The sequence below is a fragment of the Callithrix jacchus genome, chromosome 14 (assembly GCF_049354715.1).
Source record: "Callithrix jacchus isolate 240 chromosome 14, calJac240_pri, whole genome shotgun sequence".
In the NCBI taxonomy this organism is placed as follows: Eukaryota; Metazoa; Chordata; class Mammalia; order Primates; family Cebidae; genus Callithrix; species Callithrix jacchus.
The window spans coordinates 101264467-101408645 of NC_133515.1; the positions used below are offsets into that span (position 1 = coordinate 101264467).

Here is a 144179-nt window from a genome sequence, read left to right on the forward strand (position 1 = left end):
AAACTTAACAAACTGCTTTTGAGGCGTAGGTAGTTTTATTTCTAAGAGCAGTTTTAGGTTCACACCAAAATTGAGTAGAACGTACAGAGTTCCCGTAAACCTCCTGCCCCTACACATATACAATCTCCCACACTAACAAAAGCAGACATGTGAGTAATACATTTGTTTTAACTGATGAACCTGCACTGGCATCATTATCATCCAAAGACCACAGTTTACATTAGGATTCACTCTTGTTGTACATTCTATGGGTTTTAACAAATGCATAAAGACATGTATTCACATTATAGTATCATACAGAAGAGTTTCAGTGCCCTAAAATTCCCCTGTGATTTGTCTATTTATCTCTTTTTTCCCACTAACCCCTGGCAATCACTGATATTTTCACTCTTCCCATAATTTTTCTTTTTTGAGAACATCATGGTTGGAATCATACAGTATATAGGCTTTTCAAGTTAGCTTATTTCATTTAGCAATATGCATTTACAATTTATCCATGACTCTCTCTCTCTTTCTCTCTCTCTCAAACTCTCTCTCTCTCTCTCTCTCTCTCTCTCACCTGCCACCATGCAAAAAGTGCCTTGCTCCCCTTAGCCTTCAGCCATGATTATAAGTTGCTTGAGGCTTCCCCAGGCACACAGAATTGTGAGTCAATTAAAGCTCTTTTGTTTATCAATTACCCAGGCTCAGGTAGTATCTTTACAGCAGTGTGAGAATGGAGGAATAAACCAGCTATCACTTGTCTGCTCTAAGACAGGCCTGGCTGATATGACTGAGTTAATATAGCTTTTGTTCTCCAGGAGTCTAATTTGAAGAATTCTCATGGCAATAGAAGATATGCAGAAAAGTAAGTGGAAATTTAGAAGTGCTTTTTTAAGCTCCTGCCTATGTCAATCCTATGTCGCATGCTATTGGTTAAAGCAACAGGTCAGGCCCGGGTCAGAGTAGTGGAGCATGAAAAGTAACATGGATACCGGGAGAGTTGAATAACTGGGACACTGTACAACAAATCTCTCAAATCTAATGTAAGAAAAAACTACTTTTTCTTTCAGCTTTTTAATGGATTTTTTTACTAAGTGCATTATTACATGCATGTACTAGTTTATTTAACCCTAGCAAAATTATTTTCTAAATTTTGTTATTTTCCCATTATAAAATGAAGCAATAGAGTACATCGCTCAATTCATTCTATTAGTGTTTGCTGCACCAAGCATTCAAAGCTAGGTAATTTGATTCAAAAATCTGCTCTCTCCGCCACTGTTGAATATTGTTTCATTTTTTCTTTTTTGATATGTGAAATTTTAATGCAGTTTTCCTTCAGCATTTACTTTGGATGCAATCCTTTATTGACTAATCATTGATTGCATAGACACCTAATTTTAGATCCTATTTTGTCTGTAAAACATTGTTCTTGGAGAGCTCAGAGTGGTATGGAAGAAAAGCATCACATGTCTTACCATAGAAAACTGGTACGTGCTATGATAGAGGCATGATTTGGTGAAAAAAAAAAAAAACAAGAAATAATCAAATATCTCTCGGAAGAAAAGTAGATTTTACATTGAACGTGATGTTTAAGCTGGACCCAAAGCATAGAAAAGGAAAACAAGGTTCCAGACAGAAAGAACATGTTGGATAAATAATCTACAAAACATGAGAGATTTTGGAATTTGTGAGTTGGCTGCAGGGCAATTATATAAGTGCAAATGAGAAGAATTAATGATGCTACAGGGAAATAAACAGGAACAAAATTATAAAGGGAATATATATTTCAGTATATTCAGGATGAGGCTTTCTTCGTTACATGTAGGTAGCTACTGAAATGTTTCCTGGAGTCATAGGGACCAGCATGCATGCACTGTCAAAGTAGGCACTCTTGAGCCAATCAGAAGATTCTTAAAGTCTTTATTCACTCTGAAGTATAATAAAGCTCATGCGTTGACAACTCAAAACAATTTTTATCAGAAATTCTTTGAAGATAGCTCGTTTTAATCCCACTTTTAGTCAACTCAGACAAAATATAGACAAGCTGAAAGAGACCACGCGGAGATGAACATAGTGCCCTCTGGTGCTCAAGGGAGAAGTTGGACCAATGACTTAGCGATACTTAAAGAACCAAAGGAAAGCAGCCTGACTAAAACAACGTTTAAAAGCAGAGTAGAAGCTGTGATTCCGAAAATCATTTATGTTTCAGTATGGATTGGGGTAAATTTGAATCTGTGGACACGGACCACACAAATATAGGTGCCAACTTAGAGTTGTGTTAAATCCTTTGCAAGACAACTCTGTATAGAGGTTAAAGAACCTTGGAAAAGAAAAACATGAGCATATACTTTCTAATGCACCAGGGCAAAAAATATTAGTGCTTAGTCATCTGGCAAAATAAAAACTAACTTAACATAACAAAAAAACTAAAGGTAAACAATCACAAATAAGGGATATTCTCTTAAAAACTGTTGAAAGAAAGAGTTACAAATATCTTTTGAAATAATAAAACTGATACTACAGAAATTATCGTATAAGTGTTTTCCTTTTCCACTTTCCTCTCTTCTGTCTGCCTTCTCATGACCTATAGATACTATAAATCATGTTTAGTGAGGAGAGGAATAGAAGCACTAAAAGCAGTGACTGGTTACCCACAGTGCTTTCCCAGGCTACAGTCTTTCTGCTTACACCAGACCTGAACAGAAAGAAAAATAAAGAAAAAGAGGTCTCAATTTTTAGTAATTTAGATTTTCAATTATTACATGAATTGGAAATTTTAGGTATTGAGTTGAAACACTTTGTGTTTTAATGTGACAATAAAACATTATTAACTACAATTACTCAGAATTATAGGAACTGCCTGAGTTGATAAAGATGAGGTTTAATTTACCCTCATGCATATAAGGTGATAGTGTTTTCCATGCAGTTTTGTTTAAATATTTAAAAGCGACCATAAGGAGGAGGCAGAGCAAGATGGTAGAATAGAAGTCTCCACCAGATGTCCCCTCTACAAGGACACCAATTCAACAACCACACCTTCATAAGAACCAAATATCAGGTGAGCCTTCATAGTACCTGGTTTTAACTTCACATTGCTGAAGGAGGTACTAAAGAGATAGTCCTTGGTGTATATTATGCAGCAATCAAAAACGATGAGTTCGTGTCCTTTGTAGGGACATGGATGAATCTGGAGAACATCATTCTCAGCAAACTGACACAAGAACAGAAAATGAAACACCGCATATTCTCACTCATAGGTGGGTGATGAACAATGAGAACTCATGGACACAGGGAAGGGAATACTACACACTGGGGTTTATTGGGGGGAATAGGGGAGGGATAGTGGGGGGCGGAATCTGGGGAGGGATAGCATGGGGAGAAATGCCAAATGTGGGTGAAGGGGCGGAAGGCAGCAAAACACACTGCCATGTGTGTACCTATGCAACTATCTTACATGTTCTGCACATGTACCCCAAACCTAAAATGCAATAAAAAAAAATTTAAAAAGAAAAAGAGATAGTCCTGAATTGCTGTCACCGTCCTTTCCACACCCCTGACAGCAGCAGTGGTAGGATGTTGCAGAGTGTGTCTCTGGGTGCTGGGGAAGGGAGAATCAGCAATTGAAGGCAAGTTAAATTGTGAGTCATTGAACTCAGTGTTGTCATGATAGAGGAGAAGGAAAACCGGATCAAATTCAACTGGTGTCTGCCCACAGAGAGAGAGTTTAAAACAGCCCGAACCAGAGGAGAATCACTGTCCCCAGTGGTCAGGAACTCGAATTCCTGCAAACCTCACAACTGAAAACTACAGTATACTGTGTCTCCAAGTAAACGTGAAAGGCAGACTACACCACAGTTTGGCAACATTTAGTCGAGTCCTAGTGTTGAACTAGGCCCAGAGACAGTGGACTGGGGGGACACACAACCTACTGAGACACCAGCAGGAGAAGCCAGGGGAGTGCTGGCATCACCTCCCCACTAACCCAAAGCTGCACAGCTCATAGCTCCAAAAAAGGCCCCTTCCTTTTGCTTGAGAAATGGAGAGGGAACAGTGAAAAGAACTTTGTCTTGCATTTTGGAAACCAGCTCAGCCACAGTAGGATAGAGTACTGGTCATAGTTGTGAGGCTACTGTTCCAGGCCCAGGCTCCCAGATGGCATTCTAGATACATCCTGGGATACTAGGGAATCCTTCACTGCCTTGAAGGAAAGGACCCAGTTCTGGCCCTGAATAACCAGCAGTGATACAAAGTACTACATCAAGGACCTTGGATAAGCCTCTGAAACTTGCTGTCTTGAGGTGAGAAGATTACCATCCGTGGCGGCTATGGGGCAAAACTCCTTAAAAAAAGCAACAGGAAAATAAAGGGGATTTTGTTGTGGACCTTAGGTACCAGCAACGTCACAGAAGCATAATGCACCAAGTGGGCACTTGGGGTCCCAGATTCCAGTACTTCACTCTTGTATGGCATTTCTGGACTTTTCCTGGGCCAGAAGGGAGCCCACTTCCCTGAAGCATGAGCCCCAGGTCAGGCAGCATTCACCATAAGCTGACTTGAGAGTCTGTGGGCCTTGAGGGAACATAGGGAGTAGTCTGACAGTACTCATCATGTCCTTGGGTGGTGGAGGATATGGGGTGAGGTTATGCTGCTTTTGGAAAGGGTTGGAAAGAATAGGAAGGATTGGGTCTTATGTTTTGAGTGACAGCTTAGCCACAGGACAATAGAATACCAGGTAGACTTCTAATATTTTTGACTCTAGTCCCTGACTCCTGGACAGCACCTCTATTCATCTGGGACCTTAGGGACACTACTGCCCTGAAAAGCAGAACAGAGATCAGCTGTTGATTATAGAGCCCTAGGGACCTGGAGTGAACATGGGCAGTACCCAGTGAGTGGTTACAGCAGGCATTGAGTGGGAGCCAGGGCTTTACTGGCTTCAGGTCTGATTAAGCACAGTTGTGGTGGCAGCCATAGGGGTCCTTGTGTCATTTCACCCCCAGCTCTAGATGGCTCAGAATGGAAAGAGATTTTATTTGTTTGGGAGAAAGTAGGGAAATCGAACAAGAGTCTCTGCCTGCCTGGTAATCCAGAGTATTTTTGTGGATCATGTCCCAAACCATCAAGACAGTAGTACCTCTATGAGTCTGCAAGAACCATGCCATTACTGGGTTTGAGATCCCCCCAAATTCAGTTACAGTTTATATCTGGAAACCCATGGCTACAAATAAGCCCAGACAGTGAAGAGTAAAATAAATACCTATTTCTGCCATGCCCAGACACCAAAGAACATCTACTAGCATCAGCACCATCCAGGAAAACATGACCTCACCAAATAAACTAAGCCCCAAAGGACCAATCCTGGAGAAACAGACTTATGTGACCTTTCAGACAGAAAATTCAGAATAACTGTGTTTTTTTAAAAAACTTCAAAGAATTTCAAGACAACAGAGAGAAAGAATTCAGGCTTCTATCAGATATATTTAACAAAGATATTGAAGTAATCAAAAAGATCAAGCAGAAATTCTGGAGCTGAAAAATACAGTTGGCATACTGAAGGATGCATCAGAGTCCTTCAGAAGGATAATCAATCAAGCAGAATCAAGAATAGTGAGTTTGAAGACAGATTACTTGAAAATACACAGTCAGTGGACAGAAGAAAACAATAAGAAACAATGAATCACACCTACAGGATCTAGAAAATAGCCTCAAAAGGGCAAACCTAAGGACTACTGGCCTTAAAGAGGAGGTTAAAAAAAGAAATAGGGGTAGAAAGCATATTTAAAGGGATGGTAACAGACAACTCTCCAAACCAAAAGAAAGATATCAATATCCAAGTTCGACAAGGTTATAGAACACCAGGCAGATTTAACCCAAAGAAACTGTCTCAAGGCATTTAATAGACTCACAAAGGTCAAGGATAGCGAAAGGATCCTAAAAGCAGCAAGAGAAAAGAAACGAATAACATACAATGGAGCTCAAATATGATTGGTAGCAGACTTTTTAGCAGAAATCTCTAGGGCAGGAGAGAATGGCATGACTTACTTACAGTGCTGACGGGGAAAAAAAAAACTTGCATTCTAGAATAGTATGTCAAGTGAAAATATTTTTCAAATGTGAGGAAGAATTAAAGACTTTCCTAAGACAAACAAAAGGTGAGAAATTTTATTAACACCAGGCATGTCCTACAAGAAATGCTAAAGGGAGTACTTCAGCAGAAGGAAAATGACATAGATGAGCAAAAAGTAATCACCTGAAGGTAGAAAACTCCCTAATAATAGTAAGTACACAAACTAACTCAGAATCTTGTAATACTGAAACTGTGATGTGTAAGCTACTCTTGTCCTGAGTAGAAAGACTAAATGATGACCAATCAAAAGTAATAACTACAATAACTTTTCAAGACATAGTCAGTACAATAAGATATAAATTGAATCAACCAAAAGTTAAAGAGTGTGGGGAATGAAGTTAAGGCATATAATTTTTTACAAATTTCGGTATGCTTTTTTGTTTGTTTATGCAAACAGTGATAAGTTTTCATTAAGTAAAAATAATGGGTTATAAGATAGCATTTGTAAGCCTTTTGGTAATCTCAAACCAAAAAACATACAAGGGATACATAAAAATATAAAAAACAAGAAGCTAAATCATATCAACAGAGAAAATCACCTTTACTAAAGAAAGACAAGAAGGAAAGAAAGACTACAAAACAACCAGAAAAGAAATAAAAAAATGGCAGAAGTAAGCCCTTATTAATTATAACATTAAATATAAATGGACTAACCTTTCCAATCAAAAGACACAGACTGACTGAATGGATGAAAAAACAAGACCCTTTGATATGTTGCCTACAAGAAACACACTTCACCTATAAAGATACACATGGACTGAAAATGAAGAAATGGAAAAAAAACTACTCTATACCAATGGAAACAACAAAAAGAGCAGGAGTCATTATACTTATATCAGACAAAATAGATTTTATGACAAAAACTAAAAAGGTCACTATAAAATGATAAAGAGGTCAATTAAGCAGGAGGACATAAGAATTTAAATATATATGCATCCAAAATGGGAGTAACCAGATATATAAAGGAAATATTATTTGAGCTAAAGAGAGATATATGCCCCAATACAGTAATAACTGGGAACTTCAACACCACACTTGCAGCATTAAACAGATCTTCCAGATAGAAAATCAACAAATAATCATCAGACTTAATTTATACTGTAGAACAAATGGATCTAATACATATTTACAAAAAAATTTATCCTATGGCTGCAGAATATGCATTATTTTCCTTAGCACATGGATTATTCTCAAGGATAGATCATATGTTTGTTCACAAAAAAACTTTAAACTATTAAAAAATGTAAAGTAATACCAAGCATCTTCTCTGACCACAATGAAATAAAATTAGAAATTAGTAGCAAAAGGAATTTTGGAAACTAAGCAAATACATGAAAATTAAACAGTATGCTTCTGAACGATCAGTAGGTCAATGAAGAAAATAAGAAAATTGAAAATCTTTTTTCATTATATTGAAACAAGTGATAATGGAAACACAACATACCAAAACCTACAGGATACAGCAAAAACACTACTAAAAGGGAATATTGTAGCTGTAAGTGGATATATCAAAAAAAGAGAAAAATTTTCAATTAAATCATCTAGTGATGGATCTTGAATAATTAGAAAAGCAAGAGCAAACCAAACCCCCAATTAGTAGAATAAAAATATAATAAAGATCAGGCAAGAAATAAATAAAACTGAAATAAAAAATACAAAATATAAATGAAGCAAAAAATGTCTTTTTAAAAACATAAATGAAATTGACTAACCTTTAGCCACACTAAGAAAAAAAGAAGATCCAAATACATAAAATAAAAAATGAAAATTAGGCAGCACAACAGCTAATACTGCAGAAATTCAAAGCATCATTAGTGGCTACTGTGACTATATGCCAATATATGGAAATTCTAGAAGAAATGAACAAAATCCTAGACACATGCAACCTACCAAGATTGAACCATGAAGAAATCCAAAATCTGAATTGAGCAATAACAGGTAATGAGGAGTGAAGCTGCAATAAAAGTCTCAAAGGTGACCAAAGTATTTGAAGATAGTTAACCATGTTCATGTATTGGAAGGTTCAACATAGTGAAGATGGCAAGTAGTTAGGGATAGCTAATAGTTAATTGGCAGCAGGGCCAGGATGTGAATGTAACTACACATGGGTGACAGAGAGAGCCTTGAAGTGATGGCACAGTTCTGTATGTCAATTGTGGTTGTCATCACATGAAGCTGCATACATGATAGAATTTTATAGAATTACATGCACACATAAAGTGGTGCTTGTGAAAATGGTAAAATCTGAATAAACTGTGAATTGCAGCTTGCCGATTTCCTAGTATTAATAGTTTATGATCTTTATACAAGATGTTACTATTGTGGGTGCTGCTGAAGGGTGATTGTAGAATCTCCTTGCAACTTCCTGCAATGTTCTTATTATCTTAAAATAAGCTTAAAATTGTAATTAATTTTATCACAGTTTTACCATAACAAATAATTTCATATTATACATAAATTAATTCTTAGCAGTTTTCAAAAAAATTACTCTGATTATGTATCTCATTTACTTTAAAATATTTTATGATATCCTAATTGTAGCTATTATCCCCAGGTGTCTGATGTCTTCCCCAAACTCACACATAGAAAAAATTATTAGTGAACCCTGAATAGGATAAAAGAGAAGCAATTATTGCATGTGGAAGTGTTGTTGCAAACCTTGAAATACAGTAAAATGACTAAATATCACTTAACTTAGATTTTCTGATTTCTATCCTGATATTCCATTATATTTTTTATGATGGCCTTAACTTTAATTTTCAGACAAAGAGAATTATGATCTGCCTTGTCATTGAACCTACATACTTAATCTTGAAAAACCTTCACCAAAGGAATTTTTTTTTAATTAAGTCTGGAAACTTAACTATCATCTAACATAACCTTTCCGAAGAAAAATTTTTCCCGCAATTTGTTCCTTTGAATATTTTCAAACTTTCCTTTAGGTTCTTCTGACTTTATTTTCTGTAAGTTATAGAGAAATTTTGTTTCATTTGATCCCAGAAAAAGTGCCTTCAATCTTATTATAATAAATAAGCTCTTCTTTCCATCTAAATTATTCTGAGGTACATGAGGACTTTCAGTCTTGCAAGAGTAGTATAGTTGCTAAAGGTAACCATGTTGTCATATAATGCATTCATCATGCTTTAGTGAACTTGAAAATATTATATTGTTAGATGACAAAAATGATGAAAGAACATGTAGGGAGTTCATGCAGAAAATCATCTTTGCTGATAAAATAAACATGAAGCCAATATAACATTCTAGGTAAATACCTAACCATGGCTGAGCAAGCCAGGCTCCAGGAGTGGGCATACTGCAGCAAATTGATTTTGCTGATTCAGTGGACAAATGTGAGCCCATGCCAAACGAGAGTCACTTCGTGTAGATCTACGACTGTTTCTCGGGCAAAGCTTACAGAGGATTTTTAATTTTCTCTTTCTCCCTATTGCAGAACAAAACAAAACAAACAATAACAACAAAATACAAATTTCGTAAAACCTCTAATATATAGACAAAAAATTAGTTTAGTTTTACAAAATTAGAGAAAGTTAAGTTGAAAATTTTATATTTAAAGATATGGAAGTCAAATATCTAGTGTCTTAAAGGCATCTTGAACCTTTACATGTATCTAAAAAGAACTATAATGAAAGCATGACTTATGGAAAATAACTGTAAGTTTCCACTATCTCATTGGAATACCCATGGTTTACATAGAGGGTAATATTTAACATTTTATCTCTCTTTTGTATAATTCCTACTTCTCAGGATTTTGGTTTTAAAAAAATTGGATGGTAACCAAACAAATAATTGTGTGATTTCCAATTTACACAATGCAAAATTACATCTACTTTATTATTTTGTCTTAATCTGAGGTAGGTGTTCTGCGAGACCGTTATTCTTATCACCATTTCATAAATAGAGAAATTAAGACCTACCAAAAGAATCATGTCCTACTTCACTTAGCTAATATAGGACAGACTTGTCTGAAACCATAGCCCATGCAGTTTCTCTTCTATTCTTATGCATAAATGACTACTGTATTCCTTGTAACAGAAATATCTCTGAGTACACTAGGGAGAAGTTTCTCTCTATCTAGAGTCCTGAAAACTCATGGAAAGAGAGTTTTCCTTTTATCTAATTAATATCGGTGGTCTAGGAAGAGGACTAAATATAAAAAGAATTGAACGTTAAATAAATCTTTCAAAATCTAGAAATGCAGTGTATTGCTTCTCCTCTACCACTGATAATTACGTTAAGTAGTGTTGTTATTGCCATTCTAAGTAGGTATAAAAAATCAGAAGGCTTATTAAACTGTAAGCCAGGAATTTCTGTCATGGCTTTTACATGACCTAAAGTATCGCAGCATTTGAAGGGAGGATAGAAGCTTGATTCATCTGGTTTATCTTCTCAGTCAATACTTCCCCTTAATAACAACATTGACTTCCAATGAAGTGTGTGACATTTGGCTTTTACATTATTTAATTTTTTGGAAATAAATAATATTTGATTATTATCCATACTTTAAGAGGCATCATTAGATAAGGACCCTAAAACTCAGAGATTAAGCAGTTTAACCAATAGCATCAGCTTGGAGTTGATAATGCTGAGACTTATGTTCAGGCTTCTCTAATTCAAAGCCAGTGCTATGTAATCATGCCTGGATGCTCAGTTTACCTTTTGGGTGGTGGTTCAAGTTTTTTTGTTTTTGTTTTTTTTTTTTTTGAGACAGAGTTTCACTCTTCTTACCCAGGCTGGAGTGCAATGGCGTGATCTCGGCTCACTGCAACCTCTGCCTCCTGGGTTCAGGCAATTCTCCTGCCTCAGCCTCTGGAGTAGCTGGGATTACAGGCACATGCCACCATGTCCAGCTAATTTGTTGTATCTTTAGTAGAGACGGGGTTTCACCATGTTGACCAGGATGGTCTCGATCTCTTGATCTCATGATCCACCCACCTCGGCCTCCCAAAGTGCTGGGATTACAGGTGTGAACCACCACGCCTGGCCGGTGGTTCAAGTTTTTAACTCAAGGAGTTAAGGCCCAGAGGGCATAGGCCGAATGATAAAATGGCCTCCTTCTTTTTTTTTTTTTTTTTTTTTTTTTTCTTACCAAACAGATACCTTTTATTTTTTTTTATTTTTTTATTTTTTTTTTATTTTTTATTGGATTATAGGTTTTGGGGTACATGAGCAGAGCATGCAAGACAGTTGCGTAGGTACACACATGGCAGTGTGCTTTGCTTTTCTTCTCCCCTTCACCCACATTTGGAATTTCTCCCCTGGCTATCCCTCCCCACCTCCCCCTCCCACTGGCCCTCCCCTTTTCCCCCCAATAGACCCCAGTGTTTAGTACTCCCCTTTCTGTGTCCATGTGTTCTCATTTTTCGTCACCCACCTATGAGTGAGAATATGCGGTGTTTCATTTTCTGTTCTTGTGTCAGTTTGCTGAGGATGATGTTCTCCAGATTCATCCATGTCTCTACAAACGACACGAACTCATCATTTCTGATTGCTGCATAATATTCCATGGTGTATATGTGCCACATTTTTCCAATCCAGTCTATTATCAATGGGCATTTGGGTTGATTCCTGGTCTTTGCTATTGTAAACAGTGCTGCAATGAACATTCGTGTACATGTGTCCTTATAGTAGAACGATTTATAGTCTTTTGGATATATACCCAGTAATGGGATTGCTGGGTCAAATGGAATTTCTATTTCTAAGGAAAATGGCCTTCTTCTTATTCCAGTGAGCTAACCTCAAGGCCAAGGGTTCAGGGTGCCATGGGTTGAGGGAATGGGCTTTCACCATGGTCTACCTGGAAGGCAGGGCTACCACCCTGATGAGCATGAAGGGCAGATAATCTAGCCAAAGGGGGTTTGTTCTCAAGCTGTAAAATATAATGTCATTTGACTCACTAGGTTTTGGACTTATTGGGAACCGTGACTCTTTCTTAGTTCTCATTTCTCTCTTTTGGAATGGCAATATTTATGTCTATCCTATGCCTGCTGTCCCACCACTTTATGAAAGAGATAACTTGTGAGCTTTTATAGATTCATGGCAGAAGGGACATTTTGCCTCAGTATGAATCATAACTCCAGTCGCACCCATACTTGCATTAAATGATATTTAGGTAAGATTTGGGGCTCAGAGATTTGTGTGGGAATGTGTTAAGACTTTTGGGACAGTTAGAATGGGGTTAATGCATTTTTTATGTGAGAAAGACATGAATTTGAAAGAACCAGGTAGTGGAGTGTTATGGGCTGAATTGGATCTCTTGCAAATTTGTATGTTGAAATCTTATCCCTCTAGTATTTTATAATGTGGCTACATTTGACAACAGGGTCTTTATAGAGACAATTAAATTAAAATGTGGTTAGATCGGTGGGCCCCAATCCATTACTACCAGTGTCCTTGTAAGAGAAAGAAATTTGGACACAGGTACAGAGAGAGACCACATGGAGAATAGGGCCAACTAAAAGCCAAAATAAGAAGACTGGAACAGGTCTTTTCCCTGTTGCTCTCAGAAACAACCAACTTTGCTGACAACTTGATCTTGCACTCCCAGCTTCCAACACAGTGAGACAACATATTTCTATTGTTGAAGCCACCCAGACTGTGGTACTGTGTTATGACAGCCTTAACAAACCCACATACCACTTAAACTGATAACTTTTCTCTGCACCTGATTTCAGACAAGATTCGTGAGGTTAAAAATAGTTTCAAACACATGATAATCTGAGAACATACAATACGTTAGTGTTCCTTTTTGAAGCCAATAAAATGTCAAAGTGACTTTAGTTGTATACTTTTCTTTTTTAGTGTCTCTGAAAGTTAAGCAGAAACAATTATAAATGCATGCATAATATGGGTAATGAAAAACTGTCTGCCTTTCAAGCTGGTAGATAAGAATCGTAAGATTTTTAGATGTAGAAAACATTTGAGAATTTTATTCTAAACTGATATTATACAATGTTCTTGGCTCAAGCCTTTACTTTGATAACAAGTAAATGTTAACTTCTGCTATTATAAAAATAAAATACTATTTATAACTTTGTTCCATTTTTCATCATTAAAGACCCTATTCCTAAATTCCTTTTGGTAAATGCTTCTTGTTCATCAATAAGATAGAAATAAATCTTTTAAAAAAATATAATACACTAAACATGGGCACATGATGAGGAAGCTTTTTTGGGTAAAAGGGTAGGTAGCCACAAAAGAACTCATAATTTCATAACTTTATGAAGGAACCAGACTATTTTTAAAGGCTAAATGACTACATAGAAAAAAATTTTGCATTTTCTATTATTTGGTTATCTTAAGCATAATCATTTATGGTAAACTCAATTGGTATGAAGTGGTTTCACTTTAAAAAGAATACAACTTTTTTTTCACTAAGGAACTGAAAAACTATTAGGATGGACAATTTGACAGAAAAGTTTCTGTACAGAATAAACTACATTTGAAAATGAAAAAGTCTCCACCTTGGTGGAGTATGGCCTGCAGGCTCACTTCTGGAGGATGCAACTGTGCAGGGCTCCCAAGCATACTTACTCTGCACTCAGAATCTTTGGTGATATAAACTATCTGCCTTCTGTGGATAGCGGCCCTCTTTTTGTATTGTTTAATTCTAGATTCCTCTACATTTTGAGATGTACAAGATCTGTTGCTCCCAAACTGTGCGTTTTGTACTACTCTTTCTCCATGCTGTCTACTTGTAAATTTACAGTGGTTTTCATGAATCAGCTGTCTCTAAAACTCTGCCCTAGTCCTCTCCCTTGGTTTCTATGCCCATGTGTTTCATAACCCACTTGATATTTCTATTTAAATATGTAATATATAGCCTTCATTAATGCAATATGTCAAAAATTGAACTTTACTAATCCCCATAACACCTGCTTCCCTATTTAAAAAAAATATTCTGCTACTTCTCCTGTAGTGTTTTACATACTAGGGAGTATCACTGTAACTCAGGAATCTTTCCATACTGAAAACATGTATATCACCTTATTTCCTCTGCTGTCTACTCCCATGTCATTCACCTCCATTTTTATTCTATTGTGAAGATATTGAAGAGGATGTTGTTCCTGTTTTTCATCTCAAATACCACCTACATAGTTTAGGTCAGTAGCATCTATTTCCAGAATTATTGTAATAGCTTTGAAAGTATGTTCTAGCTTTTCATCTGGTTTCTTCCTTCTGTTTTTCATACTGAATTCATGTTGATATTTCCAAATAGAAAATCTGCTTTGTAAAAATGTCTTTGTGTCAAGTCCTTGAACTTGCTATCCTCAGGATGAGTTCCAGTGTTCTGAATGAACCCAACACAGTCATTCATTTTTTTCCCCTAGCCTTTCTTTCATTTTTTTACTACTTCCTCTCAAGTAAAGGAAACTGAAGCTATTAGACGTTTGTGCATACTTGTGGATCTCTAAAAGACTTCATGTTTTCTCTCTCGTCAAAACTTATTACTTCTCTAGAGCATGTTTCTTCCCTCTCCCTTATCAACAGCAACTTAATCTGAATAGCTTCTACATACCCTTTGGAAATCAGATTCGAAGTGTGATTACAAATCCCTAGACATATAAATTGGGTAACTGTAATAAGAGTGGTATCAATATGTAGATATCTCACACATGTACACACACAGGGAGAGAAAGGAGAGGCAGGGAGATTTAGTCATGCTAAAGGGAAAGTTGATGAGTGAAAATTTTGGATATAACTGATTTATCAGAAGTCAAGGAAGAAAGGTAGAGATAATTATTTTAACTATAATATGTCCTCAAGTGAGATATTGTGGTATCAAGGAAACTATCTTTAGATATTCCTAAGCATAATGACTTATAAAGCTCATCCTCAGTGGGCTTTAGAGAAGTACAAATCAAACCACATTGAGATACCACCTCACATCGGTTAGAATGGCCATGATTAAAAAATCAGGAGACAACAGATGCTGGTGAGGACATGTAGAAATAGGAACTCTTTTACACTGTTATTGGGAGTGTAAATTAATTCAACCATTGTGGAAGACAGTGTGTTGATTCCTCAAGGATCTAGAAATAGAAATACCATTTGACCCAGCAATCCCATTGCTGGGTATATACCCAAAGGATTATAAATCGTTCTATTGTAAGGACACATGCACATGTATGTTTATTTCAGCACTGTTCACAATGACAAAGACTTGGAACCAACCCAAATGCTTATTAATGATAGACTGTATGAAGAATATGTGGCACATATACACCATGGAATACTATGTAGCCATAAAAAATGATGAGTTCCAGTCCTTTGCAGGGACACTGATGAAACTGGAAACCATTATTCTCAGCAAACTGACACAAGAACAGAAAAACAAATACTGCATGTTCTCTCTCATAAGTGGGTGTTGAACAATAACAACACGCAGACACAAGAAGGTGAACATCACACACCAGATCCTAGGGGTTAGGGGACTAGGGGAGGAATAGTAGGAGGTGGAAGGATTGGGGACGGATAGCATTAGGAGAAATACCTAATGTAGATGATAGGACAATGGATGCAGCAAACCACCATCATGGCACATGCATACCTATGTAACAAACCTGCACAACCTGCACATGTACCCCAGAACTTAAAGTATAATAAATGCATTAAACATAAATAAATAAATAGCAAGAAAAAAAGGAAAGAAAAATAAATAAATAAATAAATAGCGAAAGAAAGAATGAAATTGCCTAGGGAGTAGGGGGAGGACATGTACTTGTCTTTATGATTTGAAATAATTATATACATTTAGAATTAGTCAATATTTTCTTTAAAATTACAAACTTTTTGTAATTTCACAATATATTTTATTTAACCTAATCTACTTGTTATATATATATATAAATTTTTTTTAATTTTACTTTAAGTTCTGGGGTACATGGGCAGATCTTGCAGGATTGTTGCATAGGTACACATACGCCACGGTGATTTGCTCTCTCCATACCCTCATCACCTACATCAGACATTTCTCCCACTGTTATACCTCCCCAGCCTCCTGCTCCCTCCTGTCTGTCCCCTAGACCCTCAGCCCCAACAGACCCCAGTGTGTGATGTTCCCCTCCCTGTGTCCATGTGTTCTCATTGTTCAACATCTGCCTATGAATGAGAACATGTGGTGTTTGGTTTTCTGTTCTTGTGTCAGTTTGCTGAGAATGATGGTTTTCAGATTCATCCCTGTCCCTACAAAGGACACAAAATCATTGTTTTTTTTATTGTTGCATAGTATTACATGGTGTATATGTGCCACATTTTCTTTATCCAGTCTATCATTGATGGGCATTTGGGTTGGTTCCAGGTCTTTGCTATTGTAAAGTGCCACAGTGAACATACATGTGCATGTATCTTTATAGAATTATTTATAATCCTTTGGATATATACCCAATAATGGGATTGCTAGATCAAATGGAATTTCTATTCCTAGGTCTTTGAAGAATTGCCACACTGTCTTCCACAGTGGTTGAACTAATTTATACTCCAACCAACAGTGTAAAAGTGTTCCTATTTATCCACAAGTTCTTAAGCATCTGTTGTCTCCAGATTTTTTAATAATCACTATTCTAATGGGAATGAGATGGTATCTCAATGTGGTCGTGATTTGCATTTCTCTAATGACCAGTGATAATAATCATTTTTTCATGTTTGTTGGCCTCATAAATGTCTTCTTTTGAAAAGTGACTGTTCATATCTTTCTCCCACTTTTGATTGAGTTTGTTTGTTTTTTTCTTATAAATTTGCTTTACTTCTTTATAGATTCTGGATATTAGCCCTTTGTCAGATGGGTAGATTGCAAAATTTTTTTCCCATTCTGTTGATTGCTGGTTCACTCTGATTGTTTCCTTTGCTGTGCAGAAACTCTTAAGTTTAATTAGATCCCATTTGTCTATTTTGGCTTTTGTTGCCATTGTTTTTGGTGTTTTAGTCATGAAGTCCTTGCCTATGCCTCTGTCCTGTATGGTATTGCCTAGGTTTTCTTCTAGGGTTTTTATGGTGTTAAGTCTTATGTTTAAATCTTTAATCCATCTGGAGTTAATTTTAGTGTAAGCTGTCAGGAAGGGGTCCAGTTTCTGCTTTCTGCACATGGCTAGCCAATTTTCCCAACACCAATTTTTAAACAGGGAATCCTTTCCCCATTGCTTGTTTTTGTCAGGTTTGTCAAAGATCAGATGGTTGTAGATGTGTGTCATTGCTTCTGAGGCCTCGGTTCTGTTCCATTGGTCTATATCTCTGTTTGTTACCAGTACCATGCTGTTTTGATTACTGTAGCCTTGTAGTATAGTTTGAAGTCAGATAGCAGGATGCCTCCATCTTTGTTCTTTTAGTTTAGGATTGTCTTGTCTATGCAGGCTCTCTTTTGGTTCCATATGAAGTTTAAAGTGTTTTTTTCCAGTTCTGTGAAGAAGGTCAATGGTGGCATGATGGGGAAAGCATTTAATCTATAAATTACTTTGGGCAGTATGGCCATTTTTCACGACATTAATTCATCCTAACCATGAGCATGGAATGTTTTTCCATCTGTTTGTGTCCTCTCTTATTTCTTTGAGCAGTAGTTTGAGGTTCTTTTTGAAGAGTGCCTTTACATCCTTTGTTGGCTGTATTACTAGGTATTTTATTCTCTTTGTGGCAATATGAATGGGAGTTCACTCTTGATTTGGCTGTTTGTTATTGGTGTAGAGGAATGCTTGTGATTTCTGCACATTAATTTTGTATCCTGAGACTTTGCTGAAGTACCTTATCAGCTTAAGGAGATTTTGGGCTGAGACAATGAGGTCTTCTAAATATGCAATCATTTCACGTGCATATAGAGACAGTTTGACTTCTTCTTTTTCTAATCGAATACACTTTATTTCTTTTTCTTGCCTGATTGCTATGGTTAGACCTTCCAATACCATATGGAATAGGAGTGATGAGAAAGGGCATCCTTGTCTAGTGCCAGTTTTCAAAGGGAATGCTTCTAGTTTTTGCCTATTCAGTGTTATATTGCCTGTGGGTTTGTTGTAAATAGCTTTTATTATTTTGAGATATGTTCCATTGATACCTAGTTTATTGAGAGTTTTTAGCTTAAAGGGCTGTTGAATTTTGTCAAAGGCCTTCTCTGAGTCTATTGAGATAACCATGTAGTTTTTGTCTTTGGTTCTGTTTATGTGATGGATTATGTTTATATATTTGCATATGTTGAACCAGCCTTGCATCCCTGGGATGAAGCTTCCTTGATCATGATGAATAAGTTTTTCATGTGCTGTTGCATTCGGTTTGCCAGTATTTTATTGAAGTTTTTTGCATGGATGTTTATCGTAGATATTGGCCTGCAGTTTTCTTTTTTAGTTATGTCTCTGCCAGGTTTTGGTATCAGCATGATGTTGGTCTCATAAAATAAGTTATGGAGGAATCCCTCTTTTTGTATTGTTTGGAATAGTTTCAGAAGGAACGGTACCAACTCCTCTTTGTACGTCTGGTAGAATTTGGCTGTGAACCCATCTGGACCTGGACTTTTTTTGGTTGGTAGACTACGAATTGCTGCCTCAACTTCAGCCCTTGTTATTGGTCTATTCAGGGTTTCAATTTCTTCCTGGTTTAGTCATTAGAAGGTGCAAGTGTCCATGAATTTATCCATTTCTTCCAGATTTACTGGTTTACGTGCATAGAGTTGTTTGTAGTAATCTCTGATGGTAGTTTGTACTTCTGTGGAATCAGTGGTGTATCCATTTTATCATTTTTTTTTTTTTGAGACAAAGTTTTGCTCTTGTTACCCAGGCTGGAGTGCAATGGCGCAATCTCAGCTCACCGCAACCTCCTCCTCCTGGGTTCAGGCAATTCTCCTGCCTCAGCCTCCTGAGTAGCTGGGATTACAGGCACGCGCCACCATGCCCAGCTAATTTTTTTTATCTTTAGTAGAGACAGGGTTTCACCATGTTGACCAGAATGGTCTCGATGTCTTGACCTCGTGATCCACCCGCCTTGGCCTCCCAAAGTGCTGGGATTACAGGCTTGAGCCACTGCGCCCAGCCCATTTTATCATTTTTTTTTTTTTTGCATCTATTTGTTTTTTCTCTCTTTTCTTTTTATTAGTCTGGTTAGTGGTCTATTTTGTTGATAATTTCAAAAATCCAGCTCCTGGATTTATTGATTTCTTGAAGAGTTTTTGTGTCTCTATCTCCTTCATTTCTGCTCTGATCTTATTTATTTCTTGTATTCTGGTAGCTTTTGAGCTTTTTTGATGTTGCTCCTTAACCTCTTTCAATTTTGATGATAGGGTGTTGATTTTAGAACTTTCCTCACTTCTCATGTGGGCATTTTTTGCTATAAATTTCCCTCTAGACACTGCTTTAAATGTGTCCCAGAGATTCTGGTACATGTCTTTGTTCTCATTAGTTTTTAAGAACATCTTTATTTCTGCCCTCATTTCATCTTTGTCTATTCATCATCAGGAGCAAGTTGTACAGTTTCCTTGTAGTTGTGCAGTTCTGAGTTGGTTTCTTGATCCTGAGTACTAATTTGATTGCACTGTGGTCTGAGAGAGTGTTTGTGATGATTTCCATTCTTTTACATTTACTGAGGAGTGATTTACTTCCAATTATGCGGTCAATTTTAAGGTAAGTGTGATGTGGCGCTGAGAAGAATGTATATTCTGTGGATTTGTGGTGGAGAGTTCTGTAGATGTCTACTAGGTCCACTTGGTCCAGATCTATATTCAAGTCTTGACTATTCTTTTTGATATTCTGTCTCATTGATCTAATACTGACAGTGGGGTGTTAAATTCTCCCAATATTATTGTGCAGGAGACTAAGTCTCTTTGTAGGTCATCAAGAACTTGCTTTATGTATCTTGGTGCTCCTGTATTGGGTGTAGGCAATCCATGAGCCCCACATATTGAGTGCCAGGATGTAGGGATCCATGAGCCCCATATTGGGCACCTGAATTTAGGAAGTCAGCCCTACATCACCTATGGGTACTCCAAGTTCAGTGGTGACAAAGGAATGAGAAAAAGACAGATTAAGAGAGACAGTGGGACCAGGGGGCCATCACTTCATTATTCTAGAGGAGACAGTGAAGGCCCCAAGCTCTGATCGTCCACTCTATTTATTGATTATAATTACTTTGATCTATAGGGTAGGGGTGGAGTGATGGTGGAGTGAATCAGTGAGCCTGATTCTTTCTCTTTCTCTTTCTTTCACACACATCCTCTTTCCATCTTTTAACATACCTTAACCCTTCTTCTAACATTTTTACTACTTTCACTGACAAACTTAGATATGCAGTTACTTTCTATGCCTCCCTTTCTTTTTGTCGTCCTTAACTTTTTCTTTCTTTCTCTCTCACACACATCCTTTTTCCATCTTTTAACATACTTTAACCCTTCCCCTAACATTTTTACTTTCTGTGTCTCTCTTTCTCTGTTTTCCTTTTCTTTTCTCTCTTTCTCTCTCTTTTACACATATTCTTTTTCCATCATTTGACATACCTCAACCTTTCTTCTAACATTTTTACAACTTTCACTGACAAACTTAGGCATCCTCTGACTTTTTGTGCCTCTGTTTCTCTTTGTCTTTCTTACCTCTTTTTCTCTCTTTCACACACATCCTCTTTTCATTTTTGGACATACTTTAACCCTTTTTCTAACTTTTTTTGGCCAGAGAGGGACTTCTCTTGGGCTGCTGTTCTTTTCCCCTGCTAGCACAGGTGTTGCATCTTTTTGCCCTCAAGATTTCCAGCATGCGGCCTTGAACCATCTTGTTGTTACTGTTGCCTTTTAAGATAATTAAGCAGGTTTTGCAACTTATCAGTTAATTAGGAAATTCTTTTTTACTGAGGAGCAAAGTTATATGTCTGGCTTTTAATTGCTCCTTAATAATTTATGATCTAACTGTAATTTCTTTCCATTTAGAGGTAGCTGCTTTACTTAAATTAGATTTTTAAAGAGCCACCTTTAAAGATCTTTAAAATCCTTAAATTTTACTTCAAATTTAGCATAAAATTATAATTTGGGATGTTACTTATTTACAAAGAGAACACAAAATTTTTCTGTGGGACACCTGCAGAGAGCAGCATGTAGATATCTGAGCCTGGCCCCACCCAGCTGCTGCTTGTTGTTTGCAGCTTTTTGCTTGTGTTTTGCTTGTGCTGTTTGCTCCCCTGCCCCTGCAGCAGCTGCTGGCCTTGGGCTGACCCTGTTTGGCTTGAACACTGCTGCTAGAGCAGCAGGTTTCACTTTTGAAATGGCCTCTGATTTCTCTAATGGAGGAATGTCAGGCATATCTGGCCAAAATTTGATAAAATACTGAGGAGGAGCTGACAGGCAGACTTGTTCTTTTTCCTCAGCTCCTTCTTTATAAAGCAATGAAAGACAAAGAAAGCAATAGAGGAACTGAGTAAGAAAGCACAGATCTATTGAAAAACACTGACAGAGCAAGCAACTAGTACTAACTGCCCCTCTTCTCTTAAGGGGTGTTTCCCATTGTTACCCTGGTATACTCCTGGGGTGCGTCTACCCACCTGTAGTACTGATTAGTTTTGTTTTCTGGATTTCTTGTCTGTAGTTCCTCCACTTTACCACATTCAGGCATTCTTTCACCGAAATTCTCAAGTGTCATTGTTGGGCAGCAGAATGAAGGGAGTCCATGAGGCCCCCACATTGGTGCGCCAGAATGTAACGCGCACACTGTGTGCAATAATAATCCATGTGCCCCACACTGGGTGCAATAATGTAGGAAATCCATGAGCCCCACACATTGAATGCCAGAACGTAGGGATCCATGAGCCCCACATTGGGCACCAGAAGGTAGGGAGCCAGCCCTCCATCACCCATGGGTACTCTGAGTTCAGTGGCAACAAAGGAATGAGAAAAAGATAGATTAAGAGAGACAGTGGGACCAGGGGGCCATCAGTTTATTACTCTGGAGGAGACAGTGAAAACCCAGAGCTCTGATCATCTACTGTGTTTATTGATTACAATTACTTTGATCTATAGGGTAGGGGTGGAGTGGTGGTGGGGTGAATCAGTGAGCCAGAAGTGAATCAGTGGGCAAGCATAGATTAGGTCTTTTCACATAATCCCATGTTTCTTGGAGGCTTTGGTCATTTCTTTTCACCCTTTTTTCTCTAATCTTGCCTTCTCATTTTAATTCATTGAGTTGATCTTCAATCTCTGATATCCTTTCTTCTGCTTGATCGATTCAGCTATTGAAACTTGTGTGTGCTTCATGAAGTTCTCATCAAGTCATTTATGTTCTTCTCTAAGCTGGTTATTCTAGTTAGCATTTCATCTAACCATTTTGAAGGTTTTTAGTTTCTTTGCATTGGGTTAGAACATTTTTCTTTAGCTCAGAGAAGTTTGTTATTACCTACCTTCTGAAGCCTGCTTCTGTTAATTTGTCAAACTCATTCTTCATCCTGTTTTCTTCTCTTCCTGGTGAGGAGTTGTGATCCCTTGGAGAAGGAAAGGAGTTCTGGTCTTTGATGATTTCATCCATTTTCTGCTAAATCCCTTCCCACCTTCATGGATTTATCTACCTTTGATCTTTGAAGTTAGTGATTTTGGATGGGGTCTCTGAATGGACCTCCTTTCTGTTGATGTTGAAGCTATTTCTTTTTCTTTTTTAGTTTTCCTTCTAGTAGGCCCCTCTCCTGTAGGACTGCTGGAGGTCCACTCCAGACCTTGCTTGCCTGGGAATCACCCATGGGGGCTGCGGAGCAGTGAGGAATGCTGCCTGATCTTTCCTCTGGTTTCTTCATCCCAGTAGGGTACTCGTCAAGTGTCAGCCAGAGTTCTGATGCATAAGGCATTTTTTGGTTATTCAGGGGTTAGGGAGTCACTTGAGGAGGCAGTCTGTCCCTTGTCTGCCTGCAGAGGCTCTGCTGGGCTGCCTTTGACTCAGCCCCGCTGCTGTGTAGGCTTCCTCTGGCTTTTGTTTACACAGGTGATATTAGACCTACCTTCATAATGGTGGACACCCTTCCCCCTACTTAGCTCAGTTGCCCAGGTGCAGCTCAAAGTGATGGGCTGGCTGCAAACTCTCGAGTGAGAGGGCTTGAGCTTGCTGGTTTCTGTGGGGGTAGGACCTGCCAAGCTGTATCACTTGTCTCCCTGCTTTCCACTCTCTCTCTTTCTGGGGGGCAGATAGATCCATCCTGCAAGCACTCTCGTTGCCCAGATGTGTGCCAACAACCTGAGGCACTGGGTTGGCCGGAGCTGTCACTTAGATCTGTGTTGATAATGTGCAGCACTTTTCAGCCCAGTGGCGTTCTCCTCAACTGTGGGTTGCAGGGGCTATGGGAGAAGCACAGTATCTGATTCGGAGTGCTGAGGGGGTAAAGTCCCCAATCCTCAGGCCAGTCGCACTTCCTGGGTGGGGCAGCATCCCATCCTGCCTCGGTTTGCCCTCCTTGGGCTACACCCACTGTCCAACTAGTCCCATTGAAATTAACCTGGCACCCAGTTGGAAATGTGGAGATCACTCACCTTCTGCATCTCTCTCACTGGGAACTTCGCTCTGGAGCTATTCCTATTCGGCCATCTTCTATAAACTGTATTTAAAGTAATACTCATTTGGACAAAATGAGAACCAGCATAGGGGCTCATTCCTATAATCCCAGCACTTTGGGAGACCAGTGTGGGAGGATTGCTTGAGTTTGAGACCAACCTCAGCAACATAGTGAAACCTTGTCTCTACAAAAGTTTTTTAAAAAATTAGTGAGATATGACAATGTGCACTTGTAGTCCCAGCTACTTGGAAGGCCCAGGTAGGAGGATCACTTAAGCCCAGGAGTTGCAGCCTGTAGTTAGCTATGATTATATCACTGTACACAGCCTTGGCAACAGAGTAAAATGCTATTTCTAAAAAAATAAAAAGGAAAAAATCAAATTTTTTCGAAAAAGATCAATTAATACCTTAAAGACAGATATTAAAATATGTATGGAGATTATGAAGACAGTGGCAATATTAACAAGGAAATAACATTATGCCTGTTTCCTTGGTTTCTTTTCAAGACTTTTCTTGGTATTTAGAGCTTGGAACATATAAACACATTTCAGCATATAGGGAAAAAATGACTTCATAGATGTGCTTTTATTAATTAATATTATAACCAGAAGTGACCTGGCATAGTAGTTTTTAAAATTTTGTTCCTTAGAATCTCAAGGGACATGAAAGGATCAAGAAAGAAACAAGATCTAGGATTTGAGTAACTTCCTTTTATACCACCGGAGCAATTCGTCCTTATTTATTTTGCCTATTGGGATCTTGCATATCTTTTATTCTATGTAAATAAAGAATTAAACTACTAAAATAGATTTTAAAGTTTCCCATTTACTCAATTTCACTCTTTTTTTCAGATGAAAAAATAAAGTGTGAATAGAGAGAAAGTGAATTATTCAACATCATCCTTAAGGTAAGTGGCTATAGACAGATAACTAATGTTTTCTAATTTTCAAACTAGGGTTCTTAGTATATGACCTAAAAAAATGTTTTTTTCTTCTATGTGTAAATTTACTAATGTGATTACAGTCATTGTTATTATCATTTTCATCATATTTTTCCAAAGAAAATGAATCACCCAATAATGATAGTGCAAACAAAATGCCACAAATTAGAAGCAAAATTTATCTTGGAGAATTATTAAAACATTGATTGGGTTTTGTGTTGTCAACTACTTTCCATAGTAAACCAGTGAATTGCTGATTTAGTTGTGTCTTAAGTATTAGCTTACACACTTCTACCCAAGGAAATAATTACTATAATTTTATTTAATTTCCTCAATTTATTTCAAAACTTGCAACTCTCTATTAGACCTAACCTGTTTACTGTCTTCATCACAATGTTTGTCACTCTTTTTTATTTAAAGCTGGTATGTTTTTAGTTGGTATTTAAAACTAGCTCTCATCAATGGGAGTAGGGAGAAAATATTAACCAACATAACTTGCAAATATAGTCTGACTGGGAATATAAACACTATCAAATTCCCTACATGGTAAGATGATCAGATTAGAAGTCTCAGTGCCAAGACGTTCAGGTTATAATCCTGTTATTTATTATCACCGGCTGAGCAAACTTAAAGAAACCAGGTAACCTCACTGGTTGTCAGAAGCCCCATTCTCAGTGTAACAGGATGATCACACTCAAAAATTACATTTTCTTCAAAATGAACCAGTCTATGCCTAGACACTTTCACTCTAGATTTCTCTTCAGTACTTAGTTTGCATGACTGTTAAGGACTGATAGAATTCCAGGCCATTTTAGCTGATCAAGTATTTATGAATTTCCCAAGGCTAACACAACCTTTCCAGTATATAATATCCCCACATTATGTGCTATAAACAACAGATTCTTTGGCAAAACAAAACAAAACAACTAAAATGGACTGTCTCTCTGTGGTTCAATGCCATGTACTATTTGGTATGACATAGTTTTCTGTGAATCAAACTCCTTTCATGAGAATTTATTTAATCTCATTTATTCAAAAATCAACTTGAATTTTATTATTTATCCCATACATGGAAATACATTGTTTGAGTTAAAATATTAGATTTTTTAAATACAAAAATGTCAAATTTGTTATGCCACAGAATAAAATTAGATAGCCTAATAAACAACAATTATAAATATAATATTACTCTGTATACTTTTTCTATAAAATATTTATAGTTATGTGTTTGCTTGTGTCATACATAAGGTAAGAGGGAATAGATTTAAATAAATAAGAAAGTCATGTGCTGCCTAATATTTTAGTCAATGACAGCAAATAGTGATCCCGTAAGACTATAATAGAGCTGAAAAATTTCTGTCACCTAGTGACATTATAGATTTCCCAATGGGACAAGATGTGGAGGTAGAAGAGAATAGGATTGGTAATCTTGATCTCATGTAGTTCTAGGATAATGTGTGTACTTATGTCTTAGTTTTTAACAAAAATTTTTGAATAGTAGAAAAAAATTAAAAATAGAAAAAAGCTTAAATTATAAGGGTTTGATGAAAGAAAAAAATTTATAGCTTTACAATGTGTTTGTGATTTAAGCTAAGGTTTATTATGAGTCAAAAGGTTTTTAAAAAGTTAATAAAGTTAAAAAGTTACAGTAAGCTAAGGTTAATTTATTATTAAAGAAAAATATATTATTATTAATTTAATATAGCTTAAGTTTACAGTGTTTATAAAGTCCATAGTAGTGTACAGTGACATCCTAGGCCTTTGCATTCACTCACCACTCACTCATTTACTCACTCAGAGAAATTTCCAGTACTACAAACTCCATTCCTGGTAAAAGCCCTATAAAGGTATACCATTTTTTCATTCATATATTTTTACTATGCTTTTTCCATGTTTAGATACATTTAAATACATAAGTGCTAACCATGTATTAGAGTTGCCTACAGTATTTAGTACAGTGACATAATGTACAGGTTTGGAGCCTAGGAACAGCACACTAGGTTTGTAGCCGAAGAACACCACATAGCCTAGGTGCATAGTAGGCTATACCATCTAGGATGTTTGTGTAAGCGCAAGGAAATCTTTTACTGTTGCATTTCTCAGAATGTATATTCTTCTTTAAGTGATGCATGACTGCATTTTAGAAACTGTGAACCTCAGGATGCCTATCTGCCTAAATATCTGGGAAATAATGTTTAATTATTGCTTTAGTCAACCTCAAAAAAAAATTTTTTTAACCAGGAATTAGTTTACACAATTAATTGTTTTCTGTTCTAATACCCTAACATGATAGAGTTTGACCAACCAGTCTTCTAGAAAGAGTGAAAGTATAAGAACTGATTATTTAATGAAAGTGCAGATAATTTTTACAAATCTTTCTACTGAGACATTACGTTGCTCAATTGGGCACTTACTACATAAACTTTCTTTCAATGCATTGAAATTTTTTTAATTCAATACATTATGCAATATATACAATAAAATAAGAACAAAGTGAGCAGCATAAGGAAGAAAATAGTCATTCAATAAAATAAAATAATTTGGAATTAGAACTAAAACTATTCAAAGACCTCCTGCTCACCAAATAAGAGTAATAGTAAGCACTACTTTAAAAATATGGTTTGTCCTAGGGTCATTTGGACAAAATTAAAATATTTAGAACAATGCAACAATTTAATCACACACTCCCCTCAACAAATAAGCACCCACACACTTCTACTTGCCAATTAATATTGGCCCCACTAGAAATACTTTTCAGTAGAAGATTTAGAACCAGGTTAAAATGATAAATTAAAATAGCTCAGGGAATGGAAATAAATTGTGCAGCCAAACATAAAGATAATTTTTCTCATTATTTGCTTCCCAATGTGCATGTGCATGCATTCCTTTCAGACTCTGAATAGCTTGTAATTTAACATCTATGAACATTTATAAATGCTGTTAGACTACACTGACACATTTGACTCTGAATTATAGCCAGTTTATGTATCTGAAATGAAAGAAGCTCAGCTTAAAAAGAAATAATCTCTTGAAAGTTGCGAAGTATATAGTAGCTTTTCAAAACGTAAAATAAAACAAAGCAAACACATTTACTACAGGAAAGTATAATCAAAACTGTTACATGACATCCAGAATTTTGATTCTATGGCTATTGATACTTGAAAAGCCTGGAATATAACCTTTTTAGGCACAAAATTTAACTAATTTGTTTTCCAGAAATATCACGAGTTCTAAACTCCACAATTTAATAATTTAATAGTATTTTGTTTGTTTGTTTATTTGTTTGTTAATCTGTTTTTGTTTCTGTTTTGTCTCAAGAAAGATAGCCTTCAGGCCACCAGATGGTATTCAATTAAAATAAAATGTTCCTTAGCTTTTATTTTAATTAAATGCAATTAATATTATTGAACACATTTTTTGAATACTTACCAAATCCAGGAGCTTCAAAGAAGAGTTTCAAATTACCTTTTCTTCTTGTGATATAAAGCAGAAATCTTACATACAGTATGGTAAGTGCCATGATAAATATGCGTACAAGGTGAAAACACCAAGAAGAGATTGCTTCACCAAATTAGGAGATTTAGGGAACAATTTCTGGATAGGATATTTAGTTGACTCTTGAGAAATGACTAGGCCTCCCACGTTAAAAAAGAGATTGGAAAAGTAGAGCATTTCAGAAAAGGAGAACTCAACAATTAAAGAGACTCTCATGTGTTCAGAAGGACTGCAAAATGTTTTAATTCACTGGAGAATAAAGTTTAATATGCAGATTGTTGAGAAACAAAACTGCATAGAAAGCTAGAAATAAGACTGTGAAAGCCTTGCATGCCATGTTTAAACTTAAACTTTATCTTGAAGTCAATGGAAGATATAAAAGAAATTAAATCCTGGGGATATTAGGAAGATTGTCCCTAAAACAAGGGAGATCTGTGATAAAGAAGCAGTTTTGGGACAAAAATCAACTTTAAAGAAAATTAGTTTTTGTCAAACACTGTGGTTAAAAAAATCTATTCTATAAATCTAATGATGCTAAAATTAGAAAGTCTGAAAACTAATTGTAGTGACCATATGATCTTCTTCTACTTGTTATATAATGATAAAGTTTGCCTCTGTGGTTCACATTCATATAGAATGGCATTTTGACTCCACTGAACCCACTTGAATAGTTCATCAATGACAGCCAAGATTTAGCATGAATAGACCTTGTATAAAAAGGTTCATCATTATAATCTACACACTCTCCAGGCTAAAATGAGAGGCCTTTATTCTAAAATTTATAGCTGGCTCATATATTTTACAGCGCTAGTCTTTCTCAGCCTCATGAAATTTGGGCTGTGTTTGGGCATTACAGATCCTTAGCAGTTAAACAATTTTCTGAAAAGTTCAAATTATTACTAGGTTAGCCATGTCATCGTGCATAGAGAGAAATCATCAGAAACCAGCAAAGTGTCTCAGGTGTTTGAGTGTTTTCTTGTTCTCACTGAATCTGCAGGCTTAAAATGATTACAGTAATTTAGTCTTTCTTTCATCTATTTAGTCATCCATCCATTAATTCATTTATTCATTTCACAAGTTTAGAGGGTCTCTCTGTTAGACCCTTTTCTAGGAACCTAGAATGTAGAGTTGAAAACTCAAAACTGCCTTTAAAATTTCAGCAATTAATTAATAAAATTCTGAAATTTCTTTGTCATTGTTGATGCTCAAAACAGAAAATAAAACCTTAAAAATTTCCCAAATATACACAACAGGTGACTACAAGAAAAATCATTAGATGTAATATCTTCTTAATTATTTTCAGTTATCCTCCTTTTTATTGCCTATTCTTGACTCTGTATGCCAATCTTGCTAGCCCTGCACAAACAGGACACTGTTATGGGGTCTAGGTTTTAGCTATTTGCTGGTTTACCACTTCTCTTCTGGAAAACTGGGAACTCATTTTTCATTAACACTGTGAGTGAAGAAGGTTGAAAAAAAATCCATGTAAGCAGAAGATAGAAAAAATGCCTGTGATATGCTCAGTATATTACAAAATATTTTCACCTATAATATTAAACTTTATGTTCACAATATGATGGATATAGATTATCATCCAAGCAGATAGATGAAAACAATTAATTTGTCTAAGATTAAGTGTAAGATTTGTCTAAGATCACCCATATTAAAAATGTCAGACCTTGTATTAAATAGGGATCTTTTTATTATGGAAATTTGCTGCTGATGTCAATGACCTCAGTTGTTCATTCAAGTTTTTTACAGTTTTTCATTTTGATTTGTACACAACTTCCTGAATTCTGATTTGTCATTCTGTTAATGTTCACCCAACAAGCACTGAAATGGACATTGACCTGAAGTTTTTCTAATTATGTTCAGCAGTTACCTGGGGCCACACAAGTATAAAATACTGGGGCTTGATAGAACCTGTTGTCAAAATAGTGATTTTATGGTTGGAAAATATAAGTTTTTGGGAAGCAAGTGGAAGAATTACAATACAAACTTACTTTTTAATTAAATACACATGCATGTAAAAGATTATATGAAATACTATACAGCTAGGAATGCAAATAGAATTTGTATTCTGTGTAAGGTGTCAGACAAGTACATTTATAATTATATATTTGATAAAAATTATTTTCAATCTCCAATTTGGTGCTCTTTCTAGGCTGCCACTGTAATATTTATATTATTGTCCACTTTTTATTTATTTATTTATTCAAGACAGGGCCTACTTCTGTTGCCTAGGCTGAAGTGCACTGGCATGATCTTGGCTGACTGCACCCTCGACCTCCTGAACAAAAGCAATCCCTTCCACCTTAGCCTCTCCAGTAGCTGGGAGTACAGGCATGTGCCACTATGCCTGTATATTATTCTATATATTTTTGTGGTAGAGATGGGGTTTTGCCATATTCCCCAGGGGTCTTGAACCCCTGGACCCATGCAATCTGCCTGCCTTGGCCTCCCAAAGTGTTGGGATTAAAGGTATGAGCCACCATGCCAGGCTCTTTAAATGTACAGAGAATAAGAAAGAAGTTGATACCTGTATTCCCGGCACTTTGGGAGACCAAGGCCAACAGATCACAAGGTCAGGAGTTGGAGACCACCCTGGCCAACACAGTGAAAACCTGTTTCTACTAGAAATAAAAAAATTAGCTGAGCATGGCGGTAATCTCAGCTACTCAGTAGGGTGAGGCGGGAGAATCACTTGAACCTGGGAGGAGGAGATTGCAGTGAGCTGAATTCACGCTATTGCACTATCCAGTCTGGGCAACAAACTAGACTCCATCTAAAACAATAAATAAATAAAATAAATAAGATGTTTACCTTATATCACAAAAATGTGTAAATGAAGGAAATTCGTTTAGTCTGAGTTGAGATGTTTCCATGCATTCCAGGAAAATGCTTCATAAAATCAGTAAATCTCGAAATTCTGGAAAGACGACAAAATAGAAAGTACCAGTAGTCACTCCATGTAGAAAACAATTACACTGGCTGAGTTTGTGTGATATAACTAATTTTGGAACTCTGGAGTCTGCTCAAGGCTTGCAAATTCCTGGGGAAGACTTTCCAATCAATTGTGGTTAATTTTGGTCAATTTCAGATCTTAGCACAGTAGCAGCTACTTACTCCTCAATACCCAGGCCCAGGGCAGGCAGTCATGCAGTTGTTCTAGGATCAGCTTGCGTGCAACTTTTACAGGACCCACAGTAAGCAAAAACCACCCTGTCCTCCAAATACAGGGGATCTGTGCTCTAACGTCTGATTGTTAATTCTAGTCACAGAGATGCAGACAAAGAGCTGGATGGCCATTGTTGTATCTCTTTCCTTCTTGGAAGCCCTTTTTCTTGATTGAAGTGGCTTCCTTTCAATTTAAAAGGACAGTATTTATTTTCCTCCGTTTTTTACCCTTCCTGGAGCCAGACATTAAAGACAAGAATATTCAAAAACAACTGCACATATGGGAAAAATTAGAAAGTGAGCACTTGTACCAAAGGTCAGAAAAAAATGCTGGCTCAAAAACAGAGATTTGAGAAGATGTGAAGGGACCTTAAGTTTACACTTCAGCTTGAATCTCAGAACAGAGGTAACCTACAACAATTAAAAAACAATAAACAAATGATTTTTTAAAAAAACAGAAATTCTGGGGAAAATGGAAAAATCTGATTTCAAAATTTGTCACATTTTAGATTCAAATGCACACTTTTGTAAAAGAAAAATATAAGGCATGAAAGAAACAGGAAAGTATAGTGCCTTGAAAGGAAAAAAAAAATCAATGAAAACTATTTCTGGAAAAAGACCTGATGACAGGCCTTCTGGAGAAAGACTTTCAAACACTTTCCAAGAGATGCTGAAATAGCTAAAGGAAGATGTGGAGACAGTCAAGCAAATGATGTACAAACAACATGGAAATTCCAATAAAAAGACAGAAAACCTAAAAAGAAATTAAAAAAAAAAAAACCTGGAGCTAAAAATTATAACAAATGAAATAAAATGAAAAATGTACTAGGCATATTTGAGTGGGCAGAAGAGAGAATCAATTTACCTGAAGATCAGAAATATATTATTCACTATAAAACTGAAATCTAAGGAACAGAAGGGGAAAAAAATGAAGAATGGTGATCAAAGCCTAAGAAACCTATGAAATATCAAGAGAACCAACATACTTGTGGGAATTTCAGAAGGAGAAGAGAGAAAAAAGATTAAAAAAAAAATTAATAGCTGAAAAATTTCCAAATTTGATTATCAATATCCAAAGAGCTCAATGAAATTTCAGTAAGGCGATTCAAAGACACACACTGAGATATAGTGTAATCAAGCTTTCGAAGGACAAAGAGAATCTTGAAAGCAACAATAGAAAAATGATTCATCACGTACAAAATATCATTAGTGACATTATTATTGATCAGTCTATTTCCTAATAGAAGATATGGAGGTTGGGAGGCAGTAAGCCAATGTGATCAAAGTGCTAAAAGAAAATATTCATCCAAGATTCTGTGTAAAAACACTGTCCTTCAAACGTAAGGGAAAACTTAAGACCATCCCGGTTATACAAGAGCTGAGTAAGTTTGTTATTCCAAGAAATGTTCAAAGATGTCCTGAAGGTAAAATGAGAAGGCATTAGACATAGTGTGATAACAACTAACAGCCGGGTGAGAAAAATAAAGATCTTGATAATGATAAATACATGGGCAATTACAAAATAAAAAAAGCATTATTACAACAATACTTTGTAACTCTACTTTTTGTTTTCTACATGATTTAAAAGACTAATTCATTTAAAAATGATTAGTCAAAATGCTAGTATTATTATAACTTTGATTGTAACTTTGTATTTTGTTTGTTACCTAATTGAAAAGACTAATAATGCATTTAAAATACTTATTTGGAGTTTTTTTTTTTTTTGGTTTGGCACGCAATGCATAAAGCTGTATATTTGTGATAATAGCAACGAAAAAGGGTAGAAATAGAGCTGTAAAGGAGGAGAATATTTGCATTTTATTCGAATTAAACTTTTATAAAGCTAAAGTGTTACAACTTTAGAATATCAAATGTATGCTCCAAGGTAAACACAAAGAAAATAATTATGAAATAAATACAAATGAAATTAAAAAATGAATTCACACATTTCACAACAAAAAAATCAACTAAAGACACACAAAAAAATGCAGTAAAAAGAGGGACAAAAAGAGCTATGAAGACCAGGTATGGTAGCTCATGCCTGTAATCCCAGCACTTTGGGAGGGTGAGGTGGGTGGATCACCTGAGGTCAGGCATTTGAGACCAGCCTGGACAACATGGTGAAACACCATCTCTACTAAAAAGAACAAACATTAGCCAGGAGTGGTGGCGGATGCCTGTAATTCTAGCTACCTGGGAGACTGAGGCAGGAGAATCTTTTGAACCCAGGAGGTGGAGGTTGCAGTGAGCGAGATGGAGCCACTGCATTCCAGCTTTGACAACTGCAGGAAACTCCCTCTAAAAAAAGAAAAAGAAAAAAAGTCCCTCCTTATCAATAATTACTTTACTTCAAATGCAAATAAGTTAAACTCTTTAATCTAAAAAACCGAGATTAGTAGAAAGGGTTAACAATACAAAAACAAAAGCATGATCTAACTATGTGGTGTATAATAGCAGGCTTTACTTAAGTTACTTACTTATGTATTTAAGGCTTTACTTTTTTCTTCATTTTTTTCCTTACTTTTTCTTCTTTTCTTTCTACCTTTTTTCTTATGTCTGTTGTTAGTGTTTTGGAATTACTGACTTCTTGAGCTTCAAAGTTAGGTATATGAATTAGAAAGAAAACTCAGAGAACTCACCACCATTTTATTAATTGGGTCCTGCAATCCCTAGCTAATTTTCTTTCTTCTCTCCACATTTCAAAATCCTGTGTTTGTTTTATGTACAATGCTCGGTCTTTAGTTGTGAAATTTGTTTGGAAAATATTTTGGATAGATTTACTTTTGCTGTTGCTTGACATATAATTACATTTATAGATATGTTAGAAATTATCACTGGACTGGTTTTCAAATTTTTAAATATTATACATTGGATATATTCAGATAAATTTCAATGCCAAGATCATATATAATCAACATTTTCTGGGGAACATCATCAGGATGGGCTGCAGATTACTGCATGTATTCAATAGTTCATTCAACACAAAAGTGCTGAGCACCACTTCTATGTCTGGAAGAGGAAAGTCTGAAGATTCAGAGATAAAAGAAAACACTGGAAGTGTAGATGTGTAGACATGGACATTTTCAATGCAATGTATTCACATGTATCATAGGGGTAAACACAAGGTATCTTAGAGTTTGTAGGCTCTGTACATAACTATGATGTAGAAGTGGGAGCTATTGAGAAAGAAAAGAGTATGCTTTTTCCAAACAAGGCATCTAAACTCAATTTGAAATGTGAATTATTGAAGCACAAAGGAGACTTCAAGTAAGGAGGACATAGAAACAAGTAACATGAACATAGGTATGAAATATCAGTTAATCTAGAAATTGAAGCTGTTTGGCAGGAACAAGACTTAGGTTGAAAGTGATGAGTAAAAAATGTATGTATTGTATACAATGTTAACCAATTAAAATCAATATTTAAAAGCAATAGGTAAGCTTTTGTAATTATTCTGTTTAAAACCATTTCTATTCATATTTTCATAGAATGGTTCATACTGTAGCTCATAATTATTAGGAGATTTACTAAGTCAACTTAATGAGTCTAAATCAGTATCAACATGTATGGGGATACTGAAAATCCACATGCAAAAAAAAAAAGTTGAAGTCTTACCTTACAAAAATTAACTCAAAATTAAATGCCTAAATTTAAGAGCTAAAGTTATAAAACTCTTAGAAGAAGAAAATATGGAATAAAATCTTCCAGTACTGGATTTAGCAATGACTCTTCGGATATGACAACAAACGCAGAGGCAACAGAACTTATTATCTCCAACTCTAAGAAGATGAAAGAAGAAAAAAAGAAAAAAAATAGATTAGGTAGACTATGTCAATATTTAAAACTTTTGTACCCCAACGATCACAGAATGAAAAAGCAACTCATGAAACAGAAGAAACTATTTGCCAATCACATAAGTGATAAGGGATTAATATTCTATATAAAGATCTATATATATACATGAATTATGTATTTTATCAACAATCTTCTCCTTTCTAGGACAATAATTTGATTTCACCTTGGGGAAAGTACATACTCCATTAACTGTGTTCTTATTGGGAATATTAAATATGGTGCTCCCACTTGTAATTAAGAGATCAAAGCCTATGTGTCAGTGATCTCCATCACTACCCTTATTTGGATAATTTTCTAGAAAGACTCATAGAACTCAGTAAAGATTGTATATTCATAGTTATGATTTATTACATTGAAAGGATCTAGATTAAATTAGAGAAGGTAAAACAGAGCACAGGAAGGTCCAGGCACAGGGTTATAATTGACGGTCAATCACATAGGCATGGGGCATCTTGTGTGACTGACCTCAGCTATTATCTTTATATAACATAATTCTAGTTTTAAATGCAAATGCAATGTCACTTAACTTATACATTGAATAATCAAATTGCACAATTTGTATTTGGTAGCACATAAGTGTATATGTATTTTGTTCTTACAAGAACTGTAAAAAAATATGCAAAACTCAAATGTTACACTATGTGCTATGCACACCATCTAGCAACATGCTCTACCTATTCATCAGTATACAAAAGGACTGAAAAACCAAAGAACTCTATTGATCTATCTTTGTGGTCCTTTCTGTTTCTCTTTTATCATTATTTTCAATGTTGACCACTACAGTGGAATAGCATGCGTTAGAAAGGATATGAGTGGCTTCTTTGGTTACTTGTCTTTTTGAGAATACCACAGTCTTCTTTCTGGAAAGTTCAGACTCTCAGCAGCACCCCTGCTTCCACCCTCTCCTTGTACTTGCTTTGAGTATCACTGAACTCTCATGTATTGTGCATCCACAGGAGTTTTATGTGCATGGGATATTAAATACACTATGCAATTAAGCCAGCAAGAAACTGTGGCAGATATACCTGCTGAGCATATTTCATTCTCTCTTTTTCATGCTTCATTGTCTCATTGACTTCACTTATAAAAAACAAGTTCAGAGAAAATTTTTAAGAATTTTAGGTGACAGCAGAGCACTTAACTAAGTCTGAGGCTCTTTCGACTATGTGTTTTTTTTCCTCAATTTTTAACATCATAAAATTGGAATGAGCTATACACTAATCCAGGGTCTATTAACCAGTGATAGAATGATAAATACATCACATTATTTTCAGTGAACTTGAAATTCATTTGAGGGTCTAGGCAATTAAGCTATCATTAGAACATAGCATGAGAAATACCAGTACTGGAATTGTTCAGGGATGAATTAGTGGTGGACAACTAATTCAATTCAAGTTTCAGGAAAGATTTTTTTTTGAAACAAGTAATATTTAAATGACAGTCAAGGCTTGAGTAGGAATACACTTAAAGAACATGGAAGAAGGAAAGAGAATATTTTGAGGGAGAGTGAATAGTCTGGATGGATTATCTCTCCCTATTATCTTTTTTGATATACAATCAATAATTTTTGAGATGGAGTCTGGCTCTGTCACCAAGCTGGAGTGCAGTGGTGTGATATCTGCTCACTGCAACTTCTGCCTCCTGAGTTCAAGCAATTCTCATGTCTCAGCCTTCTGAGTATCTGGGATTATAGGGATGTGCCACCATACTGAGCTAATTTTTTGTATTTTTAGTAGAGATGGCATTTCACCATGTTGGCCAGGATGCTCTCGATCTCCTGACCTCTTGATCCCCTCGCCTCCACCTCTCAAAGTGCTGGGATTACAGGTGTGAGCCACCACACCCAGCACTAGATTTCCTTCTTAAAAAATAAAATATACACATGACTAAAACATGAAAAGCAATGACAACAAAAGCCAAACTAGACAAATGGGATCTAATTAAACTCCAGCGCTTCTGCACAGCAAAAGAAATAATCATTAGAGTGAACTTCCAACCAACAGAATGGGAGAAAAATTTTTGTATGCTACCCATCTGACAAAGGGCTAATATCCAGAATCTACAAAAACTAAAACAGATTTACAAGAAAAAAAACCAAATGACCCCATCAAAATGTGGGTGAAGGATATGAACAGGCACTTTTCTAAAGAAGACATACATGAGGCCAACAAACATGAAACAATGCTCATCATCACTGGTCATTAGAGAGATGCAAATCAAAACCACATTGAGATACCATCTCACACCAGTTAGAATGGCGATCATTAAAAAATCTGGAGACAACAGATGCTAGAGAGGATGTGGAGAAATAGGAATGCTTTTACACTGTTGGTGGGAACGTAAATTAGTGGAACCATTGTGGAAGACAGTGTGGCAATTCCTCAAGGATCTAGAAATAGAAATAACATTTGACCCAGGAATCCAATTACTGGGTATATACTCAAAGGATTATAAGTTGTTCTATTATAAAGACACATGCACACATATGCTTATTGCAACACTATTTACAATAGCAAAGACTTGGAACCAACCCAAACGCCCATTAACAATAGACTAAATAAAGAAAATGTGACATATATACACCATGGAATACTATGCAGCTGTATAAAGGATGAGTTCATGTCCTTTGCAGGGACATGGATGAAACTGGAAACCATCATTCTCAGCAAACTGACACAAGAACAGAAAACCAAACAACACATGATCTTACTCATAAGTGGGTGTTGAACAATGAGAACACATGGACACAGGGAGGGGAACATCACAAACTGGGTTCTGTTGCGGGGTGGGAAGCTAGGAGAGCGATAGCAGGGGGTGTGGAGTTTGGGGAAGGATAACATTAGGAGAATACCTAATGTAGGTGAAGAGGGGATGGAGGCAGCAATCCACCATGGCATGTGTATACCTGTGTAACAATCCTGCAAGATCTGCACATGTACCCCAGAACTTAAAGTATAATATAAATAAATAAAAGATACTTTACTTTTTTCAGGCTTTTAAAGATGCCTCTATATTTGTTCATTAGTAATCAGGGTCTCATAAATCCAAGGGAAAGACAAACATAATTTTAATGGAATTTCAGAGTAAGGACTGACAGACAAAAATGTTAGTTGCATTTTCAAAGCAGAATACAATTTTGAATAGCTTCTGAGCTTCACTGAAAAATTACAAACTGAGGCCGATTTTATTCTCTTCAACATAAGTGTTTCAAAAGGAAATGGACCACAGGATTAGCCAATTTGTATCTTATAGATAATGATAACCACATATGCTGTTTATTTGGGATCTTAGGAAAATTGTGGGTTTATTCATATTTTTCAATCTCTCTCACTTTTAGAAATTATTAATATTAATTAGTTAACAGAGTTGAACACTTGGACATGAATTTTTATTTATCTTTGTACATATATGTCTTAGACCTTAAAGAAAAATTAATAAGTAATCAAGGAGGTGACACATCTTTATTAAATACACCCTTAATTCACAAATCTAATATTACCCTTGCCAGTTGTTTTCAGCATAATTGTTGCCAGTATTAGGAGGTAAAAATTCTAGACACTGATGTGGAACTAATTAAGTTGAGGCCTAATGCTTCTGTTCTGTCATCTTGGTCCCTTATACATCCCAAAAGATATAGTTCACTCAAATCACAATCTTACTGCAGTTTATCTCAGAGCCGGAGATAGTAAGTTAATTCATGATGCATCTCAAGTGAGTTCAAAGCTTGGAAAAGCAAACTAACAGGTGTTATAACAAGCACACCACAGTTTCTGACATGAAAAATTGGATAAAGTAATGCGGAGGTAATGAAATGACCAGGCAAACAGAATCGAGGGGCTGGGTTAGGGTCTAGGGTGGTTAATTAAGTGTCATCACTTGAGAAAAGTCAGTGTTGCTTACAGCAGTGCTGTTTGCCTATGCAGGAAATTGTGGAAAGTTGAAGTATGCTGAGAGGAAGGATCATGGGCCAATGCCTATTTTAAGTAGAAGTTACATAGACACAGAAACACAAAGTTTGATATCATCATGGGGAGATGCAAAATGAGAATCATGATTCCCAAATAATAATAGGGAAATATGACCAGAGAGAAAGTTTAATAATTCACCAGCTACCTGGGGAACAGAATCTGAGTTTTTCTACTCTCTGCCATCTATGACCCCCTTACATTATTCTCTCTGGCCTGTATTCTCTTTGACTCCATTTTTCCCAGTCCTTAAAATGCTAAGGGACCATGAATTTTTTCATTCAAGAGCAATATCAAATTTGTCTTACATTTGTGCCATTCTTCTAGGACCCTGATCTACCTTTATAAACTAATAGAGGCAATTTAACATTGATATTCACTCCTTCAATCAATCATTCACTACCAAAATATTTACTAAACATTTTCTTTATGTAAGATCTATTTTAAAAACTAAAGACATGGAAGAGATGACACAGATTTGGATACTTCTTGTAGAGATTTCATGTGTACATAGACAAGTATCCATAATCCCAGGTAAACGTAATACATACTTTATGAAAGTATTATGGGAATGTGGAAAGATTTCTCAGAAAAGATCATATTTGAATTAGTTCTTAAGAATGTATATAATTTGAATACATAAAACTGTAGGAGATTTTTTAACACTGTTGAAAAATATCAGCAAAGAATGCTAGGGATGTATGTGTGTTTAGGGAAGTAAAGAGTAGTTTGTATCAGGGAAATGTGACATATCACATAACTTTATGGAGAGTTTATTGTTTTTGGAAAGAGTTGGTTCTCAAAAGAGTTTGGTATTAGTATGTAAGACCAGAATGTCTTGAACTAAAAAAGTGAATAAAAGAATTTAGGGAGGTAATAAAAATCTGAGGAGTACTAAAATTCACTTTTTCATTCATACCTGTTTTTATCAACTAAGGAATTATTTATATATAGTGAAATCCACTGATTCTAAGTGTAAAGTTTGATGAATTAAGCAACTCTGTGCACTCATTAAGAAATAACAGATATCAGATTAGAAAAGTTTTCTTACCCTTAAATGTCTGCTTCTTTGAAATCAATTCCACATCTCATGCGAGCTCCAGGAAACCACTTTTCTGATTTATTAGAGTTTTGCTGTTTCTAGGTATTCTAATAAATGGTATCATAAAATATGTAGTTTTGTGTTTTACTTATTTTTCTATGCTTAATATGTTTGACATAATTCATATGTGCTATTGTGCACCAAAGCTGTGGTATTTTTTGAAATTGCTGAATAGTATTTGATAGTACAGATATACAAGTGGTTCACATACTTACCAGTTGATATGAATTGGACTTGCTCCCTGGTTTGTGTTTTGCAAACAATGCTGTCATTTGTATTTACTTGCACATCTTTGTGTGGACATAGTTTTCGTTTCTGTCAAGAAAACACTCAGAGATGGAATTACTGAGTCAGACTATTTACCTTTACAAGTGGTGGGACTACTTTTGCTTACTTACCAGAAATACATGAAAGGTTGCTCTGCTCTTCAACCAAGCCAATAGTTTGTATCTCAGATACAGTGCTAACAAGAGTGGTGAGAGCAAACATTCTTACATTGCTTTTCATTTTAAGAGAAAAGCATTCAGTTTTTCATCATTTGAACTAAACATTTGATATAGATGTCCTTTACCAGGTTGAAGAAATTCCCTTCTATTTAAGTTTGCTAAGATGTTTTAACATAAGTGTACATTGCATTTTTCTGCATTGATGGAAATGATTATACAGCTTCTCTTTCTTTAGTCTATTTATATGGTGAATTACACTGATTTAACTTTGAGTGCTGAATCAACCTTGCTTTATAAGAATACACACAGCTTAGTCATGGCACATTATTGTCTTTTTATATTTTATCCTTTTTTCCATTATACTCTCAAAGAATTTGTGTGGAATTGATATAACTTTTGCCTTATTTGCTAAAAGTAATCATTGAAGCCTTTGGAATTGGAGATCTCCTCAAGTTATTAAAAAGTAATAATCACATTTCTTTATTAAATAGAGACTCTTCAGATATTACAGTTTTTTTCTAAGTAAGCTTTCATGGTGTGTGTCTTTTGAGAATTTTTTTTTCCATTCTGTCTAAGGTGTCAAAATACACATACAGCTAATAGTTCTTTAACTTTTTTTTCATATTTGTGGAATCTATAGTAACCTCCCCTCTATCATTTCTAATGTTGGTCATTTGTCTCTTCTCTTTTCCTTGACAGCCTAGCTAAAGGTTTATTGGTGGTGGTGGTGGTGGTGTCATTGTTATTGCTATCTTTTACTTTTTTCAGGGAAAAAGCTTTGCTATGTATTAATTTATACTTTTTTACATTTAATTTTACTAGTTTTTGTACTTATCTTCACTATTTTCTTCTTTTGGATTGCTTCATGTTTATTTTGTTATTTCTTGACTTAGTTTCATAAGGTAGAAGTTCAGATTATCCACTTAAGACCATTCTCCTTTTCTAATGTATTTAATAGTATAGGTTCTTTTCAAACCAAAGCTTAAGCAGCTTCCAAAATTTTTGATATATTATACTAATTTTCACTTAATTAAAAATATTTTTTTCTCTTGTGATTTCCTCTTGGACCATGTGACATTTAGAAGTGTATAGTTTAATATACAAATATTCTTCTGTTATTATTTGTGTTTTATTGTTTAACAATCACTTCTAGATAGTGTTTTACCTTTTTAATATTTTCAAATAAGTTTTTGATTTATTGATTTTCCCTCTTTATTTTTGTTTTTCTATTTTGATAATTCTTAATCTTTGTCATTTCTTATATTTGCTTTTAATATACTTATATTTCTAGTTTATTGAGGTGAAAGAAAATTCACAAAATTGACATTTTTTTTTCTTTTATATGTGTTTATTGATATGAGTTTATTCTAAGCAATGGTTTAGCTTTGGTTCACATTTTAATCAAAACACTTTCTACTTTCATTTTGATTTGTTGTTGATTTCTTGTTTTTATTTAGAAGTGCATTAGCTGGATTTCTAATATTTGTAGATTTTCCAGATATATATCTATCGATTTCTAAGTTGATCATTGTATTCAGAAAACATTTATTGTATGGTTTGAATATTTTTAATTTATTGAGACTTGTTATATAACAAAATATAATTGACCTCAGTATATATTTCATGTGCACTTAAAAACAGTGTATATTTTTCTGTTTATCAATGATGTGTTCTCTAAATGTCAATTAGTTCATGTTCACCATTTATCTACTTTATTTTTGTAAAGTATTTTCACAACACTTTCTCTTTTTAAATTGAGGGTGTTGTGTTGCTTTAAAACACCTTGCTTTCCTAGCATAAACTTCACTTGTTCTTTGTGCATTACCATTTGTAAATATTATTGAATTAATTATTTAATATATTACTAAGAATTTTTGCCTCATAGCTTAAAGGGATATTGGTCTGCAATTTTCTTTGTTCTTGTTGCTGTTATTATGACTTTATCCAGCTTTTGATTGATATTAGCGCTAGTTGCATAAAATGAAATTGTAAGTATTTTCTCCTTATTTTGAGAAAGAGCTTGAGGAAAATTTGTTTCATCTTTTTCTTAAATGTAGATAGAATTCAACAGTGAAGCCATTTGAGATTGGAGTTTTCTTTGCAGAAGATTTTAAATTATGGATTCCATTGTTTTAAATTGATATAGATGTATTCAGGCTTTTAATTTTTTCTTAAATCAGTTTCAGTAACTTGTTTCTTTCAATCAATTATCTGTTGCATCTAATTGTCAGTTTCATTTGCATGAACTTGTGCATATCTTTCACATATTATCTTCTATGATACCTTGTTTATTTCAGATAGTAATAATTTGGTCTTCTCTTTTTTATTGTCATATTTCTTTCTCTGGCTGGAGGGTTATTAAATTTCATGTTTTCCACTGCATCCTTCTTAATGTTTAGTTAATTTGCAGATATCTTACTCTATTAATTTACTTTCCACTTACTATTCTCAATATTAAAGTACATTTCTTGTTGACAGTAATTTCTGTGAATTCTGACAATCTCTGTTTACATATTTGGGTTTGGCTACAGCTTTTTTATTTTATTTCATTTTAATTAATTAACGTATTTATTTTTGAGTCAGAGTCTTGCTCTGTCACCCAGGCTGGAGTGCAGTGGCACCATCTCAGCCCACTCCAACCTCCACCTCCTAGGTTCAAGCAATTCTCCAGCCTCAGCTTCCCTAGTAGCTGTGACTACAGAGTTTCACCATGTTGGCCATACTGGTCTTGAACTCCTGACCTCAGGTGATCCACCTGCCTCTGCTTCCCAAAGTGCTGGGATTGCAGGCATGAGCCACTGCTCCCAGCCACGGGCTACAACATTTTAAAAACTTGACTCCTAGGATTTCTGTAATTTTGATTCATCTCCAGAACTTTCTGAATTTTTTCATTTTTCTCTCATGATTACTCTTTCCTTAATTTTATCAGACGGCGATAATGATGATGATAATTTGGGAGAACGTGCACTGGAAACTCTGCTTCATGAGTAGAAGCTCTTTCATAAAGTAATATATTTAGTTCAACTGCTTTGAGCATTTTCCATGTATATGTGGCTCAGGAACCAGTCAGAAATGTTAGCAAACCAGTTTTGGGAATCACTTCTCTGGTTCTTTCTATTCTGTTATTCTTCCACTCTCTGTAATGTTCACAGCTTCCTACCTTCCCACTCCTACCTCCTTTGGCCAGAAAGAGTATAGGTTTTCCACCTGCAATACAGCCATTACTGTCCAAGCTACATGCACTGCCATTAGCCCAAGATTATGAGTGGTGGATATGAGATTTTACAGGTATCGCTCTTTGTCTCACTTTTTCCAAGTGAGGTTGTGATGCATTCTCCACCAGAATTTGTCTACTTTTGTCCATTCACATGTCCTTTCAGCATTTAGTTTTTTGTAGTATGTCATATGTTATACTTGTTTTCTGCAGAGGGTAGACATCCAGTATAGTTTTATTCTCTCATATTTCTTAGCTGTCTTAATTAAGACTAATTTGGGACAATGGTATTAAAACTTCAAAAATGTTCATTTGTTCAGATTATATCTATTATATCTTTTGCCATTTGACTTGCAGGGGGCTACATCTTCAATGTGATTAGGAAGAAGTAACAAAACTAAATGGCTTTTAACACCAACTCTGTGGCCCAGATTTTCTAAAATGATGTCCCAGAGGTGCTCTACACAATCCCTGGAATCTGTGAATATGAAGAGGCATATTCTTCTATATTATACTATATGGCAAAAAGGACTTTATGAAGAGAGAGGGAAAAGGAAAGAGAATTAAGTCTTGTCTACTGTGAACAGAGGGCACTGCCATTCTTTGACAGATGAGCCAAGGAGGAAAACGCCCTTCAAACTAAACATGCTCTTCTTTCTCTAATGAGCTGAGTATTTTCTCTTTAATTAGGTCAGTGTTCTCCATCTCATGGCATCTCTGGTTCTCTCTGTATCTGCTCTCATTTTTCTATTTTACTTCTACTCGGTGGCTTTCTCATAATTTCTGCTCCCTCATTACATTTCTTGCCAGATGTTTGACTTAACAATGAGATGCCCTTTACCCAGAATCTGTTTCAAGATATTCCTAAAAATAATTTGACCCCACTTCTAAATATCTTTTTCTTTCAATTTCCTCATTTTATATTTCAGAGCAATAAAGTTATTTAGCTCTCCTTTAAGCATCAGGCCATACATCAAAAACTGCAAGCTCTCTCTGGTCCTGGCCAATTACTGTTTCAACCTATTATGAACAGGGAAGTCATGTTTGAGGTAACGTAGTCACACCCAGTGCTTCCTTAGGAGGTCTGAAACCACATCCATGTCTTTTAAAGGCTCAAGGAAACCTGGAGGAATCACCTTGATTTATCTAATACAACCCTTTCTGACTGTACTCAGTAGAAACTGAAACCACACAGCTTAGTAATCAAGCTTGGCTACTAAGAAAAGAAGGAAAAAGAAAACAAAAAGAAAAATCAGTTTACAACTGTTTTTGCTTGAGTATGGCATTTCTGTTTTAGGAAATTCTTTCTCAGGAAGATGATGTTAGAAGTAACTATATTATTTGTTTCAGAGGTTTTCTTTTTAGAAAAAAAATAGATTATTAAACTGGATTTATAAAATGACTATTTATTATACAATATCCACTTTCAAATCATGCTTCATTGTATGCATTAATCCTAAGTTATTTTATCAGAAATTTTGCTTAATTCCAATCAGGCCCTCCTATTAACAGTCCCACCTAAAACCTTACTTTCAAAACAAATGTTCTATCCTTATCCTTTCTTTCCCAAGTGGGCTCTTCACTGTGTTAAGCAGGAACTTTGGTTTGTGTGATCAGTAGGTGACACTGGTTTCCTTTCACGGGTTCAACAGTCAACATCCCATTTTGTTCCTGACTGCCACCCTATGAGGAAGGCAGGGCAGGCATACTTTTTAGAATGAAGAAACTAAGTTGAGTACGGTGACATCACTTCTAGTCATTTGATTTTATTCTGGGAAAGTTTCCATATATAAATCTACTGCCTCAACAATATTAAACATGTCATGTTAAGCATGAATAATTCATCACTGAAAGACCTGAAATTAACTATTATATATCCTCATGTATCAAGTACATACTTTAGAATTTTATCTTCTTTAACCTTTTTTAATCTTTCTAATATTACTTGCTTGATGCTGCATTCCTACTCAAACCTTCTCTGGTCCTGAGTTCTCAGGATAAATTGCATATTCTTATTTGACATTAAGAACTTTAAGAACTCTTCCTAATATGACCCCAAACTACCCTTTTGGCTTAGCACCAATGAGCCTTTCTTAATCTTAACAATGCTTGCCTTCATCCATCTCTCAATGCCATCCACTTTTGGATTTCTATGCTTTTGTTCTCTCTTGTTAAGTACGACAGTAAAAATAATTTTTGCTTACATCTCATCTCCAGCCTAGATCTATCCACCTGTATGAAACTATGTATGGCCCTTTCAAAAATATATCCGGTATATCATAATTGTTCAGTGAATGTATTATCAACTGAATATTGCTTCTTCAGACTAATAAATTGCTCACCCCAATCCCAATGAAGAGGGTAAAGAGAAGGTCAGAAGAAGCATAAAGCTACAACTGTATGTCTTGATATGTTATTTCCAGGGAATTCACAAAGGCTAATTCTTCATATTGCTCTCGTGCTGAACACAATGGTAAAGTCAGGCTTCTAAAATAATGCAGCAGTAAATTCTAATGAAGTTAATCATTTTGTGGAAAAATCTAAACAATGGTGCTCGAAGACCAAATGGATTGTGCATAAGGAAAACCAACTCTCCTATTACTTTAATTATTCAGACTATTATCTGTGACAGTATGGCTTTAAAATCTCTTCATTCTTCACTGTAATTAAGTGGCACAGCAAACAACAGGATGTCAGAACTCACATTTAGAGAAGACAAGCTGTGAGTGATGGTGTGCACACTATATATAGACAAAACATTTTTAAAAGAATAATTCTTCTCACATCACTTCCCAAGATGCCTCACCTGTCTTCTTTTACGTAGTGTTGTTTTTTTTCCCCCAAGTGAATGCATGCAAATGTACTGTATCAGTTTAGCACTTTCTGGTTTGCAACTTTGTAAACAGCAGCTTTACCACTTGAATGTGAGGGAATGGGGAAGTCCAGAATGGTTCGTGCCTAATTGTTGATGGACAATCATAGAAAGTAAACCTAAACATAGGCAAAGTGAAGGGGAAGTAGGAAAGCAGACCATTGTCTACAGAAATAAGCTTAGAGATTTACAATGACTTAATCATTGCTTTGAAATTTTTTATTATAAAGAAGAACAAATAAGATTGGGAAAACAAAAGAAATAGTAGTTTGCAAATTGGCAGGGGGTAGTTTTTGTTTTATTTTGTCTTGTTTTAGTTTTTTAATGATCTCTTGTGAACTGCATTTCTTTCCCCTTCAGGGAAGGGACCGTTGAGATGGAATAAAGGGGACCCTTAAATAAGAGAGTAGGATTGTTTTTCTTGTTTATTACAGTTGATATTTTGACATTGTTTAATAGTAGAATACACGTTTTTCAAGCACCACTCCCCTAGAATGCACACCAAGACAGATGACAATCTGTCATAAAATCTCAACAAATTTAGAATAGTAGAAATCGTTTAGGGAGTGTTCTCTGAGCACAATGGGATCTATCTAGGAATCAGTAACTCAAAGTGAACAGAAAAAAAAATGTTCAAATACTTGGAACTAAACAAGCCACTTTCAAAATAACCTATGGGTCACAGTAGAAGACTCAAGAAATATTCTGGACTGAATGCGTTCCCCCAAATTCATGCCTTAAAATCTATCCCCTAATGTGATAATATTAGGAGATAGAGTCTTTGGGAGAGAATTATGTCATGAGAGTGGGGTCTTTTATAAGAAAGGATCCAAGAGCTAGCTCAGGCTCTTTCTGCCATGTGAAGACATACAGAAAAGTCAGCAATCTACAACCCAAAAGAGGGCCCTCACCAGAATCTGACCACATGACACTCGGATCGTGAACTTCCAGCCTCCAGAACTGTAGCAAATAAAGCTATCTAAGAGTCTATGGCATTGTTATAGCATCCTGGACCAACACTAAATCAACATTTTTTAAAAGTACATCGAACATAACGCAATTTAAAACACAACCTATTAAAAGTTGTGGGACTCAGCTGAAACAGTGCTAGCAGGGAAGTGTACAGAGATTTATCTAGCATGAAGGGGTTCTTTGTGGTGATGAAATATTGCTATATTTTCATTGCAGTGCTGGTTTCATACAATTAGACCTGTGATTAAAATACATATAACTACATACACACGGTGTTTTGAGATCAAATTCCAGGTTGTGATAGTTCACCACAGTTATGTAAAATGTAACCATTGAGAGAAACTGGATAAAAGATGCATATAATCTCGTTATTATTTTCAAGAATTATCTTAGTGATTATTGTCACATTTTTTTCAGTACAGGTTTAGTTGTATGAAATACTTTTTTCCCTTTAAAATTTTCATTGCATGGAAAATTGACCTGATCATAATATTGTTAACACATTTAAATGAATAGAATATATGAAAATACTTGGTTCATTTAGGGCTCATGAATATTTCTGTTTCCAATGTTATTTATTTGTTTTATATCTTGTACTTATAGAAGATGTTCAATATTAACAAAAGGTTATAGGAGTCTTCTACAAAGTATATCCAATGAAACTGCAAAATATATCTCAAAATTAACTACTTGGCTGATCTCTGATGGTACCACCTTTGTCTAATCCACCCATGCTTCTATAATTGCCTCCCTATAATTTCCACATAAAAACTCGAGTAATTTTTATATATGGTATCAGTTCATAGCCTCATTTTTCTCTCTCTTCTTTCCACCTTAAACCCTGCCAAATCTTCACATTTTTACAGAATAGTATTTAATCTCATACTGGCATTATTGTCATTAAGATTTTAGCTTAAATGTCACCTTCCCAGAGAAGTCTCGTCTAGTGAGAGTCAAAAGTATACGACCATTCCCTCCCTTCTATATGGCTGTGTAATTCTTAGCACAGCATTTATTACTATTGCAAATGTTCTATTTGATGACCTCATTACTCTGTCTTTTCTGTAGAGTGTAAGCTTGGTGAAAATAGGTATCTTTCTTTTTCTTCACTACTGAATCATAATTAATAATTAAAAATGTATTTATAAACATAAATTACATTGACTACTTCTGCTCCCATAACAACAATATAAATATATATTATTATTATCATCATCACTATGTTATGGTTAAGAAACTGGACAGAGAAGTTAGGTAAATTCCTCAAGATCTCACAATCTGGAAAATTTAGGACACATAATTCAAACCCAGGCAGTCTGCTGCTATTGTCTTTATTTTTGTTTTTGTTTTATTTTTGAGATGGAATTTTGCTTTTGTTGCCCAGGCTGGAGTGCAGTGGTGCAATCTTAGCTCACTGCAATCTCTGCCTTCCGGTTTCAAGCGATTCTCCTGCCTCGGCTTCCCGAGTAGCAGGGATTACAGCTGCCTGCCACCACGCTGGCTAATTTTTGTATTTTTAGTAGAGATGGGGTTTCACCCTGTTGGCCAGTTTGCTCTCATACTTCTGACTTTGTGATCCACCCGCCTCAGCCTCCCAAAGTGCTGGGATCACAGGTGTGAGCCAATGCAGCCGGCCTAGTGTCTTTATTCTTTCTTTCTTTTTTTTTTTTTTTTTTTTTTTTTTGAGATGGAGTTTTCACTCTTGTTACCCAGGCTGGAGTGCAATGGCGCGATCTCGGCTCATCACAACCTCCTCCTCCTGGGTTCAGGCAGTTCTCCTGCCTCAGCTTCCTGAGTAGCTGGGATTACAGGCACGCGCCACCGCCACCGTGCGCAGCTAATTTTTTGTATTTTTAGTAGAGACGGGGTTTCACCATGTTGACCAGGATGGTCTCGATCTCTTGACCTCGTGATCCACCCGCCTCGGCCTCCCAAAGTGCTGGGATTACAGATGTGAGCCACCACGCCTGGCCCATATCTTTATTCTTAATCACCAAGTTACAATGCCTATAATTGTTTCCAGACCTTAGCAGGTTTTTAATTAATGTTCCTTGATCAGTGAAGATATTAAGTTGGTTCTCTGGAAGAGGTGGTTGTGCTTTGAGCTTATTATAGAGCTTGCTTTACTAGGTTAAACATTTTATATCTAGAAATCATTTTACTTGTGAACTATTTTGGGGACAATAATCTACAAATTAAGACTTTATTATTTACTAATGGGTGCTAATAGATTTGCTAAAATTATTCTTACAGAAAATGTACATAATTATATCCTGAGCATAAGGAAAAGGAATTTTACTAATCAGAGCACAAATTAACTATCGTATCAGTGGAGTTTATTAAAACACATCAGTATTCATTTGTTTTAGCTATTATACATTTATGCAAATATATCCTTATTTTTATAGAGTAGCTGAAAAAATGTCAACGGCAATTTACAGCTTTTTAATTTAGCATATTCTTAATCTCTTTTTAAAGAAAAAACATATTTAATGTTATGCTTGGCTTTCAGGGAAATCTAAAGATTAGGCAAAACCAGGGCTCAGGAGAGCCCAGAGCCTGAGCTGACTTTGAGGTACCTCCTATAACCAGGATAGCTTAATGGTAAGTTACCTTCATTTTGTTCTACATCTAGGATACTGCTAATAAGTGCTATTCAGAATATTTAATTGCCCTTCAAAAAGGATAACACTTTGGTATAAAGTATAACCCTAAAATTCATATTTGAACCACACCCCCACCATGAAATGTTATTAGAAAAGGTTTTTGGGATGTCATTAGGTTTAAACAAGGTCATGAAAGTAGAAAGAGTACATGAAGATGAGGACAGCGCTCACTCTCCTTCTAGGCTATGTGACCATATAGCAAAGAGGCCGTCTTCTACAAACCAGAGAGAGTCTCTCACAAAGAGCCGAATCTCCCGGCGTCTTGATGTTGGACTTTTGAACATCTAAACTGTGAGAAATAAATATCTGTAGCTTAATCCATCTAGTCTCTGATATTTTGTTATAGCAGTCTCAGCTAAGACAGTTTTCTTTTCATGAAAGCAATGTTAGCAACTAAAGAAAAATAGAGTTGCTCTTACTGTTTTATTCAATTGAGTCTTTTATGTGTTTGGATCTGCAAAATGGGCCTATAGCTTTAATCAGAAAGTGAGTATGAGAAAGGTAAGTTATTCTGCATTAGTAAGTAGAAAAAAAATGTTATTCCTAGAATAGAAAGGAAAATAATGACATAGGTGAGGGAAAAGGCAGAGAATGAAGGGCAAACAGAAATTACCAGAGAACTGAACATTCAATGGAGATGACTTAGCAAAGAATTCCTGACTGTGGCCAAAACAACACTTGGAAATAGATATTTTATTATCTTAGGGGCTAATGCCGATACATACAGAAAGATCTTATCATGAAGGATATTTTGTTTGTTGCCTACAAATTGTAAAAGTAACTGCTTTCATTACTGTATCACTACTGATAAAAAATGTAGACAGAATGCAGGGGAGCAAGGAATCCTCCCCATTAGAGTAGGAGTTAAATGCCAGAGATGTAAATGAGAACGCTAGCTACATAGGAATTTTCACCTAAGCTGAGTAAATTACATATGGATAATGAGGTTTGAATATATCTGATAGTGTTGATGATGATTATTATTATTATAATAACTTATATTTAGTAATCACTTACTATATATCAGGCCTGCATGAAGCCTAACATGGATTATTGTCTTACATTTTCTGAGCAATTCCATTCTATTTTCCCTACTGATTAATATGTATTTGGGACTCAGTGAGGCTAAGTAACCTGTGCACATTCACATTTTTAGTAACTGATGTTGATGAGACCAAATTCTCAAGTAATTCGCCATGCTAAATGTGAATTAAAGTCATCATTATTTTACTTCACAGCTTATTGCACTGGATGGTTTCTGAATGTGATGGATCACAGATTTGAGAGAATAAAAGAACAATTTAAAAAGATTTTGTGACACTTTACCTACAAAAACATAACTTTTTTCTCTATAACCTTTATGCATTTTTCGGGGGGAATACTTTTCCTTACTGAAGCTAATCATGAGTGTCACCCTGACTTGTTTACTTGACTGAGCCCAGTTTTAAGCTATGCATTCCTAGAAGACTAAAGACTGAGTCATATTGTGAAGCATTAATTAGATATTTGTCAAATTAAAATTCAATTAGAGTGGGAAGGTGACCCTCAGTTATGACTGATAAAGTCTATCAACAAAAGTAGTAATAAACTCTGCTTCTAACTCCTTCCTACCAGTTCTAAGAAGAGATATTATTTTGTGACTATTAAAGAGCTGTGAAACAGAAAGGAATTTACTGATTTGTAAAATCTCACACTTTCTATTTTCGGAAACACTGATGTTATAAACACTTGTATACGCTATCAGTTGTCAAGACTGAAATAGTTTGTTGTTCAAGGTCATGGTTAAGATAGCAAGATAATAAGGTTAAGTAATATTTGCAAGTGTAAAGGAAAAGCATAATAATACTATCTGGAATACTCTTTCCTTCTTTTAGGGAGTTGGAAAGTTTTTCTGAAGAATCAATTCAGTCAACGTTTTTAAGAAGCCCTTGCTGCATATCCAAGTGTGACACAGTTTGACATTGCAAACCCAGAAAATCTGAGACAGGTCTCAGGTAATTTAGAAAGTTTATTTTGACAAGGTTAAGGATGTGCCTGTGACAGCCTCAGGACATCCTGACAACACGTGCCCAAGGTAGTCAGGTCACAGCTTGGTTTGATACATTTTAAGGGAAACACAAGATATCAATCAATATGAAAGAAGTAAGTTGGTGTGGTCTGAAAAGGTGAGACAATTTGAAGGAAAGTCAGGAAAGCTGAAAGCAGAAGGGAGTATTTACGTTACAGATAAGTGAGACACAACGAGTTGCATTTTTTGAGTTTCTGATTCTTCTTTCCAAAGGACACAATAAGATATGCATCCATCTCAGAGAGCAGTGGGATAACTTGGAAAAGAATAGGAATCAGGTTTTCCTTAAGCAATTTCCAACTTGAGTTTTCCTTAGTGATTCTGGGGGCCCAAGATTTTTTCCTTTCACATTCCCCCAGCTTAAAAAAAAAATTATTTGACCCATATCAACGCCTTATTGTAAAACCCTTTTTTCCTTTCACATTCCTTTTCCTTTCTCCTTTTGGAGAAAGCATTTTACAACAAAATGAATCTCTGGTCTCTGATCTCTCATGGCAAAGATCATTCTCTTTGGGGCTGGGTTTATAGTTTTTAACTCTTATGCCAAATTTTGACACCCTATGGTATTTGACAGGGATAAATATGAAATTGCTCCATTAATAAATGCAAATACAAATGTATGCTGGAAGTTCTTAAGATATTTCTAGTCTTACTTTATGAATAATTTAAAAGCTAGCTTATTTATTAAAGATTTTACTTAAGTTACATAAACTTGAGAAAGCACTTGACATGTCTTTTCTTTTTTAGTACCTAATATAAGTGCTTTCTGTAAGCCAATTAATTAGAGCTCTTTTATATATTTTTAGTCATGAAACACTGTGTGTACAACACATAAGTGTATATAAATGTGTATTCGGCATGTCGATGAAAGTGCACTTTATAGATTTATAAAGACTCCCCTTTTTCTTCTATCTTAGACTTTCAGATTCTTGATAACCTGTTTTACAATCCTAGGCAATTCTCAGCTAATTAGCCTTAAATTTTCACATTAAAGGAAAGAACTCAGATAAAAATCAAATAGCAAAATTTACATCATAAGGTACAAATATAAAAAGTTTGGTGGTGCTAGAGAGAGATGCTTTAATTTTGGGGTGGGGGTCTAAAACATAAAATTAAACTAAAATCTTTCTTAAAAACCCAAGAGTAGCCTCCATTGTAGTAACTGCTTTAGTCAAAAAAAAAAATCAGGTGAAAGCAGAATATAGTCAACTGAGAAGAAAAAGAAAAAAAAACTTTTGCTCAAAAAAATGACAAGGTCTTAGGAAAAACAAACAAAAAAACAAAAACACGAAGGCCTTTCTAATACAAACATGCATAAACACACATCTTGCATGTTAGCCTTTTAATTAAGCTGACTTTTAACCACTGAGCTCCTTTAAAAATTTTTTAAATATGATTACCATAGTTCAGATAAGACAAAATGCTATTTCAGAAGTGTAGCCATTGCTCTTTCAGTTTGGTCTTGATGGCATAAAAGTGGCCTTGTTATATATTAAAGCCCTTTTAGTAGTTAATATTAAAAATAATTTGTTTCCCTTTTGTTGGCCATTTTCCTTCCACTTCAGCAGTCTTGTTCTCTATCATTTAGGGCTCCCCTTCAGATTTGACCAAGGCAGAAATAAACAACAAAACTGTTAAGCAAAACTAACAATGATCACACAAATTATACAATTTCTGAGCACTCTAAGTTTAATCAGAAATTAACACCAGCTGGTTGTTATGTGGAAATAATTTTCAAGACAGAATCCCAAACCAATTTCTTACCTAGTGTTGAGTCTCAGGCTGTAGACTGCTTTCTATTATCCTAGAATCAGGGAAAAGAAAAAAAAAAAAAAAAAACTCATCTTCCCTGTTGGAAGCAAGCTCAAACTCCATAAAGAACTTACTGGCCATCCATCTCATGGAAGCAGGAAAACTTGACTTCCTTGTTGAGGCAAGTAAAATGAACTAACTAAATAAATAAATAGCAGGAGTTGTACAGCAAAATAAAACTTAGATCTCAACCAAATTTGCAAATATCAAGGATTCTCTGGAGGGTGTGTTCTCATACCTTAGCAATTTATCCTAATGGTTTGAGCCATAAAGTTAGGTCATGCTAGTAACAAGTGCTGATAGATTTGTCAAAGGTCAGGGGCATCACCATTCAGAATCCCTCCATGGTTACCAAATTTTGAACCCAAAAAATCTGATACAGGTCTCAGTTAACTTAGAAAGTTTATTTTGCCAAGGTTGAGGACATACCCATGACACAGACTCAGGAATTCTTGATGAGATGTGCCAAAGGTAGCAGGAACACAGCTTTGTTTTATTCATTTTAAGGGAGACATGAAATATCTATCAACATGTGTAAGAATACATTGGTTCTGCCTGGAAAGGTGGGACAACCTGAAGCAAAAGCAGGAAGATTTGAAGCAGTAAGGAGCTTTCAGGTCATGGATAGGTGAGACCCAAAGGGTTGCATTGTATCCTTTTGAGTTTCTGATTAGCTTTTCCAAAGGAGGGAATCAGATATGCATCCATCTCTGAGCAGAGGGGTAACTTTGAATAGAATGGAAATCAGGTTTGCCTTAAACAGTTTTCAGCTTGAGATTTTCTTAGTGATGTTGGGAGCACAGGATATTTTCCTCTCACAACCTAAACATTTCTGTATGTTTATTTTTGGTCTCGTTATTGGTTCATTTTCACATTGCTGATAAAGACATACACAGAATGGGGCAATTTAGAAAATGAAGAAGACTAATAGTCTTAACAGTTCCATGTGGCTAGAGAGGCCTCACAATCATGGTGGAAGGTGAAAGGCGCATCTTACTTGGCAGGAGAAAGAGCCAAGAGAGTTTCCCCTTATCAAACCATCAGATTTTGTGAGAGTCATTTACTACCACAAGAACAGTATGGGAGAAGCCTCAAGCCTGATTCAGTTATCTCGCACTGAGTCCATCCCACAACATATGGAAGTTATGGGAGTACAATTCAACATGAGATTTGGGTGGGGACACAGAGCCAAACCATATCTTGTCGTCTTAAATCTCATATCCTCACATTTCCAAATAAATAATGACTTCCCAACAGTCCCCCAAAGTTTTAACACATTTAAGCATTAACTCTAAAGCCCACAGTCCAAAGTCTCATCTGAGACAAAGCAAGTCCCTTCTTCCTATGAGCTTGTAAATTCAAAAGCAAGTTAAGTTACTTCCTAGATACAATGAGGGTTCAGGCATTGGGTAAATATAGCCATCCCAAACGAGAGGAATAGGCCGAAACAAAGGTGCTACAGGTCCCATGCAAGTTCAAAATCCAGCAAAGGTCTGAGTGATGGTGGCCCTTTTCTCACAGTTCCACTAGGTGATGCCCCAGTAGGGACTCTGTGTGAGGACTCTGACCCTACATATTCCTTCTGTGCTGCCCTAGCAGAGGTTCTCCTTGAGGGCCCCACCCCTGCAGCAAAATTCTGCTTGGGCATCTAGATATTTCCGTATCTTCTGAAATCTAAGCAGAGATTCCTAACCCCCAATTCTTGACTTCTGTCCACCCACAAACTAAACAACATGTGGAAGATGTCAAGGCTTGGAGCTTCTGCCATTTGAAACAACACCCCAAGCTGTACCTTGGCCCCTTTCAACCATGGCTGGAGCAGCTGGGATTCAGGGCAACGAGTCCCTAGCATGTATGCAGCACAGGAACCCTGAGCCCAGCCCATGAAACCACTTTTTCCTTCTAAGCCTCCAGACCTGTGATGGGAGGAGCTGCCCTGAAGACCTCTAACAGGCCCTGGAGACATTTTTCCCATTGTCTCTGGGACTAAATTAAGCTCCTCATTGCTTATACAAATTTCTGCAGATGGCTTGAATTGCTCCTCAGAAAATGGGATATTCTTTTCAATTGCATTGTCAGGCTGCAAATTTTCTGAACTTTTATGCTGTGCTTCCCTTATAAAACTGAGTGCATTTAATAGCACCTGAGTCACATATTGAATATTTTGCTTCTTAGAAATTTTTTCTCCAGATACCCTAAATCATTTCTCTCAAGTTCAAAGTTTCATAAATTTCTAGGGCAGGGGCACAATGCTGCTAGTCTCTCTGCTAAACATAACAAGAGTCACCTTTGCTCCAGTTCCCAACAAGTTCCTCATTTCCATCTGAGACCACCTCAGCCTGGACTTTATTGTCCATATCACTATCAACATTTTGGGCAAAGCCATTTAACAAGTCTCTAGGAAGTTCCAAACTTTCCCACATTTTTCTGCCTTCTTCTGAGCCCTCCAAACTGTTCCAACGTCTCCCTGTTAAACAGTTCCAAAGTTGCTTCCACACTTTCAGGTGTCTTTTGAGCAGCATCTCATTTCTGGTACCAATTTACTATACTAGCCCATTTTCATGCTGCTGATGAAGACATACCTGAGACTGGGCAATTTACAAAAGAAAGAGGTTTAGTGGTCTTACAGTTCCACATGGCTAGGAAGGCTGAGCTTGCAATCACAGCAGAAGGCAAAAGGCACTGCTTACATGGCAGAGGCAAGAGAGAGAATGAGAGGCAAGCAAAACAGGTTTCTGTTTATCAAAGCATCAGATCTTGAGAGACTTATTAACTACCAGGAGAACAGTATGGAAGAAACCTCAGCCATGGTTCAGTTATCTCCCATTGAATCCCTCCCACAACACGTGGGAATTACGGAAGTACAATTCAAGATGAGATTTTGGGTGGGGACACAGAGCCAAATCATATCAGTCTTCTTCACTAAATGTTAGCTGCATGAAGAACTTTTTATGGCTTGAATGTAATTGATCCTCTATCACTTAGAATATTTGCTGGCAAATAGTAAGCATCCATGAAATATTTTTTGAATAAATGATTAGAAGTTAAATATATTTGTATTATAGATAGTATATATGATTTATATATTATCTATATATTTTCTATAGATGATCTACATATTATATAATACATAATTATATTTTAATATATCATAACATATGTGTGTATTTTATATATACATGAGTATATGCACATACCTCAACACAAATTTAAAAATTCCATTAGAACAATGATGGTGGCTGTTTTAGTTTTATGCTCCCATAACCTAACACAATATCTGGTTCTTGGTAAATAGTAATTGAATACAATGAAACATTAGTGGCATTCTATTCAGAAGATTCATGAGTCCATTGTATGATTCTTTATACATCTATTGTGAAATGTAGTAAATATCTACTAGCTCAAAATATTTAAATCCCTGAAACTGGATATAATACAACTATTAAAACCACTTAAAACTTTAAAATTAACTGTAATTCTTATGCATTTGTGGTTCTATTTACATGGCCATTTTTTATAATTTTCTGCTAAAGAAGTATTTGTGTAGTGATATCCAAAACAAAAGCTCTAAACTTAAATCAATAGTTGCCTTTTGAATAAACTTTTTTATATTACTTACATTTAAACAAATATAAATAGATTTTTATTAAAATGTATTGTTACAAACATATTGTACTGTTTTAAAACTCCAAAACCAATATAGGTTATGTTTAGCAATCAAGTATTATTGATTTCTTGCTGAAACCACCTTTGCAAAAATTATGTCAGATAACCATGGTGGTTGGGGAGATCTGATCTAGCTAACCCCCATCTTGCCTTTAACCTTCAATTACTTTAAGTAATTATGAGCTTAGGCCATCTAACTGAGGGATACATTTAGTTTATAGTTTAAATGATAGTACCCCTTTCCCAAAACTCAACTGCCTTTGTAAAGCTAATGAGAAATCACAAAACTAAGGGTAGGAGAGAAGCCTGAATTATGCTGAAGTGTAGACATAGAAACCATTGCCATCCATTATTCTGGAGGCCTAGGATATTCAACTTTCTGAATTTCCCTTGCAGATAACATCACTATAGTAGAAACTAAGAGTGGGCTTTTGACATTTTTTTTAGTTTTTTTGCATGTCTGATGACTGATGACTCCACCTTCACCTGCCAATTACTCCTGGGGTTCCACCCAGAACCGGCTCAGCCAAAGGGACCAGCTTCAACTCACCTATGATTACATATTTGACCCAACCAATCAGGACTCCCACTACCCTAGTCCCCTGCCCTCCAACTGTCTTTGAAAATCTCCTACCCACAAAGACTTGAGGTAACTAATTTGAGCAATAATGCTATCTCCCATATGGCGTGATTAGCTTCTCTCCCTTAAACTCTTTTTTACTGCAATGTGATGGTCTTTGTGCAATGGACAAAAATAACACATTGGGCAGTTACACTGCTTTATTATACTTTTTTTAGGAGCGTAAAACAAATTCAAACACGTGGTTGAAATTGGTTGGGGGCCAGGCGCGGTGGCTCACACCTGTAATCCCAGCACTTTGGGAGGCCGAGGCGGGTGGATCACGAGGTCAAGAGATCGAGACCATCCTGGTCAACATGGTGAAAACCCGTCTCTACTAAAAATACAAAAAATTAGCTGGGCACGGTGGCACATGCCTGTAATCCAAGCTACTCAGGAGGCTGAGACAGGAGAATTGCCTGAACCCAGGAAGCAGAGGTTCCAGTGAGCCGAGATCGCACCATTGCACTCCAGCCTGGGTAACAAGAGCGAAACTCTGTCTCAAAAAAAAAAAAAAAAGAAAAGAAAAGGAATTGGTTTAATGAGTCTAATGCTATTAATCCAAGGTTATTTTTAAAAAACAGATTTTGTGATATTAAACAAGATAATAAGCAAATATAAATATACCCATATATAAATTAAGAGATACCCAAAATTCAAGAGATAAAAGCAAACATTCATCAATCCAGCTCAGTGATTAAGAACAATTATTTTTTAAATTATATATCATAATCTGTTTTTTATTTTAATAAGCAATCAGTATGCAAAAATAAAATGGAATTTTAACACAAATACAGCATTTGATTTCCCCTTAGAACTGAAGGTTTTAGTAATAATACAAAGTGCTTAGCATTTATAAAAGGGATTAAAGCTGTGATGAAATCAACATACAAATGGACAATGACCAGATTATGTAGGACAACAGAATTCTAACCCACCATGTCTGTCACAACCTGCCCAGGAAGCCAAACTCCAACTACAGCAATTGGCCCCAAATCATCCAAACTGGATTAATCATTGCTACTTCTCTTTTATCTCAGTTTTCAAGACAGCAGTAACCAGAGAAAGCCAAATATGTTTTCCAAAGCAATTACCTGTCAATGAAGAGTCAAACACTGTAAAATGTCTGAAGAGATTTATTCTGAGTCAAATATGAATGTCCATGGTCCATGACACAGCCCTCAGGAGATCCTGAGAACATGTACCCAAAGTGTTCAGGCCACAGCTTGGTTTTATACATTTCAGGGAGACGTGAGGCATCAACTGATACTTGTAAGATGTACATTGGTTCAGTCTGGAAAGTGGAGACAACTCAAAGTGGGAGTGTCCATGTCACAGGCAGATTAAAAAATTTTCTGTTTGGCAATTTGTTGAAAGAGCTATTATCAATGTAAAGGAATGTCTGGATTACACTACAGAGTTGTGGACACCAAGGTTTTATCTTACAGATGAAGTTTCCATGTAGCAGCTTTCAGAGGGAATAGATTATTATTTTTTTTAATCTGACTTAAAGATTCTCTTCTATCAGTAATTCCAAAAGTGAGTCGGATATATATAATGAGGCATGTCTATTTCCGTTCCCATTGTAGTCTGAACTAGTTTTTCAGATTAATTTAGGAAGGCCCTTGCTGAGAGGAGAGATTCATTCAGGTGGTTGCTGGGGCTTAGAATTTTGTTTTTGGTTTACATGCCTAAGATATTCTACTGCTCACCTCCAGCTTTTCCATGGCAAGAGCCTTCAATCAAAGCATAGCTGAAATCCGCCCTCTCTACAAAGTTTCCTCACTCCCCTGCCTGCCTTTGAGTCTACATGAAATGTAAGTGGGAATGGTGGCAACTCTTCTAAATGTAGCAATCTCTGAATCTTGTGTTTGTTTTCAATTTAGTAATCTTCATTTATTTTTACAAAATTCGTGTAAGTAGACACTTTTATATCAGCTACATTTAAAAGCACGAAGTGTCAGTTTAAAACATTTTCAATATTTCTATTGCAGGTTACATGACTATGCACCCTATGTTTAAAAAAGAATTAAATATTTATCTAAAACAAAAGAATATTTTAAATATACCAAATAAAATTAGTAAAATGAAATCTTTTAGATTTTCTCAAAATGTAAATATCATAAAACATTGTTTTTCATTAAAAATAAAAATTTGATTTTGTTGGTACCCAACTCAAAATCTTCACATGGCTTTTTTTAAAACTTTATTAAAATATTAATTTTTGCCATCTGTGGCTGGAGATAGATATACACACATCTGGTGAGAATAAAAGGAATTCCGATAATACTAGCCTGAAGTATAAAGTAAATCAAGTCCTTCCAAATCTTTCTCCAGTCTCATCTCTATAGCTTTCTGTTTATTGAAGATTATATTCTCTAGTCATATTGAAGTATTCACAATTTTTAGCATATCTAACTATTTTGATTCCTGTAATTCAATTTAATTCAGTAAATAAGTCTTGAACTGATAACACACCCAGTACCAAAATCCAAAGGCAATATCCCTTTTGTGGAGTTGACATCCTGATGGAGTGGGCATTTTCTGACTGGGTTACTCTCCCTAATTGAAAAATCCCTGTATTATTTTTTTAATTCAGTTCCTCTCCTCAATTAAGCCTATCTTAAATAATCCAGGAAAATTAATTTTCTCTTTTCTTGTTCTGAATTTCCAGAACTGCCTCTATATATCTCTTCTGTAGCCATCGGTTTGCATTATGCACTGCCCTGTCACTGTTGATGGTAATTTTTGCTAACATCTATTAAGTCCTTTCAGTGAACAATACATCATGTTGCACTTTACACACTCTTATCTTAACAAATTTCATCCCTAATCAGTGGCTGTGCATTCTTAGTATCACCATTTATACAATAGTAAATTGAAGAATACAGAGGTTTATGAATTTGGGCAAAAATAAAAATGTATGTCTCCCCCAAATTCATATGTTAAAATGCTAACCTTCAAAGTAGTAATAATAGGAGATGAAGCCTTTTGGGAGGCAGTTGGATTATGAGGACAGAGCACTCATGAATGCGATGAGTACCCTTATTAAAGAACCTGATAAAAACCTATAGCCCTTCCACCATGAAAAATCAGAAGAGAAGGTATCCTCTATGAACACCTATGAAATAGACTTTCACTAGACATTACATCTGCTAGCGCTTTGATCTTGGATTTTCTATTCACCAGAAATGAGAAATATATTTCTGTTGTTTATAAGCCACCCAATTTATGGTATTTTGTCATAGCAGCCCAACAGTACTAGAACGCCCATTATTCTGACCTTTAGTAACATTTATTTCAAAAATATAGACATTTCTTTCATTATGGTTTGGCATTGGTTTGGTTGTTAAAAGTGTGTCTGAAACCTTTTTGACACTTGAAGTAGATGTCATTATATTCGCTTTTTACATTTTCTTTTTAATAATGAAAAGATTATCTGTTTTTCATTTTTTTTTTTTTTTTAGACAGAGTCTCACTCTGTCACCAGGCACCAGGCTGGAGTGCAGTGGCACAATCTTGGCTCACTGCAACCTCTGCCTCCTGGATTCAAGCAATTCTCCAGCCTCAGCCTCCAAAGTAGCTGGGACTACAGGTGCACACCACCATGCCCAGCTAATTTTTGTATTTTTAGTAGAGATGGGATTTCACCATGTTGGCCAGGATGTTCTCAATCTTTTGACCTTGGCCGTTTTTCATTATTTTGATTGAGCTATCAAAATCCACACTGCATTGGCTAATTCAGATTTTAGATCTGTTTCTGATTTCATTTTGGAGTATTTGATAACAAAATTCTTACCTTCTGTTTACATTTCTTTTTTTGGTATATTTACAAAGATATATTATTGACAGCGAATTTGAAGAAACCCACTTAAAAAAGTCAGAACGTTTTTTAATGTTTGGATGACATTTAATTGGGTAGCATATGAACAACTTAACATTCAGATTTTCTAGCACAGTTAACAACATTCACAAAATTGTCAAAATTGCCAATTTAAAGACTGACTTTGCTTGTAAATTTATTTTTTAAACATATTTTATACAATTTTTAAACATATATCATATAAATTATTTTAATATATATTTTATATGTGAAAAAGACTCACTGTTAATAGCAATTAGGGCCACATTTTACACAACATGGCAGTAGAAACTGATTAGATTGATATTGGCCAACTATGCCCCCTCTTATTTTTGTATGCCCCACATGCTGAGAATTTTTTAAATTTTTAAATTGTCAAAAAAAATTAAAAGAATGATATGTGATCGTGCTTTAAATGTATACAAAACTCAAATTTATTTTAATGTTCTCAAATGAAGCTTTATTGGAAAATAGCTGTACATACCTAATTACATATTGTTTATGATGCAATAAAAGAGAAATTTGTGCATGGTAAAATCTGGAAGGGGAACGTAGAATGACAAGGAAGGAAGGGAGGGAGCAAGGGAGGAAGGAAGGCTGGAAGGAAGGCAGACAGGAAGGAAGGAAAGAAGGAAGGAAAGAAGGAAGGAAGGAAGGAAATAAGGGAGGAAGGGAAGGAAAAAAGGGAGGGAGAGAGGGAGGGAAGGAAGGAGGAAGAAAGGAAGGAAAGAAGGAAGAAAGGAAGGGTTTTGTTCATGGTGAAATCTGGAACTGGAATGTAGAACGACCTGATCCATCAGTATAAAGTGTCTATTACAACCTTTAATACTTTATTAAACTTCCTCAAAGAGTTTTAATTCCTGTTACTGTTGGAACATTTCTCAAAATTATTTTAATTTGTAAGACTATTTATTGGACTAATGTCATTACTAAGGTGCTTTTTATGATTGGATAATATGGGAAGTCTTCAAAAGCTGACTCTCTTCTTAGGTCTTTTCTCTCCACATCTCATCCCCATTCTGCTTCAAACACAGATACACATGCACACACACAATAATTTTTAACAGATTTTTTTATATTAATTATATGTTTTATTACTTTATATGTTTTGTATATTGCTTTTTATAATTTTATATATAAATCTTTTTATATATTATATTAAATTTAATATAATTTATTGGCTCTCATTCTCTCTCGTGGCTGCCATGTGAGAAGTGTCTTTTGTTTTCCACCATGACTGTGAGGTCTCCCTAGCCACTTGGAACTGTAAATCCACTAAACCTCTTTCTTGTGTAAATTGCCCAGTTTCAGGTATGTCTTTTTCGGTAGTGTGAAAACAAACTAATACCATAAATTTGCGACAGGATTGGGGTGCTGCTGAAAAGATACCCCAAAATGTGAAAGTAACTTTGGAACTGAGTAACAGGCAGAGATTGGAACAGTTTAAAGGGCTCAGAAGAAGACAGGAAAATGTGGGAAAATTTGGGACTTCTTAGAGACTTTTTGAATATTTTTGCCCAAAATGTTGATAGCAATATGGACAATAAACTCCAGGCTGAGGTGGTCTCGGATGGAGATGAGGAACTTGTTGGGAACTGGAGCAACGGTGACTCTTGTTATGTTTTAGCAAAGAGATTGTCAACATTTTTCCCCTTCCCTAGAGATTTGTGGAACTTTGAACTTGGAGAGATAATTTAGGGTATCTGATAGAAAAAGATTTGTAAGCAGCAAAGCATTCAAGAGGTTACTCAGGTGCTGTTAAAGGCATTCAGTTTTATAAGGGAAGACAGTATGAAAGTTCAGAAAATTTGCAGCCTGACAATGTGACAGAGAAGAAAATCCCATTTTCTAAGAAGAAATTCAAGCCAGCTGCAGAAATTTACATAAGTAACCATGAGCTGAATGTTAATCCCCAAGACACTGAAGAAAATGTCTTCAGGGCATGTCAGAGGCCTTCACGACAGTCCTGCCTAGTACAGAGCTGGAGGCATAGGAGAAAATGGTTTATTAGGTCTGGCCCAGGGTCTCTGTGCTGTATGCAGCCTCGGGACTTGGTGGTCTGTGTCCCAGCTGCTCCAGTCATGGCTGAAAAGGGCCAATGTAGAACTCAGGCTGTGGCTTCAGAGGGTGCAAGTCCCAAGTATTGACAGCTTCCATGTGGTGTTGAGATTGTGAGTACACTGAAGTCAAGAATTGGGGTTTGGGACCCCCCACCTAGATTTCAGAAGATGTATGAAAACACCTGGATGTGTATGCAGAAGTCTGCTGCAGTGGCAGGGTACTCATGGAAAACCTCTGCTGGGGCAGTGCAGAAGGGAAATGCAGAGTTGAAGCCAACATGTGGAGTCCCTACTGGGGCACCACCTAGTGGGGCTGTGAGAAAGCAACTGTCCTCCAGACTCCAGAATTGTAAATCCACCAACAGCTTGCACCGTTTGCCTGGAAAAGCTGCAGACACTCAACACCACCAGCCCATGAAAGCAGCCAGGAGCATGGGTGTACACTGCAAAGCCACAGGGGCAGTGCTGCCTAAGATCATGTGAACCCACCCCTAGATCAGCATGACCTGAATATGAGATATGGAGTCAAAGGAGATCATTTTGGAGCTTTAAGATTTGACTGCCCCGCTGGATTTTGGACTTGCATGGTGCCTGTAGCCCCTTTGCTTTGGCCAATTCCTCTCATTTGAAATGGCTATATTAATCCAATGCTTGCACCTTCATTATATCTAGGAAGTAACTAACTTGCTTTGGATTTTATAGGTTCATTGGCAGAAGGGACTTGCCTTGTTTCAGATGAGACTTTGGACTGTGGATTTTTGAGTTAATGCTGAAATTACTTTGGGGGACTACTTTGGGGGACTGTTGGGAAGGCATGATTAAGTTTGAAATGTGAGAATATGAGATTTGGGAGGGGTCAGAGTCAGAATGATATGGTTTGGCTCTGTGTCCCCACCCAAATCTCATCTTGAATTATACTCTCATAATTCCCACCTGTTGTGGGAAGGACCTCACGGGAGATGATTGAATCATGGCTGAAGTTTCCACCATACTGTTCTTATGGGAGTGAATGAGTGTCATGAGATCTGATGATTTGATAAGGGAAAACCTGTTTCAGTTGGCTCTCATTCTCTCTCTTGCCAACCCCATGTGAGACATGCCTTTCACCTTCTACTATGATTGTGAAGTCTTCCCAGTCACATAGAACTGTACATTCAATAAACCTCTTTCTTTTTAAATTGCCCCATCTTGGATATGTCTTTATCAGCCCCATATAAACAAATAAATACAACGTCCTTGGTTAGTTTATTTCTAAGTATATATTTTTTGCAGTTATTGTAAAATCGAATCTTTATTTGATTCTCAACTTGATAACTGTTGGTTTATAGCAGAGCTACTAATTTGTGTACATTAATTTTGTATCCTGAAACTTTGCTGAATTCATTTATCAGTTTTAGGAGGATTTTGGTGAAGTCTTCAGGGTTTTCTAGGTATATGATTATATCATCAGCAAACAGTGACAGTTTGACTTCCTCTTTACCAATTTGAATGTCCCTTATTTCTTTTTCTTGTCTGATTGCTCTTGCTAGAACTTGTAGTATAATGTTAAACAGAAGTGGTGAGAGTGGGCCTCCTTGTCTTTCTCCAGTTCTTAGAGGGAATACTTTCAACTTTTTCTTGTTCAGTATTATTTTGGCTGTGGGTTTGTCTCTGATGGATTTTATTACACTGAGGTATGTCTCTTGTATGCTGATGTTGCTGAGGGTTTTAAGCATAAAGCAATGATGGATTTCATTAAATGCTTTTTCAGCATATATCAAGATGATCATGTCTTTATAATCCTGTTAATGTGATATATCACATTTATTGAATTATATATGTTAAACCATTCCTGCATCCCTAGTATGAAACCCACTTGATCGTGGTGGATTATCTTTTTGATATGCTATTGGTTTCAGCTAGCTAGCATTTTGTTGAGGATTTTTTGCATCTAAGTTTTTTTGCATCTATAGTTTTCTTTTTTTATTATATCATTTGCTGTTTTTGGTGTTAGGGTGATATTGGCTTCATATAATAATTTAGGAAGGATTCCCTCTTTCTCCATCTTTTGGAACAGTGTCAATAGGATTAGTGCCAATTCTTCTTTGAATGTCTAATACAATTCAGCTGTGAATCTGTTTGTACTGGACTTTTTTTGTTGGTAATTTTTTACCCTTTTAATCTCACTGCTTGTTATTCACCTGTTCAGGGTTTCTAACTCTTCCTGATTTAAGCCAGGAAGGTTGTATATTTCCAGGAATTTACCCATATTCTTTAAATTTTCTAGTTTCTGCATGTAAAGGTGTTCATAATAGCCTTGAATGAACTTTTGTATTTCTGTAGTGTCAGTTGTAATAGCTCCATTTTATTTCTACCTGGGCTTATTTGAAGCTTGTCTTCTTTTCCTGGTTAATCTTGCTAAAGGTCTATCAATTATACTTATTTCTTTAAAGAACCAGCTTTTTGTTTCATTATCTTTTGCAGTTTTTCTTGTTTCAATTTCATTTAGTTCTTCTCTGATGTGAGTTATTTCTTTTCTTCTGCTCAGTTTGGGTTTGATTTGTTCTTGTTCCTCTAGTTCCTCCAGGTATGACCTTAGATCGTCTATTTGAGCTCTTTCAGACCTTTTGATGCAGGCATTTAAGGCTATGAACTTTCCTTTCAGCATTGTCTTTGCTGTATATCAGAGGTTTCAATAGTTTGTGTCAGTATTATTGTTCAGTTTAAAGAATTTGTTAATTTTCATCTTGATTATATTATTGACCCAATGATCATTCAGGAGAAGGATATTTAATTTTCATATATTTGCATAGTTTTAAAGGTTCCTTCTGGAGTTCACTTCCGGTTTTATTCTGCTGTGGTCTGAGAGAGTACTTGATATAATTTCAATTTTCTTAAATTTATTGAGACTTCTATTGTGTCCTATCATGTGGTCTGTCTTGGAGAAAATTTTATGCATTAATGAATAGAATGTACATTCTGCAGTTGATGGGTAGAGTGCTCTGTAAATATCTGTTATATCCATTTGTTTTAAGGTATAGTTGAAATGCATTGTTTCTTTGCTTTCTGTCTTGATGACCTGTCTACTGCTGCCAATGGAGTATTGAGTTCCTCCACTAATACTGTGTTGCCATCTATCTCATTTCTTAGGTCTAGTAGTAACTGTTTTATAAATCTGGGATCTCCAGTGTTAGGTGCATATGTATTGAAAATTGTGATATTTTCCTGTTGGACAAGGCTTTTAATCATTATATAGTGTCCATTTTGTCTTTTTTCACTGCTGCTCCCTTAAAGTTTGTTTTGTCTGTAATAAGAATAGCTATTCCTGCTTACTTTTGGTGTCCATATGCATGAAATGTCTTTTTCCATCTCTTAACCTTAAGTTCATGTGAGTCATTATGTGGTAGGTGAGTCTCTTGAAGGCAGCAGATATTTGACTGGTGAATTCTTATATATTCTGCTATTTCACACCTTTTAAGTGGAGCATTTAGGTAATTTACATTCAATGTTAGTATTGAGATGAGAGGTACTTATCTTCATTGTGCTTTTATTCATTGTGCTATTTATTTCCTAAATACCTCGGGTTTTTAAATTTTTATTAATTGTATTTTTGTTTATAGGTCCTGTGAGATTTAAGCTTTAAAGAGGTTCTGTTTTGATGTGTTTCCAGCATTTGTTTTGAGATTTAGGGTTTCTTTTAGCAGTTCTTGTAGTGCTGGCTTGGTAGTGGCAAATTCTCTCAGCATTTGTTTGTCTGAAAAAGGCTGTAATTTTTCTTCATTTATGAAGCTTAGTTTCACTAGATACAAAAATCTTGAGCGATAATTTTTTTGAATAGGGAGCATGAAGATGAAGCCCCAAACCCTTCTAGCTTGTAGAATTTCTGCTAAGAAATCTGCTGTTAATCTGATAGGGTTTCCTTTACAGGATACCTGGTGCTTTTGCCTCACAGTTCTTAATATTCTTTCATCTTGACTTGAGGCAACCTGATGACTATGTGCCTAACTGATGATCATTTTGCAGCAAATTTCCCTCTTGTTCTTTGAGCTTCTTGTATTTGGATGTCTAGATCTCCAGCAAAGCTGGGGAAGTTTGCCTTAATTATTATTCCATATATGCTTTCCAAACTTTTACATTTCCCTTCTTCCTCAAGAATTCCATTTTTTTTTAATTTGGTATTTAACATAATCCGAAACTTCTTGAAGGCTTTGTTTACTTTTTAAATTCTTGTTTGTCTTTTTTTTTTTTTTTTTTGGATTGGGTTATTTCAAAACCCTTGTTTTCAAATTCTGAAGTTCTCTTTTCTGTTTATTCAATTCTACTGCTGAGACTTTCTAGTACATTTTGCATTTCTCTGTGTCCTTTATTTCATGAAGTTGTGATTGCTTTTTATTTATACTATCTATTTCACTGAAGATTTCTCCCCTCATATCTTGTATCATTTTTTTTTTTGTTTCTTTGTTTTCCTTAAAGGTTCACCTTTCTCAGGTGCCTCCTTGATTAGTTTAATGATCAACCTTCTGAATTCTTTTTCTGGCAATTCATGGATTTCTACGTGGTTTGGATCAATTGTTAATAAGCTAGTGTGATTTTTTGGGGGGTGGCAGTGTTAAAGAATTTTGTTTTGTCATATTATTAGAATTCTTTTTTTGGTTTCTTCTCAGTTGGGTAGTCTATGCCAGAGGAAAAATCTGGGGCTTAAGGCTGCTGTTCAGATTCTTTTGTCCCACAGGGTAGACATGTAGTACTCTCCCACTTTTCCTGGGAGGTGACTTCCTGTGAGCCAAACTGTAGTAATTTTTACTTTTCTTCTGTATCTAGCACAGTTACCAGGCTCCAGGATGGTACTAGGGGGTGTCTGCACAGAGTTCTGTGAGTTAATCATCAAGTCTCTCAGCCATGAATACCAGCACCTGCTCCAGTAGAGGTGGCAGGGGAGTGAAATGGACTCTGTGAGGGTCCCTAGTTGTAGCTGTTTAATGCACTAGTTTTTGCTGGTTGGCCTACTGCCAAGAGGAAGCACTTTCAAGAGTGCATCAGCTGTGTTAGTGTAGGGGAGGATTAGGCAGTGGGCAGGCCCTAGGACTCCCAAGAGAATATGATCTTTGTCTTAATTTACCAGGGTGGGTAAATAAGGACCATCAGGTAGGGGCAGGGTTGGGTGTGTCTGAGCTCAGACTCTCCTTGGGTGGGGCTAGCCATGGCTGTTGTGAGGGATGGGAGTGTGGTTCCAAGGTCAGTGGAGTTATGTTCCCAGGAAGATTATGGCTCCCTCTACTGTGTCACACAGGTTGTCAGGGAACTGGGGAAAAGCTGGCATACAGGCCTCATGTAGTACCCATGCAAACCAAAAGACCAATCAGACTTCCCCTGTGCCGACAGCACTGTGTTATTTTCTAGGCAGTGGCTGAACAGGGCTGATGCCCCAGGCTACCAGCTTTCCAGCTGAGATAGCAAGCAGGGCTTTTGCATCTGCCTGCCTGTTAAATAAAGTCTGCACACTAGACTCACACCCTATCCCTAGTTTTGGCCAGGAAAATTGCTCTCAGTTGGAATTGTTACAAAGTTAAGCTGGAAGTTTCATTCCTTTTGTGGTCTTTTCCCAGTACCTCTGGCAGCCCTCCCCAAGGATCCCTGTGAGACAAGGCAGGCATAGCATCCCAGAAAACCCAGAGTGCCCACAGGGCTTTTCCCACTGCTTCTTCTACTTTTGTATTTTGTTTGGCTCTCTAAATTGCCTCAGAGCCGGGTAAGGTCAAATCTTTCTTCATGATCTGGACCTTCAGGTTCCCTGGTGAGGATGTGTGTTCAGGGGTGGTTGATTCCTCTTTTCCCCTTCACAGCTTGGGCACTCACAGTGTTTGGGCTGTCTCCTGGGTCCTGCAGGAGCAATCTGCTTCTTTCAAAGGGTCTGTGGATTCTCTTGGCTTTCCTGGTATATTCTCACAGCAGTTCTTGGAGCCAAAATTGTGATGCAAGTCTCCACAAGGTGCTCTGTCTGTCCAAGTGGGAGCTGCAATTTAGTCCTGCCTCTTATCCACCATGTTTTTGTCATTACCAGATTAATATCCTTTTCGAACAGAGTCACAAGACTATTGTTTATCAATTTTGTTGATTGATTAATTAGCTTTGCCTCTCTTGTTTTTCATTGACATACACATCTCACTTCTACTTGCTTTAACTTATTCACCAATATTTGCATTATGAAACATTTAAACCAAAAAACCACTGTGGGTATGTGAAATAGATGTGACATTTAGGTTTGTTTGTTTACTTCTTGGCATAACTTTTTCTAAGATTGCTAATTAGGGAGCATATGTGTTTAACAATTATTGACATCATTGTGGACCAAATTTTGTCCTCTTCTAAATGTGTATGTGGAATCCTTAATCCCTGATGTGACTTTATTTGGAGAGAGTGCCTTTAAGAAGGCTATTAAGGTTAAACAAGGTCATAAGGTGGGGCCCTGATCCAATACTTAGAAGAGAGAGTTATACCAGGGATGGGCATGCACAGAGAAAATGTCACACACATAAAGACAGCATTAAAGGCAGCCATCTGCAAGCTAAAAAGACAGGCCTCACTAGACAAACCCTGAAAGCACCTTCAGCTTGATCTTTCAGTCTCCAAAACTGTAAACAAAAATAAATTCCTTCTGTTTAAGCCACTCAGTCTGTGACATTGTTTTTGGGCAGGTGTAGTGAACTAATATACCTTTTAAAGTCTTTTATAATATTGTTGGAAAACAACAAGAAAAAGTTCTTATTATATCCTTGCAATGTTAATTTGCAGTCTTTAAATTCATGAGCTCTTCAATCTCTAACTGAATTCTGTTACTCCTATCCTTCTAATAAACTTTATCGATCCCTGTTTAAATATAAGACTCTGTATACACAGCTGCTGTTTTCTTTTTCTTTAGTCCATAATCAAAGTGTGTAATTTTGAGAATATTTGTAGAAAAAATAATACATGACAACTCCAAAACTGAGTGTAGATAACTTATTAAATTAACTACATTAATTAAGGTAAAATGAATCATTAATAACAGCAGATACCACATTCCTGAATATAAGAACTTATTTTATTGACATCAGTTCTTCTCATAATGAGATTTCTTTGGGAAATGGAAATAATGATTCTACAATTTATTTGAAATAGAACATGAATATTAATAGCAAAAATATTTTTTGAAAAATAACAATAATCAAAGTAGCCCATTACCATAAGGAAAAGCATGTTCTATACCTATAATAACTAGAAATATATGTTCATATAAAGTAAAGCGTATAGGTCGACAGCACTATATCAATGTAAAAGAAAACATAAAACCTACTAGAAACCAACGATTTAACATAGAGTAAAAAACTTACAAAATTGTCAGTGATAAGCTTTCAGGGAAGAAAAGTAAGGTAAATCTTTTACAGAGAAAATATAACTATGTCTCTTCCATTATAGCAGCAATTCAGTGAAAAGCAAATAGTGTTTTCAGCAAATGGTGCTAGAACGCTTGGGCGAATATATTTTTAAAACTAAACTTTGATCTATACCTCATATCATGTACAAAAATTAACTCAAAATATGTCATAGATATAAAGGTAAAGCTGAAAACTATAAAACTTTTAGAACAACTAATAGAAGAAAACTTTCGTGACCTTATATTTTAGCAACCATTTCTTAAATACAAGAGCAAAAGCAAATTTCATAAAAGAAAATGTTGATAATTTAGATTTAACCAAAATTAAAAGTTTCAGTTTTCAAAAGTGCTCTTCAGAGACTGAAATGACAGACCACAGATTGAGTTAAAATATTTTCTAATCCAGTATCTAATAAGCAATTAGAAAATAAGCCACTTAAAATAATTAGCAAAAGATTTGAGTAGTTATTTCACAAAGAAGAGAAGTGGATGAAAAATAATCACATAACAAGACTCTCAACATCATTAGTCATTAGGGAACTGCAAATTGAAACCACTACACATCTTTTAGAATGGCTGGAATTATAAGGAGTGACAGCTAATGTTGACAAGGATGTACAGAAACTGGAAATGTCATACATTGCTGGTGGGAATGCAAAATGGAACATCCACTTTGGGTAATAGTTTGGCAGTTTTCTAAAATGTAATGTGTGTGCCTAACCACTCCAACCCTTCCACTGTAGGTATTTCTCCAAGAGAAATAAAAGCCTATGTTTATATGAAGACTTGTACATGAATGTTCACACAGTGTTTTTTGTAATAATACTAGACTACAGACAACCTAAATTCCCAGCAAGAGATGAATGGATAAGCAAATTTGCCTACATATTTTCAATAAAACAATACTTAGTAACGAAGTAACCATCAGTGCATTCTATAACATAGATTAATCTTAAAATGATTATGGCGAGTGAAAGTAACTAGACAAAAAAAATACATGGTTTTGGCATGTCATAGCAACTTTTTCCTCCCTGGAAATAAAATTGACACCCTTTGAAACAAATAATTTGTCTAAAATTACCCTGTTTTGAGGATGAGGTATTTCACTTCTGATATTACCTTTGCTAGTATATCAGTAGCTTCATCCAGTCTCATTAAATCAGCAGTAAAATATTAGGTGAGATCTCTATTACCCTCTCTAACTTGAATGTCTTTTTTATTTTAAAGGAAAGCACAGTGAGCAGTTTTTTAAAAGAAAAAACTATAAAGCTCAGCATTTGTAGAAACATATTTTTCTATCTAAACTGTAAGTTAGCTTTTGCCTAATTTTTAAATTTTAATTTAATTTTATTTATCCTTGCTTTGAAACATCTAACAGATTCTAAAGATTATGATAAAATAGGCCAAATTATAGGAACCCATCTAATTAACTGGTAACTTCCACAGCCCTCTAGTTCCACATCACAGTTTAAGGAAAGAAGGAGTTGCCCAAATGTCAAAGCTTAGGGAATCCTCAAATAAAAATAACCTATTGCATTTTCCCCTTCACAATTACATTTACATCTATTACACATTGTTGAAAATGATATGCATTGTTTGTGATGACCATTTTGTGTTTCCATTTTTATTTTCGTAATTGAACTGCTGCCAGCTCTGTATCCCATTCAGATCTCATTACCCATATAACAGCTGACAAGTTAAATTGTGCCTCTACAAGGTATCAGTGGAAGAGATAAAGACTAGAATTATATAGAACTAGTCTCATGGGATGATACTGTGCTTGAAAAAAGAAATGTTTATATTCTCTATATTTTGATATATTAAATGAATACTATAGAAAATGTATAGGCAAAGTCTAACCATGTATAGTGACTATAACAAAACTATCATAAATAAAAGCAACGACTTCAAAGTATTTGAATGAATGCAGCAGAAAAATATTATTAAACAATTTCCAAAGGAAAATTATTTAAGAAAATTATTCTGGTGTATAAAGTTCCACTGTATTGGATAGAAGCTGCCATATCTTGTCATCTTTTGGGGAACACAATTTGAGTCTTGAAGTCCTAGGCTTCTGGAGGCTTTTAAAATGGTATTAGTTTGAGCTCACTCATGAGTGTAAAATTCCACTGGTATACAGGTTAGCAGTATGCCTGCACCATCTTGAATCTTGACTGCTATTGCTATGATCAGAAGAATTTAAAATGTTTTATTCAAGCAAGGATAAAGAACTTTTGCAATACTATTAGTCTCTCTTCCAGTAGATCCAGTTTCCATGCTGGAAATCATGCAATGCTTGGAAGGTCGCTTGTACTTGCTAAATCTAATGAAAACAAGTCCTTGACTGTATTTAGCTGGGTCTATGTGTAATATTAAGCCAATAAATGGTAGAATTTTTCTAAATGTTACAAATTCCATGGGATGTTTTGATATGATCTCACAAGGAGAAAGTTGCTTTGCACTCTGAGATTTTTTCCATGACCACTAATGTTAGTGACAAAATTTTAGGCTGTAATAGAGCAACACATTGTTATGTTTTGGACCATTTTAACTTCAGCACCATGTTTGCTGTTACTAATTTTCCTAATAACTGAGGGTGAGATAAACAGTGAAGTAATTTCTGAAGTAAGAGAAGAAATTTGAGGGGCTCTTTCTACGTAGGGAATGAAGAGTGTAGTATTTAGGTCAGTGCAAAATTAATTGCAGTCGTTGACATTACTTTTGCACCAACCTAATAGTATTTTTGTCATTTCATCAGCTTTAGCCCTCTATAAATGAAAATATCTTAGCCAACCAGAAACTTCATAAACAAAAACTTTATAAAATACACTCATAGTCTAAAGACGTGGGCTGGTGCATGAAATTTGTTAATAAATGCTTGATAAGAACAATTTTTCAACTTTATATGTTTTCAGGATTTTGCCGCTTATAGATGAGCCGGGTAGAAACTATCATTTTAATAATGTAAAGAGCAATAAAGAAGAAATTTGATCAGGATCTACTGGATGAAATGTGATGTTTCTAGACAGCCAGAATAAAATCACCAGTATACGTCATTAAAGAGAGAGAATTCCTCTGATAGTGGATATACATTTTTTTCAGAAGGTTGAGTTGATTGCTTTGAGTCAATTTTAATTTTAAAAATTTATTAGCACTGAATATATTGGGTGGGTAAATGCCACTTTTTTACCAAGGGAATAAGAAAAGCCGTTGCCCTTCTCTTTGGGGTGGTCTCTAATATAGAGTACTAGATTATTTACAGATATCTCTTTGCTGTGTTAGTTTTTAAAAATGCACTGATTTATTTACCACTTTCAATAGACCTGGATATTTCAGCCATGTATTGCCAAATCACACAAAACTCGGAAAGCACATCTACTGTTTGCGTAAGTGTTTACTTTTTAAGCTTTTTCCAGGGTTCATGCTCAACTTGGAGATGTTGAGTTTAGTTACCTGAGCAGATTAAGGGTTAAGAATAGAAATTCTCTGATAACTGCAAGTTGAGTGTTAATAGCATATTCCACATAAGGAATGCCTTTACAAATTTCTAAAATAAGCGTCATATCAAACAATATTCATTTGATATTGAATAAGAGGGATCTGTACAATCAGAATTGAACATACCTAATTCCTGAGTTACTGCTAAATAGTCATGTGGGTCTCCATGTAGAAGAGTAAAATTTCAGGATTAAGATTTTAATAAAGTTTAATGGTAGCACAAAGTAGACAATAAATTCTTCTCATGAGTCTTCATGTGGTAAATTAAGAATTAATCAGAGTTATTTGCATGTGGACCTGTCAAGTTAGTGCAGAGCAATTTGGCTGCCACTCATACTTCACACAAGCAGAAAGGCTATGCCTTACCTTTGGAGTGGAGGTTTAGGCTAATGGCATAGGTCTGGTATAAAACTACTTTATTGTGTTCATAGTCCTAATTCACAATATCCTCTTTCATAAACAAAAAGACAGAAGGATTTAGCATAATTAGGCATACCCAAAGTTGGAGGCTGCTGCAGACAGGTCTTTAAAGAGAAGAAATTGTCTTCCTTTTCTATACCATTGGAGATACCAGTATTTAGTAAATACTGGTATCGTCAGTGAAGGCTGATGTATTTTAGGAAAAAAAGTATTATTGCCTACACAGAGCAGTCAATCATAAAAAATAAAATGAAAAAGCTTTTAGTTGTTTTTAATTTGGAGTAAACTGTAGTCAAATAACCTTTACTCTCACCCAGTAGAATGCATGTCTGCTGAGATCACAACCTAAATATTGCATAATTTCTTTATAGATTTGCAAGTTTTATCTAGCTACTTTCTGTTGGCCTCTTCAGTTAACCTTCTTGAGAGATATCTGGAGTTCTCATGTGGACTCCTTCAAGGGAGCACAGCACTAAATCATCTACATTTCATTCCAGGGTGTATTCTCAAGCAAGATTCAAATCTGTGATTATTATTTAGATATCGGGAGAAATATAAGGGAGTTTTCATAAATACCTGAGGCATAACGAACTAGGGAGATTGCTGACTGTCTCAGAAAAGAGGAAATAAATACTGACTGCCCTTACCTACTAGTTTCTGCAAATAAATCTGCCATCTTAAAGTGTTGACTTTGTGGTTAGAAGCTTCGGGAAATCTAGAGATCACAGTTTCATTGATTACCTCGAGGCCTTGTACACATAAGTAGCCTTTTACATTAGGGTGCTTAACTGTAATATGGGAGTACTGCAAGGGCTGATGCATGATCCAATAAGTCTTGTCTCTAATAAAGAATCAATAATAGATCTTCTTCCTGAGGTTGCTCGAGGCCTCAAAACGCATTGAAATATAATTCGGGCATGGGCTTATATGGAATAATTTTAATTATAATAAAGCAAGCTCCTTGTATTCTGCTCAGTTCAATAAAATCTTTGGCCCAAAGAGTAGAAGGTGAATAATCTAGTATTTGATTTGTATAGGTCATTGGGTGCCCAGAAACTGAAGTATACATGATTGCTATAAATTGGTTTTACACAGCCTATTCTTTTGGGATCTCTAGATATCTACAAGCTTAAAAAGATTTGATTTGACAGTTTTGACCTAATAAATTTCACTAGAGCAGTGTTGCAAAATAGAAAGCCATGTTCTTCCTCCAATTATTTGCTTCAATCTGTTAAGGTTGTGAGACTGCTAGGATCATAGGTTCATTGGAGATGTCCACTGCCTCTACCCCATTTGTATTTTAAGGAATATTTTGGCATAAGTCAAAAAATTTATTCAGAAAGAGAAGCCACTATATCTATTAGAAATAAGCCAGCCTGTCCTGAACAATCATATTAACTTAATCTTAATTGTCTAGGAAAATCAGTAAATATATTAATTTGATCCATATAGATGGGGCATTGTTGAATCCCTAAGTTGGCTCATTAGAGCCCCTTTTTAGTTTCTGAAGAGCAGTAAATTTTTTGGCATTCATACTTTGCACTCAAGTTCTTTATATTAGTCTACTGCTGGCCTATGCTTTGTTAGTATAAATTATGCCAACTGTTTTTGCCCAAATCTACTTTCATAAGGAAGACATTTAGGATGCCCTAAGGCTATCCTATTCCTTTAGCGCTCTATACATTTTCTTCTGACTTGTGATATGCTAATCTTCAATTGGTTTCATCCTGCTCTTTGGAAGCATCTGTAACCTTCTGATGGCAAAACTAGTATATTTATAGGTGGATAGAATTCTAGAAGAACTGAACTTTAGCAGTAGAAAATATTTTTCATTCCCCAGCAAATGTGTTGGTTCTCAGTAGGCCTGAAGAATCATTTTCATGAAGCTTCCCTTGTCACCAGTTTTCAAAAACAATGGCATAAGCTTTCCCTAGAGGGTGGGAATGAAGCAGTGGAGATTGTGAAATAGTTTTTCCTTTACTGAGATTAAGCTTAACAATGAGGAAGAATATGTGGTTAACAGATACAATGAAAGGAGGAGTTTGGATAACCCCAGGATGAAGGTGGAAGAATATGGCAAGGCTTTAGTCTTCTAAACAGTCAAAATATTATGATTTTGCAGAATACAGTGGAAGTAGATTGTAAGGTCTAGAAAGACAGAAATGGAGAGAGGTAGAGAAAAATAAGTGGTACAGTCATAAAAAGTTAACTGGATAATTAGCTAGTATTTTGCTTAGTATATACTATGGGATTCTTTAAAAAAGTTAATTTTGAGTTATTAAAACACTTAGATCCTTTATCCCACACTCAAATAAAAAGACCACAAAAGAGGCTTACTTTCTTTTTGTCCTAATGTGCAACAAAAGTGTAAGACCTTGTGGAAAATTGAATATTATTCAACATTCAATTCTAAACCGTTTTAGATATATATGTGCAATTTTATTAGCTATGTACATGAATTTGACATGTAGAAAATATAAATATAAGTTAACGCAGGGATCCTGGTTTGTGCTTGGGTTTAATTTTTGAATTGACAGAATGTTATGATAAACAATAGAAAAGGAGATTACATCAACGGTTGCCAGACATCTGTAAACAAGACACTCTCCTCCCTTCACAGTTGGGGCTTGGCTACTGGTCTGATTTACCACTAGATGCTGAATCCAAGTAATGGAATAAATTATATTCCAAACAATGAGCTATTTGAGAAACTCCTTAGCAAGATACAGATCCACTAACAGAACAGATCAGACATTGCAGAGATTCCCTCATTGTGGCATTAGAAGGAGAAACGTATTACTTCTCTGTATTCACATATTAAGAGACCAGAAGGCTGTGAATCAGAATGAACAGAAACGCATAAGGAAGAATAACAAAAAACTCAGTGAGAGCCAAAATTAATGTAGTAACTATAATGTACTGAGTCAAACAAGCCAAAAAATGTTGAAATCAAGACTTGATGAGACCATGAGGTATTTATTTCAAGAGTCACCAGTTAATTCACTTCAAGAGGTATTGTGATCAAGTAATTTTGGTGGCACTTCTAGAATGTTAAAGAATATAAAGACCAAAAGCATTGCTACTAACAATATAGCCTCATACAACACAGAATATAGGTAGGTTCTCATGAATAAGTTAAGTAAAAGTGAAGTTGGTCTTCAGAAGCAAAAGACTCATATTAAGAAGTACACTGATTAGCTAGAAAAATTTTGATTTGTTGGTTGTGTGAGCAATGCACTGGTAGAAAGTGTTCTGTCTGTCACAAGATTACAGATACTTTACTGGATACTCGAAGTTTCCACCTTAGTATTATGACATTCAACTGTCTCTCTTGACATGCCCAGTTCACAGTTAGTTCACCCAGTCAAGGATGCAACAATGTAAACAGGCTAGATGGCCAGATCAAAATTTTTCAATCAGGTCTCCAATAGAATCAGCCAGCTAGATGATGAGTCAAGACACTTTAATACTCACATAACAAAAATCTTTACTTAGTATTATTATCAACAGTGATCTAGAATATAATTGGAAGTCTAGGAATATGTCTGATTCCAGGGATGTCTGAACAGTAGATTAATAATGTCATCAAACACTGAAGCTCTTCTATTCTATGTGTTTTCTGATAGCAGTTATCACACAGGGTTAAGAGAACAGATTCACAAGTAAAACTGCTTGCCTTTAAGTTCGAACTCTCTTACTAATGCATAATTCAGAGCTCAGTGTCAACTCCTGCTAGTAAAACAGATGCATACATAAACACACACACATAACATAAAAGAATACCTTAAACTGAATATTAGTTAGTTATTATTTTATTTTATTTGCTTTAACATTTTGTTGTAGGAAGATGAATACCAATGCCATATACAATTCATTCTTCCTATTCATCCATTCCATATGTATCCATATGTATCTACATAATGTGACTGTGCTAAGTCCTGTTCCATGCCACAGGAGGCAAGAAACACTTTATCTCAGAAAATGAATTATTAGTCTTTTCATGTAATTTAATTTAGTAAAGTAGATGAATATACAATGAAAGAAAGTAACCTGAACCAGAGAGACATTCTATTAGGAAAGAGAAAAGTAGGAAAGTTGGGAAGGCAAAACATATTCACCACAAATATAAAAAATACCTAAGTTAGGACATAAAAACAAACTCAGTAAAAGTTAGTGTGTTATTATGCCATTAATGTATCTAACATCTGAAAAAGTGAAATGGGAGAGTTCCGTGATCCTCCTCACGAGACATGTGACAAGGGTGTGGCTCATCTATTTAGCCACAGTGTGCTCAAACTCATTATGGGAGTGGGAGTATGCAGACAGGTAGGTGCAGGAGTCAGAGTGAGCACTTTTGGCTCTGGCCTGTGGTAGCGTCTAGGGGTGGGTGCCTGCAATTCCCAAAGCCCCAGTGTGCACGTTATAGTGCTCTTTTAGCTCTGCCATCTGCAAGTGGCTTAAGTGTTAACCAGCCCAATGCCTGCTGCAGGTTCTTGTCCAGCTTCCAGGAAGAATCAGGTCAGAGGGACAAATTGAATGATGGTAAATGCAGGGGTTTTATTGTCGGATGGAGGTGGCTCTCAGTGGGATGGATGGGGAGCTTGTTGGGGATGGAGTAGGAAGATGACCTTCCCCTGGAGTTTGGCCGTCCCATGGCTGATCTCCTCTCTGGTTGTCCCCAGCTGAACTTTCGACGTTCAGATGTTCTTTCTCTTCACTCCTTCTCTGCCACACCACTCTTCTGCTACTCTGCTCTTCTGCTCATGGAGCCTGTGGTGTGGGGTTTATATGATGATATGGTTTGGCTTTGTCCCCACCCAAATCTCATCTTGAATTGTAGCTCCCATAATTCCCAGGTGTTGTGGAAGTGACCTGGTGGGAGATAATTAAGTCGTGGGGGTAGTTTCCCCCATACTGTTCTCATGGTCGTGAATAGGTCTTACAAGATCTAATGGTTTTATAAGAGGTAAGCCCTTTTGCTTGGTTCTCATTCTCTCTCTCTTTGCTGGCCATCATTTAAGACATGCCTTTTGCCTTCCACCATGATGGCGAGGCCTCCACAGCCATGTGAAACTGTGAGTCCATTAAAACTCTTTTCTTTGTAAATAACCCAGTCTCAGGTATGTCTTTACCAGCAGCATGAGAACAAACTAATAAACATGGGTGCAGGATGGGGGAGTGGTGGGCCAAAAGGCAACATTTGGGAGCAAAAACAGGAATGCTCGTTTTCATTTAGGGTCATAGTTTTCCAGGCTTGATGATGGGGCTTTTGCCGGGGAATCACTCTCTTCTACCCCATCTACCTGCCTCTGCATTAAAAGATTACTAGTTCTGAAAGTTCAGTTAGTCATCACCATTTCATCTTTAAACAGTTTTCAGAGATACTCTATTAAATATTTTTACCTGAGAAAATTTAAATGAAAAGAATTTCCTATTTATAAAAATACCATATAAAGGGTAAAGCTAGTAAGAAATCCTAAATTCAGCTGATTCTAGAACTTAACTCATAAACCCTATTCTACCTTTGATTACTTAAATTTTCATTATACCTAGGTGAAGTAAAGTGTTATTACAAGTCATTTGGAAAAATAATTATTCAAGAAAAAACTCTGGAATGAGATCAGTGCACAAAAACATTTTGCTAACCAAATACATAGTCATACAATACAAGCATGCTAAAGAAATAAATGTATATATAAAGCTGTCAATCAGCTGTCAACAACAAAAAGAAAGCAAATAGATTATCAGCTAAGGTATAAGGTTATATTTTTTAATCATAAAAGTTTCAAAAATTTTTCATACAAATTTTAATACATTTTTGTGTATATCGTTTTAAAACTATTTTAAAGCAAAAAAAAAAAAAATGAATGGCACAAATTAGAATACATTTTGGTGTACAATATATAAAAGTCTCATTAAAATCAATAACGAAAATACACCTTAACAAAAAGTAGTGAATATGACAAGAGAGCTTACTGAAAAAATACAAATAAATTTAACAATAAAAAATTGTATTTGTTTGCTTTGAAAGAATAAAGAAATGGCATTAAATTCTGTTAAAAGTATACCATCTTGAAATAAAAATAATGATGCCTTATTTGGACAGGGTGGGCACAATAATCATTTCATTATAATTCTTCTTAGAAAGTTCAGTCTTGCAATCTTTCTAGGAATGCTTATGGTAGGGTTCTACCAGCCACCAGAGCTTTTTCACATGAGAACTTAAATGAGGATAATCAGAGATTAATATTGTATTTCCCTATCAGATTAGAAACTACTGAGTACTTCTTTTTTCTGTTATACCTCAAAGATTTATGACGCTTTAGACTCTGACTAGATCATGAATACCCTCACCCAATGAGATCCTGAGATAAGCATATTTAGAAGGTAAAATGGCAATGAATAAATACAAACATTTCAGTTAGCTCATATGTGTAGAATAGGAAATAGAAAACAATTTATATGTCAAAACAGTAGGATAATAATTAAATACATTTGTTATATTTTACAAATACTTTAGCTATTTGAAAATTATATGTTATGAATATTAATATTTGGGTTGAAAGAATTAAAATTATTTTTAAATTTAATTAAGTGCATTTTCATTTTACCTATGAAAGCATAATTCCAATTTTTAAAAACATAAATATAAATGCTACTAAGATGATGTGATTTTGAGTTCTGGTTCTGTTTATATAACTTAGTGTAGGGGAAAAGATAAAGATGGTAATAATTTCTATATCACAAATCTTCCTCTATGGAAGAGTATTCAGTTTAAAACAGAAGCAAAGAGTTATACAGTTGGCCTTTCATATCCATGGGTTTGGCATTCATGGAATAAACCAACCATGGGTAGAAAGTATTTTTAAAAACACACAAAAAATACAACAATTAAAAATAACCCAAATAAAAAATATGGTGTTACAACTATGTACATAGCATTTACATCGTATTGAGTATTTTAACTAATCTAGAGATGATTTAAAATATACAGGAAAATGTGCATATGTTACATGTAAATACTGCACACCATTTTATATAAGGGGCTTGAGCATCCACAGATTTGGTAGCTGAGAAAGTCCCAGAACGCAGTCTCCGCAGAAGCCAAGAGCTGACACTACATTGATACATTGGTTGTCCTTGGGCTTAACATATATCCTGAATCAATGATAATTTAGTCTTGTTAACACCATTTGATTGGGAGAATGAAACAACTTATTAAAATCATCTTTCTCCTGTAAAGGAAGTGAGTGAATAAATGTTAATTAGTATCAGAGGGTTAAATGAGCCTGTCACAGATAAGATGTCAATTTCAGAGAAAACATGTGCATGGCATGGTGATGGGGCACAGGGTTGCACAGTACACAAAAAAATCTAAGCCTTGTTTCTGGGGCAGCTGTCACTATGCCCACCCACCTCGCTTGTTTATATCATTGGAGTTTCAACTGATCACTTACATCTTCTACACAGAGAAATATGATTTCTTTAAAGTGGATCTCCAGCACATCCAATTTTAGTGCCAGGGGAAAATAACTTCAATTCTAGAGTCATACCAACATTTGCTTCTCTATTAAAAGTCAGTGTGGGGACCTTTGTATAAGTACCAGGGAGGATGTTTTTGTGCCATTACCATCTTTTCTTTTCTTAATCCATTGAACCCAGTTGACACAGGTGGACTAGATATGATTTAAGTAAACTTTATGCATATAATTACGTTATTGTAGGATTCATTCTGCTAAAGTCAGTATCTCCATTCATAATAAAATATTAAAGCAAGAGTCTGTAAACTGTGGTCTATGAGCCAATCCAACCTATTGCCTTATTTTGTACAGGCTAAGAAATAAGCTAAGAAACATTTTTATTTTTTTAAATGGCTGAAAAAATTAAAATGATAAGAATATATCATGACATATACAATTATATGATATTTGAATATTGGTGTCCATAACTAAAGTTTTATTGGAACATAGCTATCCTCATTTATTTGCACTTGTCTCTGCCTGTTTTCATATTACAATGAAAGAGTTGAGTAGTTGTGTTAGAGACTGTTTGAACTGTAAAGCCTAAAATATTTACTCTTTGGCCCTTTACAGAAAAGCTTGCCAACCCTTGTATTAAAGTAACCCAGGATGCTAACTCATATATTTCTGAGTTTCATAGTGTTTTAGAATATAATCTGTATAATAAAAAGGAAAAATATGTACGTTGTAATGAAAATGGAGAACCTGGGCCAGATGCAGTGGCTCATGCCTATAATCCCAACAATTTGGGAGGCCAAGAAAGGATTTCTTGAGGCCATGAGTTTGAGACCAGCCTGGTCAACATAGGTTGACCCCATCTCTAAAAAAAAAAAAAAAGAAAGAAAAAGAAAAGAAAAGAAAATGGAGAACTCAAGATGTACATTTATTTACCAGACATTTGTTGCTTTGAATAGGGTATGTAATTTGAAATTGGATCAGCCACCAATTGCGTCACACAGTTGTGCCACACAGCCACCTCTGTGTTTGTATAAATATATTAATAATTTTATACCTCAGTAATGTGTAAGTAAAAGGTTGGTTTGAGTGAAGGAAGTGATTACTAAATAACTGTATTTAGCAAAATAAGGGAAAATGCATAGATTATTATTTCAAAATACCATTTAATTTAACTTGGTCTAACCTTCATTTTTTAAAGCCCTTTTATTTCTATGATATTAAATATATTTCTTTTTTAGGAAGATTTCATGACAGTAAATAGAATTTAGTATTGTGATTTTTATTTTTCATTTACAAAAGACAAGTTAAAAACAGGAACCCATTTACACAGACAAGCAGACACACACATATGTACAGACACATAAACACAAAAATATATGTATGTATTTACAAATAAACAGACATAAATGAACATGTATTCATACCTGTGCATATGTTTACATGCTAAATATTTTTAAGTTTTCTGAACTATTTGGCTAGCTGCCATTTATATAATATCTATCTTTAAAATACATCTATGCTTTATACTTGTGAGTTTTCAAATAAAGACTATGCTTGCATAATTTTTGAGAAAATGTCTAACCCTGCTAGAACATTAGGGGAAATTTAAATGACTACTATACTATTGTGTATTCAATGGTACAATCGTTACTTAACTGTCATGATGTCTAAAATACTGACCTATGTCATAGGAGTTAAATCATTTCTCCTATTTTTTTCTAAGAAAAAAAAGTATACCAAGGTTTTAGAATTCATTTTGATTCATAGCTTCTGTGTCTACAGTATTTCCAGTGCACTCTTCTCTAACACGATCACCTTGTGAATTGATTTGCTATATTACATGTTGGAACAAATGACCAGCTGCTCTAAGAAAACAGGGCAATTCCCATCACAACCTCCCCTATAAACTTTTCGTCTTTATAGGCACTTTGAAGAACCTGACTTAGGAAATGTATCTCTTCTTTTCTGACAGTATGTGCCTGATTATTTAAATATCTAACTTGTATCTATTGATCTCTATTGAATTTCCTTTGTTCTCAAAAGCCTTTAAGGAATTCTCTAAATTCAAACAAGTATATTTTTCTGAAAGGTAAAAATGGAAACCCCAGGGGCCTGAGGTGTACAAGAATAATTCTGAAATGTTCTATTCATTGCACCTATACCATCCCATGTCTTTATGCTCACAATTTTATCTTTTTATAAACCTCTTGGTGAAGTTTATTTAAGTTCTGTTCTTGACTGATGTATACAATTATGTGAATTATACACATCAGACAGAAAAGCCCAAGTCATGAAAAAGTATAAATTGTTAAAAAATAAAACGCTACTGGTCACCATTAGATGTTATCAATAGAGGGAGCTGAAAAATATGCATATCTGACTCAAAGTACAGTTAACACTCTTTAAAGGGCAATGAATAATGGGAAAATATGAAAATAATAAAAAGGAGAAAATACTGTCCTTTTAAAAAATATATGGGTGAGGGGATTTCAGTAAATCTCTACACGTCTTAGCTTCACCTTGATGCAAGATAGATTTGAAATTGAATTGTTGTAAAATATATATTAAATTATCTGGGAAGAGTTTGTGTCTAACTAGAAAAACATTATCTTAATAGGTTAAACTCATATGAGACAATAGTCTTTCTCTCTCTAGGTGAGGTAACTGACTTTGTAAAGCGTAATTGGAGGAAATATGATTATAGGAGAACCAACTAGAAGCTGACTTCAAATTGTTGATTACTCAATAGGATAAATTGATGTGATGTGGCTGTTAGCTAAAAACTCTTCACTTGCATGTGAAAGTTTAGTTTCCATTATTGTAAGCAAAAATAACTTTTCAAATGAGAGAAATATGAAAAATAGAATTTAGGATGAAACAAGCTCTTCGTAATATGAAGCAATTATGAGACTCAGAAATTCATTGCATATTTTAGTTTCTGAAAAGACTCGGAGTAAATATGGTACTTCATTTTGGATGAAAGATATTGCAGAGCAGGAGTTGCGGTCCTGTGTATGGTCTTTCTTCACAATTCCTTGTGTTATGTTCTCTAATTCTAAAAAGTATGCATTCAATCTTATGTTCCTGACACATAGTTGTAGTTGCTTTATTTTATACCAAGAAGAGCAAAGCATATCTTTAAGTTGCCTTGCCTGTGCTCTAAGATAATATATAGGCAGATAATTTTAAAATATAAAAAGAAGTTATCATAAATTGTGTTAAGTTTTCAAGAAAAAAAATAACCCAGTTATACTATTGGGTGGCTGGTGCAAGAGATTGGGTCAGAGGAGTAATAGATGGCACTAATCAATTAAGGTTTGGTGGGGCCATTAAGTCCTGAACTAAACTGTTCCTGCAAAGACAGGTTTCATTAGGGAGACAGAGAATCAGAATAGTAAAGTGTGGGATGATGTTACTTGTATCTTTGCTTCACTAAAGTGGAGTAGCCATAGATTTATAACTCTCATGAAAATGAAATCAGAAGACATGGCCTAAAGAGTTGACTAACAAAACAATTGTTGATTATAGAGATTGTTGTTTTTTAATTCATTCATGAAATAAGGAGTTTCTCCACCAGGAATGTGTTGAAAGCTGACTGCTCTAGTCTTTCCAAGACTATTTTAAGTGTAGATATACCGTAACAAAATGACCACTGAAATGCCTTTGATTCTTCAGGATTTAAGGAACCATATGCACAATTTATTTTGTAAACTATTCTGCTTAACTGCTATCATTCTCTCTAGTTGCCTGCCACAACTCTCACCACATTTCCTTCACAGTAAGGTTCACCTGTAATCATATTTCCTTCAGAAATGCTTTAAGCCAGCAACCTCATCAAAGGACATATTAAGTCTGTAAGACTTAAGTATTATAGATCAGCTCTAAAAATCTGAAGGCATTCTGTTTTCTCTCATTTGCTGTATTATATACACTCGTGTTCTGTTGTAGGAAAGGTCTGTATCCATGCTCTCCCTGGCTAATTTCTCATCCTGTAAGATTTGGTTCAGTGGCAATGCTCACAAGGATGCTTTCTCTGATTATCCACCAGTTGGAGTTTAGTTCTTTTCCTATGGAGCCCCTTCTCATGTTTTCTACTTTCATGATACTTACTCAAGTCTTCTAAAACATTTTGTCTATTTGCCTATTATTAGAGTAGACTAACCTGTTTCAGGATGGGAACCACAGTTTCTAAATGTTTCCATCTTTGGCAATAGTAAAATACCTGAAAGGACATAGCCAATTAATGAATACTATTAATAATCAAATGAATAAAAGAATGAGTTAACCCACATAAACACAACACACTCTCACATCCACCTAATACACAAACAGGAAATTGCCCAAAGCCATGCTCAGAGCAGGATGACCCTCAAGGTGCATAGCCTTCCAAGTCCTCTTTAGATGTCAGTGTCATCTGAGATAAATGTAATTCTGAAGGGTATGTTGGTGTGGAATGATGAATAATAAAGACCATCTCTAAACTCTTGCAGCCAGAGGGCATGTTTAAGGATGCTATATATGAAGAAGAAAAATGTCTACATTTCTACATAACAAAGGAACATATTTTCAGCTCAGACGTTGACAAGAAAGTTACTTTCATCAAAAGGAACAAATTACTGTAGTACTTTTGCTGCAAAAACATGCAGCAGAATGCAAAACACAAAATTATCAAGTCAGAAAACAGAGTCCTTGAATTGGAAAGAAGCAAGATAGAAAGCTTCAGGGCAACAACGAGAGGCCAAACACAGGACAATTATTAACTGATGAACTAATGGGCGGCCTTTTTAAAAACACATTTAAAGGACAAAGACTGATTACTGCAAGTGCACTTGAAAAGGTTAATAAAAAATTCAGAAAATCATTTAAAACTGAGCCAATAATGAAAATTATTAGGCATCCCCCAAAGGAAAAAAACATGGCAATGACTCAGGCAATCTAAAGAAATGCCTCCGAAGCCAGGATTGTTTATTGGTGTAGTGAAAATAATTGGGAAATTTATCTTAGGAGGACAAAAATTATGAGAATAATAACATTTTTGAAAAGTAAAGAATATTAAGATAATCTGCAAAAGCACAACAATGCATTATATGTTATTTCAAATGAGTAATATTGACACCTAAAATAAAAATTTATGGAGCGGATTAGGATCACTATTTATATAATTTTGATATACTAAAAGAGTAGAATATTTCACGTAATTCTTATCTCATTTCCTAGTTACTTTGGCTGTGGCATTATCATTAATTCAGTTGATATTCTAGAGTACCAATGCTTTCAGCATTTCCTGCATAAGGTTTTTTGTTTTTTTAACTACTTCCTTCATCTTTCTTTCTCTCTCTGAAAGGTCATGAGGATAGAGTTCTCATATATGAGATTAGTGCCTTTGTAGAACAGACCCAAGAGAGACTCTTGCTCCTTCCATCATGTGAAGACAGAAAGAACGTGGCATCTACGAATCAGGAAGCAGTTCCTCGATCTTGAACTTCCCAATATCCAGAACTGTGAGAAATAAATGTTTCCGGTTTATAAGCCACTCTATGGTACTTTCTTACAGCAACCTGAACAGACTAAGACAAAGGATAACTTGCTTTACTCAAAGTCTGCCTATGTAAATGTTAGTCTTATCTAAAAAATACCTTCACAGCAACATCTGCACTGGTATTGGACTAAATATCCAGATACCATGGCTTTGCCAAGTTGACATATAAATTTAACTATCACAAGTTCACTCTTTTTCAACTTAGAACTTATATACTTCTTCTTAAACTTTACCTACTTAATCTCCAAATAGAAACATAACAGGGTTCTATTTCCTCCTATCATGATACAACCATCTTGCATACAACCTAGAATGTATAACCTTTTTTCCAGAAGAGGATATGGAGTGCTTGGGTGATGTTCACTCTTCTCCTTAATATCTTGTAACTTAAATATGATAATATTAAACTAACAATACTTAAAACTGTGATGTAAAGTCAACACATAAGGAGATACAAGAATGAAGAAAACAAAGGTTTTATATGTATATAAAATCTTTTTATCTTTACGTATATATATATTTATATATTATATATATATATGAAAAATACAGACACACAAATGTATTATAACAAAATAAGGAAGAAATACTGAGGGCAATTAGTCTTTTTTGAAAGTATTCATGTTGTCATAGCAAGTATTCATAATTACCCTCTATCATTACACATTTAATTTTCCCTCTTTCCTCCACAAGCACCTCATCTGGTTGTGATTATTTTCCTGGTGAGGTAACCCAAACTTTAATTTCTGAAGAGTCTGGATCATCAGTAGTCCTGCCTGAAGGGCTTCCTTGTAGTTTTTCATTGAACATAATCACAGGGTATGCGAAAACAAAGAGATGTCCTAAGGGACCTGCTGCATTTCAGACACACTCTTCCTTCCTGTTATTGTGGATTACTAGTTCAATTTCCCCTTAGTAATCAAGATCAATCACCCTAGCCAGCATAGTCACTCCCTTTTTTGCCTGTTGATTTGGAGACATGAGAAGTCCAAGTGGTCTGTTGTCAGCCTTAACTTCCAGTTCTGTTACATCATTGTGTGTCTCCTGGTGGAAGCATCTTCCTTTGGAACTAAGACCTCAAGGTCAGCAAAGCATAATGTCTCAGGAAGCAAAAATTTTAAAAGTGGATCACTAGAGGTAATGGTAAGTAGTACCACTTCCATTTCCACCTCTTTGATACCTGAACACAAGGATCCTGGCTATGGAAGAAATAGCACCATATATGGCATGCTGATTCAGGACATATGCAGCCATATATTATTGTAAGCATGGACTCATAACAATAAAGTTGTCGTTATCCAAATTTATGTTTATCCCATCATGATTTCACATCCTTAATATTCATTCTTATACATGCTCTCTAGGTTTCTGTCCATATAAATTTGAGAAATCTTGTAGTTTTTTTGGAGTGTAGCACATTTCTTCATTGGTTATACTTTGTACATCACTTTTAGTGGCTGATTGAGACTTGAGTCTAGTTATAGGTCTAGAAGCAAAAAGAAGCAAGCAAGAGTTGATCGTGAGGTTCACATCCTAAGGCAGTCTGGTGACAGAATTCGCTCCTAAAGGATTTCAGTCCTTTTTTCTTAAGTCCTTCAACTGACTGGATGAGGCTTACCACCTTAGAAAGAGTCACTTTTTTAAATGATAATCACATTTTAACAGCAACATCTGGACCCGTATTCTACCAGACATCTGGGTATTGTAGACTTGCTAAGTTGACACATAAGATTAGTTATGACAGCAATCATTCTTCACTTATTTGCCTCCTCTTCTTGCCTTCTTTCATAGTTCCTACAAGGGGCCCAGAATTTGAGTGAATCATTTATGCACTCTACCTGCAGTTTGCAATTCTCCTTTCTTTTTTGGCTATAGCTGGAAAATGGAGTTACCTTTTCAACATTATCAAGAGCTTTAGTGATGATAAATCAGGGTATCGTACATTCATGGCCCCTGCCATCCCTTGAAAAATACTTACTCCACCTCTTAGGATTCCTTGGGCTTACCTGCTGGAATTTCATAGAATTACAGTCACTTGCTAACTGGCAAACACTTAGCTTGTTATTTGTTTCGAAAGATTTTAAACCCTTATGAGTAATTATGACTCATTTCGTAAAAAAATTCTAAAAATGTCCTGTAGCTATAGACTAAACTGTACTGATTACTAGTTAGTACACAAACAGGTGACTCAACTTGATAACAAGCCAGGCTTTCAGCCAATTGTTTCTATCAAATCTTAAAACATAGACTGTTGGACAAATCTCAGAAGAAAAACAGAAGTCTTTGCAATTTCTCTGGTGCATCAAAGGCAAGAAAACAAATACGGTGATATGATAAAAATATGTTTTTAAATTTTAAGTGGTTGCTTACATAACAAATGCCTCCAATTTGCAAGTTTCTATCTTAGGTATTTTAAAATATATAGTATTACTTGCCACAGAAATATTATGAATTGATTAGTATATCCATTTCAAAGATACAGAAATCAAGCCTTGAAAAAGTTAAGAAAGTAGTTCAATAGATACTGTGTTAGAGCACCCGGTACAAAACCCTATGCTTTTCTCTAGATCATGTATTCTCTCTTCACCTGCATCTAGTCTAAAGTTAAAGTTATATGAAATGTAAATCTCAATTAACATATTCTTATTTCTTAGATTTCTACTGGAGTCTGAAAACTGCCTTGCCCACATTTTTGTCTTTGCCTTATTTATTGAAACCAGTGAACATAAACAAAATTGTTTTTTATTTCTATCCATTATTTAATGAGTTTGAGGATTATTCTAGGTATAACTTTTGGGTACTTACTAATGAAAGCATTATCTTGTATATTTATTATTTTAATATGAAAATTAGCTTTCTACTTTGTCTATAGGAATTATTTGAAATATTTCACTTCTGATGAAAATTTTTCCTGAAAAAAAATTTCTTTCTTTCTTTCAGTTTCCTGCAATCACTATAGACCTACAAGTTATGATTTTAAACTGAATTTGCTACTTGCAGCATTTTGGGTCGTCCAGGTAGTTTGCTAGAGATATCTATCTGCCTCAGGACTAATACATGGTCACCAAATTTCAGGAAAAGGAAATGAATTTTTCCTTTTAATCTCTGCTCAGGGCCAAATTTTCAGAACTCTCTTATCAAGACGATGAGACAGTTATTGCTAGTTTTCTATCCAGAGTAATTTTTACTTTACTGCTGTGTCGGGGATGTACTAAAGATATTTGTTTGTTTTATAACTGCATTTTGATTATTATCAGTAGAAGTACCAGGGTAGTCAACTGGGTATGGCAAGAATTATAAGTTCTTTCTTTCAGTATGATTTTCAGTTTATCCTATTTCATCCTTAATTTCAAAACCACTATTATATCAGAAATGTCCAGTTTTTATTTAAGTAGTGTTACCTTGTGAAATTTTCCTGTTTCAGATTCACATTGCCAGAGGCTTTCCTATTTAGTTACCCGTTAAATACAAAATCTTTTCAGTATTTTGAGCATACGTGTGTCTGGGTGTACATGTGGGTAGATACATGTATTATTATATATATTACATTTATATAATAATATATATAATATTCTGTATTCTATATGATATTATATTTAATTATGTATATATAATTAGTTGCATTGTTAGTCATATTATTTGCTCCCTGAAATGCTAAAAAGCTTTGAGTTTAGACTAAACATGAAGTTCAAATGAAATATGATGTAGGAAATCAATCTGAAGAGCCAGAAAATGAACAGATTTTAGTCACCTGAAAAGGCACCCTGGACTAGATAGACTGGGAGCTGAGGTTTGAATGAATAGTTTGTAGAAAAAGTGGAGAGCTGAGGGAAGAGGGTGTGTTGAATATGGTGTCTCCTGTGATTCTCACACAGGTGTGCATGTTCAAGTAATGACTGTCTCCATTTCTTAGGGAAACATAGTGAGGTTCAGAATGATTAACCAGGTTTAAGGTTTTACAATTTGCAAGTCATAGGTAGCTGGATTGAAAGATTTTGTGTTTTGTTTTGCTTTTGTTATTTTAACTTCATGATTGAGCTTATTGTTTTCTAATGTCTTATACTCTTCTTAACCCATATGTCTAGTGGGAATGCTAAGCATGTAGGAGTTACTTATATCCTACTGCTCAAGGTCATCGCCAAGAATTCAAAAAATTGCACCCTTAAGGCTGAGAGGAGAACATGTACAGGATCAGAGGTGGGGTGAGTACGTCATGCCAGGGCACTCACCTCACCAGAGAAGCAGGAAGTAAAGCATGGTATGTTTTGTTTTACTTGTTTTTACCTTATGTAACATCATAGAGATAGATAGATGATGGATGATAGCTAGCTATCAGAGTAGGATGCTTAAACGACAGAAATGTATGTTCTCATAGTTCCAGACGCTGGAAGTATTGACAGGTTGGTTAATTCTAAGTCATGTCTCGTAAGTGGCCTTCTTTTCCTTGTATTCTTCCTTGGTCTTTCCTTGGTCTCTGGAAGCATGAAGAGAGAGATAAGGCCACCAGACTCACCAGATTAAGATCCCACCCTCATGACTGTATTCAACCTTAATTACCTCCTAAAATCTGTTTCCAAACACTGTCACATTGGAGGTTAGGTCTTGAACATTTAAATTGTGGGGGGCTACAACTTAGTCCATAGCAAATAGACAGTTGGATCAACATATAGAAAAATAGTGTTTTTTATCAAGAAAGGACAAGACCCACTCACATTAAAAAAAAAAAAACCCAAAATCTGGAATTGTTAATGAATAGTCAGTGTTCTATATATATATATATGCAATGCTGTATTCCAACAGATTCTGGCCAAAACAGTGCTGAAGAACTACACTAGTGATTTTCTCCCGCTTTGCTTCTTTGAGCCAGGTTCATGGTGTATGTTAAATAGTGGCTTGCATGTCCCATGAAGTGCATGCTGAAGAAATTTAGTTTAATTTGACTTGAGGGCAATGAGATGTTTCCTACACATTGGCATGGATCTCCTGGCACACAGACTATGCATACCATCTCCCAACCTCTTTTTGAGTAACACTGGCTTTGGAATTCTCATAACAGTACCCTAACATTTAATGCTTTTTTCATGATCTCTCATCTCTTTCACTCCAGTCCCATGATTTAATGAGCAACCTAACATCTAGTTTTATTAGTGTGAAATGTATCAAATTCCTGATATTTAAGGTATCTGACCTACAAAAAGAAAAATTTAATCTGGTTAACTTAATACTCAATATTATCCTGGGTGTGGTATACACATAACTACATTAGAAATGATTTAATATAAATTATTTTAAAACTGAAAAATATTATCATTTACTTTTTCTACATTTAATGGATTCTAGCACTGACATATCTTACTTGGCTTTCTAGTATTTACCTCGCCGCCACTCTTGCTGCTGAATATTCTGGCTCCAGCCATCCTCATCATCTTTCTGACAGTTATAGTAACTTGAGTGTGTCCTTCCTGCCTATTTCTTATTTTCTCCCACTCCTTTTCAGTCATCTTTATAAAATTATTTCTGGGTCTGTCATTTTCATGCCCAATCATTTTAGAGATGTTTTTCTGACCTGCAGAATAAAACCTAATAGTTTTACCACATCATTCTATATTCCTAACAGTGCTCAACTTAGATTTCTGGTCTCTGTGCCTGTTTCTCTCTCTCTCTCTCTCTCTCTCTCTCTCTCTCTCTCTCTCTCTCTCTCTCTCTCTCTCTCTCTCTTTCTCGCTCTTCCTCCCCCCAACAATTGTGCTACAGCTGATCAGCTTATGCAGCTAATGTCTCACCGTTATCCAAGTATCACCACAAAATCTTAGGCCTCTGGTCTTTCCCAAATTTTCACAAGTAGTGTTTCCTGAGCTTGAACCAACGACTGCATTCTTTTCCAATTGGTAAAAGGCTGATTATCTTCCATTATTCAACTGAATGTCACTTCTATTCTTATTTTCCCTTGAGAAGGATCATATTCTTCCCCAGTATAGTAAGAAAGAAATCCCACTTCTGTCTGTCCTCAAAACTTTCCCATATACATAAATTACTGTATTGTGTTATAGTTATTTAATAAGTATTTTCTCTCCTGATTTGTGATGTCCTTCATGAAGAATTAATGTACCAAAGTTCAAGCATAAAAAGGAACTTGAAATGAACTTTCCATAAGCAGATATTCAATTTAATTAAATTATTTTGGGATTGGTACTAAAATATTATACACATATCAAGCATATATGTCAATTTTATTCTTAGAATTCTGAATATTATCTATGGAGTGGTTCCAGTATTATCATTCAGTATTTGTTTTTTTCTGACTCTATGCAGTTGCAATTTAGGTCATTGTTTAAAAATGTAGGAAATTATAGCCTCTTGGCTTGCCCACACATAAGCCCTTTCTTCCTGAAATCTGTGATGCAGAGGTAAAAGCTGGGATAAAACTTAAAAAGAAACAAACAAATTTATAGTTTCAGCTGGAGTTGATCAACCTACAGATTTCAGAATAATATAGAAATCTCTATACGAGGAAAATCTGAAGTTTTACTTGGTAGCATGGATTCTTTGTTTCCCAAACTGCAGCACAAATTTCTTTTCCAGTCTTACCTTAAATCTTTCTTGCTAAAATTCTAGCTCATTCCCTCAGTTAACAGAAAAGGCCAGTGCTCATTGTTCCATAAGTAATATTTCTCTTCCTTGAAGATTAGGTCTCCATTCAACCTTCTCCTTTTCCATCAATAATGAACGTCTTTCTTCTTCCTCTCTCCTACAGGGCCAATTACACGACTTTTCATCACTCGGCTTGCTCCTCTGTGGTTTCTTGCTCAAACCTCTGTAGCCCCCTTCTTGCTCCTTGCCAGTCTCTGTCTCATCCAAAAGCTCTCATGGGTCCATCCTGTCATTTTCATCCCTAGGTGACACACATGACAAACAACTATGCAAAAGTCTGTGCTCCCACATGGATTTCTCTGAGGAAACAAAATGACTTCTTGCTCTGGCACAATGAACACTATAGGTTTCATAGGTTTGATCAAATCCAGAAGACATCTGCAGTAGGCCTGTAGATAAACAGTTTATCACATCAGCTTGGCGCCTCATAAAGTAAAAATGCAGTGGTTTTTCCAGTTACAGTTTTTTGCAGTTTCCTAAAACTGTGAGCTTTCTCTAAATATTTTATTTCTTTTTAGGAAATGGGGAGATGTTGTTAAATCTAACTTAATTCTTTTAAAACTTTAGAGTCTTTGGCTTGTCAGCAGAACAAATAGACATGGCTCTAATGAGCCCTGCATATGAAATCACTAGCAGAATAATCCTACAGGATGTCAGCTGCTATGCTCCAATGACAAAGCACTTCAATAATAGTTTTCTACAGGGGTATATTTTGCAATCCAATGAGCTAACAAATTCTAACCCAAAGAGCTTAAAACAAGGTGAAATAAAATAAAACATAAAATGTTCTTGTTCTGCAGAGCTGGCTATGACAATTTCTTGTACCTTTTTTTAAAAAAATAAATTTCAAATGGCTCTTCTCATATGTCTGGGTAAAAATAATTTCATTAAAGGAGTATGTATTAATAGCTGTGTGTTACTAAGAGGCGGCCCAAGTTATTCTTTTTCCTCTCATGTTATGAGAAGATTTCATTTAAAGCCTTCAATAGGACAATTTAATGTTCAGTTCATCCCTTCTGCTGTCTTCACTTGTTTATTAATTAGCACAATCTTCTAAAGTTTAGTAAGACAAATCCTGTTGAACACTGGGAGATACATTTGGAAAAGTAATATAAAAGCTAGTGAAAATCCTACCTCATAGCCGGCCTTCTCGCTTTATCACTTTTAATCAAAGCAGGTTTGGCTATAAACCATCATCATTTGATATTTGTGTGCAATGCTTCCTCATTAGCAACGAGAGAGACTGAGGATATGGCTGATTAAGCTGTTTTTCCCACATTGTGGTATCTTGGAGTAACAAAGAAAGTAAGACATTTGAAGTTATACCAGAGAAAAAGTATTTAACCCTTGGGTTACCATGGCCAGGCAAGCAAGTTATGTGACATGACACAGTTGTCCACCTTCTAAGAGGCTGCACTGGACTTATTCTATTCCCATGTATATGGTACGCCTGTCATCTGTTAATTACTGGGTGCAAGACAGACATAGAATTTGTTGTCTTCTGCAAGAATTGTCTGTCAGGACATATAAACAGTAATTAAATAATCATGCAATGAATATTAAATTAAAATCTGTGAGACTTATTTTAAACAACTGCAGCAGTAGCAACAACAAATGGAATCTGGAGAAAGCTTCCCTGAGATAATGCGTACTCTAAATATCTAACAAGGTGAAGACAAGTGAGAATATTTCTGGTTTTGTTTGTTTGTTAGTATGCTTGTTTATTATTACATGATGATTTGATGAAGTTATTTTATAATACTATACTATATTCACAGAAAATAAGCTTACGTTTCATCACAGCTTTTTGAATAGAAAAGATTTACTCTAAAAGTTCACTCTTTTGGAAATCATTTTACAGAATTACATCAAGTTTTGTAATTGCAACGTAATATTTTGATTCTTATGGGTGTATAGGTTTTCAGACTTCATGACAACATAAATATTTGCAATAAGAATTTAAGTGCACACGCAAGAAACACACACATCTCATCTATCCGTAATGAAATTTCTCTTTAAATGTACAAATAATAGAAAGCAAAGAGAAGAAAAGGACCAAATGATGCTCAGAAGGCAGGTCATGTGTCACCATCTAAAATAGACTTGGATTCAAAAGCATATCTGTCATTCCAATATGTACTCAAGTGACCCAGTGCCATCATCTTAATGGGGGTTATGAAGTATAGTGTTCCTAGGTAGCAAAGTATGTAATATTAATTCTTTTTTTTTTTTTTTGAGACGGAGTTTCACTCTTGTTACCCAGGATGGAGTGCAATGGAGCGATCTCGGCTCACCGCAACCTCCGCCTCCTGGGTTCAGGCAATTCTTCTTCCTCAGCCTCCCAAGTAGCTGGGATTACAGGCAAGCACCACCATGCCCAGCTAATTTTTTGTATTTTTAGTAGAGACGGGGTTTCACCATGTTGACCAGGATGGTCTCGATCTGTTGACCTCCTGATCCACCTGCCTCGGCCTCCCAAAGTGCTGGGATTACAGGCTTGAGCCACCGCGCCCGGCCCAATATTAATTCTTAATCTGTATTAGATTATTGGTTCAAAGGCCATATAGATTCAAAAGAAGAGCAATGTTTCTACAACTTATTTAATATTCATCACATAATATGCTAGGCTTATTTTTGTTAATTTTGAAACTATTAGCCCTTGATGGTTTGCTGGGATGCCTCCATGCTCCTGTACCTCCTCCAGTATCTCATCCCTCTTCATTTATCTCGTTCCTCATTTTCATCACTTTTTAAATTTCTTCCTTCTTTTTTATTTTCTTCATATGCTATGTCCTTTCTCTTGCTAGAAGTTATATAATTTGTTCTGTAAAGCTAAATCTAGTAACTTGATTCTAACAAACATAATAATTTCTTTAAATTTAAGAAAGAAGAAAGAAATTTACTTCTATCACTCTATGTTTTTAAATACTTTTTAAAATATAGAATTTTCATTTATTTTTTCTTACTACTTTATTTTTGGTCATTGTGTTGCTATGTTTTAAAAATTAAAAAGCCCAGCTTTTTTCTATTAAATCACTAGTTCCAAACATATATTTAATGAAATGCAGTTATAAATCTTCATAAAATCTTGAATATCTGCCTGCTCAGTTCTTTGAAAATCCAAATGCTTAATAAATTTTGAAAGTGAATATAGAAATTGAAATAAGGATTTGCTAATACAGCTCTAGCAGTGGTGATTATTTAACAGTAGATAACTTCCATCTGCTTTTAAAATTAAATTGTTTATTGATACTTTGGCATCAACCCAAAGCAAAAGAGGACTTTCTATTTTAAAAAATTAAATAGTCAAAGAAATGTATTATTAAATTGAATATACAAAAGTGATTAATGTTTCTCATGGTAATTAGAAGAATTATCTGAAAATTAATTACCTAATCAAAAATAATTTATAAAAATATATGAATTCCTAAAATGTATTTGATAGAATTTGAAAAATCAGAGTGAAAACAAGAAATTAAGGGATGGTATAAAGTAGTGGAATTAAATGGAGGATAAGCACATAGGAACTTGTGAGATCTGAGAGATTGGTTTACATATCAGTTGATTAGAAAATAGATTTAGATTCAGGCTCGCTTGAGGTGGGGAGGAGGCAGCTGCATCAAGTAGATTGGCCAGGTCCTCTCTAGTCTTAGTTGTTAAATCACTCTTCCTTCCTCTCTGTATTAGTCCATTTTCACACTGTTATAAAGAAATACCCAAGACTGGGTAATTTATAAAGGAAGGAGGTTCAGTTTACTCACAGTTCCACATGACTGGGGAGACCCCAGGAAACTTACAATCATGGCGGAAGGTGAAAGGGGAAGAAAGCACCTTCTTACAAGGTGGAAGGAGAGAGGCGTGCAAGGAGGGGAAATGCCAGACGCTTAGAAAATCATCAAGTCTTGTGAGAATTCACTCACTATCACAAGAATAGCATGGGAAACTTCCCCCATGATCCAATCACCTCCCTTCCTCGACACATGAGGATTACAGGTCCCTTCTGTGAAACTAGAAGATTACAATTCAAGATGAGATTTGGGTGGGGAAATAGAGCCAAAGGATATCGCCCTTTTTCTCTAGAGAGATGAGCAGAGTTTGCTCACATTCTTATTGTCCCTGGACCACAGTACTATTCACATTTTAAACTCAAGAATCATTTGTCATAGGAGGGCTGAAAAATGTATGGCAGAGTCCTGACCACTACCACTAGATACCAGTGGAACTCCTGCCCCACTGGTTACTATCATCAAACATGTCTCCAGACATTGGCGAACACTATCTGAGAAGAAAAACTGTCCCCTAGTTGCGAACCACTGGCTTATAGTATAATCACCAGGTTGGGGAAGTCTTCAGGCTGTCAGAGAGTGGCCAAGGTAGTGCTTCTTTTTTGTTCTTGGAGGCAACATGCTAAACGTTGGAAGTGATACATACAAGTGAGAGATACTCAAGCTAAATCTTTAAGGTAAATTTGCTTGCCAGTTTATACTGCCTATACATCTTTAGTACAATATGTTTAATAGTTCAAACACTTTATTCTGTGTATTTGTTTCTATATCTGTAGGTTGATCACCAGCACTCTGAATCTAGGGAATATCTCCTTGCTTATCACCATTTGCTCAGGACTTCCAAAATGCCTGGCAAACAGAGGACCATTGATAGGCATTTACAATAGTATTTTTCAGCCTGAAACAAAAGATCACAGAACAATTCCACTGACTTTCTAAATTAATTAGCAATAGCATTATGTGTTCTTCTAAAAAGAAAAGCATGGCTGATTAATTTTATCAAGGTAGAAGTCTATCCCTCAATGAATACAGTCAGAAATTTACAAAATAATAAAGAATTCTGTGAGAGAATGTTCCTCATATAAATCCATCATGTATAGGTCTCCTTTCTCCTCTTGCAGTTACTAACTCGCACTTAGAAGAAAATATTAGCTTGTCATGTCCTGATATTTCACAGATTCCCAGTAGTGTGGCTTATCGCCACAACCCCAGTTCTAAAGCCACAACAGTCATCACCAAAGGTTTCCCTCAGTACAGAGACACAATGAATTCAGCAAAATCTTAATCATTTGATTGAAAACATTTAGTAGTTGGTTAAAGTAAATATGATCTAGATTATAAAATCATCCAAACCATTTAGACTTTAGGTTTACTTGAATGCTACAGCCCGTGTAGTAATTTGAAATCTGAAAAAACTGAAGACAGATTTATTTCATTATGCCAAAGTTTAGTTACTCCCATTCACCCGTTCTTTTACTTATTAACGAAGACTATCTGTTCTTTTATTCAATGCAAAACTCATAATCTAGTTATTGAGGTTGCCATAGAAACACACAGATGTTATAAAACACATAAATGTTATGATAAAAATAAATGGACTGAGTCAGTACAGCATAATGGATAAGAACATGTACTCTATAGTCATACTGCCTGGGTTCATACTGTAACCCTGACACATACTACTAATATGACTTTGGAAAACTTACTGGTGCCTCAGTTTCTTCATCTGGAAAACTTTGATAATGATAATGAAAATCTCTAGTCCTCAGAGTTGTCACAATACAGAATCCTACATTGTTTATTTTTCTTTCAATATTTAAAACGTTTTTCCTCCACCCTCTCTTTGCTTGTATGGTTTAGGATGAGAAGTCTACTGTAATTCCAATGTTGGCTCCTCTACAAACAAGAAGTGTTTTGTCTCCTCTGGCTTCTTTCAAGATGTTTTCCTTTGTCTTTGGGCTGTAGCTGATTGAAGATGATGTACATGAGTGTTTGTGTGAGTGTGTGTGTGCGTGTGTGTGTGTGTGTGTGTGTGTGTGTGTGTGTTTCTCCTCAGTTTCCTTCCAGTTTCCTAATGGACCCTGGAAAAGCCATTCATTTTCCATTTGTCTAGCTTTTTCTTGTAATTACAGAAATTCTGATTTCTACACTCTTTACAGGTCAAGATTGAAACTGGAAGTTAGTAACAGTTTTGAAACAAGATGTTCTAGACTTCTCTTCATAATTTTTTTCCATAGTAAAGAAAAAAGAAATGTTTTTACTCTCCTGTAAAAATTAAAAAAAATACAAAACCATGCCATAAATGAAACATAAATTCACATCTAGAGCATAAGTCACTGTTATCTGCATCATTCTTTTGACTCATTATTTGAAGAACATGTTACTTTTTCTTACTCAAAATTGTGTAAGTAAAATACCTTTTTTTTGCTAATTTACTGTTGAAAGATGGTTTAGATTTTCTGTTACCTTTCTTTCCTATAGAATACATAATTCTCTCTCTCTGTCACTCTCTCTCTCTCTCTCTGTGTGTGTGTGTGTGTGTGTGTGTGTGTGTGTGTAACTTTACTAGTAAGTTAAGCAAATATATTAACTCTCACTTTTCAAACAAAGTGCCTAACAGTGAGTTAATTATGTAATGGGGCTTAGCAAAATTATTTGGAATAAATAAATGAATGAATGCAGCAATAGTGTTACTTCCTTTTTAGTATCCATACACATAAGGTCACTCTTGAAAAAATGTGAATTTGTGTATTAAATTGCACCTATTTATTAACCTGTTTACACAAAAATACTCTCCTCTGGATGCTTTTTGTATCATTTTCTTACCCTTTCCTTCTACTCAAATTTATTTTATCAAGATTTTAATTCTGTTTTTTTTTTTATTGCATTTTAGGTTTTGGGGTACATGTGCAGAGCATGCAATACAGTTGCATAGGTACACACAGGGCAGTGTGTTTTGTTTGCTTTCTCCCCTTCACCCACATTTGGTATTTCTCCCCTGGCAATCCCTCCCCACCTCCCCCTCCCACTGGTCCTCCCCTTTTCCCCCTATAGACCCCAGTGTTTAGTACTCCCCTCTCTGTGTCCATGTGTTCTCATTTTTCATCACCCGCCTATGAGTGAGAATATGCGGTGTTTCATTTTCTGTTCTTGTGTCAGTTTGCTGAGAATGATGTTCTCCAGATTCATCCATGTCCCTATAAACGACACGAACTCATCATTTCTGATTGCTGCATAATATTCCATGGTGTATATGTGCCACATTTTCCCAATCCAGTCTATCATCGATGGGCATTTGGGTTGATTCCAGGTCTTTGCTATTGTAAACAGTGCTGCAATGAACATTCGTGTGCATGTGTCCTTGTAGTAGAATGATTTATAGTCCTTTGGATATATACCCAGTAATGGGATTGCTGGGTCAAATGGAATTTCTGTTTCTAAGGCCTTGAGGAATCGCCACACTGTCTTCCACAATGGTTGAACTAATTTACACTCCCACCAACAGTGTAAAAGTGTTCCTTTTTCTCCATATCCTCTCCAGCATCTGTTGTCTCCAGATTTTTTAATGATCGCCATTCTAACTGGCGTGAGATGGTATCTCAATGTGGTTTTGATTTGCATCTCTCTGATGACCAGTGACGATGAGCATTTTTTCATATGATTGTTGGCCTCATATATGTCTTCTTTCGTAAAGTGTCTGTTCATATCCTTTGACCACTTTTGAATGGGCTTGTTTGTTTTTTTCCTGTAAATCTGTTTGAATTCTTTGTAAATTCTGGATATCAGCCCTTTGTCAGATGGGTAAACTGCAAAAATTTTTTCCCATTCTGTTGGTTGCCGATTCACACTAGAGACTGTTTCTTTTGCTGTGCAGAAGCTATGGAGTTTCATTAGGTCCCATTTGTCTATTTTGGCTTTTGTTGCCAATGCTTTTGGTGTTTTGTTCATGAAGTCCTTGCCTACTCCTATGTCCTGGATGGTTTTGCCTAGATTTCCTTCTAGGGTTTTTATGGTACCAGGTCTTATGTTTAAGTCTTTAATCCATCTGGAGTTAATTTTGGTGTAAGGTGTCAGGAAGGGGTCCAGTTTCTGCTTTCTACACATGGCTAGCCAGTTTTCCCAACACCATTTGTTGAACAGGGAGTCCTTTCCCCATTGCTTGTTTTTGTCAGGTTTATCAAAGATTGTGTGGTTGTAGCTATGTTGTGTTGCCTCTGATGCCTCTGTTCTGTTCCATTGATCTATATCTCTGTTTTGGTACCAGTACCATGCTGTTTTGATTACTGTAGTCTTATAGTATAGTTTGAAATCTGGTAGTGTGATGCCCCCCGCTGTGTTCTTTTTGCTTAGAATTGACTTGGCTATGCGGGCTCTCTTTTGGTTCCATATGAAGTTCAAGGTGGTTTTTTCCAGTTCTGTGAAGAAAGTCAATGGTAGCTTGATGGGGATAGCATTGATTCTGTAAATTACTTTGGGCAGTATAGCCATTTTCACGATATTAATTCTTTCTAACCATGAACATGGAATGTTTCTCCATCTGTTTGTGTCCTCTCTGATTTCGTTGAGCAGTGGTTTGTAGTTTTCCCTGAAGAGGTCCCTTACGTTCCTTGTGAGTTGTATTCCAAGGTATTTTATTCTTTTTGTAGCAATTGTGAATGGCAGTTCGCTCTTGATTTGGCTCTCTTTAAGTCTGTTATTGGTGTAGAGGAAGGCTTGTGATTTTTGCACATTGATTTTATATCCTGAGACTTTGCTGAAGTTGCTTATCAGTTTCAGGAGTTTTTGGGCTGAGGCGATGGGGTCTTCTAGGTATACTATCATGTCGTCTGCAAATAGAGACAATTTGGCTTCCACCTTTCCTATTTGAATACCCTTTATTTCTTTTTCTTGCCTGATTGCTCTGGCTAGAACTTCCAGTACTATATTGAATAGGAGTGGTGACAGAGGGCATCCTTGTCTAGTGCCGGATTTCAAAGGGAATGCTTCCAGTTTTTGCCCATTTAGTATGATATTGGCTGTTGGTTTGTCATAAATAGCTTTTATTACTTTGAGATACATTCCATCGATACCGAGTTTATTGAGGGTTTTTAGCATAAAGGGCTGCTGAATTTTGTCAAATGCCTTCTCTGCATCAATTGAGATAATCATGTGGTTTTTGTTTTTGGTTCTGTTTATGTGGTGAATTACGTTGATAGACTTGCGTATGTTGAACCAGCCTTGCATCCCTGGGATGAATCCTACTTGATCATGATGAATAAGTTTTTTGATTTGCTGTTGCAATAGGCTTGCCAATATTTTATTGAAGATTTTTGCATCTATGTTCATCATGGATATTGGCCTGAAGTTTTCTTTTCTTGTTGGGTCTCTGCCGGGTTTTGTTATCAGGATGATATTGGTCTCGTAGAATGATTTGGGTAGGATTCCTTCTTTTTGGATTATTTGGAATAGTTTCAGAAGAAATGGTACCAGCTCCTCTTTGTGTGTCTGGTAGAATTCGGCTGTGAACCCGTCTGGACCTGGGCTTTTTTTGTGTGGTAGGCTCTTAATTGCTGCCTCGACTTCTGCCCTTGTTATTGGTCTATTCACAGTTTCAGCTTCCTCCTGCTTTAGGCTTGGGAGGACACAGGAGTCCAGTAATTTATCCATTTCTTCCAGGTTTACTAGTTTATGCGCATAGAGTTGTTTGTAATATTCTCTGATGATGGTTTGAATTTCTGTGGAATCTGTGGTGATTTCCCCTTTATCATTTTTTATTGCATCTATTTGGTTGTTCTCTCTTTTCTTTTTAATCAATCTGGCTAGTGGTCTGTCTATTTTGTTGATCTTTTCAAAAAACCAGCTCTTGGATTTATTGATTTTTTAGAGGGTTTTTCGTGTCTCAATCTCCTTCAGTTCAGCTCTGATCTTAGTTATTTCTTGTCTTCTGCTGGGTTTTGAGTTTTTTTTGATCTTGCTCCTCTAGCTCTTTCAATTTTGACAATAGGGTATCAATTTTGGATCTCTCCATTCTTCTCATATGGGCACTTATTGCTATATACTTTCCTCTAGAGACTGTTTTAAATGTGTCCCAGAGATTCTGGCATGTTGTGTCTTCGTTCTCATTGGTTTCGAAGAACTTCTTTATTTCTGCCTTCATTTCGTTGTTTATCCAGTCAACATTCAGGAGCCAGTTGTTCAGTTTCCATGAAGCTGTGCGGTTCTGGGTTGGTTTCTGAATTCTGAGTTCTAACTTGATTGCACTATGGTCTGAGAGGCTGTTTGTTATGATTTCCGTTGTTTTGCATTTGCTGAGCAGTGCTTTACTTCCAATTATGTGGTCAATTTTAGAGTAGGTATGATGTGGTGCTGAGAAGAATGTATATTCTGTGGATTTGGGGTGGAGAGTTCTGTAAATGTCTATCAGGTTTGCTTGATCCAGGTCTGAGTTCAATCCCTGGATATCCTTGTTGATTTTCTAAGATTTTAATTCTAATGATCAAATAAGTAGTTTTGATGTCCTGATAACCTCCTTTAGATTAAATTGGTCGTCAAAGAAATAATACATTTGGAACTACTATCTTTAAAAAAATATGTACCTATTTGCAGATAATCTATGCATCTTTGCATGTCAAGTCATGCCCTTTGTTATCAAGTTCAAATACTCACACTGGCATATTTTAGAATATACTCGTTTTCAAATAAATACTAGAGGGAAGAAAAAGATTAAGCCTACTAAGAAGTACCCATGAGAGAGATAGTAAAACCTTAGAACTTTGAAACTCTGAGGTGAGTAAATAGAGCAGTTATCTCCCTATGCAATGGGGACTTCCGTCTCATAGAGTTTATATTCATCTATGACCATTCAAGCATTTTAGAGAAAGTATATAGAAATCATCAATAGTAACCAAAAGAATATTGATATGTTAGAAAATATTCTGTAGACAGATGTTCCCATTTCAAAACTTTAATACCAAGAAGGCAATCAGGATTAAATCACATTTATGTATAATTAAAGCCTTACTTTGACCAAATTGTTTTTTAATATACATAGTTGGTCTTTGTGAATGGACAGAGTTCAACTTGCTATGTAAAAATAATCGCATATATCTTCAGATGCTATTCCTAAGCATTTGAGCTTATTCAGTTTTCAATCTGTAGAAATCGTGAGCTAGCGCTTTAAGGATGCAATTTCTATTGTCCAAGTAAAACACAACCAGAACAAATTTAGTAAGAATCAGAAATCTCTTTCTCGTTCTTAATGAATTACAATGACGAAATATAATCACTATGGTAGAGTGCTACAAATGGCAATGAATAATAAAAGTATTTTATTCCACCTTCATTGTTTTGTGCAACAGGATTCAATATATTTGTATATATTTCAGTATACAAAAAGTACAATTTCAAAAGCATGAAATTTAAAAGTCATGAATATTTCCAGCAGTAAATTCAGACATTACCTCCACCTATGCATTCCTACTGCATTTTAATTAGCAAAAAGGTTGCAATTAAGGCCACACATCTTATTAATTCTATAAAGAAATGAAGTGCTCCTTTTTGATATCTCTCACAAGGAAGATTTGGAAATGTCAGAGACTGAGTTATAGGAAAAAGAACATTTCATGGCCTAGTAATTCAGGCAATGCATGCCAAGCAATCAGAAGGGGAGAAAGATAATTGAAGTAGGTAGGATAGAGGAAAGATTGTGAAATAAACATTATATATGGAGGCATACTCCTCAGGTAATGAGGTGATAGATCTAATCTTTTGTAAAATGTAATATACAAATAGCTGTTTTCTAGAAATAGACAATACTTGCAGCTATAAAAGAACAAGTAATCAAGCATTTATTATTCTCTAGCTCAAACAATAAGCAGAAAATTAAAAGGGTGAAAGAAATTTTTTTAGTTTAAGAAAATGGTTCAATGTAGGCTTTCTCCTACTGCAAGTCAGCTCTCAATTATATGCACTAATGGAAAAGGAGACCTGATCCAGGCTATTGGAAATGGCAAGTATAAAAAAAGGAGAGTTACAGATGGTTTGGTAACAGAGGTAAGCCCTAAAAACAATAAAGAGCTAATATCTGCTGACAATTTGTCATGAAAACCCGCAACCGGGGTGTGCCATGTTCTAAAACTTGCAAAAAATATACATCTTCTGTTAGGATGTGTGCTGTTGGTACAAGATTTAGAATTATTAGGCAAGGTTAAGAAACTCTTCTGCTTTCTGATAATTAGTGTTCCCATCAGTAAAACTGTCTCAATATTTACAACAGCCACCTGACATGATTATTATTAGATTTCAATGAAATATGTTGTATGAAACCATTAGGGATCTATTTAAATTACAGGTTTTAAAATTGTACCAAAAAGATATATAGCTTGTTTGTTTTTAAAGCATTCTTTCCCAGTATGTGGCCCAGAAATTATCAAACAGGTAGACACAAAATAAGTATTTTTTGAACAAACAAATCAATTCTCATTAGTGTCATTATAAACTATATGATAAACAACTTTCTGATGACCCCCTCAGATAAGAGGTATTAGGACAATAGTAGAGAAAATAATTTTGAGGAACCATGTGCAAGTATCATTAGCAAAATCTAAAGCCATAAAATTGAGTTTACAAACTCTCCTTCAGACTAGCCAGCGATCCACTTTGCTTGATCAGCACCACACTAATATTATGTGAGGGTTAACGCTTTGAAAATGTTCCCACATTATAGCTAAAATACTCTCCTTTAGTGGAACCTCATACTATTTGAGTACATAATGATTGTATAGAATCATGTTTATCATTTAAACCTCAGGTAATCTAATAGATAGATAGATAGATAGATAGATAGATAGATAGATAGATAGATAGATAGACAGATAAAGTATGATTATGTTTAATGAACAGATGAAGAAACAGAACTGAGATGAAAAAGTTTTAAAACTTGTCCAACATAGAACTAACAAGGAGTCCATCTGAGATTTATATTCTGCTCTGTGACTCTGTGTCTTGCCTTTTCCCTTAGCAATCCTTAGTCTTCGGGTAAATTGGATACCTGATTATTGATTTTAGCATAAGAACAAGATATAAAGTATAATACTTATTATATAGAGATATAAATATATCTTACTTTATATAAAATAATACTTATTTTATATATTATATATAAAATATATAACATAAAAATATATAAATAATACTTATTATATAATATATATTATATACCTATATATATATATATATTCTCAAGTGTATATTCTGCCTTGGTAGGCATAATGTCTTAGGATTCTTTTTTTACAAAATCATCCATTTTAAACCCTAAGGACTTCAACTTTTTGTGAATTTCCATCTTTTGATTTATGAAGCAAAATTATGAATAAGAATGAGATATGAGGATTGATAACAAGCATTTAAAGTCACCTCAACCTCGATAGTCTATGCTACTTGGGATTTTAATATTCTTACTTGTGAAATATACAATGTTCAAAGTATATTTAGAAATTAATTTTTGGTTAGGTAGAAAACAACAGACAATTTTTGGAGTTTAAAAATTATGCATGTGAAATGCATGCTTAACTCATCTATACCTTCATCCCCAAATTCTATAGCAGTCTCCATATATGAATATTTGATCAAAACACTTTTATTATATAATTAAATGAGAAAATTTGAAATATAATGTTCCTAAAGCATAGTTGAGTTGAGATACAGAATACAATCCCTTTCTCACCAATGTACTTTTGTCCAATATTTGTGGAATTTTCTATAAAAATGTGTAATATTAGTCAATGGGATTAATATAAAATATAATAAAATCACTTACATAATTTGTCTAGCAGGGGATTTAAACTCCATTTATAGACATGTTTGCCTTCTAACCTTATCTTTTTTTTTTGCATTTCAATCAGTAGAACTTGTCCTACATTAATCATTGTTAAAGCTGAGTTATTATATGGCAAATAAATTAGAATACATGTAACGTCCATAACCAAATTAACAGGGAGGCAATATGGCAGTGCATTGCCCATCGAGAAAAGCAAACAAAATCATTGGACAAGAGCCTTCTAGGAAAAATCAGAGTGACTACATGAAAAGTAGATGATGATGACAATGATGATTAACCTGATATCTATGTAGATAAAAGGAGGATAATACTGCATAGTAAAATGAGCTCTACTTTTATCTATTTCCTATCTCTGGTTTCTGAAGTGAAGTTGGTGAATTTCTTAATAACCAAGGAGCAAACTCGGGACTGACAACATACTGGGAATGTAGCAGTTGTGAATGAGGATTGAGGGAAGGGATGAGAGAGGCATTGATGAAAATACTGCCTACTTCTTTACTCATCAGTCAGCAAAGTTCATGTTCACTCACATAATAGTTCATTCTCACGGTGCTATAAGGACATACGTGAGACTGGATAATTTATAAAGGAAAGAGTTAAATGAATTTATAGTTTCACATGGCGTGGGAGGCCTCACAATCATGGCAGAATGTGAAGAAGGAGCAAAGGCATGTCTTATATGGTGGCAGACAAGAGAGCATGTGCAGGGGAACTGCTCTTTATGAAACTATCTTATCTCATGAGACTTATTCACTATCATAAGAACAGCACAGGAAATACCCACCCAATGATTCAATTACCTCCCACCAGGTCCCTCCCATGACACATGGGGATTATGGTAGCTACAATTCAAGATGGGATTTGGGTGGGGTTATAGCCAAACCATATCAACTCACATGAACCCTCGAACCCTCATATCTCTCAACGTTATTTAAAAGCTAACTGCTTTATATATATGATTTAATTAAACCTCAGAACACTACTGGGTAGGTAACAGTAATATTTCTGTTTTATAAAGCAAATAATAATAATAATAAAGTGGATTAAGAAAGCATAGGTTACTTTTCCTATGTTTCAGAACCTTCACTAGAATAGAGCTTCATGAGAGTAAAAGCATGTACTTAGTCACGATAAAATAATGACATTCATCTACCAACTTGTCATGTAGTGTGTTCCTACATCCATTAATGACTTCTCTATTTAAATTGTGTCTCATTTGACATGTGATCAAAAGTACAGACATAGAGCCCTCTTTACATTTCACATCTCCTATCGAGTGCTGGCAGAAATGGAACATAATGTTGGTGCTTAGCAAACATTAGTATTTTAAAAGAGGCAATATTTTAAAATGGTGACCACTTAATAAAAACATGAAAGACTGTGTCGTTTCAGGCATTGCCTATTCATTACAAAAACACATATTAACATTAATATAAACACCTTATTAATGATAAAACAAATTCCCTAACCCCATTAGAAATGAAATATGTAATGCCCAAGCTCTTATGGACTAGGAATTGGGTAAAGTGTTTTATGTACATTATTTTATTTAGTCATCGCAATAAGCAGAGTCACCTTTACCTCTGCTTGAATGCTATTTTTGTGATTACCTGAGGTGTTTTCTTTCAGTGCCTCTTGAAGTCCAAAAAAGATTTTAGCACTCTGGGGAAAGTGAAAGCGGAGTATCTCCTCTTCCTGGATAATGCTCACAAACTGTTTGATATCACTGCTGTACTATCAGGAAATAACTCCTCCTTATTGTACAGGGAGTCAGACTGAAGTGGCTGGAATGCAGAGTAATGAGACTAACTTTTCAAGGTCACTAGTCAGCTGCCTAATTCTTAAAACTTCTCCAGAAAGCAGACACAATTTCATGGCATTGATAAATAAATAAATCATGGTTAAAGATTATTGTATTTTGTATCTGTTAAAAAGTTTAACAAAGAGCTATTGCCATTTCTTTTCTTAAGTAGTAATGGGTAAGATGCTTTCATGTATCAACAAATCTAACCTCTGACTTAGAATTTCTATTTAAATTTTGGTCTTCCTTTCCTTAAAATTATCTGCATCAAAAATTAGCTGTCAGATGATGAGTCATGGAATGCAGAAAATTTAATAATAAAAGCTTTCAGGACCCAGGAAAAACAAGGTAGTCATCCTAATCCTCTCTCTGTGAGCCCATGCTTAATTAACATTAGACTTACATCCTTTTGAATACCAGGTGTTTTTCCAAATGAAGTGCATAGCACTGATAAATGATGGGTTATTATAGATAATTTAACTTTGACTGGGGTGTTTATTCAAATTGTATATTTAAACAATTTCTGTATCAGCTGATTTAATATGAAAGTCTGACAAAGCATTTTCGTGGTATTAATTTTTTGCTCTACTTGGTTGGCAGCTGTATACAAGGCAATTTGGTTATTCTGTGGTTTACAATAACTTAACATAATAACCATAATTATAGCATATAATTAGAATTTTAGAAATTCCATACAATTTTGGAGCATATATTAGTATTATTCACTAAAATGTAACCTAAGGAAGATTGAACATCATTTGGCAATCCCAAGAATCTAAACATGTTGAATAATTCTGTTTACTTATTTTCTGGATGTTTTTGGGGGCCCTCTGATTCATCCGAAATGCCAGTCATTAGGAAAGACCGTTTGGAAACTGATGTTTGATTTTGGGAAACCTGTTAAATATGTAACAGGTTTGAAACACTTGATGTTATGAAATAGAATTCCAGATTACTATAAATTATTTGTTTTCCAAAATGATGACTGAAAAGGCAAAAACCTTTCATTAGCCTTTCCTGTTACATAAAAATCCTGTTCAAAGCCAAATTTTACCCTTGCATTTGTTTCTTAATGTTAACCCCAATATTTTAGTGAGACTTTATAGAGGATTCCATCTAACCTTAACTAGTTAAACCTGGAGGTGAAATATTCACAAATCTTTTATAACCTTTCTGCTAATAGTGTCTTATGACAACCTTGCTGCGTTTTTATTTCAGCGCTTAATTTATGAAAAGACCCTATAATACTCTTTGGAATTTAATTAATATTAACACACAGGAATTTTGTAAGATTTTTACAATCTTACTATAACTTTCTTAAAACTTCAGCTTTCTTATCAAATATAAGACAATCCTTTATGAATAGGCAAAATTTACATTTTACATTTCCATGGCTTCTTATAATATTTTGCTAGAACACATTCTGCTGTTTTACACATCATGCATGTAAATTTATTGTAGTAGTTTAAACTACGAGTTATGATGGTATCTTTTAGAAATGTTTTACTTTTGTGTGAAAGCTAGTAACTTTCTTTGATTACATACTAGGCACAAAGAAGGTCTGATTTTTTCCAGCATAGTTAGAGATGTGGTTAGTTTTGTATGCCCCAGGCCTTGCTAAATTATAAAGCAGGCAGTTTACAACGTTGGAACATTTAGCAAACCTAGTATTTGACTTATATGACTTAGACCACCTATTTACATTTTGATGACCTATGTATTTTACCAATGATCTCTTAAGATTATTTTTATTTTTTGAATAATTAAAGTCACATGAACTAAAAGGCAATACAGCTTTTATCTTTCCTTCAAAAAATATTTGATTTAATTTTTAAGATAATTAATTAGACCTCTTTTTATAAACGTTACACACAATACACATACACACACACACACACACACACACACACACACACATATATATAAACACACAGAATATTCAGCATTTGTAAGATTTTTTATTTGCCAGTTTCTTAATTGGAATACTGGCTTCAAGGTGGAGACTTCGGAGAAACAGGGCCAGGAAAGCCATTATTTTATGGCTTAATAATCAAGCACATCTGAAGCAAAGACAGATCCCCAAAATTAAGAGTGCTATTTTATACTGGATGTTGGCTTCCCAAGAGCAGGGAAATAGTAAGGGAGAAGACAACACAGCGCTTCTACCATGCATTTAATTGCAAGAAAATCCAAAGCCAATCAGCCCATTTTGTAATTAGCCCATCCCTCATTCCCTCACAGGAGTTTCATCTCCTAATGTGGGGAGGGTGAGGATGTTTTCCTATCTTTCAGGTGGCCAAAAGCGTGCCTCTTCAATTCAAATGTGAAAGAGTTAAGTATCTGTTGAGAAACATTAAGTTTATCCTGCCCCCATGGCTCCCTGTAGAAGTTACTTTTAGTTTGTAATTAATGGTAAGCAGATAACAGCTGCCTATTTGCTATATTCCTTAGTTATGTGTTTATGTAGAACACCTGTGTATTAATAAAAGTCACCTGTCAAAGAGCAAATAAATGGATGTACTGGCTCAGGGCCTTCAGTCTGGAGAGCTGTCAGCCCTTCAGGCTCTCAGGCTGTTGGGCTATCTGAGTGGCAGCCTCTCTCAATACTGTCAGACTGCCTGGGTGAGGATCTCCCGACCAAGCTGGTTCTCAGTAACTGGCGCCCAAGTGTGGGGACTCAAACCCAGGGTGAAGAGTTGCCAGAGCAACAAAGAAAGGAGAGGCTAAGCTAAAGGTATCTCAAGTACATTTGGAAAGAATCCCCGGGGCAAACTGAGGAGCTCAGAAGATATCCCGGGAACATTTGAAAAAATCCCCCAGGTTAGTAGTTAGGGAGAACCTAACTGGGGGTGGGGGAGACTCCCAGGTGAGTTAGGGAGAACATTAGAGCGGTTAGGCTGAGAATATTAGAGAAAAAATCTCCCAAGGTGAGCTGGGGGAGCTTGGAGTTGGCCTGAGGATGTTTGAAAAAATCTCCCAGGGGCAGCTGGGGGAAGCTCGGTCATATTGGGGAAACATCGGATAAAAATCAAGTAAACACAGGGCTTATTTGGTGTGGTCTATTTGGGCTTTGGTGTGTTTTGCCCTGGAGCTGCCTCAGATCAATGAGGAGGATGATGATTCTGGAGAAGATTCAGGAGAGGAGGAGTGTGATCAAGTATGTAAAGAAATTATAGAGTAAAAAAATGAAAAGTGAAATGAGGAAAAGCACAGGGTCCTCCTGATATTGCTACCTCTGTTTCTGCTGGTGTTTGATTTCCTAGAACTGTAGTAACCAGTTCAGGCATTTGTACTCCTGGAATTGCAGTAACTGGTTTCATCCAGGCCAGAATTCAACAAGTGAGAAAAGAGAGAGATGTGGAGGCATGGAATTTCCAGTTTTTGTATACCCTCAAGACCAACAGGGGCAAATCTGGGTTCTTTTTGAACCCCTTCCCTTCAAATTGCTGAAGGAGTTTAGACAGGCCATCAGGCAGTATGGACCTGAGTTTCTGTTTGTGCTAGGATTGTTAAAGAATGTAGTTATTTCTTACTGCCTGATTCCAATAGATCTGATTTCAGGAAACAGCTTGAGGGACCACCTTGGGCCCTGATCCGAACTGGAGCCTATCCAGTATGAACTATTTCCTTATCCCTATACAATGCTTGCTTCCTGCCATAGTACGGAGCACAGTAGTAGATTTGTGCAGCTCTCAGAGGGTAAGTATTTTACCAGGAGAGCCACTGCAAAAAATATCTACAGGAGTTTGTGGCCCTTTACCCCCAAGAACTGTGGGTTTACTTCCAGGAAGATCTAGTGTTACTGCTCCAGGTGTTAGAATTCACACAGGAGTTACTGATGCAGACTTTATATGGGAAATTCAAGTTGTAGTGTCTTCTTTCATTCCCTGGAGTGCTGAGCCTGGGGAACACATAGTACAGCTTTTAGTTATACCATTTGAGACAATAGGAGAAAGTGAAACTAAAAGAACAAGAGGATTTGGAGGTACAAACAAGACAGAGCAGCATATTGGGTAAATCAAATTACTGGTAAATGTCCTACATGTGATGATGAAATTATCCATAAGATTCAAAACCATGGCTTAGTAGTCACACAGATGAAGCCTTCAACATTTTGACCCTCCCTAAACTGCTCTCAAGATCAGTGCTTAAGATATCTTATAAACCTTCCCCTTAATGGATCAGCTGGTACTACCTAGATTGATAAACTGCCTGATCTGATTTTGTGGCCCCCTCCCAGGAACTAAGCACCAGAAGACAGTCACCATTGTAAAATGGCTAAGACTAAAAGTATTGCCATGTGGTTACATGTCAGGTTCCCGAGGAGAGGAAACCAGATAAAGATCTGTGACCAAGTTTGTTACTGACCATTTTGTTGGGCTGGCTTGAAAAGCAAGCATATGGGTCCTAGGCCTGCATTATATCCTAAGGTACTCTTTCTTTTGACAAAACTGTATAGACAGACACACAAAGCACACCGGATTGGCTGTAACTTAACTTCACGAATATTTTTCATTAATTTAAACTTTACAGAGGAAATAAATATTGACTTTTACTTTTCATTTAACCAGTCTGCACAGAGAGAAAGAGGCCAGAGACTAACTAGAAATAATTTCTTACCCTTTTGCCAGCATGTCAGGTCTCTGGGTCTTCTCTCCCTGAGCAGCCCTAGTGACCCTGCTAGACTGTACAAAATAAATACATTGTCATTAAGAATATTCACAAATAGTTTATAAATTTTGGAGAAGTTAGGCAACGAGAAAGAAATATCACTTAAATTCTATTTATGAGAGTATACTTAACACACTTAACATATCAGGAAGCCTAAAATCCAAAAAGTTAGTTTAAGGTTTAAAGTCTAGTGTGAGCTGGGTGTAGTGTCTCATGCCTGAAATTCCAGCACTTTGGGAAGCTGAGGCAGGTGGATTACCTGAGGTCAGGAGTTCAAGGCCTGCCTGACCAACATAGTGAAACCCCATTTCTACTAAAAATAGAAAAAATTAGCTGGGCATGGTGGCCGGCGCCTGTAATCTCAGCTGCTTGGGAGCCTGAGGCAGGAGAATCACTTGAACCCGGGAGGTGAAGGTTGTAGTGAGCTGAGATCGCACCATTGCACTCCAGCCTGGGCAATGAGAGTGTGACTCCATCTCAAAAAAAAAAAAACACAAAAAACAAAAAACAAAACTAATAAGCAAAACTAGTGTGCTCTACTAATTCCTCTGTCCCCAACAAAGATAGCTTAAAAATTCCAGGTAAGTGGAAGAAATGATGACTTGACTAAAGGCTTTAAGTTTGAAAGGGTTAATTAGCCAAATGTCTCCAATTTCCTGCTGGATTTTAAAAATATGTTTTAGCATTGCAAGCTTTTTTCACAGCTTTTCCCTCTTCTTAATTGTTCCTTACTACATTGTTCCATAAACAACCTTTTTAAATCTGTAATTTGAACTGTTGCATAACTTCTGAATTAGAAAAAATTATTTTTTTTCTAAGTAATAATATAATCCTTTTGGCACATTTTTTATACAGAATTATGTGTTAACTAGAATTCTTATCCTAAAACTTTAGTTAAACCTGAAAAAACAAGAACTTTTGAGATAATTTAAAATTTTTAGAAATATATTTCCCCATATTTCAACTCTTTCTTAATCATAAATCATCCAGATATTAAATACATGTCAAAAATAAGTTTAAGATTTTAATTTATGCAAAAAGTTTACCTAAAACATTTATGCATTCATTGTACTCAATTCTTCCACTTCTAACGAGGGAGACATGAGACATCAATCAACATATGTAAAATGAACATTAGTTCTGTCGGAAGAGGGAGAACAACTCACAGTGGAGAGGGGGCTTGGGAGCTTCCAGATCACAAGTAGGTGGGGAACAAATGGTTTCATCCTTCTGAGTTTCTGATTAACCTTTCCAAAGGAGGCAATCAGAATTGCATTTATTTCAGTGAGTAGATGTTAAGTACAGTAAGAAGTTCTTCTTCAAAGGTTTAGCTTAAGTTTCCTTGTTCTTTGTTCCTTGCTTTCAAGTCCAGACTTCGTTACTCTCTGTGTCTCCCTGCTATGGTCTCAGTAAGCAACTTCCCAGCCAGTCCTTATCTATAGAACCACATCCCATTCACTCTGCAAATTACCCCTCCTGCTACATCAGGCCCTCCTGCCAAAACTATTTTTCCCACAAGTGTAACCCCCTCCATGCACCCTTCAAATTAGCCAACTGAGACCAGTTTAGATTGTGCAGTCCAGTTCCTGCCGGTGGAGAAAGGACACAGTAGTAGAAACCCATTGTATTAGGACTAAAAAACCTCTGCTTTCCTTTGTTCGTGGTGCTCTTCCATTGCTCCATCTGTGCAACACACCCTTCTTTTATAGAAGTAAATTTGCCTTGCTGAGAAAATTTATGATTGAGTGCTATTTCTGTTGTAGCGCTGAAAATTTTCTTCTAACAGCAGAGGAGTGACTTTAAATAAAATGGAAGGCAGTTTTGTCTAAGTTCCCAGCTTGAATTTTCCCTTCAGCTTAGTGATTTGGGGGCCCAAAATATTTTTGTCATAAATTACTCTCATTATCAAAACAAACCAAGATCATTTTGTTTTGGCTGGGTTTATAGTTTTACAGCCATCTATGCCAAAAACTGAAATGTTAAAATATTGAGCAAAGACAAACAAAATTCAGACAAAATGTATGCTGACAGTTTTTAAGGCAATTTTATATATGTTTTTCTACCAGTAATTTTAAAACCAGCTTGTTTAGTAAAGTTATGCTTGAGTCATATGAACTTGAAAATTGCTCAGAATTATTTACTTATTTTTTGGGTGCTCTTTTACTTGTAAGCCAATTTGGTAGTTACAACATATAATAGTAAGTGTACATACAAATATACACATTTGTGTATTCACACAAATAAATGAAAATCCAATAGCTTGGAACCTTAGCCATGATACAGCAACACAAGCTTGCTGGTTTTACTTTGTTTGCCCCAATAGATAATCCAATGAAAGCTGTGAATCAAAATTGCTTGTAAAGAAGTCTCCATGGCAGTTTGATTTTTAAAGGCCAAACCTCCCCAGACTCCAAAGAACACTGGGACCAAACAGCCCCAAAGGAGAACGTCACAGGTTAACCAAGTCCCTGATTAGAACCACAGCACAAAACCTGGAATCTTCCAATGCTATCCCACTTTCCCATTCAACAGTAAACTTCCGATTCCAAACAATATTGGAGCCAAACACATTGCAACTCTGAGAGAAAATTCTAAGGGGTTAGTACTAGACCTCAGAACCTCTACCAAGAGTAACCCCTTTTAAGGGGTTGAGGTCCCCAGGATCCATCAGGGAATCCCCTTGTGGGGTCCAATCTTGGAGTGTCAGATGTCTCTGACTTTAGGTGGGCTTGGGGCCACTGTGTATGCTTTCCCTCCAGAGCCTACCATGAGCTTTATAAGAATAGCCATGAACTGTAATGAGAGGAACTGGATGCTAGGCTGGCTTTTTGTCCTTAGCCAGTTGAGTAGGATAAAGGAAGAATTTAGCATAAGAAAAGAAGCTTTAAGTTGCAAGTTTGCTCTGAGCTACACCACAGGTAGAGATCAGGGACCATACCTGGAAAAGATTAAAAAAAGAGAGAGAGAGAGAGACCTCCCGCTTCTGGGCAGAAAAATTATTCCCATTCATTCCTAGGCCTTCAGGCAATATACCAAAGAGACCCCAGCCAATTGCTTTCAATTTCCAAGGAGTTACTAGGAAATATCCACTGAAAGATTGAAAAGAAAGAGAGGAAAAGAAAAAGAAAAATCCCAAGTCTCTTAACCAGGCAGTGGCCTTTAGGCCCCTCCACATGGAAGTCCCTTAGTTTCACTGGCCATGGCCAGAAACCTGCAATTGTCTCCGTGTTTAGGTGCTGCCCACTAAGGGTCCCAAGTTGGAAAGAAAAAGAGAGAATGAGGTTCCCCTATATGGAGTAGAAAGGAAAAGGAGAAAGGAGAAAAATGAATCCCAAATTTGGGCCTACCTTCTCCTGACTGACTTACCGAAATGTTTCTTGTGGAGGGTGTACAGGTTCTTGGAGTCTTGAACAAATAATTGGGCAAAGCAAGGAAAGAATGAAGTAACAAAGGCAGAGATTTATTGGAAATGAAAGGACACTTTACAGTGTGGGAGCAGACCCAAGCATAAGGGCTCAAGGTCCCCTTTACAGAATTTTGGGGAGTTTAAATACCCCCTAGAGAATTTTATCGGTTATTTGGCTTATGCCCTATGTAAACGTAGAGGATGAAGTAACATTACAAAGTCATCTACTTTGCATACGCCCTATGAGGAGGAGAATTCCTGTCCTAGTGGAAGTGTGAATCAGCCTTATATTTCCTGCCTAAGACCCTATTTTCCTGCTGAACTTGCACTTTTTATTTTTTGATTGGCCTAGCTAACGATTTATCACTTGTTAATTTATTCAATGAACTTTTTGTTACATAGATTTATTTTATTGATTTCTGCTCTTTGTTGTTTCCCTCTGTTTCCTTTGTATTTAACATGCTCATCTTTTTCTCATTATTTATTATTATTCTTAGAAAGAAACCTTTAATCAGAACTTATAAACAGAAGCCATGTCTGTGTTCTCAACAGCAGTGGGATAATATGGTGGTAGATCCCTGGGCCATTAGCCCCAAGAACTAGGGCTGATAACCATAGAGCAGAAGTAGTTCAGAAGGGAGGTGTAGAACAATTGACCTACGATAACACTAAGATTATCTGACCCAAGGGCAGGATTTATGAACAGTGTCTGCTCTCAAACAGAGAGCAATAGGTAAACTGGAAATCTTATAGGCTTTCCAGGAACTGGAGTTAATCAAAAACTAACATTGCAGACTGGCATCCAAGAAACAGTTGCTTCAGCCTCCACACTCTACCACTGTATCTGGCTTTTACAATCTCAAGTAAGAGATTGTACAATGGCCCCCGAGCCTTTAGAGAGGATGCTTGATATGGTACCGCTTTAGTAGCAGTGCATTAGCAATGGAAGACAGATCAGGTCCAGTAGCATTTTAAACAGAGTATATTCACAGACTATTTAATTGTCTTTAGCTTTCAAATACCATAACTTTTGTTTTCTTAGAAGATATGAAACAATGAAAGATATATAACGTTAATAATTTAAATAGCAGAAACATAATACACCCAAGGAACACCATCAGGAGATTTTTTTTTGCCAGAACATCAACAAAAAAGAACCCATTCCATAAGGATCCAAGCATCTGTAGAATCCTTGAGGAAAAGAGGAAACAGCAAATTTGATAAACATTTCTGAACTGTGTTTCAGTTTTCCTGCAGTAATGAGATGCCCACACAAAAGCATTCCCTTACAGCATTTACCACTCTCACAATGCATTTTAGTAAAGTTCCTCAGGGAACTGATGATAGGAGCTACAAAACAGAACAGTTCCTTCACATTGTATGGTCCAGTTTCAATTGTTACTTGGTTTTTCCCTCCTTGGACATTGACTGTTGCAGCTGCCTACTTTTCCCCTTTGTAGGTGCCTTCGAGCATAGTTACCTATGCTTACAGAGACTCACATCTGAACATGGTTCAGCCTCCAAGCTCAACTCAGATCTCTTTTATTTTTAACAACCCTTTAACAGTCTCTAAACTAGATCAAATTACTTTGTCCTTCAGTAAAAACCATATTATGTTTTTATAACATTTACCAAAAACACATCTTTCTTCATTTATATACTGTGTATGTAGAATAGTTTCTCCTATGTCTAGTAGTGAAGTAGGAGCGGCTCCAAATAAATCTCTCAAACACCGAACTGGAAAGGAAGTGGTGATTTATTGAGCTGGGAGCTGCTGCAGGCATGGACACCTTAACGACCAAGCTCCCTGACTAGAAAATCCTAGCCCCTTTTAAAGGCTTACAATTCTAGAAATTACATGTGAAAGGAACTTGATCCAGGAAGTAGGTGTGGGGTATGTGACTTAGGTGGGGACTCTGATCCTGTTTAAACAAAAACAATGCCTTCCAGAAAGATTCCTCCACACCATGCCTGTGATCTCTAGGGGTGCAGTTAAGGGTGGTGCCCTGTCTGCTAGCTTTTACCTCTCCCATTGAAATGCAATATAGAAGCCTAGGGGGAAGTGGTCTTAGAAGCTTGAGAGGATTAAGGGTCTCCTTCTTCAGTAGTTTTAATTACATTTACTAACTACTTTCTAACTTACAGTACCCTAATTTCTAGTGAAAACCCTAGCATTACTTAATTTAACATGAGTTTAAGATGTTCAGTAACTGAAGAGAATTTTAAAACTAGTTTTATTTACCAAACAGTACTAAAGTCACATTAACTAAAATATTTGAGCTAGCTTCTATTTTTCTGATAAAATATTTGTGCTTAATTTTCCTTTGAGCCAATTGACCAGAGCTCTTTCACACATTTTTTTGTGGTGAAATATCCCATACATATAATATATATAAATATATTAGGCATAATCATTCACAGACAGAAGCAGATCCTATAAATTTAAGACATTTCTCATTTGCCAGTTTTTGAAGTTTCTCCTCCTTTTAAGACTACTAATTTCTAGAGTATCTGATCCATGCCCTAAGTAACTGTTAGGGAAACAACTCTAAATCTGCATGTCCTAAGATAAACCTCAGACAAAACAAGGTAGAAAAGTTACATCTCAAAGTTACAGAACTGAGATCTAAACGAAAGCATAGTTTGTTACATAAACTTTTAGCCATTGTCTTCCCCATCATTAAAGTTCCCAATGGTTTAAGTGCAGAGACAGAGAGATGCCCTTAGAAACCGGAGACTTTCTTTAAAGATGTAATTTTTTGATTACTGTAGCCTTGTAGTCCGGTAGTGTGATGCCTCCTGCTGTGTTCTCTTTGCTTAGAACTGACTTGGCTATGCGGGCTCTCTTTTGGTTCCATATGAAGTTTAAGGCGTTTTTTTCCAGTTCTGTGAAGAAGGTCATTGGTAGCTTGATGGGGATAGCGTTGAGTCTGTAAATTACTTTGGGCAGTATGGCCATTTTCACGAGATTGATTCTTCCTAACCATTAACATGGAATATTTCTCCATCTCTTTGTTTCCTCTCTTACTTGGTTGAGCAGTGGTTTGTAGTTCTCCTTGAAGAGGTCCTTTACGTTCCTTGTTAGTTGTATTCCAAGGTATTTTATTCTCTTTGTAGCAATTGTGAATGGCAGTTCATTCTTGATTTGGCTCTCTTTCAGTCTGTTATTGGTGTATAGGAATGCTTGTGATTTTTGCACATTGATTTTGTATCCTGAGACTTTGCTGAAGTTGCTTATCAGTTTCAGGAGATTTTGGGCTGAGACAATGGGATCTTCTAGATATACAATCATGTCGTCTGCAAATAGAGACAATTGACTTCCTCCTTTCCTATTTGAATACCCTTTATTTCTTTTTCTTGCCTGATTGCTCTGGCTAGAACTTCCAGTACTATATTGAATAGAAGTGGTGAGAGAGGGCATCCTTGACCAGTGCCAGATTTCAAAGGGAATGCTTCCCATTCAGTTTTTGCCCATTCAGTATGATAGTGGCTGTTGGTTTGTCGTAAATAGCTTTTATTATTTTGAGATACGTTCCATCAATACCGAGTTTATTGAGGGTTTTTAGCATAAAGGGCTGTTGAATTTTGTCAAAGGCCTTCTCTGCATCAAAACAGCATGGTATTGGTACCAAAACAGAGATATAGACCAATGGAACAGAACAGAGGCATTGGAGGCAACACAACATATCTACTACCACACAATCTTTATTAAACCTGACAAAAACAAGCAATGGGGAAAGGATTTTCTGTTTAATAAATGGTATTGGGAAAACTGGCTAGCCATGTGCAGAAAGCAGAAACTGGACCCCTTCCTGAGACCTTACACTAAAATTAACTCCAGATGGATTAAAGACTTAAACATAAGACCTGGCACCATAAAAACCTTAGAAGAAAATCTAGGCAAAACCATTCAGGACATAGGAGTAGGCAAGGACTTCATGACCAAAACACCAAAAGCATTGTCAACAAAAGCCAAAATAGACAAATGGGACCTAATCAAACTCCACAGCTTCTGCACGGCAAAAAAAAAACAGTCATTAGAGTGAATTGGCAACCAACAGAATGGGAAAAAATTTTTGCAGTTTATCCATCTGACAAAGGGCTGATATCCAGAATCTCCAAAGAACTAAAACAGATTCACAAGAAAAAAACAAACAAGCCCATTCAAAAATGGGCAAAGGATATGAACAGACACTTTACAAAAGAAGACATACATGAGGCCAACAAACATGGAAAAATGCTCATCATCACTGGTCATTAGAGAAATGCAAATCAAAACTACACTGAGATACCATCTCACACCAGTTAGCATGGCGATCATTAAAAAATCTGGAGACAACAGATGCTGGAGAGGATGTGGAGAGAGATAGGAACACTTCTACACTGCTGGTGGGAGTGTAAATTAGTTCAACTATTGTAGAAGACAGTGTGGCAATTCCTCAAGGACCTAGAAATAGGAATCCCATTTGACCCAGCAATTCCATTACTGGGTATATATCCAAAGGACTATAAATCGTTCTACTATAAGGACACATGCACACGAATGTTCATTGCAGCACTGTTTACAATAGCAAAGACCTGGAACCAACCCAAATGCCCATTGATGATAGACTGGACTGGGAAAATGTGGCACATATACACCATGGAATATTATGCAGCAATCAAAAATGATGAGTTCATGTCCTTTGTAGGGACATGGATGAATCTGGAGAACATCATTCTCAGCAGACTGACACAAGAACAGAAAATGAAAGACCGCATGTTCTCACTCATAGGTGGGTGATGAACAATGAGTACACATGGACACAGGGAGGGGAGCACTATACACTGGGGTCTATTGAGGGGAATAGGGGAGGGACAGCAGTGGGGCGGAGATGGGGAGGGATAGCATGGGGAGAAATGCCAGATGTAGGTGAAGGGGAGGAAGGCAGCAAACCACTGCCATGTGTGTACCTATGCAACTATCTTGCATGTTCTGCACATGCACCCCAAAACCTAAAATGCAATTAAAAAAAGACGTAATTTTTTTTTTTACAAACAGTTTCAAAGAACGATTTTGTTTGATAGGTGGTCTTTTTAACTTGGCTTTTTCCTTAATTAGATTACTGGCTTTAGGGGAGAGCATTTTAACGAAGAGTACTAAGAAAGCATGCAGTTTTAGGGCCAAAACATGCAAAAAGCCAAATAGCCCCCTGTAGTAATAACAACTTATAAACAACACTGTAGCTCTCATGACTACAAGCCACTACACAGGAGGGTTAATTCCTCTCACAATATCAAGAAGTCTCTCTTAGCCCTGAAAAGCCAAAGCAATCAAGTAACAAAATAACAGTGAGCAGAGCCTTAGACCTAAGAGGAATCTGTCGAGTACAATGCTTGGGATTCCCTGAGGAAAAATGTGTTTCTCCAAACAGCAGAGTCTTTGGCAGCTTTCTGTTTTTCCTCGGGGATCCCAGGCTGTCAGAAATTTCGTTTTTCAAGGTCTCTTTTGGCATCGAGGTGTTACAGGTACTTACACAGGCATGAGCAGGGCAGGAGAGGACTCTTCCCCACCCACCAGAAATGTCAGATGATCATCAGTTATCATTTGACATTTATCACATTACTTCTCTAATAATCATAATTTGGCAGCTGGTGCCAAGGAGAGACAATCTCCTGATGGTCCACAGCTGCCACATTAAAGGTTAATTAAATGTAGGCAAGAAGAGAGAGGCAACTTCCTGGGCATGTTCATTAAGAGACAAAATGGCAAGAATATGACCTTCTGGTGATATACCACTGGAAAGGGAAGAAAGCCTCAAATGTGCATGCATACAGCTTCTTAAACACACGGCTTGCTCACTTCCCAAGCCTAAGAAGGACACTCCGTGCAGGCAGCCCACGCTAAGCAAAGAATCATGGGAAAGTGGTACAAGATGTCAGGAGTGGGTCAGCATATAAAGTCATAGGATCAAGCAAGGTTAAATGCTGCACTTGACCTTCACAATGCCAGCTTGAGTGTCTTCCAAGTGTACCTTCCTTTCTTTCCTGTTCTAAAGCTTTTTAATAAATGTTTACTTGTACTCTGAAACTTGCCTCAATCTCTGTGATTTTCTGCCTTGTGCCCCTCAGTGAAATTATTTTTTCTGAGGAGGCAAGAATTAAGGTTGCGGCAGACACATATAGATTCACCACCAGTAACTTGGAGACCTTTTGAGGGACCGTGTTAAGGAAAAAAAACTTCTCTTCCCAAGTCCACAAGGGGTGTGATTTCAAAGGCAGGAGCTTCCCAGCACCACACCTCCATCCATGCCCCCATCTGGGAACCTAGAGTTCTTTGTCTTACTTTCCCATATGCTGGATAGGTAGAGGAATCCAGATGGGCCTTTTTGTCCAAAAAGTCCGAGGAAAGCTCTGGGAGGAGGGGACGCTGTCACAGACTAAGCAGCCAAGCTGGTATCAGAGTCAAAGAGCAATCACTCCAGAGGAAGTTTAAAAGAACTCCTCTCATTGGACAAGAACATGAACGGGGAGGGAATAACTCCAGATTTAAAACCCCAATGTTTCTTACCTATACGGATTCCTCCCTTGGATCCCCAACCACGGCAATATTGGAGCTCTCTCTCTCTGCCTAATAAATTGCTCCAACCGTGGCAGTGTTGCAGCTGTCTCTCTCTCTCTCTGCCTGCCTAATAAATTGCTCCCTGATAAACTCTTTGGGTCCACAATATTTATTTGAATAGTAAGCTTACCATATCTCCAGGCCCCTTTCCCCATTCCTGGGCATATCGGAGTGGGGAACTGGGAGCATCTTTGGGATGCCGTGCTCCCTCCCTGACTTAGACTTTCACGCCTAACCAAGGGTGGTAAGAGGAAGGAGAGGAAGATAGAAGCAAATGGAGAAACAGGTTTAAGATTCAGTTGACAGATGTTTTACAGAGAAAGAAAAGGAGTCTTAACAGAATACTATGTATACATGAATAGCTTGAATAGTAGTTTTAACCAACTCTACAGTTTGACTGTAGAGTTTTTTAAGCATAGCATTTTCCTAGTTGTAATTCCTACTCAAGAAATTTTATTCTGCTTCTGCTGCTACCTGGGCTCCAACACCATCCAAGCAGCCAACAGAAGCAGCTATCCACTGCAGCAGCTGCTGGCTGCCATTCTTACCACGTGTGCTGTTTCTCAGCTAACAATCACTGGGAACTAGAGTAAAGATGACTCTAAACACTTCATATTTTCAGGGCATCTCCATACTCACCCACAAGTATTCAAAAGTGGCTGCCACCTGAGATTTTGCCTAAAAATGCCACAGTTGTTGTGCATTTCTTGGTCTCTCAGTTTCTGGCTAGCTTGCCATGTTTCATAGTTGGTGGGTCTATGAAATCAAGCTTCAGGGCCCGAGGAAGCTGAGAAGGCAAAAAAAAAAAAAAAAAAAAGAGGGTGATAAATTCAGTTTCTTAGAAAGGAACATTTAATAGAGACTTAAGAAGTGATGTGTGTTTTGGTCAGTGGTGAGATGAGATGGGGGATCTCTGGTTTATTCTTACTATTTTTTTATGTTGGAAGCTTTATGCAGTGATTTGAGATCTTTCCTATTTCTTAATGTAGGCATTTAATTTTATAAAAATTCCAGTAATTGCTAATTTAGTTGCATCTCATACATGTTGCTGTATTGTGTTTTTCTTTTTCACCGAGTACAAAGTAAAATCAATTTCCTGGGAAATTTTATCCTTGATCTAGTTATTATTTAGAACTACATTGCTTAATTTCCAAGTACTCAGGAAATTTCTAGATAGCTCTCTATTATTGGTTTCTAATTTAACTTCATGTGAATGGAGTATAAATTCAGTTATTAAAAATTTGTTGCAGCTAGTCGTGGTGGCTGACATGGTTTTATTGTGTGCAAATTTCATCTTGAAGATAGCTACCACAATTGCCACTAGTCATGGGAAAAACCTGGTGGGAGGTAATTAAATCATGGGAGAGGGTCTTTCCTGTGCTGCTCTCGTGATAGTGAAGAAATCTCACAAAATCTGATGATTTTAAAAATGGGAGTTTCCCTGCACACGCTCTCATTTTGCCTGCTGTCATCCATGTAAGACATGACTTGCTCCTCCTGGCCTTCTGCCATGATTGTGAGGCTTCCCCAGTCAAATGAAACTATAAGTCCATTAAATATCTTTCTTTTGTAAATTGCCCAGTTTTGAGTATATCTTTATCAGCAGAATGAAAATGGACTAATATAGTGGCTCAAGCTTGTAATCCCAACACTTTTGGAGGCTGAGGCAGGAGAATTACTTAAGCTCAGTAGTTCAAGATCAGCATGGGTAACATAATGAAACCCCATCTGTACAAAAAATATAAAACTGATCCAGGCATAGTAGTCCACATCTGTAGTCCCAGCAACTCAAGAGGCTGAAAGAGGATGATTGCTTAGGCCCAGGAGGTGAAGGCTGTGGTAAGCCATAGTTATACCACTGCACTCCAGCTTGAGTGACAGAGTGAAACCCTGTCTCAAAAAAATTTAAAAACAAAAACTTGTTTTTAATCAGCTACAATATTAGTGAATATTCAATGTGCCTATAGAAAGAAAGTTTCTTTCTTTTTTCTTTTTTTTTTTTTTGAGACAGAGTTTTGCTCTTATTACCCAGGCTGGAGTGCAATGGCGCGATCTCAGCTCACCGCAACCTCTGCCTCCTGTGTTCAGGCAATTCTCCTGCCTCAGCCTCCTGAGTAGCTGGGATTACAGGCACATGCCACCATGCCCAGCTAATTTTTTGTATTTTTAGTAGAGACGGGGTTTCACCATGTTGACCAGGATGGTCTCAGTCTCTTGACCTCGTGATCCACCAGCCTTGGCCTCCCAAAGTGCTGGGATTACAGGTGTGAGCCACCGCGCCTAGCCCATCTCTTTCTTTTTTACTGTTTTTCTCTCTTACTGTTTTCGAGATAAAGTGTCTTAAAAATGCCAGTTGGGTAAAGTTGTCTATTAGCATTTGAACTGCTATATGTCCTTTATATTCTTACTGATTTATTTGTTTACTCATTCTATTAAATACTGAAAAAAGAGTAGTAAAGTCTCAAAAACTAATTGTAAATTTTCCTATTTTTTTATTTGAAGATTTTTTGATTTATGAATTTTAAAGTTTTGTTGTGTGACATAGTTTACATTATGTTTGTATTGACTATTAGTATTTTAATATAGATATGGTTGTATTTTTATCTACCATTGGTAGTTGATTTCTATTTGTCTTGCCTCTTTTAATCTACACTCTCTGCCATTTTGCGTTGTGAGTTTTTAATGAACTCATTCTATCTCCAATGTTAAATTATTTTTAGGTTTTTTATTCACATATTTGTATACATTTTAAAATATATGTTTTTAACTTACCATAGAGAACTATGAAATGATATTATACCACTTCTTGCAGATTGTATGAATCTTATACTAATTTTTTTCTACCCTTTAAGCTGTTTTTAATAAAATTTAATGATATATATGTAATACAAAACTCAGTACATACTCTCTTTACTTTAGTCAGCTCATTATTTTTAAAATCAATTAAAAATAGGGAGAATATGTGTTTAATATGTGCCTTCATCTTTACCATATCCACATCTCTTTATTTCTTTTGTAAATTCAAATTAGCAACTAATCATATTCCTTCTGCCAAAATAAATTTTCACTTTGCTGATCATATGATTATTTACCTAGAAAACTCAGTCATGTTCATTTTGCTGTAAATTCAGTGAAGGATTGTTTTATATATGATATTGTATTTTTCCAGGAGTTTCAAATAACTTTTTAAACATATTTTTTTTCATGTCTCTGCTGAAATTCCCCATTCTTCCTTCTAGTCTTGCATATTTTCTACCATTGATAGTATGCGTTAGTTTCCTAGGACTGCTGTAACAAATCACCACAAACTAGCTGGCATAAAACAACAGAAATTTAATCTCTTACAGTTTTAGAGATTAGAAGCCTGAGATCTAGGTGTCAGCAAGGACACACTTCCTCTAAAGACTCTAGGGAAAATGTTTACTTGTTTCTTCTAACGTTTGGTAGTTGCCAACAATCGTAGGTATTCTGGTGTATACATGCATCCCTCTAAGTTCTGCCTCCATTTTCACACGGCCTTCTCTGTTGTGCCTCTGTATCTATGTGTTTGTGTCTTCTTTTTTGCCTTTAAGGACACCATTCATATTGGATTTAATGCCAACCCTAATCCAGTATGATCTCATTTTACCTTAACTAACTGTATCTGCAAAACCCTGTTTCTGAATAAGGATATAGTCACAGGTCCCTGGAGTCAAAACTCCAACGTATAATTTGTGAGGACACAATTCAGCCCACAACACACTAGAAACTTTAACCTAGTTTTAAATATTATTTTAAACTTTAACCTAGTTTTAACATTATTTTAAAGTCACTGTAGAATAATTCCACTACCTAAGTCATCTTTGAGTTTATGTTTTGAAAATATATACATTTTGTTCTTATTTACATACATTGCTATTTTTGATTAGCTAAAATGTTTTGTGTTAAAAAAAAAATGTAGACACTGAGACATTTCCAACTGGAAATGGGCATTTTTCTTTCTTATCCAGTCATTGGTGTATGTATCATATCGGGTCAGTCTAAACACCAGTTGAGTTGAGTTTAGGTGTTATTTTTGCTATTGCAATTTATTTTTCCCATGTAGTTCACACTTGTCCAGTGATAGATTTTGTTACTTGTTATTCAGTGCTAGGCTAATGGTGCAGGCAGGAAAGATTTCTCGGTCTTCTTTGTCCACCCTCCATTGAGGTAAGACCTGAGCTTCTGGGTTTAAGATTGAGCCTTTTCAACTCCTTCATCCATTTTCTCATTATGGCCAATGCAACCTCATGTCTGTGGGTGATCTTGAGCATGAGAAAGTTTCTTACTCATCTCCCAGTTACAAGTGGCTTTCACTTTTACCCTTCTTTTGAAAAATATAATAATCATCAGCAACAGTAATAGCCCTGGTCTTCACTTAGTTCCTTGAGATAAAGAGATTTTTCTAACCTTGAGAAGGCAGAATGTTCTGTTTACTTTTCTAAAGGTGACTTTAGGTATCAAAAGTTTTGATGCCCTTCCTTTTGTGGTGTAGTCTTCTTTTGAATGTGTGAGAGAAGAGTTTTGGGAAGTGGGTGGTATTTGGGTGGCTCTTGCAGCAGCAGCTGACACATTTCATAGGGTTGTGCCATTGAGAACAGCTCCTTTGGGCCTTGGTCTAACCCCTATGCTTCTCTGTGAGTACCCAAAAAAGTTACTTCTGAGGAAGTGTGCATTCTCATTTCTGGACTTGTCATTATGTTAAATTGGTGTGCTATTCCACACTTGGCCTTTAGAAATTTGTAATAAATTCTTTTCCTCTTCTATGGGGATTTATTCTTACACTCTAACATGGAGACTGCTTCTTCCTCCCATGTTTGGTAAATGTGAAACAGTTCATATGTCTGCTCTCCATGGAAGCACTTGTTACTCTTTGAAATTCAGTCCCCCTTTGTTGACTCGTGACCTCAGCTCTTGGATAGGGTCAAAAAATATGTTTGCTTTTGTAGATTATCTGGTTTTTCTCATTCTTAGCATGAAAGCAACATTCTTTTGGATCTTTCTACATCCTAATCTCATACTGAACTCTCAGTCATTTTTAGGTCTGTGTTGCAATTCAAAGCAAAATATGAATTTTATATTTGATCTTTTTAATTGTTTGTTTCACCGCACTGGAATAAAAATGCTTTGAAGGCAGGGGTTTGTGTTATTCCTATTTCTTACTGTAGTACTTAGAACACTTACAGGGTAATCTGCCACAAAGTGGCTTCTCAATAAATGTTATTGAATGAATGAATATTTAATAACATACAGTTCAAAACATAAGTATGTTTTCACGGTTTATACTAAAAATATTTAATATAAGTAATATTGTCCCCATATTTTAGAAGAAAAAATGATTTCCAAAGATATTAAATATATTGACCTGCATAGCATAGTTTTACTTGGCAAAGAGAGAGGCAAAGTAGTGTCATAGGAGAACAAGAATATTTGTGGAGGCAAAAATCGGCTTAAATTCTGACTTCTCTATGGATGATATTTGAGCAAATCACCTATGTTTTCTCATGTCAGTATTCTTCCCTTCTATGGGGGTTAATACTTTCTCATTTAAAATGTCATATTAAAGAATTAATGGAATCATTATTTAAAGCAACTGCCACATGATAGGCACTAAATATATTTTATTTCAAATATTAGCATTATTTTTCTATTATTTTTATTATCTGGATCTTGATTTCATTTTTTCTGATGCAAAATTTTGAGCAGGCTTTATTATGCTCCATCTATTGAGATAATCATGACATTTTTGTTTTTAGTTTTGTTTATGTGATGAAGCACTTTAATTAATTTATATACATTGAATCAACCTTGCATCCCAGAGATAAAGCTTACTTGATCATGGTCAAATAGCTTTTTGATGTGCTGCTGAATTCAGTTTGCCAGATTTTTGTTGAGAATGTTTGTGACAGTGTTCATCAAGGATATTGGCCTGAAGTTTTCTGTTTTTGTTGTATCACTACCAGGTTTTGGTATCAGGATGATGCTGGCCTCATAGGATAAGTTAGCAAGGAATTCTTTCTCCTCGATATTTTAAAATAGTTCTGGCAGGAATGGTACTATCTCTTCTTTATACATACGTTAGAATTCAGCTGTGAATCCCTCTGGTCCTGGGCTTTTTTTGGTTGATAGTCTTTATATTATGATTTAATTTTGGAAATCATTATTAGTCTGTTCAGGGATTTAATTTCTTCCTGGTTCAGTCTTGGGAAGTTATATTATTCCAGGAATTTATTAATTTCTTCTAGATTTTCTAGTTCATGTGCATAGGGATGTTCCTAGTTGTCTATAAGGAGTTTTTTGTCTTTCTGTGGGATCAGTGGTAATATCCCTTTGTCATTTCTAATTATCGTTTACTCAAATCTTCTCTTTTTTTTTTATCTTTATTGGCATTGATGCTATCTTTCTGGCATTTTGTTGTAATTGGAATACATGTATTTTAAATTTTGATTGTAATCTGCCCATCACTTTCCAAATGAAAAAAACAATGGTTAAACTTCAAAATTTTAAATATGAGAGACCCATGAAAAACAATATAAGCAATTATTAAGATTTTTAGTTTAACACTCAATGAATAATTTTAAGAAAAAAGGTTTATAAATAAAAGTTTTTATAGAAAAAATCTATAAAACATAAATACAATAGAGGAGGGTGTCAGGGATGATAATGATGTGACATATGAATACATTAGGATGAATCTTCTAGGCTATCTGACTTGGATCTTCATAATCAAGAATGGGAGTGTGGAAATGATTTACTCACAATAATAGATTTATGTATTTTAAATTTATTTCTCACAGAAGAATGGAGTAGTGTAAGAGTAGAGTCAGAAATAACCTCATTCAAATTCAAAATGTTCTATTGTTGTATGTTGTTTGAGACACAAGTCTTGGGTATGTCCAGGGAGTGGCATGACAGCCAAAGGGATTGATGGGAACAAAAGCACTAACATGAAAGTTGCAATAGCAACTCACCTACTAATGCAATAAAGATCCCACTGACTCAAGAATGAAACCAACTTTCTGTGTTTTAAGAATATATTTTCTGAATTCCTTAAGCAAACTGCCTGACACATATCATAGTATCAATTTTTGAAAGAAATGGTAGATATTTTTGTTTAATTTTAAGAAAACAAATTATTTTTCTCTCAGTGCAAATCTCATGATAAAGACAATAAGTTTTGAATGAATGTATCTTGTTGATGAAATACATTTTTCTTATTAGAAATAGAATTTCGCAGGGCTTTACTTTGTGTCTTTAAGGAAAACAGCCCGAAGCATTATGTTCTAACATACTGGTTAACATCTATTTTTCAAAGTCCATTAATCAAATAAACTCAGGCTGAAAATGAGTGTTTTCTTTCCACTTAAACAAAATTTAGAAATAACTGGGGCTATTTTGAAAGCTAGAAAGGCACTATAGCTGGAAATAATCTCAATATCATGAAGAAAAACATTTAATTCATAGTTGAAAAATCTAAGGCATAAATTAAAAAATGCTATAACCAAAATCATATAATGATTACCTTCATTGGCTGGGTATTATCATATTGTCTAGACTGCCAAATAATTGTGCCTTAAATTGTAACTCAAAAACTTTTCAGCTAATTTTTCACAAATGATATTGCTACATTGATTTTGTAGCAATAAAAACATTTCATCTGGTCGTTTAGAACTACAACTAATTACTTTTTATGTTTTCAGATAACTTAATGACTTACATGTTATTTTTCTACAATATATGATTGATTTTTTTTAATATTAAATATATTCCTATCACCAAAGTCCTATAAAACAATGGAAAAATGCACAAATATTTATAAAATAGTGTATATAAAATTCATAAACTGGAGATAAAATAAATACTAATGCCACTATTCAGAAGAAAACAAAGTTTACATGAAGAACAAATAACACTGACATTCAATGAAACCCAATTTTAATAAGACATATACACTTTCCTCAAGGAACTCATTATCAAGTAGTGATGCAGACACTAAGAAATTCATTTTATATATTATATACATATATATATAAAATGGACATAACAGAATAATAGAAATAAAAGACTTTTTTGAGCAGAAATTTGTGCAGTTGAAAAGAAAACAATGTGAATGGCATGCTTTAAATCTGCTGTATAAGATACTTAAGATAGGGCTTTCTGAAGAAATGCTGCAATTAGTAACAAACTGTACATAGAACAACATCATTATTACAGAGGATGTCTACTATCTGTCTGGAACCTAATTAAGAAATGACTTTGACTCCAAATGGTATGAATAAAAGTCTTTCCAATAGAGAGACAATATGGCTGTAAAATATTTAAAGAACTCTCAAAACTCAGTACTAAAAAACAGACAATTAATCTCATAAAAAGAAGCTCAATATTGTTAACAATTACAAAAACAAAAAATAAAACTGTAATGGAAATTCACTATATATCTATTAGAATTGCTAAAATGGTGGGGAAGGGGTCCTATCAAAGCTGTCCTTGGGGTTATGGAAATGCAGATGTAGCACCAGTAACTGAAGCAGGCTCCACTAAGCCCAAGGAATAGACTGGTGAAGGAGTCATCTCTTGCTTCTATCTACCCTCCTCGTGCTGCATATCCATGCCCTGAGTAAGAGTCTATCTGCCAACCCTTATTCTTAAAGACTGTTTACTGGATTGGTGCCTGAATTAAACCACCAGACAAAAATAAATTCCTTCAACACACTAAGCCCATGAAACCCAACACAAGAAATTATCTGCAACTAAGGAACCCATTCAGAGCCTTGGCCTCTGAAAGCACACAGAAACAAAGATAATCTACTACACACACCATATACCACAGTCAAACTCACAAGGATAAAAGAATATAACAACAAGAAGCCCCATTTAAACAAGAGCAATTTCACAAAAAAGAAAAGAAAACAAAAAACACACAAAACAAATCAGTGCCCTCTGGTGAGATGAAATCAGTGCAAGAACTTCAGCAATTCAAAAAGCCAGTGTTTCTTATCTTCAAATAATTGCACTAATTTCCCAGCAAGGGATACTAATCAGATTGAAAATTCTGAAATGACAGACATAGAATTCATATGGGTGGCAAGAAAAAATGAAATTCAAGAGAAAATTGAAATTCAGTACAAAGAAGACAGAAAAATGGTCGAAGATATGAAACATGGCACAGTCATATTAAAAGAAAAAACAAATTGAACTTACAGAATTAAAAATTCACTACAGAAATTTCGAAATACAGTTGGAAGCCTTAACAACAATAGACAAGATCAAGCTGAGGAAATAATTTCAGAGCTTGAAGACTGATCTTTTGAATCAATCCAGTCAGACAAAAAGAAAAAAGAATTGAAAAAAAATCAACAGACTCTAGAAAATATGGTATTATGTAAATAAACAAAACCTATTAATCACTAACATTTCTGAGAGAGAAGAGAGAGTAGGCAAATAGGAAAACATATATGAAGATATAATCCACAAAATATTTTCTAATCTCTCTGAAGCAGTTGACACAGAAATTCAAGAAATTTAGAGAACCCCTGTTTGATAATATGCAAGATGACCATTATCAAAATACATAGTCATCAGACTTTCTAAAGTCAATGTAAAAGAAAAAATCTTAAAGGCAGCTGGACAAAAGGATCATATCACTTACACATGAATTCCATCAGGTAAATAGGGGACCTATCAGCAGAAATTGTACAAGTCAGAATAGATTAGAACCCATTTTTAGCAGTCTAAAAGAAAATAAATTCTAACCAAGAACTTCATATCCCACCAAACTAAGCTTGATAAGGGAAAGAGCAATAAAATATTTTTTGGGCACACAATTGCTAAGAGATTTCTTTGACATTAGAGTAACCTTACAAGATATGATTAAGGGATTTCTGATCATGTAAACCAAAGAACAATACCTTCTATTACAAAAGCACACATAAGTACAGAGGACCCAGACTATATAAAGGAACTACACAATCAAGACTACAAAGCAACTAGCTAATGACCCAACAAAATAATCAAAACTTCACATATTAATATTCACTTTGAAGGTAAAGAGTCTAAACTTCCCACTTAAGAGGAATAGATTGGCAAATTGGATAAAAAACAAGACTGAAACTTCTGCCATTTTCAAGTGACCCATGTAACATGTAAAGACACACATAAGATCATGGTACAGGATGGAGTAAGATCTATCAGGCAAACGGAAAACAAAAAAGACCAAGGATAGCTATTATATCAGAAAAAACATGGTTTAAACCATCAAGAGTAAAAATGGACAAAGAAGGGCATTACATAATGAAAAAGGGTTCAATTCATCAAGAAGACTTAGCAATCCTACATATATATGCATCCAACATTGGAGCAACCAGAGTCATAAAGTAAGTACTTCTAGACCTACGAAAAGACCTTGAAAGACACACAATAATTGTCGGGGATTTCACAATCTTATTGAAGGCATTAGACAAATTATTAAAGCAGAAAACTAACAAAAAATTCTGAACTCAAAGTTGTCACTTGACCAATTAGACCTGATGGACATCTACAGAATAATCCATCCAACAACCACAGCAAATACGTTCTTCTCACATTCACGCAGAACACACTCTAAGATCGACCACATGCATAACCATAAAGCAAGTCTCAATAAATTAAAAAATATCAAAATCATATAAAGTGTATTTTTAGACCGAAGGGAAATAAAATAGAAATCAATAACAAGTGGGTGTCTCAAAACCACACCCACACAATTACATGAACCGTAAACAACCTGCTCCTGAGTGACTTTTGGAAAAACGACTAAATTCAGGCAGAAATCAAAGCAGCATCCTTTGAAATAAAAAAGAAACAAAACCTAACAAAATCCCTGGAATGCAAGAAAATCAGCGTTAAGAGGAAAGTTTATAGTGCTTAACACCTGCATCAAGAAGATAGATCCAAAAAAAAACACTGCACCCAGAGGAACTAGAAAAATAACAAATTAATTCCAAAGATAGCACAATAAATGACAAATAAAATCAGAGCAGAATTGACTGAAATTAAGACCCCAAAATTCATACAGAAAATCAGTGAAACCCAAAGCAGTTTATTTGAAAGGAAATCCAAGAGTAATAGATTGCTAGCTAAATCAATAAAGAAAAAAAAGGGATGATCCAAATAAATACAACTAGAAATGACAAAGATATTCTAACAAATCCCACAGAAATACAGACTATCCTCAGACACTATTACGATCATTTCTATGAACACAAACTTGAAAATCTAGAAGAAATTAATTCCTGGAATTACACATCTTCCAAGATTGAATCAGGAAGAAACTGAAATTCTAAACAGACCAATAATTAGTTACAAAATTGAATCAGTAATAAAAACCCTACTAACCAACAAATAGCTCCAGACCACAGCCAAATTCTTCCAGACATATGAAGAAGAATTCTACTGAAACTATTTCAAAAAATTAAAGAGGAAAGACTCTTCTCTAACACATTCTACAAAGCCAACATCAGCCTGATACCAAAACCTGGTAAAGACACAACGACAAAAGAAAACTACAGGAAAATATTCCAGATGAACGTAGACTCAAAAATTTTTCAACCATATAGTAGCAAACTGAATCTAGCAGTACATCAAAAACTAACTGAACCCAATCAAGTAGACTTTTCCTGGGACACAATGTTGGTTCAAAATATGCAAATCAATGAATGTAATTCACCACAGAACTAGAAATAAGAGCAAAAACCATATGATTATCTCAATAGACACAGGAAAGCTTTCAGTAAAATCCAGTATCCCCGGCCGGGCGCGGTGGCTCAAGCCTGTAATCCCAGCACTTAGGCGGGTGGATCACGAGGTCAAGAGATCAAGACCATCCTGGTCAACATGGTGAAACCCTGTCCCTACTAAAAATACAAAAAATTAGCTGGACATGGTGGCACGTGCCCATAATTCCAGCTACTCAGGAGACTGAGGCAGGAAAATTGCCTGAACCCAGGAGGCGGAGGTTGCGGTGAGCCGAGATCACGCCATTGCACTCCATCCTGGGTAACAAGAGTGAAACTCCGTCTCAAAAAAAAAAAAAAAAAAAAAAAAAATCCAGTATCCCCTTATAATAAAAACCCACAACAAAGTAGTCATTGAAGTAACATATCTCAAAATAATAAAAGCCATCTGTGGCAGACCCACAGTCAACATCATACCAAATGGGTGAAAGCTGGAAGCAATCCCCTAAGAACTGGAACAAGACAAGAATGCCCACTCTCACTGCTCCTATTCAAGATAGGACTAGAAGCAAGCAATTAGGCAAGAGAAATAAATGAAAGGCATTGAAGTAGAAAAAGAATAAGTCTTATTGTTTCCCTTCATTGATAGTAAGATTATATTCCTAGAAACCTCTAATGACTTCATCAAAAGACTCCTAGACCTGATAAACAAGTTCAATAAAGTTTCAGGACAAAAGCAACATACAAAATCAGTAGCATTCCTATATATCAGTAACATTCAAGTTGAGAGCCAAATCAAGAACACAATCCTGCATACAATCGTCACAGCAATAAAATATAATACCTGGGAACACATCTAACCAAGGAGATGAAAGAGCTCTACAAAGAGAGCTACAAAACATGGCTGAAGGAAATCAGTGATGACACAAACAAATGAAAAAAATTTCAGCCTCATGGATTGTAAAAATCAGTATCATTAAAATGTTCATACTGCCCAAAGCAATCTACATTTTCAATATTATTTCTACCAAACTACCAATGCCATTATTCACAGAAATAGAAAAAAAATTCTAAAATTCATTTGAAGCCAAAAAAGAGCCCAAATGGCCAAAGCAATCCTAAGCAAAAAGAACAAAGTCCAAGGCTTTACATTACTTAACTTGGATCTATACTACAGGGCTGTAGTGCCCAAATAGCATGGTACTAGAACGAAACAGACACAAAGATCAATGTGACAGGATACAGAATGCAGAAATAAAGTCATACACCTACCACAAACTAATCTTCAAAAAAGTCGACAAAAATAAGCAATGTGGAAATAATTTCTTATGTAATAAATGGTGCTGGAGTAACTGCCTAACCTTATGCAGGAGAATGAAATCAGACTCCTTGCCATCATCATAAACAAAAGTTAAATCAAGATGAGTTAAAGACTTCAATGTAAGACCTCAAACTATAAAAATCCTAGAAGAAAACCTAGGAAATACCCCTCTGGCCTTCTGCCTTGGCAAAGAATTTATGACTAAGTCCTTAAAAAAGCAATTGCAAAAACAAAAAAAAAATGACAAGTGGAACCTAATTAAACTAAAGAGATTCAGAGCAGCAAAAGAAACTATTAATAAACAGAAAAAACACATAGTAGGAGAAATATTCACAAACTGTATATCTGATAAAGGTCTAATATCCAGAATCCATAAGAAACATAAACAAATCCACAAACAAAAAACAACCCCATTAAACCGTGGGCACAAGGCATGAATAGACACTTCTCGAAAGAAGACATTTAAGTGGCCAACAGACATATGAACAAATGCTCATCATCACTAGTCATCAGAAAAATTCAAATCAAAACCGGAATGAGACACCATGTCACATCTGTTGGAATTGCTATTACTAAAAAGTCTAAAAACAACAGATATTGCCAAGGCTGCAGAGAAAATGGAAAACTTATACACTGTTGGTAGTAATGTAAGTTGGCTCAGTCACTGTGGAAAGCAGTTTGGACATTTTTAAAGAATTAAAAATAGAACTACTATTTACCCAGCCATCCCATTATTTAGTGTATATATACCTAAGGGTAAATGATTATTTTCTATCAAAAAGACCCATAAATTGTCATGCTCATCATGTCTTCTTTTCAAAATAGCAAAGACATGAATCAACCTAAATGTCCATGAACAGTGGATTGAATAAGGAAAATGTGTTACATAAACACCATGAAATACTACACAGCCATAAAAAAGAATGAAACTACATCATTTGTAGTAACATGGATGCAACTGAAGGTTATTATCCTAAGGCTATGGTTTGACTTTGAAAGGCAGCATGAGGAAACGTTTTCTGGTGATGTAATACTTCTGTATCCTGATTGTAATCATGGTTACAAAATCTCTATATAACTTATATTCACAGAAGTATATATGAAAAATATCCATTTAATTGGATATAAATTTAATAACAAAAATGATATTATAATAATACACCACTAATTCAATGACTATATTAGAAATATGTGCACTCCAAGTGCTGGAGAGAATGTACAGGAAGTGGAATGCTTCTATTTTCTGATAAAAATATAAATAAGGTAAATCATTTTGGAAATAGTTTTACATCTATTTTTTTTTTTTTTTTTTGTCAGACAGGGTCTTACTCTGTCACCCAGGATGGACTGCAGTTCTGTGACCATGATGATGGCTCACTGCAACCTTGAGCTCCCTAGACTTAGGCGATCTTCCCACCTCAGTCTCCTGAGTAATAGAGGCTACAGGTGTAATCCACCACACCTGGCTAATTTTTCTATCTTTTGTAGAGATGAAGTTTTGCCATGTTGCCCAGGCTAGTTTCAAACTCCTGGACTCAAGTGATCTGACTGCCTCAGCCTCCCAAATTGCTAGGATTACAGCATGAGGCATCACTTCCGGCCTTATATCAATTTAAAGTAAACATAAGCCAACACTATGACCCAACATTTTACTCCTAGATATAATCAAGAATGTGTATTGCAATCAAAAGCATATGTTAGAGTGTTCATAGCAGCTTCTCATAAAAACAAAAATGTGGAAACAACTTTCAAAATTAGTACATAAAGAACGTTTAAATGAAGTGCAATATATTTACATAATAGAGTGCTATGTAAAAATAACAATAAACAAGCTATTGATAACAGAACAGCATTACTGAACCTCACAGGTATTATGTTGAATGAAAGAACACAAACACCAAGAGAACATTTATATAATTCACTATATATCACAATGACAGAAAACACTAATCTCTGATAATTAAAATGAGAACAGGAATTACCTCTGGAAGGTACTGGGTGAGGTGGAACAGGAGGAGTTATTTTGTGTTGATGGAAACATTCTGTATCTCAATGTGAGTAGTGGTTAAATTGTTACAAACATATAAATTTCATTGAGTTTTATGTTTAAGATTTGTACACTTTACTATACATATGCTATATTCATTTTTAAAAGAATACTTTTTAAAAAGTAGAGAAAAGAAAATAATTTTTTTAAAGAAAAAAAAGGTGAAAACTTAAAAATCTTTCAGGTATCCCTTTCTATAGAATTTCTATTATCTAAATGCTGATACTAAAGCAGATAAACTTGGTAAGCCTCCTTCTGCTTTGAAAATGCAATTTTTCTGGCTTATCTTTGTATGCTATCTATTCCACATAGATATTTAATTATTCCACAACGTCAGTGATTAGTCACATGAATATATAAACAGGTATGCCAGTCAGTTTAGTACTAAGCAACCTTCCTGAGCAACTAGAATCCTGAATACAGTTTGCACAGTTCCTGTGTTGCATCTGACAACCTGCAGAGTAATCAGATAGTTGTTTGTATAGCTCAAGCATGTGCAACTCAAATGGGCACTTTATCACTGTATTTGATTTCATCTCTTGATTTATTCAACACAGCAATCCTAGTTATCTGGTAGTAATGGACCTAAAAGAGGAAAATAGAATGATTAAGGGAACATCTTACTCTTTATCTGGTAAATCCCATGATTGTTAACTCACTATTACCACCAGCTCCCTCTAAGATCTCTGTTGTTGTATTGTAGCGTCGAAGCCAGGGACAATACAAGCTTTTCTCTTTGGTTCCTCTTCTAAGAGGCACTAAGGTGAGATTTGAAATGTGAAGGGAAGACACCATAATTCTGTTTAGTAATTTGCAGGCCTATACATGATCAGAAGGCTCAGGCAGGGAGCAAAGAAGTTTCTAAAGCAATGCCTGAGAATCAACAATTTTGGTGTTTACCCAAACATAGACACTGGCATCTGTGACCTTGGTGCCCGCAAAGTTACCTAGAGCCAAAGTAGGAACACCTCACCTAAGTAAGAAACGTCTTCCTAGAGGAAAGGATATTTAAGTTAACAAATGGAATTGGCATTAGTTTAATAAAGTTGGAGACTGAAACATTACAGGGGTCCTCTAGAAGATAAATATATCTAATCTCTACCCAAACAATACCAATAGATTAATTTAGAAATATCCTCAGAGATATGAGAATCATTCTGTAATAAAATACAAGCTTTTATGTTTCAAAAATAATTATTTCACAAGGAAGAAATGTATTTAAGACTGGAGTCAATCTAGGATCCATTTTCACAGTGCCCATATTGTACTAATACATTTAGACACGCCGACGGCTGAACTACATCTTGGCCTTTCGATAGGATATATATTTAAATTCATCTGTGTTGAAAGGTGCTAACAACTTATTTAGCTACTATTAGCTACTGTTGCCTGAGTATCGACTCCTTGCCTGGTAATGTGTTTGGCATTTTGTGTTTGTTATTGGATCTCATGTTCCTCTCAAAACAGTCCTTTAAGTAAGGCACCTATTTCCAAGAAACATAAAGTTGAAGGAAACTATACAACTTGCCAGTGGGCATACACCTAGGAAGTGCAAAACAGAGGAATGGTTCTACTTCCGCATGCAGGACTTGCATTATTTTCCCTACTATATAATGTCTCCAAAGACTAAAAGGCACATTTCTGGATCTCTATAACTGATGCAGATCAATTTATATTTACCTTTTGGATTTCTTGGAATTATACTACATTTATTATTTTATAGGAATTAGTGTTTGTTGAGGACACGTCATGTACTGTCTTTTGTTATTTGTTTTATAAACACCGTATTATTTTATTTTCAAGCTTTCTGAGTAAATATTTTACCTTTATTGCAGAAAATAATTAGAAACTCAAAGAAATCACAGTTCATAGAGGTAATGGGTGGGAATTTGGATTTGAATTTGGTCTGGTTTGGTATTAAACCTCTATGTTTTTTGCAACTGTCTGATAAGTGTGACCTCTAACAGAAAATTCTAAGAGACATATATTAATATATAATAAGTATTTAAATAAAAGTAAATTTCTCAGCTAAAGTAGTTTTAATTCAATGTGTTAAAGAAACTGAAAATTCATTCTGACAAGCTGCTGAGATAATACATAAGTTTGGGCTGTGAGATATAAATTAACATTCACTGGAAATTAAGTATCGGTATTATAGCTGAGATAGCAAACAATGTAACCCAACCCCAGTTGAAGGGATGCATAATTGGTGCCAAATGGGATGCTTATCTAGCTGAAATCTTTAAAAGCAGTATTTTGTATTATTATACCTTAGTGTAAGAGCCACTGTGTGGTTTTATGAAACAACAACAGATCTTTGGCATGGCTGCAAAAAAGTTATCCTGGTGTCTGGCCCCGAAAAGGAGAGGCCATTGTTGAAAGATGAAAATATCTTCCTGTTCTATAAACGAGGAAAAACATAGTAATACAAAGGAAAAGGCATTTCTTGTACATAGACATTTTTCTAGCTGAAAGGCAACTGTAAAATCACTAAGTTAAGGTTAGTGTGTAGACGTAAAAGTGGAGAACAAGAGATTTACTTATCTAAGCCCACAGAGCTTATTGGATGTAATAACTTAAGTTTCCTTTTCTGAGCCCAGTGATTTCCTGCAGACCACATATTAGTGTAGTTTGGGGGTGAACCTACATGATACTCTTTCCAAAAACATTTATTGATTTTTGACACACAAAGGCATGGTGCTACACAATGAAAGTACATTTTCCACTCAAGCCACCACGGAAGTGAGTCTCTCATTGGATAATATTTATAATTCTTTTCTTATTTCCACTGCTCAAGCAAGATGGTGATCATGTTAGAGACAAATGCAATCTGTAAAGAGAGACATAAGTACACTGAAAAGCCTTGCAGTTCAAAGAGAAAGAGACTGATCAACGGCAGAGGATATTGTAGAAAACTAAAGCATATTGTGGAACTCAGTTAAGGGTTTTTGTTAATTAAAGATTGTTGCTAAAGCAAGGGAATAAACAAATACCAAAATATACTAAATAGGAGCACTGAAGAAGAAAACATCATGTTCTCATCCACATGCTGGAGACTACAAACAGACGAAAATAAAATTTTTGGAATTTGAAAAACAAATTAACAGGATTAGCCTGGAAGAAAATAATTCTTGCATAAATTTAATTACACATTTATTATTGAGTTAGAAAAAAATGATATCAAAATGTTCTTGTCTTAATTTAAGGTCATCAAAAATGGTTAGAAAAAAGAACTTGGATACAGATGGTTTTTGGGGAGATGATCTACCAAATAACAGATTTGAGAGTGTGAGACAGGAATAGAGGGAAAGCCAATTTAAGGTCTATTATTGTCATTTCATCTGTAGGCAGCATGAGACTTCTAAAAATCATAGAGGCTGCTTTTTAGATGGTTCACCTAAAAAGCTAAGCCTTTTCCTACTGTCTGCAGTAACTATTAGTTAAAGGTTACCTTGAGAATGATAACGCCCTACCTTTCCAGACGAAATTTTCACTGAAGACCTGGCAACAGAATGCAGAACATTGGGTGGAGTTGATGCGAGGTGAATCATTAGCAGCAGGAAATGAGTCTGAGCTCCTCATAACAGTTCATGACAGCTGTAGCTGCATCTGCGGTGGGCT

At 35.7% G+C, this 144179-nt stretch overlaps 1 long non-coding RNA gene across 1 annotated transcript; it reads left to right on the forward strand.

Annotated features, from left to right (window-relative positions):
* Window positions 1-24459: 24459 nt before the first annotated feature.
* On the forward strand, window positions 24460-88825 carry LOC144579389 (uncharacterized). The gene is made up of 5 exons (XR_013526820.1): window positions 24460-24517; window positions 50161-50252; window positions 52189-52308; window positions 60198-60296; window positions 88535-88825. It is a non-coding gene; the product is annotated as an uncharacterized LOC144579389 (long non-coding RNA).
* Window positions 88826-144179: the final 55354 nt, after the last annotated feature.